This window comes from Arvicola amphibius, chromosome 5, assembly GCF_903992535.2.
Source record: "Arvicola amphibius chromosome 5, mArvAmp1.2, whole genome shotgun sequence".
NCBI classification, from domain to species: domain Eukaryota; kingdom Metazoa; phylum Chordata; class Mammalia; order Rodentia; family Cricetidae; genus Arvicola; species Arvicola amphibius.
The window spans coordinates 98603003-98737291 of record NC_052051.1 but is presented as its reverse complement, the minus strand read 5'-3'; the positions used below and the strand labels follow the sequence as shown (position 1 = coordinate 98737291).

General features: G+C 40.5%; 1 protein-coding gene, 1 long non-coding RNA gene, 1 other non-coding gene and 1 pseudogene across 6 annotated transcripts; 2 read left to right on the top strand and 2 right to left on the bottom strand.

Annotated features, from left to right (window-relative positions):
• Positions 1-31240: 31240 nt before the first annotated feature.
• LOC119814978 lies at positions 31241-52608 on the bottom strand. Its single transcript, XR_005285482.1, has 3 exons — positions 52450-52608; positions 38559-38654; positions 31241-31402 (listed from the first exon to the last, which is right to left on the bottom strand). It is a non-coding gene; the product is annotated as an uncharacterized LOC119814978 (long non-coding RNA).
• LOC119814976 lies at positions 39323-42155 on the bottom strand (annotated as a pseudogene).
• A 197-nt stretch (positions 52609-52805) lies between the features above and the next one.
• Trappc8 (trafficking protein particle complex subunit 8) lies at positions 52806-129569 on the top strand. Of its 4 annotated transcripts, none has more exons than XM_038330086.2 (30): positions 52806-53262; positions 64884-65078; positions 69370-69453; positions 73731-73820; positions 74265-74439; positions 77344-77497; positions 79063-79156; positions 81218-81468; positions 82287-82402; positions 83907-84057; positions 85698-85798; positions 88704-88809; positions 95019-95150; positions 96654-96878; positions 98487-98595; positions 100937-101131; positions 101648-101778; positions 102757-102831; positions 103951-104077; positions 106279-106433; positions 110297-110739; positions 112552-112699; positions 114757-114853; positions 116436-116504; positions 116598-116656; positions 119713-119886; positions 123388-123489; positions 125573-125718; positions 127417-127506; positions 128515-129569. In XM_038330086.2, the coding sequence occupies exons 1-30, from the start codon at positions 53106-53108 to the stop codon at positions 128747-128749; spliced, it is 4386 nt and encodes a 1461-aa protein (XP_038186014.1). In that variant the 5' UTR covers positions 52806-53105; the 3' UTR covers positions 128750-129569. The 4 variants fall into 4 exon arrangements, with proteins under 4 accessions (XP_038186014.1, XP_038186013.1, XP_038186016.1 ...); XM_038330085.2 differs by having other exon boundaries at positions 81215-81468; XM_038330088.2 differs by lacking the exon at positions 69370-69453.
• Positions 103619-103781, top strand: LOC119815987. Its single transcript, XR_005285656.1, has one exon. It is a non-coding gene; the product is annotated as a U1 spliceosomal RNA (small nuclear RNA).
• Positions 129570-134289: the final 4720 nt, after the last annotated feature.

The following is a 134289-nucleotide window of genomic DNA, read 5'->3' as shown; positions in this document are numbered from 1 at the left end:
CAATGATCAGTGAAGCCTACCAGGTGGAGTGAAGCTATGCTCTGTCTCTGACTTTACTCACTCTGCAGGCTTTTAATGAGGGAGCCTGCTTTGTGTCAAATATACCACTAGTCACTGGGGCAGGATAAGGAGTGTTCTGTTAGTTAGCATTAGCTGCCAACATGACCCAGTCTAGAAAGTAACTGAGGGATTGTCTTTATCAGATTGGTATATGGGCTTGTGTATGACAATGAGAAGTTGTCTTGTTGTTTATTGATGTAGAAAAGCACAGCCCATGGCAGGCAGCACCTCTCTCTGAGCAGGTAGTCCTGGGCTATATCAGAAAGTGACCTAAGCATGCATGAGCCTGGAAGTGAGCCAGAAAACAACGGTTCCCATGGTTCCTGCTTCAGGCTCCTGGCTTCAGTTCCTTCCCTGACTTCCCTCAATAATGGACTGTGACCTGAAGATGAAGCCTAATACATTTTCCCTCCCATAGGCTGTTTTGGTTAGAATGCTTTCTCACAGCAACAAGAAGGAAACCTGTCAGGGACCATTTTCCTAAGGATAGATTTGTCAGGGACCATCGTCCTTACAGGGATAGCAGAGGTCATTGCCCTAAGGATGTTTACAGAGAACCCACCCCTCATCCCACTATCTTGAGAGCTATCCATTAACAGAACCCACCCCTTACTCCAATGCTAATGGATCACATCTGTTAACGGAACCCACCCCTTACTCCAATGTTAATGAATCACATGCTTCGGCTTACACCAGGTACTGGCTGATGACCTTCATTTACCTCGGCAGAGTTCCTGCCTACCCCTACCTCCACCCCATTCAAGGGTATATAAGCTGTAACTTTCACCCCAATAAAAGGAGACCTTGACAATAGAATCTTGCTTGGTCTCCTTCCTCTTCTTCAGCCCATGTCTTGCAGATTAGCGCCCCTTCAGAGGACCCTGAATAGCTGACCCTGCCGGCGGGGTTACAGAAACCAGGGTAAACTCAGGCATGGGCAGCTACTGGTTTTGGCCACCGAGCGCCTCTTCCCCTTCGCTGTCCTTCTCTTTGGGTGGATTCTGCTTCACCTCTGAATTTAAGAGACACTTTTGGCTGGTTACTGTGGACTGCGGTGGTAAAGGCAATGCAGTGTGTGTCTATGTGTTTCCACGACACACAGTGACTTTGGAGTGTTGCCCCACTTCCACGGAGTCCCAGCTTTCCAGCACCTCCCTCATAGCCGATGCACTTCCTCTACATCTCCTGCCTTTGCAGCCCACATTTTACCAACGCTTCCTTTTTCTCTTGCATAATCTATTCAGTTAATCCTGTGGTTCACACCAAAGTTGACAGCTCTTTCCTGTCCTCAAGGCTTTCATTTCTGATAGATAAGCTGCCTAAGAGAATAACATCTTAGCTGGGCGGTGATGCACACCCTTAGTTCCAGCACTCAGGAGGCAGATCTCTGTAAGATCGTGGCCAGCCTGGTCTACAGCCAGGGCTACAGAGAAACCCAGTCTCGAAACAGCCCCCTTCCAGAAAAGTAAAGAAAACCTTCATAATACAGTATATCATCAGTGTCCAGAATCTATGAAATGAATGAGGATGCTGACATCACCAAGAGTGTACAAGGAAGGCGAGCACAAGAAAGAACACTCTGGAGTTAGGGATGTAGCTCAGTTGGTAGAGCTACAGGGAACTCTGGGTTCCATCTCCTGCACAGCAGAAACTGAGTGTGGCAGTGCACACCTGTAATCCCAGCTTGGGGAGGTGGAGGCAGAAGGATCAGAAATTCAAAGTCTTTCTCAGCTATGTAGCAAATTTGAGGCCTGCCTGCATGACACACCTCTAGGCCTATCTTAAAAAATTACAAATGCCAGCATGGTATCGAAGGCCTTTAACCCCAGCACTTTGTAGGCAGAGGCAGGTGGATTTCTGTATGTTTGAGGATAGCCTTGTCTATATACCAAGTTCCAGAACAACCAGGGTTACATAGACAAACTTGTCTCAAAAAGAAAAATGGAAAATAAAAAAGGAAGAAAAGACCAAAATAGAAAACAACATTTCATGGCTAGTCATGATGGAACACACTTAATCTCAGCGCTCAGGGGACAGAGGTAGGAAATTCTCTCGGAATAGAGGTCTGTCTACATAGGGAGTTTCAGGACAACCAGGGCTATACAGTGAGTCTTCTAGGAAGAGGAGGAAGAGGAAGATGTGAGGAGAGAAGATATTCTCAATTCAAATGAAGGAAAATCAAAGCCTCCAGACAGTTGGGGATGACTATGATGTGGTAGGCAGAGACAAGGGGGCAGGAAGCCCCAAGCTCTGGTTCAGAAAGCTGCATTCAGATCCCTGCTGCTAGAATTTTCAGCACACAGCACTCAACACAGAGGAAGCTAGAGACCAGGAGGTGTGAACATGAAAGGGGCCCTGGTTAGGTATTTTCAGTTGGCTTTATAGAATCAATTGAGCAAGTCAGTGACATGGCCACACAGACAGTTTTGTCAAGTCATTCTGTCCTCAAAGTGTCTTGCATCAGACTCACCTGGAAGCCTGTTGAAACCGTTTGATGCCAAGATATCAAATTTCAGTGTCTGGGTGAGTTATAAAAGCCACACTTTAGCTGGGTGTGGTGGTGCCCTCAGGAAGCTAACACAGGAGGATCACTGAGTATATGATGAGGCCAGCTTGGGGTACACAGAAAGACCTCAGGAAGATAAAGAAAACACTAACAAATCAAAACTAAAACCAAACCAAACCAGACAACCAACCAGACAAAATACTTAAAGTCCCCAGCTGGCTAGCATGTGGGGCTCAGCAGACCATTCCTTGAGAAGCAGTTCAGCGGCTTCTACCACAGCAGGCTCTGTAAGTCACTGCGGCAACAGCAGACCTGTCAGGTGGTGGAGAGGTGCTTGCTTTTATTCTGACACCACTGGGTGACTTCATGCTAGTCACTCAGGCCCTGAAACATGGGCATCTACAGGCTACAGTGATTACTTAGTAAATTCTCACCTGTAAGTCCTACTGGGCATAATAATGGCTGAAGCATCTGAGATGTGATCTTGAGCAGTATGTAGCACCTTCACAAAAGTATAATGAAAACTCATTTCTTCTTTAGGCCATACTCGGGGATGGAAACATGCTAGCCGTATGCTCTGTACTAAGCTGTCTTCCGAGTTCTATTTATTATTATTATTATTATTATTATTATTATTAGTTACTTTTACAGTTGCCTATTTTTTAAATGTCTACTTGTCAGGGGAGAGGTGCTCATGCGCCATGGTGCGCATGTGAAGGTCAGAGAACAACTTGTGGGAGTCGGTTCTCTTTGCACTTAGACTGGCAGCAAGCTCCTTTCCCACTTAACTATCTTGCTGGCCCCATTGCGCTCTTCTCAAAGCAAGAAGGACATCATCCCAAATGCCATTCTACCAAAGGACTTGTGTGTTCATCCGGGTAAATTAACCAAAGACTTGGATTTTCTGCCTTAATTTGGATCACTGGTTTTTCAGACTTAAGTGTTGCCCTTCGTTTTTCTGCTAGCCAATCTTACCATTTTTGGTTGCTAAGTATCAGATGGTGCGTGCATGGTAGGCAGGTATCTCCATGCCAATCTGACCAATGAATTCTTCATCTACTGTAGGTAGTCCCAGTACAACATAGCCTCAAAATCAGCTGTTTTACTTTAGTGATGACTCACAGAAGACTATGTCAGTGTCTGTGGGAAATTCTTCCTGGGTAACTCCCGGGCCTGAATTTCTTTCACATTTGGGGTGTTCTACTTCAATAAGCATGAAATCACAACAGGTACAGAATGGAAAAGGTGCAAAGGAGCACCTGATCCAATCCCCCCATTTCCCAAGAAGCAAACTAATTTCCAGTTGGGCAAAAGCATTCACTCTGCCTCTTTCAATGTTTCAGATGGACACATCTGAAATACAAATTAAGTCTTTGGGCCAGGAGTGCAGTTCAGAGGCAAAACTTGCTCAGCATGAGCAAGCTCTGGGTTCAACCTCCAGCGCCACAAACATGAACACTTAGCTGGTAACACAGTTTTAAGGGGTATAGGAACCTTTAAGACGTGAGTCTTGGGTACCAGGGTGGGTGTTTAAGGGGTTTATCCTGGCCCTGCTTGCTGTCTTGTTTTCTGTTGCCTGGTCTGTCACCATGTGAGGAAATTCAGTACATGTTCCTAGTGCCATGCAGCCACTGCGCCATGCCCTCTCTCAAGAGGGACTGAAGTTCTGAGCCTAACCGAATCTTTCCTCCATTACATGGCTTCTGTCATATATTTTGTATCAGGGTTGAGAAAAGCAGCAGATCCAGAACTGCTCAGAGACAATGTTATCCCTCCCTTGTAAATGGGCCAATACTTGGAAATAATAAAGCATAGATGGGTAGTGCACACCTTTAATCCCAGCACCTGCGAGGCAGAGGCAAGATTATCTCCATGAGTTCAAATCCAAACTGGTCTACATATGGAGCTTCAGGAAAATTAGGGCTACTTAGAGAGACACTGTCTTAAAAACAATAGCAACACCATAGAAAACTAAGCAACACTATCAATTAGTCCATGACTCAGCACGTGCAAGAGCTTTTATGATTTTGCCAGACTGCCTCACACGACATAATTTCCTAGTTGACATTTGCCTACCATGTACACTTGTCCTATATCACAAAAGGATGTCGGTGCTTCAGGTGTCCACTTCAAAAAAGAGTAAATGTTGGTGTACAAGGTGGCTCAGCAGGTAAAGGGGCTTGCTACCACACCTAACAATCTGGGTTCATCTCCAGGACCCGCATGGTGGAAGAAGAGAACTGACATCAGAAAGTGTCCTCTGACCTCTACCAGTGTGTTAGGGTGTGTCTGTGTGTCTGTGTATGAGCTGTGGTTGTATCTTGTACTAGCAATATACATAAGTTAGGTAAATCTTATCTTTCACCTCAGTAAGTGAAGCTATCTTTTTGTAGGTATGTCCTACACGTGTATATAAATCTCAAGTTAGAACGCTTCTTTCAGTTAGCTGGCGAGACTGGGGTCCCTTTGGCCATTGCCTACTCTCATATATTATTACTCTGTATTAAATGCTATCTATATTCTACACCTTAAGAAATAGCAGGCAACAATGAAAATACAAACCAGTGCTGAATGTAGTGGTAAACACCTATAATCCTAGCAAGGCAAAAGGAGCATGAACTTGAGGTTAGCCTGGACTCCACAGTGAGTTCAAGGCTAGCTATAAGTGGAAACTCTGTCTCAAATATCAACAACAAACAAGTACACTAATACTAGTTTAGCTGACTGCATAGGCCATGTAAATATTATTATAATTCATATATAAGCATGTGTATGTCTGTATTATAAAAATTAAGCTGTACATGATGTCTGATTGCTGCTGTGAGTGTGACTGGCTGTAGGCTAACCACAGAAACACACCTCTGGGTGAAGGATACTTCCAGAAAGGGCTAACGGAAGAGGAAAGACAGCCTGAATGTGAGTGGCAGCACAGCACAGATGGCCTGCCGAAGAAAGAGAACGTGAGCCGAGCCCCACATTCGTCTCTCTGCTTCCCGACTGTGGATGCAATGTGATGAGCTGCCGCTCATCCCTGCAGTGGTGCTATCCCCACAGGGATAGGCTGTGCTCTCAAAACTGCGAGCCACATAAGCCAAACCCTTCCTTCCTTAAGTTGTGTTTATCACGTGAAAATACAAGCACATTTAACACACACAATGTTTATAGCGTGCATCTTTTTCATTCCCACTTTCCACATAGTCGGGCTCAGAGAGTTTACCAACTTGCCCAAAGCCTAGCAACCCCTACATGACAGGATAGCATTGTTCGGCAGTGCTGAGATGGAACTCAGGGCTTCTTCTGACAAACAAGCCTTCAGCCACCTATTGATATGCCTGGACTAGAGCAAAGGTCATATGTGTGATGCTTAGTCAGTGCTTCTGCCTCTCATCATGTCATGAAAATATAGACAGGACTGGGCGTGTTCTATTTCTGTGGCGTGTTTCCTTTAATGTATTCGCACTGGCTGGTTTTGTGTGTCAACTTGACACAAGCTAGAGTCATCAGAGAGGATGGAGCCTCAGTTGAAGAAATGCCTCCATGAGATCCACTTGCAGGCATTTCTCAATTAGTGATCAGTGAAGGAGGGCTTAGCTCACAGTGGGTGGTGCTATCCCTGGGCTGGTGGTCCTGGGTTCTATAAGACAGCAGGCAGAGAGAGCCCAGAGAAGCAAGCCAGTGAGCAGTTCCCCTCCATGGCCTCTGCATCAGCTCCTGCCTCCAAGATCCTGCTCTATTTGAGTTTCTGCCCTGACTTTCTTCAGTAATGAACAGCAATGCTGAAGTGTAAGCCCTTTCCTTCCCAACTTGCTTTTTGGTCATGGTGTTTCATTACAGCAATAGAAATCTTAAGACAGTTTTAAAATTTAAAGTCTGGATTCATAAATCCCTGAAATAATATGAAGTACAGTGAAAATAGGAAAACTTTATGTCTTTAAGGCACAGCCTTAAGATCGCAGAGCAGAGTCTCAGGATAAGGGATCATCCACATAGTGTTGTTCCCACACCATACAAAGTCAGAGTCATAAAAGTATCTCCAGAAAAAGCATGTATGATCTTTATTATCCCATTTCACAAATGGAAAACTGAAGAGTATAAATAGATGTGGGGCACTTTATTTATAGTCTGTGCCCCCATAATTAGAAACATAGGGCAGCTGAGAAATAGATGCGTGGAAAGCATGGCAGCAGTTAAATGTTAATGACCTAAAGCTGGCAAGAGCAAATGATATGTGCATTTTAGGAACCTCTGGGAAAGATAGAGCTAAGAGCTGTTTTTAAAATACAGCTTTTTCCTAGCTCTCTCCTTGAGACAATGACTGACTCAGTAGCAAGGATGGGGCAGACAGAGGCATTGAGAGCAGATTTCTTGTAGCTGAGGATGGTCTTGAACTTCTGCTCCTCCTGCTTCTGGGTGCTGGACTGCTGATATGTGCCACCACAGCCACCCTGTCACTTTTAAAATCACCTCAAATTTCAAGTTGCTTGTACCATATGAAACACAGGTTGTATTAAGCTCAGGTGTGGAAGGAAACCAGAAAATAAGGTACTTTCTTTAAAAGAAAAAGAAAAACAGGCAGAATACTATTTGGGTTTGGCTTTTTTTCTGTCCTATTATCCTTTGACCATCAGAGGAAAGTGGGACAACATGGAGAGACAGTGGGGAGGCTCGGTCCACCTAGCGATTATAGACCATGAACTCCTGGACTAGGCTACATCTCTAGATACCATGATGGGCTCACACTTGAGCTTGCTAGTGTAAGCATCTTGGAAGCTAAGAAGGGTCATCCCCTACCCCTTTACAGTAGGCAGCAGATGCTGCTGCAAGAGAATTCATAGATCAGTGGGCAGCAGAACTATATTCTTAATTTGAGGACATTAAAAGAAAAACATTAAACCAGGTATGGCAGTTCTCAGAAGATAAAGGCAGGAAGACTAGAAACTAAAGGTCATGGTTGGCTACATAGTGAGCTCCTTCGCAGACTTGGCTATATGAAATGCCCCCTCTCAAAAATATGTGCATTTTCTCCCTTCAGTGCAAAATATCAAGATAACACATCATCACTAGCAATAAAAAACTCATTAAAACAATAATATGAGTATATAAAAGGTCATATGATGAGAACTATCTTATACTTATCCATAAATTCTTCATAGCATTAGGTAATTAGACCCAGCAGGATCAAACTATGCCATAATTGCTTTTTTAGTGTGTCTAGCTCGAATGCACTGCATTAGCCTGTTGTCTTCTGCTGGCCCTGATGGGGAACTGGCTGCCCTTCTGTCCTGGGAGCCAGCAGACTGGTGAGGAGAAGCAGCGGCGCGGCCTGCCAGTCGGGTGCTACTGCGTTTTCATAGCTGAGCCTCATCCAAGACCATTCTGCGGAATCCAACCAGCACTACACAAAGAAATGGCAAAGGTTTGAAGAGACGCATCTCAATAAGACCAAAGCTTTGGAGGCTGAGGCAGGGGGATCACAAGTTTGAGTTTGGTCCAGGCCACTTAAATCTGAGGAAAACCTGTGCTATGCATTGAGACCTTTTACCTCAAAAGAACAGAAATAAGCCGGACACAGTGGCACACACCTTAATTTCAGCATTCACACTCGAGGGGCAGGAAAAGGGAGATCTTTATGAGTTTGGGGCTAGCTTGGTCTATATAACAAGTTCCCTACACAGTGACACCCTGTCTCAAAAGACCAATAATAAAACCCCAAATCCAACAACAACAAGCCAAATGAAACAAGACAAAATAGAAAGTAAATAACAGCACTTGCCACCAAGCCTGATGACCTCAGTTGGATCCCCAGGTCCCACACGTTAGAAGAACTGACTTTCGCAAGTTGTCTTCTAGCCTCCACATGCATACTGTGCTTCTCTCTCTCTCTCTCTCTCTCTCTCTCTCTCTCTCTCTCTCCTCTCTCTCTCTCTCCTCTCTCTCTCTCTCTCCTCTCTCTCTCTCTCTCTCTCTCTCTCTCTCTCTCTCTCATAAATGTAATTTTTAAGACCTCCACAACTAAAACCCAACTAACCAACTCAAAACCATGCAATCAAACTGAAAACAACCCCCAAAATACCAGAACCTTACACATATCTAGCAAGCATTCTACCAGAGCTGCATGCCTAGCAAACAGAACCACTAGGCTATGAACACATATACGATCTGAGGAATAATGTCTTTTTCATCCTAATATGTAGGCAGGACTAAGTTGCTCATGCTGGGCTCAGACACTTGGTGATCTTCCCTTGGCCTCCTGAGTGCCAGGACTTACAGGCCAGCCACTGTCATATATAATGGCTTTTTATATGGCGTGGCAGTGGCCATTTCCCGCTTATCTCTGTGTTGTCACAATGAATATGAAAAAAGCAGGTGCTTCTCAGTCAGCTGTGGCAGAGAGGAGAGACTCAGCATTTCCTTTACTCAAGGCTCTTAGCCCCTCCCTCAGGAAGGACAGAGGGAAATCAATGCCAGAAGGCTCTGGAGGGGATGTTGCTAATGGTTCTGCTGTAGTCAGATCTGTGAGCAGATTCCTCTGCAGGGAATCAATATAAACATCTTGCAGCAAAGCAGACTGCAGATAAGAAACCATATACATCCATCAAAGAAAATAGCTGATGTCCTCAGAGCCCTAGCCCAGACTGCTTCTCCTGGTACCTGTGACTGATAACTGTTTGGTTCAGACAAAACAGCCTGCTGTTAAAGTTGTATTTGGTAGAATGCCTGCCTACCATGAGGCCCTGGGTTCACTCCCCAGAGTACAGGGCAGAAACAGGCAGGCAGTCCTTGTCTGCTATCCCAGCACTATGAAGGTGACTGCAGGAAAACAAAGGTCTTCTCCAACTATAGGAGGCCAAACTGGGTCGCGTGAGACATGTTTCCCCCCAAAACAAGTCAACTGTATTTGAATTTTATTGTGGTGCTGGGGATTGAAGCTACTTACTTCCGCGTTTGAGGCAAGGTCTCATGCGTACTCCAGATTAACTGGAAACTTACTATGTAGCTCCATTGTGACAAGGAGCCTGCCTAAGCTTCCAGAGTTCTGGAATTGCAAGTGTGCACTACCACGCCCCTCTCAGTTTTTCTGCTTGTTTGTTTGTTTTGATTGTGTGTATATGGGGGTGTCTCACGTAGCAGTGGTTGGCTTCTTAAACTCACTGAAGATGGGGTTCATTTTCAGATTCTTATGCTTTCACTGCTACCACCCCTGGATTACAGGTAAGAGCCACCATACCCTAATTTATGCAGTGCTGGGGATTAAATCCAGGGCCTTGTGCATCCTAACTGAGCCTCATCCCCAGCCTGTCTATAATTCTTTTAAATATTTCATCCATTTAAAGAAGATTCACAAATAATATCAGCTACCTTTTACTTTCCTTTCCCTTTCCTTCCTTTCTTTATATTTATTTATTTATTTATTTATTTATTTATTTATTTATAGACAAGGTTTCTCTATGTATCCTTGACTGTCTGGAACTAGCTCTGTAGACAAGGCTGGCCTCGAACTCACAGAGATCCACCTGCCTCTGCTTCCTGAATGTTGGAGTTAAAGACTTGTGCCACCACTGCCCAGCAATATTAGCTACTTTTAATTTACACTAATTTTGTTAGTTATTGCATGTTTAGGGGAGCACACTGTGGAGGTCAGGGGACAGTATGCAGGAGTTGGTTCTCTCCCTCCCCCATGCTCGTCTTGGGGACTGAATTAGGGTCATCAGACTTAGTATCAGGTCATTTAGGTCTCTTTATGCCACCACTCGGTAATATTTATAGGGTGTTGGCTATGCTGAGCATATTGTATAGGTAACTGATCTTGCCTCTCGCTGTCATACAGTGCAGCCAGCCCCATTTGAACTCAGATAACCAGCACAAGAAATGACGCTGATAAGCTACATCCCAGATGTAGATTTGGGTCTCTGTGATTACAGTTTCAATTTGTTAGCTTCTGCACTATAGTTTCTGTTTGAAAACACAGAGTTTAAGGGGAATAACTTCCTAAGTACTCACATGACTGTTAATGCTTTCGGTTTCTCAGAGTCCCTTCATGATTGTTTGCTTGTATGAATGCTGCTGGGAACTTCTTTTCCTTGTATTGTTCTCCCCACCCACTCTGTTCTTTCAGCACAAGAGCTGCCACTTCTCTAGAAGTGGCCTTGAATTGGACCTCCCCTGACCCTGTGAGCTACTGTTTACTAGCTCAAGGTAGCTGCTTCACCCCATCCAGGCTGAGTTTATTCTACGGGAATTTCAAAATTCAGGTAGAAAGATTTCAAAATACAGAGATGGGAGAAAAAGGAGGGTGGGAGGATAAATGTTTCTCTTGCATTGGTTGTGACGTGCAAAATTGAAGAGCTTTATGGAATTCACGTTCTTCATTGTAACTGAAGAGCAGACAAAGCCATTTGACAGTGAGGGAAAGACAGAAGACCTAGAGAAAGGTAGAGGAAGAATTAAAACAAGCATTCTGGTGAACTCTGTAATTCTAGCCCTCAGGAAGCTGAGGTAGGAAAATTAGAAGTGCCCATCTCAAAAACTAACCAAACAGTCGGGTGTGGCAGCACACATCTTTAATCTCAGGTCTCAGGAGGCAGGGCAGGTGCATCTCTGAGTTGGAGACCTACCTGGTCCACCCACCCAGCTCCAGGCTGCTCATGGCTATGAAATGGGAAAAAAATAAAACAGGACAAGCAGCGTCCAAGAATTTTGAGAGACAGCTATATCAAAGAGCATAGAAAGTCTTCAGATACATTTCCCAGGCTTGGGTCCCCACTGTGACACTTAGCATGTGTGTGAACCAGGGTATCGTGTTTAGTTCTCCAGTGCCTGATTGCCTTGTCCATGAAACAAGGCTAGTCATGGCACTTACCATGCATGGGGTGGGGTGCTGAGTGAGGCAGGCTTCAGCACTTGGGGAAATGGAGTAGGAATGATGGCCATGAGTTTAAGACCAGCCTGGACTATACAGTAAGTTGCAGGTCAACCTGAGCAACAATGTGAGACCTTATATCTGAAAAATAGTATATTTAGATTCTGTGGTGTTTCTTGATTGGTAGAGTGCTTGTATACAATGCACAAGGCCCTGTGTTCAATCCCCAGCACCACATAAACTGGGAGTGGTGGAAAAATACTTGCCACCCCAGCTCTCAGGCAGAGTTTCAAGGATCAGAAGCTCAAGGATGAACTAAAGTTAAGAGCACTGGTTGCTCTTCCAGAGGTCCAGGATTCAACTCCCAGCTACATTGTGGCTTACAACCATCTTTAACTTCAGTTCCAAGGGAACCAACTCTCTCTTCTGACTTCTGAAGGCATGAGGCATAAACATGCTACACAGACATACATATAAGTAAAACATTCATACACATAAAATTTAAAAAAAAGTAGTTAAAATTACTTTTAGCTATACTATCACTTGGAAGTTAACCTGGGCTATATGAGATCTGTCACCCATCCATCCCCTTTCTCTCATCTATCTATCTATCTATCTATCTATCTATCTATCTATCTATCTATGCATCTATCTATCACCTATCATCTATCTATCTCTTATCTTCTATATATCTATCAATCACCTATCTATGCATCTATCTCTCTCTCTATTTATAACCTATCATCTCTCTATCTATCATCTATCTATCACCTATCTATCTATCTATCTATCTATCTATCTCTTATCTTCTATATATCTATCACCACCTATCATCTATCTATCTATGTATCTATTTATCTGTCTGTCTGTCTGTCTGTCTGTCTATGTATGTATCTATCTTTCTTTCTATCTATCTATCTACCTACCTACCTACCTATCATCTATCATAACACTTATTTTCCAGGTCCCAGGGCGCAGACTCTGAGATAGGAATTTGGATGAGGCAATATTGGCCTGTGCTGTTGAGGTCTATCCCATGAATAAGAGAAGGAAGCCTGCTTCCTGGGCAGGGAGAGGGTGAGCCTTATGACACAGCTGTCTCAGAGGCGCCACACATTTCAGTGGGGAGGGGAGAAACAGGACTGACTCATGAGGCCTTTGTACCTACCCTTGCCTCACAATTTTGTCTCCCATGAGGAAATTGGTGACAGTTCCCCTGAGAATTCAGACAGGACAACCCAAGAAGTGGTTTTGGCTATGAGCTGTCAGCAGTCATCACTCATGGCAGTGGGCAGGGCTAGATGACTTGGAGTTGGACATGGCTCACTCCTGTCATCTCAGTGCTCAGGAAGATAAGGCAGAATTGCGCATTTGAGAGCAGCTGAATATAAGACCCAGTCTGAATAATGAGAGAGAGAGAGAGAGAGAGAGAGAGAGAGAGAGAGAGAGAGAGAGAGAGAGAGAGAGAGAGAGACAGAGAGACAGAGCGAGAGAGAGAGCAGTAGTTGTAGGAAGTTCTGGGTGGTGCATGGTAGCATCCAGTAGACAGGTCTTCATAAATGGCCTTGGTATATTCATTCACCCACAGATTCATTCAGTTGAGATGGTGGCCGCAATGCAAGCTCATTGATTTGCACTTTGCATTATTGTCTTTCCCAGTTCCAGCTGCAGATTCTTTGAGCTAAGTGTGAAAAACAAACCTCCTCCAAACATGCCAGTACTCAAATGTATGAGTCAGCATTCTCTAGAGTAACAGAACTTATAGACTGAATTTCTATGTATATATAAAAGGGATTTATTAGAAAATAAATATCCCTCACAGATATGCCCTCCATTTTGGGGTGTTAGTTCCAGATGTAGTCAAGTTGACAACCAAGAACATCTATCACATCATAGGAAAAGATACCTGATCAACACTGGAAAATGGGAGTCAATTTTGGTAAATATTTGTCATCCCAGCACTCAGTAAGCTGAAGCGAGATCACCCTGGTTTATTCTGGAATGTATTTTATAAGTGAAGGCTCAATGGCATTATGCCACCAAGAGGAAAAGAGCTAAGAGCAAATGGATTTTTTCTCTATATTTGTATCTTTCTTACATTGGTGACCCACAGTTAATTTTACATTAGGCATTATGATTTTGTTAATATCAAAGGTTTGATAGAAATTAAGAAAGAATAAAAATGCATGATGCCAAGAAGTAAAGTCAGGGAGTCTTTGGGCTGGAAAGGTGGCTCAGTGGCTGAGAGCACACACTGCTCTTACGAAGGACCAGTCTGATTACCAGAACCTGTGCATAATCCTGTGTGATACTAGCTCCAAAGGATATGATGGGCTCCACGGGCTACCCCCCCATGCATATATCCATACACAGACACATAAGTAAAATTAAAGTATTTTAACCATGAGTCTTGTCTGTCCCCTGAATTAGGTATTGGAAGTGAAGGTGCAGTGAAGTCACCAAACTTGACCACTCCGTGGGTAGAAAGAAATGTTTATTAGGGGAACGAACTACCAGGCTGCCTCTAAACAGCACACAGCATCCTGGTTGGAAAGCAATCAAATTTTACAGAATAGTCAGCAGGGTGGGGGTCTTTCTGCTGATGCAGGCTGTTCAGATTGATGGGAATTGGATGCCCTTGCTTGAGGTTGGTGACTGTGGGGTAGATAAAGGTTTTCCAGAGGAATGCTGAGTATAGGCTTCCATTTACCCAGCCACAGTCCTTCTCCTCACCAGGTTCGTCTGTTTAGGATGTTGTCACCAGCACTGCCATTTGGGGGGCTTGCTTTGAACCTAAGAGTTACCTATGTCAGTCAACTTTATACACCTAACTTCTAGTACAAGGTCGTTTGTTTGTTTTTGATCTTAAGCTCTCTCCCTCTCCCCCCCCCCCCCTCCCCCTCCCCTCCCCCTCCCCCCCCCTCCCTCTCTCTGTACTCCTGGCTGTCCTGGAACTTGCTGCATAGACCAGGCAGGCCTCTGATCCCTAGTGCTGGGATTAAAGGCATGCACCATCATGACCAGCCCTTTTTATTTTATTTTACTATTTTCTGTCCACGGTCTTAAATGTGGAAGAAATAAGATTAAAAACTTGTTAAAAGAGTGGGAATGCCCTCTAACTATTCACTTAATGATTACTCCACATTTGCATATTGTTAACCCCTCCAAAGGGATGGTTGAAACAGTGTAGCCCAGGTTGGCCTCACATTTTGCTATATAGCTGAAGATAACTTTGAACTAATCTTCCTGCCTCCACATCTCCATGCTGGGACCATAGACGGATGCTATCATCTACAATTTCTTTCTTTTTCTATTTTTCTCCTTGTTTTGCTCCCCCTCCTCCCTCATTCTCTTTTCTTCCCTCCCTCCCTTAACCTTTTTTCTTCCTCACTATATAATCTTCCTCATTCAGCACCTAAGTGCTGGTTTGTTTTTTTTCAGGAGACAAAAACTCAGGCTAGAGACAGCTCACTTTGGAACAGACCTGTGGTCTTGGTTCCTTTCTAACAACAAAGAAAACTTGTAATCTCAGCACTTCGGTTAAGGATCAGAAGGTTGAGGTGTGAGAAACATTTCTTTCCTGTCAAAGGTGACTTGGTCTCCAGAGGCCAATATTCTACAAATCTGCCCCAATCTTGTAAAACTTTTAGGCAAATCTTATTTTTTCCTCTTGGTCAACTTTTGTTTATAAACAGGTCCTGCTGCACCCCAGAACCCGGTGACTCAAGGAAGTTGATGTCCTCTCCCTTCCCTTCATTTTCTCTGCACCAATTATTTATTAACCAGTTGTCTCAGCCTGTGAGGTCAAGCTCCCACCAAGAGGGTGAGACACTGTCTCCACCTGCATTAGTATAAAAGCTTCCTGTCCCAGCATGCTTGCTAGCTGGTGTTAGGTTGTGGCACGCCCTTTTGGCAAGAAGAAATTGCCTTGTTGGGTCACTTGTGCTTTGTTTCTTTGTGAAATAACCTTTCCAACAAAGGAAATCCTTGACTGTGTATTGAGTTTGAGATTGCTTTGGGCTACACTAGACCTTGTTCCTCCTGCTTCCCCAGAGCATATTCAAATCTTGTTGTAGAGCCTTCATAGTGCAGCATCTATTCTGTCCCTTGTCACTCTAACTGTGGTGGTTTTTGAGAGTTGTTATAAGGCAGGAGCTCATTCCCATCAGTCCCATCATTTTCTAGTGACCTCACACTGCTGGGTGCTGTTGTGACCCTTTGTAGGCTACCCCAGTTCTCTAGCCAGGGAAACTTTGTGAGGCTCACAGCTCTGATGAGTATTGCTGTCTCTGTTGCCTATGGCTATGTATGGAGTATCTTCCCTTTACATAGAATTGTCTACACTGTCTCTGAGTTGGCTTTTTGTTGTTGTTTTGAGACAGGGTTTCCCACAGGAAGACACAAGTTCACTATGCACCAAAGGCCAGTTGTGAAACTCTTGATCTTCCTGCCTCCCCCTCTCAACTCTGGGATCACAGGTGTGTGCCACTATGACCATCTATGGACGTAGGGCCTTGGACACAAAGTAAGCTGAACTATACTTCTGATAGAAAATCAGAAATCTTTATAAGCTCATATTATGTATCTGGGCATATCATATTAATAGAATTTTACCACACATCTCAGTGGTATCGACTGCTATTACCAAAATGGATCCAAGTGATCCTCTGTTGTAGAATAGTTTGTTATTTCCTTCTTTGCTGTTTTGATGGTGCCACTAGGGACATCTCTGGAGTGATGTCCTGAGGGCCCCCCCCCATTTTCTTTAGGGTCATAATTGCTAACTTAATCTCTTTTACATTCTCTTAATAATAAGGAAATGATATCATAAGTAGTCAAGGACAGAGTAGTTTTCAGGACTTAAAAGTGCAACTTGATAAAAATAGAAATCTTAATAATCCTACCATGAAGACAAGCTTAATTACCAACTCCAACAATTCAAGGAAGCTTTGTCCCAGTGGCCCAGCACAACCATCTTCCTGGCTACCTCATTTTTGTTTAGAATCTTGCTGTCAAGTGAACAATGTAGTTTGGGAAGAGTTTTTAGTTATTATGTTTTGCTTTGCTTTGCTTTAAATATATAGTTAACTTATCCTTTATCTTTAAAAGTAGGACTGGATAAGAACTAAACAGGATTTTTTTTACTTTTCCTCACCTGCTTAAATCATAGTGTTTAATTCCAAGTTGGGTATGGCACCTACCTGTAATCCCAGCATTTGAAAGGCAGAGGCAGGAAGCAGATCTCTGTGAGTTCTAGGCCAGCCTGTTCTACATAGTGAGTTCTAGGCCAGTTAGGACTGCATTGTGAGACCCTGTTTCAAAAAAATCAATAAATAAACTAGTGAAATAAAAATAATAGCAATCCAGTATATTCCAGAGATGGAAAAGCAAGTGTTGATGATACAAGGGAGCTTCTAAGGCAAAGCAAGCTGCCTCACTTAGCAGGACCACAGGGAAAAAAATGAGACCACAGTTCAACATCTATGTCACTTTAAAGATAAGTATGCTTACTAGCTATATTTTATCAGCCTCATCATTACTAATATTAGTGTATGTGTGCACAAATGTGTACTTGCATGAGCCACAGTTCAAAAGTGGTCACAGGATAACTCTTTTCTCCATTTATTGAAAATATTTTTTTCTCATATAATATATCCTGATTAGAGTTTTCCTTTCCCCTGTTCCTTCCAGTTTCTCCCCACTTCCCCTCCCATCTGGATCCATACCCTTTCTGTTTGTTAGAAAACAAACAAGCTTCTAAGGAATAATCATAAAATAAATATATAACAATTTAATAAAAAATAAAGTAAAATAAGACAAAACAAAAACTAACACATCCAAATTGGACAAAATAAGCAGAAGGAAAAGAGCTCAAGAAAGGCGCCAGCTGATCTTTCTCCTTCCATCATGTGGGTCCTGGGGGCTGGGCTCAGGCAGTCAGGTTTGGTGGCAAACAACTTTACCTGCTGAGCTAAAAATCGAGCCCTATCACTTCTGATCTCTCTGCCAACTAGAATATAAATTTTAAGAGGGGGGAAGGAATAAGGAGTGAAGGAAGGAAAGAAAGAAGGAAAGAAGAAAGATAGGTTGGTGTGTGTATATGTGAACATGAATACTAGGTTTTCTGCCTCCTGATAATAAGTTTCTCTGCTAGTGCAGTAAGTCAGATCAAACTGAAAAAGTATAACAGCAGGGTTATTGAGCAAAGCACCTTCTGGGTGGGTTCACTGCCCCGGAGATAGAGGCCAGAGAAGTCACCTGCCCAAACTAAGGCAGGGAAATTTTATAGATTGCAGGCAAGGGGTGAAGATGTGTCGGGCACAACCTGGGTTTGTGCCCAAGTATGATCAAAAGCAAAGTACTCAGGGGGACTTGAGTGGCAGAATTAAGGGAGGAAGCTGCAATACTCGCCAAGAACTTGTTTTGGTGGCTTTCCTTTGCTCAGAGACTCTCTGAGGAGGAGTTAGGAGACAGAGAGAGACAGGAATGGTGCTTCTCAGACTATGGGGGTGGGGGGAGCTGTAGGCGCCAACTGAACCATGAGTGCAGTAAGTACTTGCTGAGGTCAGAAGATGGCAGCAAATCACCCAGAGCTGGAGTTAACAGTAGGTTGCCAGTTGCCTCATGTGGGTGCTGGGAAACAAACTTGGGTCCTCTACAAAGAGCTGTATGCATGCTCTTCACCACCAAACAACTCCATCCTGAACTTTCCTCTTGTTAGGGCACTGATTCCATTATGAGGGCCCCAGCCTCATGACCTACGTAACAGCTAATCAAGTCCAAACTATTCCATATGAGACCTTCTATAGAGATATGTCTAGTCCCCATCTCTGGTTCAACAAATGTGTTTCTTCTACATGCCCATCTTCTTGTTTTACCAGCACTTCCCATGTTAGTTCATGTTTACGGAGATAACTGATGTACTGGAAAGCTGGCGAAGTAGAATGGCGAGCATTCTACTTCCAAGCCTTTTTGTCTTACATAACGCACAGTTCTTTCCCTTTCCTACCTCAAAGCTACACAGTTCATCTTCTGGTGCTTTTCAAAATTCCGAGGATTGCAATGTTGCCATATCCTCCAAATGCAGCCCTCTGCCCATGCCAATCATCCAGCCAGTGTGGAGGGCAGATGAGTTTTACACTAGCCACTTCTGACACATCTGGAGAGAAGTACCCGCAGGCCAAGGACATCTTGCACCACAGACTCCCACTTGTGGCCCATTAGAGACTTTCTATGGTTGCTCTAATGTGTTCCTCCCACCAGCATATCAAAGGTGCCAGGAAATGGGAGCAGGTGTGGCCTTCAAGGACAGGACGAGCGAGACAGTGCCTACCAGCTTTACCCAGGTACCTTTGTAATGTATTAGTTGTGTGTGAACATAGTTCAATCCATACTATCCCTCCTCATATTTTATTTGCCTTCCCTGAACCAGTTATCAGCAAAAAGAACAGGATTCTCTGGATTAGCTTAGTTTGATAAGCTGAGAAGAGGGTTTGGGAAGAGTCAGTCACAAAGTTCAACCACAGAGAAAGCATATTTCCCCACGGGGATCTTGGATCTGAGAGAGCAGCCCAAGGCCAAGCAGAAGAAGCAGCACAGTCAGGAGTTAAACTCAACCAAGATTCGAAGCCTCTGCCTTTGCTTGCCTCCTGTTGGCCTTTCGAGTTTGCAGTTCATCTGGGCCTTCTTGTTTTAGTTCCTTCTCCTTTTGGTTTTATGAAGTTTTTAAAAACTATTATACAGCCGGGCGGTGGTGGTGCATACCTTTAATCCCAGCACTCAGGAGGCAGAGGCAGGCGGATCTCTGTGAGTTCAAAGCCAGCCTGGTCTACAAGACCAAGACCTCCGGGACAGGCTCCAAAGTTACAGAGAAACCTTGTCTTGAAAAAACAAAAAACAAAAACTGTTATACATGTGTGTATTTTGCCTACATGCATGTATGTGCATCACATCCATACCACATGCCTACAGAGACCAGAGGAAAGTATGGGATCCCTAGGGTCATGGATGGTTGTGAACTGCTATATGGGTTCTGGCGGTTGAACCTGGGTTAAGAACCAGAGCTGTTCTTAACCTCTAAGCTGTCACTCCAAATTCCTCTCCCCCTTTTTTAGAGATAGAGTCTCACTATGTAGCCCAGGCTGGACTGGGACTTGCTGTGCTAGACCTACCAGGCTGGCCTGAAAATCAGAGATCTTCCTGCCTGTGCCTCCCAAGTGCTGTGATTAAAGGTGTGCACCCACACCCACCCTTCCCAGACTACTTGTAACGGCACCTGGGACGGAATGGAGCATTGCAAAGTCAGTGCACACAGTGCAGACCCTGGAGTGAACTCTCCATTCTGGACTCTAGGCATGATGGGCCAGGCCACAGCTGCTGGCAAGTATCATTGAGGTGCAATGCAATTTTCTGCAGACCTTCACTCCTGTTAAATAGGGCAGCTGTGTAACCCCAAACTCAACTTCCATAGTTAAATCTCTTCTTAACTTAACTATATACCAGGGGCTTCGATTCTGTTTGTGCTGTCCCTTCCTCTCATTTGGAAAAAAGAAAACTTTGACAGAAGACAGACATAGTCTGCGTCCACCGGCTCCACCATCACTGTCTGAGTGCCATATGCCTCACATCCATTTTGTATATGCCATGGGTATGAGAACTGATCTCACAAACACTTTCAGAGCCTGACAAGTAAGAAACACAATAAACAAGAAGTCCTATGGCCAGGTACCACCTCACAGTCTGTGATTCCAGGGGTCTGGAGGCACCGTTGGGAAGAACAAGGTATGTTGCCATCATCCATGGTGAGTCTGCACTCAGCTCTGCCAGGGCTGCATGAGACCCCCCTCTAAAAACACCACCTCCCTAGAGAAGTTCTTCAGATCTGACACCCCATCTTTTGCCTAAGTTTCTTTTGATTTTTCTCAGCCTGAAGTGATTAATGCTTTCCTTTCAGATTCTCATAAAAATTACAATAAGCACAGCTGGTTTGCCATTAAGTAGGCATTGAGTTTTTTAAGTTATTACATCCTGGCATGTATTTATTTATGTGTTTAGAGACAAGATCCTGCATTTAGCCCAAACCAGCCTTGAACTCAAAGTTTCCCTGTCCCCGTGCTTTGAGAGGCAGGATTACAACTCTGTCACCATACCTGGCTCTCAGGCAGACACCTATTTCTGTTATTTTGAGTGAGACAAGGTCTCATGTAGTCCAGGATGACCTTAAATACAATAGGTAGCCACGGATGACCTTGAACTTCTGTTATTCAAGGCAGAGCATGGTTCAAATTGTTTTTTAGGCTCCCAGTACTGCAAGAACAGCATACCTGTGGTCCTTTGTTTCCCACCTGGATTCCTCTTGGCTTAGTTTATAAAGCTGGTCTTCAATTTAGTCTCTATTGCAAAAGCTCTTTATCTGGTAGGTACCCTTCCAAGTACTTCATGCAAATAATGATATGAAATTTATTGTCCTAAATGAGACCTTGTTGAAAATGAGGAAGATGATTCTTGGGATTTGGGGGCAAGAAGGGGTAAGGCAAGGTTCCTGCTGCAAACAGTGACCTTCAACTCCTGATTCTTCTGCCTCTACCTCCTGAGCGCTTGTATCATAGGCATGCCACCATGCCATGAAAGAGACTGTTAGTTACATTAAGACAGCAGGTGCTACACAGCTGTCCTGGCCTAAGATCCATATTAGCTAAAAGACGGAGAGCAAGGATATAGGGTGAGCCTTTGCTCATCTCCTTGGCAACTAAGACCTTGTACCTGCAACCCAGCCTTTTTGGTGAGTGGAGATTATCATCAAGAAAGACAGATCTCCCCAACATTGGTTGTCTTACCCAAGGACACTGTACTCTACCCTCCTGGCTAGACGTTCATTAGCTGAGTCACATTCTCTAACCCCTCCCTGGATGGCATGCCCAGGGCCAAGTCCCAAGACTGGTGCCTGTTTCTCTCTCAGAAAACATCCACGGTCCCAGTGACAGTACAACTTGTGCTGCTAATGAGCATATGGTTAAAGTGTAAACCTTTCTTAAACAAAGGCAAGTAGACGCAAGGTCTTTTGCATGCATAGGACTCCAGCCAATGCACTGTGCTGGGAGCTACACAGTCCCAACTTGGCATGAATTAGGTCACTGGGTCAGATGATCCTGGGAGTCACAGCACACCAGTTACTTGACAGACAGCTTTCCGTCCCTCCCAGGCTTTCTCTTTGGGGTCTTTGCATGTGACTGTCTCAGACTCCTAGTTTTAGATACCTGCCACAAAAACACTTTCCAAAGTATCTCTTCCTATATGATAATTTTTCCTTTATTAAAAACAAACAAACAAGCAACAATAACAACAAACCTTGCTGAGCTTCAGGTGTCTCCAGTTGGTGGAATGCCGGCCTAGCTCCCAAAGCACTCTGTTTATCAGTATTGCAAAACCAGCAGGTGTGGAGGGGTACAATCGCTAAGTCTATCTTAGTGCTTGGGAGGTAGATGTCAGAGGACCAGAAGTTCAAGGTCATTCTTAGCTACACTGGGAATCTGGGGTGGGGGGGATCTGCTTTAGTGAGCTTGTCACAAAAGCCTGACAACTGTAGTTTCATTCCTGCATCCTACATGGTGGAAGGAGAGAGCTATCCAAAAGTTGGCTTCGGATCTCCACACATGCACCGTGTCCTGTGTGCCCCCAATAAGTACACACACATACAAAGGCAAAATGAGTAAGTGTAATGCTTCTTTTTTTTAAAAAAAAAAATAACAAATTGAAAACACCTTTGCTAGAAGGCTGTGACATGAAGGGAGAGAATGACAGTGTCACATAGGAGATAGCTGCTTAGGTTATTACACCTGTGGTGACTTAAGGCAGAGACGGGGAGCATGATGGCTCAGAAGGTAAAGGGATTGCTGTGCATGCCTGTGCTGAGTTTGAGCTCATATCCCATGGTGGAAGAAAAGAATTGACTCTGAAAAGTTATGGCTTCCACATGGACACCATGCAAGTGAGTATCCCCCACTAACAATAAGTAGAATTAAAATTAAAATAAATTAAAAGGCAAGACATTTAGGTTGGGGTCCGAAGGCTTCTGAGCTATGTCATCTCCTGAGGACTCTGTGGGGAGTACAAGGACAAGTTTAGAAGAGCTGTGTTGCAAGTCTTCCTTTAAGTAAATGCAATCCTTCTTCCCCATCAGTACATTTCTTTAGCAATTCTGGAACTCAAGTCAACTCAACCGAACAAATATGTATTGGGGTCTACTTGGAACATGGCACAAAGAAGTATTAGGGTTCTGATACCACAAGTAAAAGTCATAGCCATGATCCTGACTTTGTTTAAAGACAGGGTCTTACTGTGTAACTCAAGTTACTATCAAACCCAAACTCAAGGCAATCCTCCTGCATCAGTCTCCCAAGTGCTGGGATTACTGTGTTGTTCCACCATGCCTAACTGAGCATGAGATATCTTGAAACATGTTAAATTCATCTTCGATTTTTGCCCTAGGAAACTGAACTGTGCTTCTTCTACAGTATAAGCACTGTACCACTGAGCCATACTTTAACCCCCCATAACCTTATTTATTTATGTTTAATTTATTTATTTTGTTTATACGCATGTTTTGCTTGCATGTCTGTGCACTACTCGCATGCCTGGTGCCTGAAGAGGCCAGAAGAGTGTGTCGGATCCTTTGAAACTGGAATTAAGGATCACTGTGAGACACTGTGTGAGTGCTGGGAATTGAACCCAGATCGTCTGGAAGAACAGCCAGTTCTCTTAACTGCTGAGCCATCTTTACAAGCCCCATATTAACTTTAAATATGGCAAAAGCTAGATACCTTACCTTTCATTTTGTTTTGTGTGTAGCAGGGTCTCATGTAGCTCAGGCTAGATTTAAATTTACTGTGTATCAGAAAATGACCTTGAGTTTCTGACCTGCCTGCCTGTTATTCTTGAGTGCTGGGATTAAGGCTCCACCATGTCTGGTACCTTTGTATTTGAGCTCGGTTGAAGCCAGAGGGCTCTGTACACACTGGATAAGCGCCCCACCAGCTGATCTCTATCCCTGCTGCAACCTCAGTGCTTTTCTCTAATAGGGTTTACCTACGGCCTCATACATCCTTGGCAACACTCTACCAATGAGCTATATCCTCAGCCCTGGATAATTTCTTGGGAGGAGTTCATGTATATCATGAAGATCTCTGGTCTGTCTTCAAAGAATGGAGGGACCCCTGAATGAGCCGAGCGGCTCAGAATGTCCTCAAGCTTCTGTGGCTCTCCTTGCTCAAGCTTCTGTGGTCCTCTTTGTTTGTTGAACTCTCACACCCCAGAACGGAATAGCTGTTAACTGGCCTTGCTTCTATGGAACAGGGGAAACGTGATACAACAAGATGCTGTCCAAGAAGGCCCCCAGGTCTGGAAGTTCTTAATGAGACTTTAGTAGTAGATGTGGGCTGAGTCTTCAGTCCCTGCCACCACAGGAAGCCCCAGCTGTCGAGTGACAGTCTCAATTCAGGCTAAAAGGCCGTGGCTTGGAAAATAAAACAGAATCTGGCCATTATTCAAGCATTTAGAACAAAGTTTAAACCTAAACTGGGACCAGTGCCTGAGTATTCATCAACTACGCAAGTGAAAGGCGATAACACAGCGTTCCTCTGGGACAGTGGGGAAAGGGGCACACTGACAATCACTTTTAGACAGCAGTTTTAAACAAAGTGAATATTTCTTTCTTTTTTAAAGTTTTTATTTTAGAGGTGGATTAGAAAGATGGTATGGTGCTTAACAGCAAACACTGCCCCTCCTAAAAACCTGAGTTCCATTTACAGCACCCATGTCAGGTGGCTCACAACTGCTGTAACTCCAGCTCCAGAAGATTCGATGCCTCTAGCCTCCACAGACACTGCATGTCCACATACCCATCCCCACAGAAGCTCACAAGGTAAAAATGATTTAAAAAAAAGGAAATGTCTTTTAAAAACATTTTAATGTTTAAGTTTGGTTTTTCGAGACCGGATTTCTCTGTGTAGCCTTGGCTATCCCGGAATGCACTCTGTAGACCAGGCTGGCCTTGAACTCAGAGATCCAGCTGTGTCTGCCTTCCCCAAGTGCTGGGATTAAAGACATGCTCCACCACTGCCCAGCAAACTATTTTTTAAGGTAGGGTCTCACTCTGTAACCCTGACTGCCCTGGATCTCACCACATTGCTCATACCAGCCCGTCTATTGTCCTGAAGCTCACAGTAGTTGCTCTCATCAATTTTTCTCCCCGTTGAAACAACAGGGGTGTGTGTGTGTGTGTGTGTGTGTGTGTGTGTGTGTGTGTGTGTGTGTGTTAAATACCAGAGAATGCACCAAGCACTCTGAACTCTTTTACTTTTTATTTTTGAGACAGGATCTCACTAAATGTCAAAACTGGCCTGAGACTTACTATAGCCCAAAGTGGGCCTTGAACCTTGGTGTCTCAGAGCTGGGATTACAGGCATGCGCCACCCAGTCCTGGGATTATAGGCATGAGCCACCACCCCCCACTCCTCTTTCCTTTTTGGATAGTGTTCTTTTTCAATTTGATGGCATGGTTGGAAAGTGCAAACTAGGAGACAGGCCCAGCTGGAGAAAGTAGGTAACTAGGGGGTCCTTGCTCTGTCTGCTTCCCAGCTGCCTTGAGGTGAGCAACTCTGCTCTGTCACACCCTTCCCACCACGCTGTTCTGCCTATCTCAGACCTAAAACAATGCAGCCAACTGACCATAAACGAATCTCCCTAAACTGTTTTCTCGGGCATTTGTCATTGAGATGAAAGTATCTAATAGAATAAGAATACAACATAATCATGAGTCCTGCTTTTTGCCTTTTTAAGGGGGCCACGGGGCTCTCCTGTAGCTCATTATGTGTCTGAGGATGACCTTGGACATCTGATCCACTTGTCTTTGTGTCCCAGGAACGGGAATTGCAGGTGGACACCATATGTAGTGTTTTCTTCTTTTTGTTCATTTCTTTCTGAGATTCTTCTATGCTCAGTATGACTTGAATGAAGTGTTAGTGATTGTTCTCACTTTCCCCACTCTGTTATCCAGCTTTGTCTTAACTCATCACTTTAGCAAGTAAAAGAAACAGTAAAGGTGAAGAGAGGAGAAACTTCTGAGTCACATAGCAGTATCTGTCAAAACAATATGTTCAACTGCAGTTCATGACCCTTTACAGTTGTGAAATCAATTCACGAGTTTTAAAATCCAGTATATAATAGGAAAGGAGGAGCACATAAGAGAATAGTGTAATATATACAGAACAAAAGCAAGGCCTTAGCAAGCATTTGTTTCTCTTGTACACCCATAAGTATGTGTGTCTTGGTAAAATATATTCTAAACCGAAGTCAAGGGGAAAGGAAGGGAAAAAGGAGGCCACTTATATTAGTTTGTTTGTGTGATTGCAATACAATGCTGTAGTTGGGTAACTTTATGGAGAAGAGGTTTATTTGCTCTTGTGGAAATGATCCAAAGTCCAAGGACTGCCTCTGGTAATGGACTTTGCCTTTGTGATGGCAAAGTCCCAATGGTGGCAAACAGTGTCACATGGCAAGAGGCAGAGTCTGTGCATGTGTCCGTTCAATCTCTTATAAAGCCACTGAGAGTCAGCCATGTTGGGTCCACTACCCTGACCTCAAATCGAATTAAACTATTTTTTTAAAAGACAGGGTCTCTCTGCAGAGTTGGGCTGGAGGGCGTAAGGAGGCAAATTAGGAACTGGAAGCAATTTTCCTGCCTCAGCCTTCTAAGTGCTGGATTATAGATAGAAGCCACCACACCTTGTCCCCTTCTTCATGCTTTAGATAGGGTTTCATGTATCCTGGCTGGCATCCAATTTATTATGTAGCCATTGATGACCTTGAACTTCTGATTGTCTTGCTTCTGAGTGCTCGGATTACAGGTGTATGCTACCATGCCCACTTTATGCTGTTTGGGGACTAAACCCAGAACCTCTTGCACGTGAGGCAAGAACTGCCGTGGAGCTACTCCCCCATCCCCATGCTCGGCTCCTGCTGCTCTGTTCTGCAGAGCTGGTGACCTAACCAAATGCTCCATGTATCTTGAGCAAGTGCTGGACCACTGAGACAGCTGACTCCTGCTCCTAGATTTGAATTTCTGTAGTCTAAGGCAGACTAGAATGAGGTGGAGATCAGACACACCCGTGCAGAGAAGCACAGGCCACTGAGAGTGGGGCAAGAAGAACAGGACATCTACTCAGCCTTACTCCAGTGTTTAAGAGTAAATTCTCAACCACAGCTTGCATTTAAAAACTGTTTTTGTTGGGCCTGGTGCATGCCTTTAATCCAAGCACCGTGGAGGCAGAGGAAGGTAGAGCTCTGTGAGCATGAGACTGGCCTGGTTTATAGGAGTACCAGGTCAGCCAGGGCTACAGAATAGAGAAACCTTGTCTCAACACACAAAAATCATTTTTAGTTCAATCTATCATATTTACAGTTTCTTTTGTCTATTTGTTTACTTACTTCTGTGGGATGTGGGTGTGTAGGAGTGACCCGAATGCCATGGGACACAACGACTTGCAACTCCCCCTCCAGGGATCTGGTGCCCACTTTGGCATTTTCCTCTCACAGTCATGTACTTAGCTACTGTTTGACCCCAGAGGCAAAAATTATCTACACTCAGGCCACCAGAAGAAGAGAATGATGAAAGGCTCGCTTGGTTTCTTTTAGAATGGAAGGCTTCCCCTCATAGCAGATGTAGTTCCTTAAAAAATAGGTTACATTTATTGATATTTGTGACTATGTGTTGGGGATTGAGCTTGCCATGACACCCATGTGGTGATTGGGGAAAACATGCAGGTGTCAGTTCTCTCCTTCATGTGGCCACTGGGGTCTAGGCTCAGGTGGTCACCTTGGCAGCAAGAGCCTTACCTGTCAAGCCATCTAGTCTCCCCAGCCCCTCACAGTGGATTCTGAAAGCACATCCTCCAGTAGGCCATGTACCAGTGGGTATCTTGTACCTGTTATCTGTTTGGCTTGGATGACCAACCACCAACCAGGTAGGCCTCACACACCTGCATAGCACCAGTAGGAAGGCTGGATAGGGTTCAGCCAAATAAACCTCTTTAGTTATACTCAGTTTTAGACATGTTTTATAGCAAAACAAAATGAGCTACTGTGCCAAAGACCCAAAAGAAACTCTGAGGCAATTTCTCAGAAATTGTCCTGGGCAATTTCTCACACCAGATGATGGGAAGGGAGTCTGAAATCAGATTAGTGGATGGCTGGCAGCCGACTTTCTGGGATAGCACAGTAACAGGCCTGCAACCAAAGGTTCCTTCACCTCTGGTAGAGGGGGCTCACTCTCATGACCAGTTCTTTCCTTTACCCACTGTGGATTTGAAGGTAGCCTACTTTTCATGATCCCTAGCATAATGACCTTCTTCCTTTTCTCACTCCCTGCAGTTTGACCATGATAAAGTAACTAATCTAGAGCCAGAATGCTCAATTCTAGGGTCTACCTGTGATGACACCCAGAAAGTCGGCTACAGGCCATCCTCACGTTGTAAAGTGGGCATGACAGTATAGCCTTATAATCCCAGTGCCTGGGAGGTTGAGGTAGCAGGATCTGGAGTTCAAGGGAATTCTGGGCTGCATAAGGAGATGACAGTAACAAATGGAAAAGTCATGAGGACTCTGGATCCTGGCTGAGGTATTGTAACCTGGAGAGTTGCTTACCTTTTTTACATATGGAATGAAGAGGCCAGACACTCATTTTGAACTTCTCTGCCCATATTTGGTCTTTATGTGGCATTCTAAAACTTCTTCCCTCACTCCCCTTGATCCTTCTCCCTTTCTTCCCTTCTTTATTTTGTATACTTTGTATAGTCTCCTATGTGAGGACTTGTTGGGAGGTCCTCACGGAGCACAGATATGTGGATACCCTCCACCAAAGAACAGTCTCTTCCACCATGCACACAGCTTTGGAAGGAAGACACAGAGTGGAGAGAAAGGGGCACCGGCAAAGCCAGCCAGATCAGCTGGAGTAACCTTGCTGATCAATGGGGTGATACATGTCACAGCCAGATGGCTCTCCATTCTATTTGTTTTGTTTTGTTTTTGAGACAAGCCAATGTAGCCACGACTGGCCTTGAACTTGCTAGGGAGAATCTGTTTCTGTTTTCTGTTCTCTCTCTCTCTCTCTCTCTCTCTCTCTCTCTCTCTCTCTCTCTCTCTGTGTGTGTGTGTGTGTGTGTGTGTGTGTGTGTGTGTGTGTGTGTGTGTGTTTGCAGATGGACCCATGTGCCTGTGTGTGGACCAGAGAACTCTATCTGAACTTCCACTGAACTGGGAGCTAATCTGGTGTGCGCATGATCACATTTGGCTTCTTATGTGGGTATTGGAGATTTGAATTCAAGTTTTAAAGCTTATGCAGCAAGCATTCTTACCCACTGAGCTACTTATCTTGCTACTCAGAATCATGGTATCAACTACTAGAGATATGATAATAAACATACTTCCTAAGCCATTTTTTACATTTTAAATTTTACATTTTACTTATATTCTGTGTTTTGCTTGCATATCTGTCAGTGTATGACTTGTGTGCCTCATGCCCAAGGTAAGGAGAAAAGGGCATGGGTGCCCTGGAACTGCAGTTAGTTACAGAGGGTTATGAGCAACCATGTGAGTGCTGGAAACTAAATTCAGATCTTCTGAAAGAACAGCCAGTGCTCTTAACTGCTGAGCCATCTTTCCAGCCTCAGTCTTTATGTCTTATTCTCATGAACACGAGCTTGAATCTTATGTAGTTCAGGCAGACCTCAAGCTTGCTATGTAACTACAGATGACCTGAAGCTTCTGATTCTCCTGCTTCCACTTTCCCAGTTCTGGGATTACAGTCTTTGTCTGTGTCCCACCATGCCTTCCAAAATAACAGATTCTCACTCTCCATCTAGACAAGGCTTTCTTTCACATGTTTATTATAGAAAAAATACCTAGATAGGAAAACCTCTTCTTCTCAAGTAAATAGCTCACATTTGGGGCTCAAAAGATGGTTTGGTGGTGAAGAGCACTGACTGCTCTTCCAGAAGACCCAAGTTCAATTCCCAGCACTCACATAGTAATTCACAACCAATTTTAACTTTTGTTCCTGAAGATCTGAAACCCTCTTCAGGTCTACAAGGGCACTGCATGCCCACATTGCACAGATGTACATGCCTGCAAAATACTCCTACACATAATACATGAAAATAAACAATCTAAAATCCAACCTCACATTTGCAGTAGAAAACAGACCATGCCAGCTTCTCGTTTATTAAAGTCTTTCCTCACAGGGACTAATGTGTGTTCTCCTTAAGTGCTACTGCCATGCAGCAACAGCTGGCCAAGATTCACGTTCTGCTCAGGCTCTGTGTCCTATTAACATATGGAAGTGTACTTGGATAGGACTCACCTCCCAGCAATACTGTGCTTTAAAGTAGAGCTAAATAATAGTGGCTGTTGATACTGATCGACACTCAAAAAGGGTCCAATGTTCATGTTAGCCCTAGAGAGCAAATACACTGAGATGGTTTGTACCAAAGTAAACATTTAGCTTTATTTTGCAAGTTTATTTTTTGTCATCCCCCTCCCTTGTAAATTTTAAAAACAAAACCAAACAGCATACAATCAAAGCACTTCATCTTTCTCTCTCTCTCTCTCTATTTGAGGTAGGGGTTATTTATTTATTTTGAGACAGGGTCTCAAGTAGCCCAGGCTATGACAGAAGATGGCCTTAAATGTGATCCTTCTAGCTCTGCCTTCTAAGGACTGGGACTATAGGGTATGCAATACCATGCCTGGTTTATGAAGTGCTGGTGAACACTCCTCCTGCATGTTAGACAAGTAATTTATCAACTGAGATATATATATCTCCATACTTTGTATATTTTTTCTTTTTTTAGGCATGGTCTCATTTTGTAGGCCAGGATAGCCCTGTAACTGGAAGGAATCCTCCTGCCTTATCCTGTCCAGAGCTGGGATTGCAGGTGTGAATCACCATGCCAACTTTTGCTTTGCATTTAACGACATTCAGAAATAATTTCGTTATGCACACTACTCATTGCACACTTTATTTATTAATTCATTCATTTATTTTGTTTTTCTAGACAGGGTTTCTCTGTAGCTTTGGAACCTGTCCTGGAACTAGCTCTTATAGACAAGGCTGGCCTCGAACTCACAGATCTGCCTGCTTCTGCCAGAGTGCTGGAATTAAAGGTCTGTATCACCACTGCCCGACCACTGCATACTTTAAAAACTTCCCTTTTTGTTAAAAGCCACTAAAAAGCCTACCAACTAGTGGGGGCCAATCAATAAAGTGCTTGCTACTACTCAAGAATGAAGACCTGAAGTCAGATTCCCAGCATCCAAATAAAAAGTTGGGCCTGAGCTGGGCGGTGGTGGCGCATGCCTTTAATCCCAGCACTCAGAAGGCAGAGGCAGGCGGATCTCTGTGAGTTCGAGAGCAGCCTGGCCTACAAGAGCTAGTTCCAGGACAGGTTCCAAAGCTACAGAGAAACCCTGTCTCGAAACCCCCCCCCAAAAAAAGTTGGGCCTGTGGCACATGCATGTCATCCTAGTGCTGAGTATGTGGAAATATGAGAATATCTGGAGCTTGCTGGACAGCTGTCAGCATAGACAGATCAGTGAACTCCAAGTTCAGTGAAAAACCCTGCCTCAAAAATTAAGGTGTAGAGCTAAAGGAAAGGACAACTGACATTGACCTCTGACCTCCAAGTAAAGGGGGGTGGCACTCCCCAGTAATTAGAAGGTAAAGGTGGCCTTGAATTCTAGAGTGATCACGTCCACATGGGGAATACAGTATAAACATTTTTAATGGAAACACAATCAAATGAAAGTATTCATAGAGAAATAAGAGAGAAATGGACAGAAAACGTAACACCAAACCCCAGCACTCCAGAAGCTGAGGCAGGATGATCACACATTACAGGCGAGCCCAGACTGCACAGTGAGAGTGCCTGTCAAAAAAAAAAAAAGTTATGTAACCTTAGCCAGGTATGGGCTAGTGGTGCATTTATCTTCCTAGGACTCACAGGAAGATCAAGGGGATCACAAATGTCCAGGCAGCCTGGCTACACAGTGAATTCAAGGCCAGCCTAGCTTGTATGAGTCCATACTAACCAAGCCCAACATGGTGGTACTGGCCCTTAATCCCAGAACTGGAGAGGCAGAGGCAGGTGAATGTCTCTTGAGTTTGAGATCAGTCTAGTGTACAGATTGAGCTCCAGGCCACCCAGTGCTACACAATGAGACCCTGCCTCAAAATAAATAAGTAGTTAGAAGAAAAATTAATAAATGAAGGGTCACAGTGGTTGACTTGCTCTCTTCAAACATCTCTAAGGAGGCAGCACTCTCATCCTGTATTGCTCTGGAAAGCAAAATCTAGACGCAGGGCAGAAGCCATGAGCAAGCACGTTCTAGCTCAACCTAGGGTGCTGACTAGGTCTTCGCTCTCCTCAGTGACCTCTGAATAATCAAGGATCATTTTAGTGGCTTGAGTGAGAAATGTCCCTCACAGATTCAGGTGTTTGACTATCTGGTTCCCAGTAAGTGGGGCTATTTGGGGAGGATAAGGTGGTGTAGTCTGGCTGGAAAAAGTAGCCACTGGGGCAGGCTTTGAGAGCATGTAGGCTTGTCCTGCTTCTGTTTGCTCTCTGCTTCACGCTTGCATTTAAAGATATGATCTCAGATGCCTGCTCCTGCTGCCTTGCCTGCACCTTACTGATGCACTTTTCCTTCAAGGTGGATCTTGTCCTTCTGCAGCTGTCAGCACCAGTAAAGCCTCCCTTCCGTAAGCTGCCTTGGTAGGGTGTTTTATCAAGCAACAGAAAAGTGGCTAACATAGTCATCAAGGTTAGGTTAGAGATCACTTGGCTGGGATACCGTAGCCTATTATGCTACTTTGAATATCAGACTTTCCTGTTCTTTGTTGACCTTCATTCCATCCAGAATCCCAGGAAGGAATAAGATCATGTTTTTGCATTTCTACGACAGATTTCAAAACTTTCCAGGCATATCCACCCCGTGGCCCAGGATGGCTATGAATTCAGACAGATACATTTGGGGATGACAAATTCATGCTGCGAGGTCAAGAGGGCACCACCAAGGCTAGCTGGTGCCACTGAATGCATAGCCCAGGCCTCTGTTGGAACCCTGTTGTGTTCTACAACAACTGCCAAGTTCGGGCTGATCCCATTCATAGTTCTGTACAAAACATCCCACGGTCTCAAGGACATAATTTGAAGATGTCTTACTTTCAGAACCATAAATGTCATGTTTCCACTTCTTGGAAACTGAGACTGAGAGTATATTCTTAAAATGGACTGAGTTCAACTTGCACTACAACTATCTAGAAGAAAACATGTTATTGTTTTAAGAAATTCATTCTGGGATGAAAATATAAAAAATGTAAGATCATAGTTCATGTATCTCGTGGGTGGGCAGAGCATACTATGAAAGAGTACACATGCTCTGAGTTAGGGGAAAGGAAGGAAGGTGGTGAGGATAACAGAATAGAATCCATGGAATGGGCAGAGAAGAGGGAAATTGTGGGGCAAAATTTAACAGATGGAGAGAGCAAGGACTGGTGGGCACAAGAGTGAGCACAGCAGAGTGGCTGAGACCATGACCATTTCAGAGGGCTCTTAGGTAAATGAGAGATGATATCACATTCCAATCCATTTGTGTTGGAAAACAGACAAACCTATAAATCTGAGTGATGGCAATACTACTTTATATTTGAATGACACCTTCTATTTGTCAAAATGCTATCTCAGTGAGAGACACTGTCTTGAAAAACAAGGTGGGTGGTTCCTGAGAAATAGCATCTGAAGTTGACTTCTGGTTTCTATGTGCATACACTTTCATACAACACACACACACACACACACAGAGAGAGAGAGAAAGAGAGAGAGAGAGAGAGAGAGAGAGAGAGAGAGAGAGAGAGAGAGAGAGAGAGAGAGAGCGCATTCAGAAAGTCAAACATAGTGGTGTATATATGGACCCAGCACTTGGGAGACCGAGGCAGGAGAATCCCAAGTTTGAGGCCAATCTGGACTGCATAGCAAAACTCTATCTCAAGAAACCCACAAAAGGGAGGGGGCGGGAGTGCAGCTGGGTTGGTAGAGCACTTGCCTAGTGCTGTGCTCTCTATGGATCCAGGAACTGATCTCACTGGGGTGGCAGTGAAATGACAAACAGATTACACATAGACACACTTACACAGAAAAGCTGGGATTGGTGATCTGGGTTCTCAGATAGAGAAGCCATGGCATCCTATAAGCTCAGTGAGTTTACTGTATACAGTCAAACAAGGAGAAAGGATACTGCGGACAGATGGACAAAGGGTATAATGCACAGCTGAACAATGAGGCAGGGTTAGCTAATCTTGTAGCAGTTCTTAGGAGAGCAGTCTTCAGGCTATAAACAATCAGCGGCAGAAAGCTACCACAGACATTTTCCGAACACACTGTCAACATTCACACTCAGACTAGAGGAAGGCTTCACCACTCACTCAGGGCACTGGGTCCTTGACATGGCTGTGCTCATGTCAAACATACACTTTCACTTGGGATTCACTAGCATTCAGGAAGCGCTGACTTCAGTCCTCAACAACAATACTAGGCAAGGTGACACATGCCTGAAATCCAGCACTTGGAGGGCAGCAGAAGGCTCAGAAGTTAAAGCATCTTTGGGCTACATAGCAACTTTAAGATTAACCTGGGTAACATGGAACTTGTCTCCAAAAATTAAATAATAAAGTTCTATTGAAATGGTAGAGCTCTTGGCTGAATTCTCTAGTACACCTTCCTGATTCTATCCAAATCAATTTTCAAGTATTTATGAAGGATACTATCAGAAAAATACAATTTATGGTGAGGGAGCAGCTCAGTGGTGAAGTACTTGGTTGTATCTCAAAATAATAAATAGTAGGAAACAAAAAACACAGCGAAAAATCATCTTGGCCAGAAAGAGGGAGATCATCCATTTAGGAAAGTGCATGCTGCACAAACGTGAGGACCTGCCTTCAGATCCCCACCACCCACATAGAGAGCCAGCTGCAGCGGTATTCATCTGGAATCCTAGCCCTGGGAGCTGGAGACAGGAGGATCCAGGGAGCCTGCTAACCAGCTAGTCTAATTGAATCAGTAAATGTCAGCTTCAGTGAGACCCTGTCTCCAACAGTTAAATAGAGAATGACAAAGGAAAACAGTGTCCTCAACCTCTGGACCATATACATACACACGTGAAGCGAGTGGTGGAAGTGTGGATGGACGAGTACGCGGAATACATATACCAGTGCAGACCGGAGTACCGCCACCTCTCAGCCAGGGATGTCGTGGCCCAGAAGAAGCTCCGAAGCTCCCTCAACTGCAAGAGCTTCAGGTGGTTTATGACCAAGATTGCCTGGGACATGCTCAATTTCTACCCACCTGTGGAGCCCCCAGCCGCGGCATAGGGGGAGATTCGCAATGTGGGCACGGGACTGTGCACAGACATGAAGCTACACGGATTACTAAATATGGGTTAATTAGCCAATAAGAGGCTAAAACTAATGGGCCAGGCAGTGTTTAAAAGAATACAGTTTCCGTGTAATTATTTTGGGTAAAGCTAGCCGGATGGCGGGACACAGCCTGCCGCTCCTTCTACACACACGCAAACATGTACACACACACACACACACACACACACAAACACACCTGAAATGATGACAACAGAAGGAATATAATAAGACTCATTAGGACTAAAGCCTGGCTCTAAAAAGCCCCAAAGGATAAGGCTCTGGCATCTAGAAATTCAGTTAAAGAGAGGAAGGATACTGAAGGCAAGAAAGGTGCTTCATTGGGAAGAGCAGAGGTCTAATGGCATAAACTTTGTTTTCCAAATTCTTACAGCAATCTTATTGTAACACAAGAATAAGAAATGCAGGCAAGAGTGAGTGTTCCTATGGCAGCAGCTCAGATCCTGCTGACCTGATTGATTATCACTTGGGTCATGATCTCAGTCACGGGAGCTACGTCTGGGACTATCTCCGTGCTTAGGAAATTGTTTTTATCCTTTATCTTAAGGTGTTATCTGTGGGAAAGAGGCTTGGGAGAGCTCAGAAGGACAGATGGAACAAGATGGAGCTAAAACACCAGGCAGTGGTCATGCTTCACTTCCTACCTCAGATGTCAAACCATATTTGCATTTCTATGGTAAAACTGTGTTTGTTTCATTTGTGGGAGACAGGATCTTACTTGACAGTTCAAATTGACCTCGAACTCACAGTAATTCTCCTGCCTCGGTTTCAAGCCTAGGATTATTACAGATGTGAGTCACCATGTATAGCAATATCCTTATACCTTTGTAGAAAGACTACTTCTTGTTCTTAGATTTTTAAATCAATAAAAACTTGATATATATTTAGATTATCATTTTATCTATTTACTTATTACTTATTTATTTTGAGACATGCTACCCATGAACTAGCTATGTAGCAGAGGCTGACCTTGAACTTCTCATCTCTCTGCAGCCACCTCCCCAGTGGAACCTCCACACCTAGCTTTATTTGGTACTGGGTATCAAACCTGTATTTCACTCTCAGGTTTTTTTTTGTATTGCTAGAGATTGAACCCTGCACCTTGTGTACCTTAGACAAATATCCAATCACTATGCTGTATTGCCTGTGCCAGTATCATCTCTGAAATTAGGAGGTTTAAGCCTGGTGCAGTGGCACAATCTTTGACCCCACAGGCAGAGGCAGGTAGGTTGATCTCTGTGAGTCGAGGCTAGCCTTGTCTACCTGGAGAGTTCCAGGACGCCCAGGTCTTCACAAAGAGACCCTGTCTCAAGCAAACAAACAAACAAACAAACAAACAAAATTAGACAGCTTAGTGCTCTGGTTCTAGACCTTTTAGTACAGCATTGTAAAAAAACAAACAAAAGAACTCCTAGATAATTTAGACACTTATGGATTGGGACACTTGTCCTAGCAAAGAATGAAGAGGCCTGGATCAGCTTCTGCTCCAGTCTTTTGATAAAGTTCAGAGCACTGCTTGAATATGCAAATCATAATCTCCAAGGTAAATAAAAGCCCAGAGCCAGTTTTGGATTATAGATATTGCTACTGCTTATCTAATCTTTGTGGTTTTTATAAACAAGGCTATAGACGCACAAAGGGTAAGGTCAAGTCCAAAGTGAGTGAGCTGTCATTTGGCTTCACAGGCTAGCCTATGATCACATCTTTCAAACAGGATATAGACAAAGGGAAAGTCCAATAACTGCAGTGGGGAAAACAAACCATGGAATTCCAACTGAATGACCCAGTTTGCCTGAACTATCCAAACAACTGTGACTACATCACTTGCTTTTTGTTTTTATTTTATTTGTTCTATTTTGGAAACTGAGGGATCACCAGTTACAAGGGGCCAGGCTATAGAGATGGCTCATCAGTTGAGAGCAAGCACTGCTCTTCCAGAGGACCTGAGTTTGCTTCCCAGCACCCACGTTAGGTGACTCATAGCCCCTTGTTGCAGCTACAGGGGACCCAACATCCTTTTCTAGTCTCGGAAGTCACCTGGTCTCAAGTGGCAGATACACAATGACACTGACACATACCCATAAATAAAAGTATTTCTTAAAACAAAATAAAACCACAAGAAGCCAGTAATTGCAAAGGTGGGAGGATCAGAAGGACAAGATAATCCTCACTACCTACCGAGTTCCAGGTCAGTCTACGACACACAAAAATGTCTTAAAGGAAGAATTAAATCATACAAACAACTTATCTCGTTTTCTACCCAAGGACAGCTTATGTCAATTTTAAAATAGATAATAGGAAGTGGTGTTTTGTTCTAAAATAAGAACTTCATCTCTTCATCTCTTGTTGTTTAATAATGTGTTTAATATGTTCAATATTATAAATTCTATCTGAAATTTACATTTCATGGCTGAAGAAATGGCTCCGTGGCTAAAAGCACTTACTGCTCTTGCCGACTACCAGAGCTTAATTTCAGCATTCATATCTGGCAGTTCACACACCTGTTAATCTAGCTCCAGGGATTCTGACATACTCTTCTGTCTGCCACAGGCACTGTACTCACCTGCACTTAACCACACACACACACTATGCCACAACACACACCCACATTAACACAACACCACTCATAAATACACCACACACATACATCACACACACACACACACAAACACACACACACAGAGTCTTTTTTTTTTTTTTTTGGTTTTTCGAGACAGAGTTTCTCTGTGGCTTTGGAGCCTCTTGTAGACCAGGCTGGCCTCGAACTCACAGAGATCCGCCTGCCTCTGCCTCCCAAGTGCTGGGATTAAAGGCGTGCGCCACCACAGAGTCTTAATTAGGATTTCTATTGCTGTGATGAAACACCACTGCTGTGGGATAATGCCCTTATACACTGTAAAGTTTTATCAAGCTTATGCTGTAATAAAATGTTGATTGGCCAGTAGCCAGACAGGAAGTATAGGTGAAGCAACCAGACTAGGAGAATTCTGGGAAGAGGAAAGGCAGAGATGCAGTCACCAGCCAGATGTAGAGGAAGCAAGATGAGAATGCCTTACTGAGAAAAGGTACCAAGCCACGTGGTTAAACATAGACAAGAATTATGGGTTAGTTTAAATTGTAAGAGCTAGTTAGTAACAAGCCTGAGGAATAGGCTAAATAGTTTATAATTAATATAAGCCTCTGTGTGTTTATTTGGGATTAATGGATGTGGGACCAGGCAGGACAGAAACTTCCATCTATACACCACAACCCAAAAAGCATGCCATGGAGGAAAGGATTTATCAGCTTAAGCTTCTACATCACAGTTCATAATCAAAGGAAGTCAGGACAGGAACTCAAGCAGGGCAGGAACCTGGAGCCAGGAGGTGATGCAGAGGCCATGGAGGAGTGCTGCTTATTGGTGGGCTCAATACAACTTGTTCAGCTTTCTTTCTTACAGAACCCAGGAACACCAGTCCAGGGATATAGCACTACCCATATTGGTCTACCACCCCCGACATCAATGACTGTCTTATTCAATGTTCTACTGCTGAAGAGACACCATGACCATAGCAAATCTTGAAAAGGAAAGTATTTAATTGGGGTTTGCTTACAGTTTCAGAGGTTTAGTCCATTATCAGCATGGTGGGAAGCATGGTAGCACACAGGCAGACACGGTCCTGGAGGAGCTGAGAGTTCTACATCCAAATCTGCAGGCAGTAGAAAGGAAAGAGACACTCTTGAGCATTTGGAGCCCCAAAGCCCATTCCCAGTAACACATTTCCAACAAGGCTATACCTCCCAAACTCTGTCAAGTAGTGTCACTCCTTACTGACCAAGCATTCAAGTATATGAGGCTATGGGGACCATTGCAATAGCTAATAAAGAAAATGCCCTACAGATGGATATTATAGAGGCATTTTCTTAACTGAGGTTTCTTTCTCTTAAATGACTTTAGCTTGTGTCAAGTTGACATAAAACTATTCAGCACACACACCACACATACCTCATACCAAATCATACATACATGCACCACACATATCCCCTCCACCACACAGATACACACACATCACACATACTCCTCACATAAACATGCCACACAAATAAATGATTTTTTATAAGTTGATGTATTCTTTATTCAAAGTTGAAAGTGTACCATATTGCACATTATTGCAAAAAAATCACTGGTACAAAACACTTTGCAGCTGGTAAGAAGGCAACAAAAGGTTGATTTTAAATTTCATCACTATAAATTACTGTTACAGTACTTTGTAAATTCAGAATTCAAACTGCATTTTCTTTTTCTAAATTGCCTACAGTACTCAAGGTTCCTCAAGTTTAGGTAGCTGTTTCAGGAGGAAAAGAAGAGGTATTGATGTCAAGGGATTTCTAGTTCTCTTTTGATGCTCACATACTTCAGGGCATCAGCTTGACTATAACTGTAACACAAAACCGGCCCTTCACCAGCCTGATGGCTCTCAGCAAAGATGCATATCCTGTGACCAGCATTAACCATGGTAACTTTTTCATAGCAGTTTGGACTTACTGAATGATTAGCAAGAATTTTGTTGTCCTTGTGGGTTATGTCATTGTTTAAAATGAGCAGGAAGCTGCACATGTATTTGTCATATACTTGCCTTCTTCTGTCTGCTTCATCCTGAGAAATAATCTCTCCACAGTATTCTGAGATGGACTCATTTTTTTTTCTGCATGGGATCTTTGATAAAGATCCCCCAGCCTGCCACATTAGATGGTGACAGCAGTAAGTGCTTTTTAGAGTCCCACCAAATACTGCAGTCCTTGCAGGACATGTTTTTGCTGTCCCAATGGTCAGCAGCTCCACATGTAAGACAGAGGTCAGGGTCACACTCTCAGATAGCCAGGGTTATACTGTGCTTTGCAGCAATGTCTAGGAAGGTGGCTTTGATCCTTTTCCAGCTGTATCTTCCTGCAGTGTGCAACCCACAATCAGTATTTTCTTTTCTTCATTTTTGGAGGAGTACCAACATCCCCAGTGTAGCACCACGAGGTGGTGTGGCTTACTGGGAAGATTCTTAACCTGCATCCATCTCGGAGAGGAGAGCTATGGCGACCACCTGAGGCATCTACCTGACTCTGCTTTCTTTCTCCCACAATTCTGTTCTGTCTACTCCGCCGACCTAATTTTCTGTCCTATTAAAGGGCCAAGGCAGTTTCCTTATTAACCAATGAAAGTAAAACATAGACAGATGGCCCTCCTCCATCACCCCAGAGGGGACATATGCTGACACTGGAGTGCCCGTGTCCTCACTGGGGACACATGCTGACACTGGAATGTCCATGTCCTCACTGGGGACACATGCTGACAGTGGAATATCCACATCCCCAGAGGGGACACATGCTGACACTGGAGTGTCCATGTCCTCACTGGGGACACATGGTGACACTGGAGTGTCCACGTCCTCAGTGGGGACACATGCTGACACTGGAATGTCCATGTCCTCAGTGGGGACACATGCTGACAGTGGAGTGTCCACGTCCTCAGTGGGGACACATGCTGACACTGGAATGTCCATGTCCTCACTGGGGACACATGCTGACACTGGAATGTCCATGTCCTCACTGAGGACACATGGTGACACTGGAGTGTCCATGTCCTCACTGGGGACACATGGTGACACTGGAGTGTCCACGTCCTCAGTGGGGACACATGCTGACACTGGAATGTCCACGTCCTCAGTGGGGACACATGCTGACAGTGGAGTGTCCACGTCCTCAGTGGGGACACATGCTGACATTGGAGTGTCCACGTCCTCAGTGGGGACACATGCTAACACTGGAGTGTCCATGTCCTCAGTGAGGACACATGCTGACACTGGAGTATCCACGTCCTCAGTGGGGACACATACTGACACTGGACTCTTAGACTCTGAACTCAATACACTTGTTTACATGTTTTGGTCCCAATTAGCCTAACAATGGCACAGAAGTTATTCTCAGAAGAACCGATGAGCACTCTAAACACAGAGGCTCCAGCACTACCCCACATCATATTCTCAGGAGCTTCAGTATTTGGCTTCATCTTTATTGGTGTTTGACATTGGGAATTTGCTTCTGAGGAGCTCAAAGTTCCATCTTTTCTTTCTTCTTCTTCACTGTTCTCTCCCCCTTTAGTCCCCGCTTCTCTGACTCTAGCATACTGACGGTGGAGGTGTGGGATGGGCTGCTACTGTTATTAGGAAGTCTTCCTCTTCTATGGCCCCTGGGCATTGGGGTGATGTCTTTATCCACTCTGTAATAAGGGTAGCAGCAACCTTCTTAGCTCCCTTCAGATGCTGGTAACACTGTTCCATGAGGCTTGTTATTCAGAGCTGTTTCTGTGTTCTGCTCTTATGTGTTGGGTGTTGCATGGAAGGGATGTAGGAAGCAGTCATGCTTAAAGCATCACCTACAGAAAAGTGTATGAAGTCAACGTGAGCTTTGCTCCCTCTGAACACATTTAGCATTTGGTCCATCTATGCTTGGGGTGCATTCAGGAGGCGGAGCACCTGGTAGCTGCTGCCTGATGAGCGATGGATATATATATATTTCTTCTGCTATACCCTCATCTGGAAACATTGAGGAAATAGCTCCAAAAATTTAATAAGCAGATTTCCGAGGTGGACAATTTTCTCATCTTGACTATCCTCTAGATATTTCTGGGTTCTCTTTCATCAGGATCATCTCCATCATCATCATCATCATTATCATTATTAGCCAAGAACATTTACCAACTCCACAAAAGTTCACCATTATAAATCTACATTCTTGCACTTTTCCATCCCAGTTTTCACTAGGTCTTTGGTAAAAGATCTAGAACTTCATTCCTCATACAAAGAATGGTATGTAAAACAGTTCTATCTTCCACTATAAAATTCTGCTGTCAGGGAGACAAGAATATATCATGGGCCCAATGCGACTGCATTCAGGGTGTTTAGCCAGATGACTTGTGCTGGAAAATCCAGTCCCTAGGTCACTGACAAGAAATCATGATGTGTGTTGGCTGTATCCTTCATTGCTTCAGTTCTTGGTTTAAGGCTTCCATTCTTTCCAAAATTTTCTGACAATTGGAAGTAAACAGTCTTCATTAACTTTTCTAAACCTCTTGAACTGTCTAGGCTCATGTTGTCTGATTTCACACGCTTCCGCCAGCAAACTGGTTCCTTCTCAGATTTCTTCCCAGCCTGGCCCATGATGATTCTGTCCCACACACCAGCCCACACTGTCCCCACTGCCAGGACTCCACTGCCTTCGATATCCCACCAGGTATTGAACGTAACTCAACCGAATGACAAACACAGTGACCTGCAAAAAATAATCCTTAAAAATAGTTTGCTCATTGCTAACCCAGCCCATTGCTATAAGAAAAAGAAAAATCAGATTCCCAATAACACATGCCCAGCTAACAGATGGTGTAGACATTTTCAGATTGACTGGAAAGACTGACTGTCGAGGCTGAGCATTGCTCACCTCTGTAATGCTAGCACCTCCATAGAACCAAGCATAGAGCACATCACACATGCAGCAAATTCATAGGCATAAAATTAAATAATTAACTTTCAAAAATTAAAAAAAAATCTCCAGTAGTTTTTTTAATGGGTGTGAATAGGGGGTATGGGACTTAGTTTGTTGTAACTTTGACATTAGCTAGAACTCCTTCCCCCCGCAAGGCCTCAAATAGCCAAGTCTGGCCTTAGACTTTTTGAAGCTTGTGGCAATGATGTATTCTGAGAATATCTCTTATATTTTAAGAGACTGGAACTTTTGCTGAACCTCACAGCCATAGCTATTAATACACCTAGGATTTTAGACTACTAGCCTACTGTGTACTCAAACTGCTTGTTTAACCTGAGGTTAACAGAACAATATAACAAGCAACATTACTTGCTTTGGATTTCCTATGTAATCAACTTTTACAACCTTGCCTAATTACAGCTAATGCATAGCTGTAATGTTATGTACTCTTCCATACCTGGCCCAGATACTGCACATGTGTCATTTGCTGAAAGCAGTAAGTACAGAAGTTGAAAGCAACCTAAAATCTAGCATAAATGGATACTGGTTGATCCTCAATGATGTTTATTTCTGAGTCAGTTGGAAATAGTGACTTAATTCCTAGAATAATTATTATATATTTCTGTAAGTTTCCCATTTCATCCCCATGTGAGGCTTTTTATGTTGTTCAATAAAGAAAGAGGAAACCCTGTTAGGAACAGGCACACAGGCAGAACAGACAGACACACACAGAGGCACGCACAGATTCAGACTCATTCAGCAGACAGACAGCAGATAGAAGACACAGGGAGCATGAAGTAGAGAATTCAAATATGGACGCACTCTTGGTTCAATGACTCCAAGGGGAAGTGCTTTTATTTCTTTTCTTAATTTAACATTGGTTCATTATTGGTAACTCAGAGTTAATTACTAATCCTTGAAGCAGCTGAAGATGAGCTTGAACTTTTGATTCACCTCTTAAACATTAAATTACAGATGTGTGTCACCACAATTAGATAACTAAAACTTTTTGTTGTTTTTTAATTAATTAGTTAATTAATTAATTTGAGACAAGATTTCATCAAATAATTCTCTGTGGCCTGGAAGTTCATATGTTGACTAGGTTGGCCTTGAACTCACAGAGATCCAACTATCTCTGCCTCCTGGGACTAAAGAAGTGCACCACTGGGCCAGGATGGATAGTATTTCAAAGTATTTGAAAATCTCAAAGTGAATTTCCTCTTTTTTATACCCAAACCTGTAAGTAATTATCCACTGTACTTATCTCCCTTCTTCTGTTTTCTCCATTTTTCTTTTATTGACATTTTTGTCTTTATTTTGTCTGCCAGCATAGGAGAAGGATTTATGCAGGAACATTATTAGAGAAGTAGGCTTGAGTTTTGATGAGTAATCCCCGTTCAGAACCACGGAGAGTAGTCAAAGCCACCCAATTTAGAAGTACAATTTGTGAATATCATGGTTGGCTTTGTTCTAAAGTTTTTAAATTGAATGTGTGTGTGTGTGTGTGTGTGTGTGTGTGTGTGTGTTCCTGTCCTCATGGAAACCAGGTAAGGGTACTAGATTCCCTGGAGTTGGAATTATAGGTGGTTGTGAGCTACCAAATGTGGGTACTGGAAACTGAACTGTAGACCCCTTGCAAGAGCAGCAAGCAGTCCTAACCACTGATCCAGCCCTGGCCTTGTTATGAATAAGGATTTTGAGCAGTATCTGATGTATGCGAAGTTTCTGGAAATATCTGTCTGTGCCTCACTGTCTGGCTTTTGTTTGAATAAGAATGCCTTTCCTTACTGAACCATCTCACTAGCTTAAATAACTTCAAAATCTCTCTCTCTCTCTCTCTCTCTCTCTCTCTCTCTCTCTCTCTCTCTCTCTCTCTCTGCGTGTGTGTGTGTGTGTAAGTTGTGCCATGCGTGTGCAGATGCCTTCGTTTTGGAACACAGTCCAAGAATGGAGTTCTGTGAGGAGAATTCTGAGTACTTGTGAAAAAACTCCAGGAAAACAAGGTAAGAGTCTTGTACCTCAATTTTTTCAAAATACACACTTGTTCTTGGAATATGTTTTCATGCTCTGCCCTGGTACAGCAGACAGAAGTGAGTAACTGGCTCTTGTTGTTTATATGCCCCGATGGAAAAACATGGTTTTTGTATTGTATGGCTTGTCCTTGTGGTTGTATACAGATTAAACTCTTGAGAACTTTACTCATATGACCTTTCTTAACCCTCAGAGTATAAAATGTTTGATGCTCTGAATAAAGTTGGCTATTGCATGAGACTTTAGTCTGCCTCACATAATTGGCTCCACTCTCTCAAGTTCTACTACCTCTAGAACAGTAAGTCCAGCATAGGCCAGAAGAGTGCTTTGGACCCCTTAGAGCTGCCGTCTGAGTCAGGTTCTGGGAATCAAACTCTGCGTCTTCTGGAAGAGTAGCAAGCACTTTTAACTTAGCTGCCAAGCTGTGTCTTCAGCTCCTCTATAAAATGTTAACACTTGGGAAGTGGAGGCAGGAGGATCATGACTTTCAAGGACAGCCTTGGCCACGTGAAGATCTGTCTAAAATAAAACAAAAGATATGGGCCAGAGTTAAGGTTAGCACAGGAGGAAAGGGCTTGGTCTAGTAATGATAAATTTGTCTGATCTCCAAAGCTGCTGAAGAATATGAACCAACATGTAGAATACAGGTTTATTGTATGTGAGCATATAACATATGCATGTATCGTGTGTGTATATGTATGTGTTGGGTACTGGATTGAACCCAGAGTCTGTACATGACATTTCAGACACAAATATTGAGCTACACATGCCTGTCCTGACATATCTCTCAAGCTACACAGGCCTGCTCTGATCTCTCTCTCTCTTTGTGGTGTTAGGGATTAAACCCAGGGCCTTTGTATCTTAGGCAAATGATTTATTACTGAGCTACATTCACACCCCATAAATTATATATTTAAACCTTCCTTTTATTTAAGTTAGCATATCACAAAATATTTGAGTGTAATTAACTTAAAAGTTTCCCCCTCTTATTTTATGTGTATAAGTGACTTCCCTGTATGTGTCTGTACATCATGTGTGGAGGTGTGTAGTGACCACAGAAGGCATTGGATCCCATAAGCCTGGAATTAAAAATGGTTGTGTGTTACTATGTGTATGCTAAGAACTGAACCTAGGTCTGTATGTTATAACTATATATTTGAGATTACAAATTTTTATAATTACAAATTACTATGTTCAACAGCACCATCTACTGTTGGAAGACATGAAAGCAGTTACAGTTTTGTATACTTCATTTGACTTAGAATGATTCGAAGTAATTACAGAGCGTTGAACAGTAGACTTAAGACTTCAACTTTAAATGAACCCCAAAATTCTAGATTCAACATAAAATATTTACTACTTTGTGTGAGTGTAAGTGCAGGCATGCGCGTGTCACGGTGCACATGTGGAGATCAGAGCGCAGCTGTGTGGAGTGCTTCCTTCCTTCTACTACATGGGTCTTGGGGACAAGCATCCTGGCTATCTTACTGGCCTCTAGGCCCAACTTTGTTTTTTAAAAATACTTTTTAGGAGCTTGAGACATGGTTCAGGAGCTAAGAGAACATGCTCTTGCAGAGGACCAGAGACATTCAAACACAAATAACAAAATTTAAAAATATTTTTAGGGTTTATTTTTAATGTTACTCCACAGAGGCCAGAAGAGGGTAATGGATCCATTGGAGCTGGAGTTACATGTGGGTTATGAGATCTCAGACATGGATGTTGGGAACCAAACTTAGCTCTTCTCGAAGAGTGGTAGTGCTCCCTTCAAACAAAATTATGTGTATAGACACGTTGCCGGCATGTATGCTTATGTCTGCCTGGTGCCAGAAGAGGGTGTCAGGTCCTGGAGACAGTCACTGGTTGTGAGCTGCCATGTGGATACTAGGAATCAAACCTGGGTCCTCTGGAAAAGCAATCAGTGCTCTTAACCACTGAGCCATCTCTCTAGCCTTACGGCAGTGTTCTTAACTATTAAGCCATCTCTCTATTCCCTAACACCAACTTTCTAAGCATAAAAACATAATGTGAGACTTCAGAAAGATAAACATCTTGCTATAATACTACTTAGTTAGGGTTACTATTGCTATGATGAAACACCATGACCAAAAGCAACTTGCAGGAGGAAAGGATTTATTTTCCTCACAGTTCTCTATTAACACATCATCAAAAGCAGCGATGGCAGGAACTCAAGCAGGGCAGGATCCTGTAGGCAGGAGCTGATGCAGAGGCCATGGAGGGGTGCTGCTTACTGGCTTGCTCCCTATGGCTTGCTCATCTTGCTTTCATATAGAACCCAGGACCACCAGCCTAAAGATGGCACCAACCACAATATGCGAGACCTTTTCCCACTGATCACTAATTAAGAAAATGCTTTATATCCAGTTTTTGAAAGCATTTTCTCAATTGAAGCTCCCTCCTTGCAGACAATTCTAGCTTGTGTCAAGTTGACATCAGATTAGCCAGCACAAACACTATATATGAGTGTAAGCCAAAATGTCTGTAGGTGTGTTCAGAGCAAGAAAGCTTGGTGGGAAAGCAGCTTCCTCACAGTGAAGCCTCTGGGATGAAGGGAAGATAATTGTTTCTGACTTCATGTTGATTGTCCAGGAAAGTTAATTGCCCCATCATTCACTTCCTACATCTGAACATGGTGACTGGAGGCGGAATAGGGAGTTTCAAGGCTGCAGCTGTCCTGTGTCATCACTCACGCTGCTGACTAGCAGTCATCTACGCATCTCTAAGTATCCTGGGTCACTAAGCCTGGTAGAATGGTTCCTTTGGTCAGTGTGGTGGCTTGACTGACAATGGCCCCCAGAAGTTCATAAGGAGTAGCATTATTAGGAGGCATGTCCTTGTTGGAGTAGGTGTGGCCTTGTTGGAGGAAGTGTGTCATTGTCAATGGGCTTTGAAGTTTCAGATGCTCAAACAAGACCAAGTGTCACTCTCTCTTTCTGCTGCCTTCAGATCCAAATGTAGAACTCTCAGTTACTTCCCCATCACCCGTCTGCCAGCAAGCTGCTATGCTTCCTGCCATGATGACAATGGACTAAACCTCCGAACTGTAAGCAAGCTCCCAGTTAAATGTTTTCCTTTATAAGAGTTGCCATGGTCATAGTGTCTCTTCACAGCACTAGAAATACCAACTAAGACAGTTATCAGCAATGAGTGGGTATTTATTCCCATGTCACCGGGAAGATATCGCCTGGATTTGTATGAGTACACTCTGTGATGTACAATGGTGACGGACTTGCCTAATGACTCAGTGTTGAGGTGTCCTGCCGTTGCGCTTTGTTCAACAAGTGTTTACTCATTGTGGCCAACTTTGTCCCTTTGGCTTTGAGGGTAGGATATGACCAAGCTATGGACACAGTGAGCTATTCAAAATACATGTAATATAAGCACAGCCAGTGTCCAGAGGAGGCACAGAAACAGGAGAGCATCAGCTAGACCTGCAAACACATCCTGCATAGTGCCTCATTCCTGGCACAGTGTGGAGACACCTAGCTATATAGCTTGTTCTTATTGTCTTCATTCATCGGTTCTTCTGACTCAGCAACAGAACCCTGAACCTTAATATTTCCAGCCCCCTGGGGAGATAGGGGTAGTCTAGAACTTACTGGGTCCAGTGGGTTGTGAAATTATTGAATGACAGTTTTGTGATTTAATTTTGTTTCTAACAAAAAAAACAGATTTATAATATTGCCAAAAAGTAGTGGGCATGGCACTAACAGAAGAACCAATAGCTTGATTTGATATCCTCCCTCTTCTTTCTCATAGTACTAGAGACTAAACCAATAGCCTTGCACATACTAAGCGAGCACTCTACCTCTGAGCTGTATCCACACCTATGTCTTCACTTTAAACAGCTAGAGGCTAGGCATAGTGTCACATACCTGTAACCCCAGTAGAAAGAGACAGGAGGATCAGGAATTCAAGGTCTACCTCTACTACCTGGTGACTCTGAAGACTACATTAAATTCACCCACTTTCTATATGTATGTATGTATACCTAGGAAGATACTGGCTGCCAAGCCTGATATCTTGAGTTCTATTCCCAGGACCCACATGGTAGAAGGAGACAAAGGTTGTCCTCTGACCCGCACATATGTATAATGTGTATGGGTACATAAACAAATACAAATAAATAAATTCCCATAATAAAATTTGAAAAATTATTTGGGTCTCTATGTAACAGCTCTGGCTGTCCTGGAATTTGATGTGGTTCAGTTGGTAGAACTGCTGTCCAGTACGAATGAAAGCCTGCTTTAAATCTTTAGAACCACACAAAATGGAGAAATCCTAACACTGGGGAAGTGGAGGCAGCAAGATCAGAAGTTCAATGTCATCCCTGACTATATAGTGAGTTGGTGGCCAGTCTCATAAATAAATAAACAGAATGCTATTGGTCACAGACTATGAAGAACCACATCTAGGGATTAGCTATGATGGTTTCTGAATGGCTGCCTCCAGGTAGAAGATGAGTCTGTTTTCAATAGTAAAGGGGATAATTATTGGGTAGAGGCATTCTTAAAATCGTAGCTATGGAAGAAGGCAATGTGTGGTTATACAGAAGCCAATGATTAGCTTGTGGTGGGATATATGATTTTTTTATTTGGCTGGTAAACATTTCCATCTCTAGTCTGATAGTCGTAAATCCTATCTTCCTTCCTAGAAGAGCAGAGCTATTTATGACCATGATTGGCCATAGCTAACAATAACCTCCCTGGAGCTTGATTGACTTAGGGCAAGGCAGATGGTCTGAGTGGAACAAATCACAAGCATTCCCGGCTACTGACAGACTGATTCTGGGAATGAGAAGTTCCATTTCTGTTTAATTTGTTAAAATGGGTGTGTGGGATCTGGGCATGTGGGCAGGTCCTACACTGCGGAGAAAGGCCCCTGAAGAATGAAGATGGAAGCAGAGATGTGAGGGGAAGTCGGGGGTTATGCTTGTCGCACACCCCCTTTCCTATGAGCTGTATTTTTTCCTTTACCTACACTTTAAGCTAGTAAAACCTTAACTTCTGGTTTATTTTTTTTGTTTTTGTTTTTTGTTTTGAACAGGTTTTCTCTGTGTATAACAGGTCTGGCTGTCCTGAAACTTGATTTGTACACCAAGCTGGGCTCTAACTCACAGAGATCTCTGCCTGTCTCTGCCTCTGGAGCACTGGGATTACAGATATGCACTATCACCTCCTGGCTAAATTTCTTTTAATAACTGGGGATCAAACCCAAAACTTCATGAGAGAGAAGTGCCCTACCAGCATGTTTTATATTTATTTTTTAAGACAGGGTCTTATGTAGCCCATACGTTTCAGAAATCATCCTACCTCAGCATCTCAAAAGATGGGATATCAGGTGCGAGTGATCTCTCTCTCTCTCTCTCTCTCTCTCTCTCTCTCTCTCTCTCTCTCTCTCTCTCTGTTACACTCACACTCTCACACACACACCACACCCCTTACTCTGTAGATCAGGCAGGCCTTGAACTTGTGCTGGTGATCCTGCTTCTGTCTTCCAGATGTTGAGATTATAGGTGTAGTTACCACTGCCTAGATATACTTTTTGATGTTGTTGTTAAATACAGGTTCGTGTATTTACAACTAACTTGTTGTAGAATATTATTTTAAGGTGTGTTACATTTGTTTCTGCCCTGGAACATTTGTTTAATGATGTAAAGATGTGTTGCTTTTGTTTATGCTGCATTTGTTTAACTCTGTGAAGCTGTGATTCTCTGCCTGTCTAAAATACCTGATGGGCGAATGAAGAGCTGAATGGCCAATAGCATGGCAGGAGAAAGGATAGGTGTGGCTGGCAGGCAGAGTGTAAATAGAAGGAAAGATCTAGAGAAAACGAAGGAACAAGAGGACAAGGAGAGGAGGATGTCAGGGGTCTGCCACCCACAGAGTAAAGTAAAAGTAAGATATGTAGAAGTAAGAAAAGGAAAAGATCCAGAGACAAAAGGTAGACAGGATCATTTAAAGCTGAGAAAAGTTGCCTCAAAACAAGTCAAGCTAAGGCCAGGCATTCATAAGAAAGTATGTCTCTCTGTGATTTGGGACCTGGATTGTGGGTTCCCCCCAAAGTCAAAAAGAGCCAAAGAGTAATAAAAAACAAACAACATGCTGGCGATCCAACATGTGGCTAGAGTAAAAGAAAAACCAACTAGAATAATCTGGAACTTGCTACGTGGCTGAAGATGGCATTGAACACCCGTCTATCTGCCTCCACTTTCCCAGTGCCAGGATGGCAGGCATGTTTCACTATGCTCAGCTTACATTTTCCCCAGGTAAGGTCTTGTTTTGTATTTCAGGCTGACACTCTTGTTTCAGAATGGATTTTTTTTTCCTGGGGGGAGGGTGGTGGTGTTCGAGACAAGGTTTCTCAGCATAACCTTGGCTGTCCCGGAACTCACTTTGCAGACCAGGCTGGCCTTGAACTCAAACAGATCCACCTGCTTCTGCCTCCTGAGTGCTACAACTAAAGGCATGCACCACCACAACTGGTAGTTCCAGCCTGGAATTACTCGGTTGGAATTACTGACATGTGTTACCATAACCGATTTTGTTTTTCTTTCCAGATTTATTTATAGTATGCATGCTCATGTCTATGTGCACATAAGTACAGGTGCTCTTAAAGGTCAGAAGAGACTGTCAAGTACCCTAGAACTGGCAGTTGTGGGCCACCTAATGTGGATGCTGGGAATTGAACTCAGGTCCTCTGCAAAAGCAGTAATTGCTCTTAACCACTGGGCCATTTCTATCCCCACTAAGTTCTGTTTTGATGTTGCAAAAGTCTTGATTAGAAAGTCTGATGCCACTGGGCATGGTAGCACATATATTTAACCCCAGCACTGAGGAGGCAGCAGATCTCTGAGTATAAGGGCAGCTGGGTCTACATAGCAAGTTCAAGGCCAGCTGAGGCTACATAGTGAGTGAAACTCTGTACTTAACAAAGTCTGGTAAAGCTGCGTGGTGGTGGCGCACGCCTTTAATACCAGCTCTTGAGAGGCAGAGGCAGGCGGATCTCTGTGAGTTCCAGGACAGCTAGAGTGGTTACACAGAAAAACCCTGTCTCAAACAAACAAACAAAAACCCCACCCCACCCCCAAAATGTGTTAAGGTGCCCAGAGTAATGTCATCTCTTTTAAGGATTTCTACAGTTCAAATAATACTTTGCCAAGAGCTGAACAGGGTAGGAAGGAAATACCCCTCACTTCCCTTGAGACAGGGTCTCATTGCACACAGCCCTGACTAGCTTGTAACTTGTTACATAGACCAGGGTGATTTCATTCTCAAAGAGATCTACATGCCTCTGCTAATAGCCACCGCTAGGCCCAGTCTCTGGTCTGGTAAAAACTGTTTTCCCCTCTGTCTTGTGACAAGCTTCTGGTAATTACCTTTTAGCTATTCCCTTTTAGGCTTGGGTCATGTCATTATGGGGGCTGACAAGTCTGAAGTATGCAAGAATGGCCAGCCACACAGTATATAAGTACTGGTTTCTCCACTGCCATAAAGTAAATACTCTAAAAAGGAAAAGGAGAGGCGGAGCGGACTTGGTGGGGAAAGCCGGTAACCCCAGTACTTCGGAGACTGAAGCAGGAGTTCCAAGACATCCAAACAGCCGGAACGCGATGTATGAGAAACAAGTGCAAGGCACCCTAGCCTGGGTCTTAAAAAAAAAAAAAAAAAAAAAAAAAGACTGACGACATTTAAAGACATCCCTTCCCAGCGATCCAGAAAAAACGCAGTTTCCCCTTACATTCCATGCTAACTAAAGCACCCTCAACAGCACATTTTTCTGCTCGGTGACTGAGCACGTATGTGGCAGTCCGCTTCTAAAAGCGTGACTCAGAGGAAACACAGTCTTCCCAGGCACCCCAGAGGGAACCCCTGGGCACCTGGCCCTCAGCCCCTTCTCGGGCAAGCGGTTGCCGCCCACCTCGGGGAAGGCGGGGCGACCAGTCAGAAAGTAGCGCGAAGTTATCACATCAGTAGCTTACTGCAGCCAGATGAGATCTTTGGGGACGCCAAGAAGGCCAGGCCTGCGCGATCAGCCATCACCTTGACAGACGTGCCAGGCACCTGCCGGAGCACTGCCCAAAAGCTGCTCTCCGGGCCACGCCCACCCGCCTCACAACCCCGCCCCTGGCCTGTAGGGAAACCCACTCGTCACAGTATTTCCGGTTCCAATCTTCCAACCGGCTTCCGTAGCCCCCGTTTTCCAGTCCTCGGCCCCGCCCCTACCGCGTCTTTGACACAGTCACGTGAGGGGCGCGCGCAGGGCTTGCCGGGAGTGGTGCTGCCGGCGGGTCAGGGTTCGGCCCAACATGGCGGCTCCTGTCGGACAGTGACCAAGGCTTTGCCGTCGGGAGGACCGAGCGGCGGTGGTCGGCGTCCCCACCTGCTGGGGTGGGATGCAAAGCTCCGGGGAGCGCTGAGAGGAGGCAGCGACGGGCCCGGACCCCGAAAGCCGGAGAAGCAGCGGCTCCGCGCAGTCGGCTGCAGGCTTCGGAGTGGGGCCGCACCCGGCCGGGCAGGCGGCTGCGGCAGGCTCGGCTCCGAGGCGGGGCGGAGGCCGGGCACCGGGCTGCGGCCATGGCCCAGTGCGTACAGTCGGTGCAGGAGCTCATCCCCGACTCCTTCGTTCCCTGTGTCGCCGCGCTGTGCAGCGACGAAGCCGAGCGGCTCACCCGCCTCAACCACCTCAGCTTCGCCGAGCTGCTCAAGCCCTTCTCTCGCCTCACTTCCGAAGGTACGTGCTGTTCTTCCTGGTCCATCGGGCTGAAGCCGGGCCGTGGCCGGGAGAAGGAAGTGGGGAGCAAGTGGAGGACGGAGGGGCGGCCGCCCGGGGCTGTGGCTGGCGAGGGGCGGCGAGCGGCTGTCAAGACCGCGCGCTCGCGGCCGCCCGGCTACGGACGCTTTCCTCCTCGGGACGAGCCAGGTCTTTAAGTCGTAGAGATAAACTTGAGCCCGACACAAGGGAGTCGAGACTGTTGTTAGCAGTCACCCGACAGGATTTGGCACCTACTGGACAGTTAAGGTAGCAAGATGCAACCCCCAGAACGGAGTTTAAGAGTGAAGATCTGTCACGTCCCCTCGTCGAGTGTTAAAGTTCTCTTGTTCATGACATTGGTCTAGCCTTGGAGTTCATCCCTGGCTGAACTTCAGTTTGACTGTTTATTTTTCCCTTTTCGACCATTCCAACGCGTTCTTAGCTATGCAGCAGTCTGCCCAGTGTCAGGAGAGCAAGCACAAAGTATGGCATGAGTAATAAAGGATGGGGGCTGCGGTGTCGCCCGGTGGGCAGAGTGCCGGCCTAGCATGCGGGCGGGAAGCTCTGTCACCTGGGTCCTCAGTACCAGGTGCTTTCCTGGGATCAGCACTCGGAGGCAGAGGCAGGAAGAGAAGTCTAAGTCTTTCCTTGGCTGTGCAGCGTGTTTGAGGCCAGCAGGGATACCTAAAGAGAAAAAAAAGTAAAAATAAAAAAGTTTAAATTGTAGTAACAATGTAGATGTTTCAAGTTATCTAAATTTATGGGGTTAGAGCAGTTCACGCATTTTGTCCTTTACATATTGATGGTTAATCATGAGAAATACATTCATATTTAATAATACTTTTCTTTCTCCATCGTTGTTTTTCATTTTGTTAATTTTTAAAATGGGTTTTACTCTAGGCCAAGTTGGTCTGGAACTCACTCTATGTATGTAACTTGCAGGTCTCCAACTCCAGGCGGTCCCCCATCTCAACCTCTTGAGTGTTAAGACTACAGGCTTAAGCCACCATAAATGACTCTTTCTCTGGCTTTTGTTTTTTTTTTAATTAATGATTAAAGATCATACTTAGAATTTTATTCAAGGGGCCTAGAGAGATAGCCTAGTGGTTAAGAGCACATATAGCTCTCACAGAGGACCAGTGGTGGTTCAGAACTTCCTGTATCTCTAGCTCTGTGGGGGAATACAACACACACACACACACACACACACACACACACACACACACACACACACACAGAGAGAGAGAGAGAGAGAGAGAGAGAGAGAGAGAGAGAGAGAGATTCTTTTTTAAAAGTTAAATATTTTTTAAGTATGATAGAGAGCCATTTAGGTTCCTCACATGTTTTAAGAATTAAATGCAATTACTATGACAATTAAGCACAGTTGAAAGTTTTTGTGTATATTCTTTTTTTTATATTTTTGGTTGTGAGCCTAGCCTTTAACGGCTGAGCCATCCATACAGGCCTCTTTTTTTATTGATATTTATCGAGCTCTACATTTTTCTTTGCTCCCTTCCCTGCCTCTCCCCTTTCCCTTTCAATCCTCCCCCAAGTTCCCCATGCTCCCAATTTACTCAGGAGATCTTGTCTTTTTCTAATTCCCATGTAGATTAGATCTATGTAAGTCTCTCTTAGTGTCCGTCTAAGTTCTCTGGGATTGTGGTTTGTAAGCTGGTTTTCTTTGCTTTATGTTTAAAAACCACCTATGAGTGAGTACATGTGATAATTGTCTTTCTGTGTCTGGGTTACCTCACTCAATATGCTGTTTTCTAAATCCATCCATTTTCCTGCAAATTTCAAGATGTCATTTTTTTCTGCTGTGTAATACTCCATTGTGTAAATGTACCACATTTTCCTTATCCATTCTTCAGTCAAGGGGCATTTAGGTTGTTTCCATGTTCTGGCTATGACAAACAAAGCTGCTATGAACATAGTTGAGCACATGTCCTTGTGGCACGAATGAGCATCCTTTAGATATATACCTAAAAGTGATATTACTGGGTCTTGAGGAAGGTTGTTTCCTAATTTTCTGAGAAATTGCCACACTGACGTCCAAAGGGGTTGCACCAGCTTGCATTCCCACCAGCAATGCAGAAGTGTTCCCTTTTCCCCACAAACTCTCCAGCATAAGTTGTCATCAGCGTTTTTGATTTTGGCCACTCTTACAGGTGTAAGATGGAATCTCAGAGTTGTTTTGATTTGCATTTCTCTGATGACTAAGGATGTTGAACATTTCCTTAAGTGTCTTTCAGTCATTTTAGATTTCTCTGTTGAGAGTTCTGTTTAGGTCTCTACTCCATTTTTTTAAAATTGGATTATATGTGCTTTTGATGACCAATTTCTTGAGTTCTTTGTATATTTTAGAGATCAGACCTCTGTCTGATGTGGAGTTAGTGAAGATCTTTTCCATTCTGTAGGCAGTCGTTTTGTCTTGTGGACCATGTTTTTTGCTTTACAGAAGCTTTTCAGTTTTAGGAGGCCCCAATTATTAATTGTTTGTCTCAGTGTCTGTGCTACTGGGGTTCTGTTTAGGAAGTTGTTCCCTGTGCCAATGCGTTCAAGTGTACTTCCCACTTTCTCTTCTATAAGGTTCAGCATGACTGGCTTTATGTTGAGGCCTTTGATCCATTTGTACTTGAGTTTTGTGCATGGTAATAGGTATGGGTCTATTTTCATTCTTTTACATGTTGATATCCAGTTATGCCAGCACCACTTGTTAAATATGCTTTCTTTTTCCATTTGATAATTTTTGCTTCCTTGTCAAAGATCAGGTGTTCGAAGATGTGTGGATTGATATCTGGGTCTTCTATTCGGTTCCATTGGTCCTCCTGTGTGTTCTTATGTCAATACTAGGCTGTTTTCAGTACTGCAGCTCTGTAGTAGAGTTTGAAGTCAGGGATTGTGATGCCTCCAGGAGTTCTTTTATTGTACAGTTGTGTATATTCTTTGTTTGTTGTTGGTTATCTTTTTCTCTTTTGGGGGACCTGGCCACCCAACTCCCAAATAAACCACACAGAGGCTAATTCTTATAATCGCCTGGCCTTAGTTTGATTGACTTGTTTCTTGCCAGCTTTTCTTAATTTAAATTATCCTGACTACCTTTTGACTCTAGGCTTGCTTTTTTCCTTTTCGTCTGTATATCTTACTTTCACTCTTACTCCTTGGCTGGCTGGGTGACTGGCCCCTGAAGTCCTCCTTTTCCTCAGTTCTCCTTCTATTTATACTCCCTGTCTGTGAGCCCTGCCTGTTATCTCTCTCCTGCCTTGGCTCTTCAGCCCTTTATTAAGACCAGGTGTTTCAGACAGGCAAAGAATCACAGCTTCAAGAGTTAAACATGTGCAGCATAAACAAAAATACCACACCTTAAAATAATATTCCCCAAGAGATTTGTGCTCCAGATTTAATTTGTATTCACTATTCACACGGTTTGTGATCCTAGTACTTTTTTTTTCCTCTGGTGCTGGAAATTGAACTGGGACCTTTTGACACTTGTAAAGAATACTGTAGTTAGCTGTCAACATAAAACAAACTCAACAGCATCATTGGAGGTTCTGTGTCTTATACTGATGTTCGGGTTTTTTTTTATATATCTTTTAACCCTTAGAAGTTCTTTATATATATTTTATGGCTTTTGGGTTTTTTTAAAAATGGGATTCCTGTATATGAGAATGTGTATACCTGTGTCTATACATTTTTATGCTTCTTCTTTGGCTTTTTTTTCTTGTTTGGTTGTCTTGTCATTTTCAGATTTTTTTTATTTCTTTTTGTATTTTAATATTCCTTAGCTGCCTATTTGTTTTCTAACTAGAGACAGAAAGGGTGTAGATCTGGGAGAGGAACTGGGAGGAGTATGGGGAGGGAAAACTATAATCAGAATATACTATATGAAAAATGTATTTTCTTTTTTGGGGGTGACAAGGTGTTGGTTTTTTCAAGGCAGGATTTCTCTTTAGCTTTGGAGCCCATTCTGGAACTCAACTTGTAGACCAGGCTGGCCTTGAACTTACAGAGATCTGCCTGCCTCTGCCTTCTGAGTACTGGGGTTAAAGGCATGTGCCATCATCACATGCCCAAAAAAAAAAATGTATTTTCAATGCAAAAAAAAAGGTATAAAGCAAACCAAACGAAACAAGAGGGCTAGGGATGTGGTTCAGTTAGAGTGCTTATCTAGCATGAATAAAGCCCCATGTTTGTCTTCACCACCATAAAAGAAAAACACAAAATTTATGTACTACTGAGCAGTATCCTCAGTCCCCTAATATTTTTCGGAGATTTGTATTGGCGGTCTGCTTCATAGAGTTAGTCATGCCTTACTGTTTGTTTAATGATAGTTATCTAATAATTCTAAGTAGTATTTCATTGTATCATTTTAGACGTGTTTTAAGAAAATTTCACATCAATGGATAAATTAGTTTTGGAAGTATGTGTACTAGTATGTTGAAATGGGTTAAATTTATTTAAGTGATTAAAAATAGTAGAATGTAATTCTTCTATAAATCTTCAATAGTTTTCTGCTTGGACTAGGAAAGTTTGGCAGATCAGTTTAGGAAATGTCTTTGAAAGTTAGCTTCTCTAATTTGTTTTCTTTCCATTTCCCATCTTTTTCTCTTCCTCTTCTTCCTCATCCTCATCACCTCCCTGCTTCTTTCTAGATGTGTTCTTGTTTAGGTCTGGCTGGCCTTGAACTTCTGATCCTTTTGCCTCCACTTCCCAAGTGGAATTATAGGTGTGCACCACTACATTTTCCTTTGCTGTTAGAACCATTATATTCATTTTTAAAATTAAATTTCCTTTTCTTGTAAGCTTTCCTTTTTCTTTTGATATTCAGGGGCCAGAATCTTTATGGGTGACCTGTACCCCAAACCTGAAGTATTTCATCCTAGCAATATTTTCATTACTTTCCTGTTGTGACAAAATACCTGACACAAACAACTAGGGCATTCTGACTTTAGGCTGCAGCCTGCCATGGTGGGAAAGGCAGCAGGAGTACACAGAGCTGCTCATACTACATCTGTGCTGAGAAAGCAGAGATGCATGTCAGGAGCTCAGCTCCCTTCCTTTTTTCATTGATTTCTGAGGCCCTAGTCCATGGGATGGTGCCACCCATATTCAGAGTGGGTTTTCCTCCTTAGTTAATCCAGTCTGTAAACTCCCTCATAGTCAGGCCCAGATGTTTGTCTCCTAGATGATTCTAGATCCTGTCAAGTTGACTATAAATATTGATCACCACACATCTTTCCCTTTTCAACTTGATACCCAAAGATATCACTTTTAAGTATTTTAATCTTTATCTTATGTTTATGACTGCTGGCCTCTAAGTGTGTCTATGCACACATAGGTACGTACAGTATCTTCAGAGGTCAGAAGAGGCCGTCTGATCATGTGAGACTGAAGTTACAAATGGTTGTGGGTCTCCACATAGATGCTGGCCATCAAACTCAGACAATTAGTGCTCTTAACCATTGAGCCATTTCTCCAGCAACCCCCCCATATGCCACTTTTAAGCCATAATCTATCCTTTGTCACTGTAGGCATGTAAAAATACTTCATGATGGAAAATGCAAATTTCAGTCTAAATTAAAAAGTCTGTATAGTTTTTAACAGTACAATACTATTCTGAAGTTAAGTGCAAATTTCTTCTGATCAGTCTGATGTTGTCTTCACAATGAGCCCCTATAAAATAAATTACAAAAACAGCAACCAGATAACATACTTCAATCTGGGATGACACAAATATTCCTGTTTCTAAAGGGAAGAATGAAGGTATAGCAAGGACAGTTTGTACCAAGGCAAGACTGAAACCCAGTGGGGCAGACATCAGTCCTACAGCTCTTTGTTGGGTATCTGGAACTGTGCTCCAGATGGCTTGGATATCTCCACCCTTCCTGGTTCGCCAACTGCAACACATACAGTCTCTCAAACCGGTTTCACTCCATTCCTGTAGCTTTCCTCAGCAGATATCCCATTGCCCTGGCCTTTGTGTGGCATCCCAGGGTCTCCCAGTGTTGCTGAGGCTTCACCTTCCGAGCTTCACATTGTGGTCTCATAGGCTCTCTTAGCAGGGAATCAAACCCTGCCGCACATTGCTGTGCCTCAGTGGTGCTTTAGAACCTTGGCCTGTGCCCTTCACTCTTGCAACTCCCATGCCTGTAAAACTAGTACCAAGTGTATGATGCTAAGCATTACCAGCTTGAGATGTAGCTTAGGTCCCTTGGACTACAGTTGAATTGTTCTCTGTGCCTTCCAAGATTAGTTGTTTTTGAGCAGGGCACCCATTTAGTAGCATTCTGTTTAGACTCCTGTAAGGGAATTTGGATTTTCACAAGATATTGTACTAAAAGGATGGAGTCTTGCTCTCTGGACACTTTTCCTGTTGTTTCAATTTAAAATAGGTTTCTCTGGAATTGTGCCAATCTCTTTAATAATTACATCTCTTTTCTCACTAACAAGGCTTGTCTATAACTTATTTTTTTATACTTAAGTATTTTATTGTTTGTGTCTTATATATTGTATGTATTGTATATGTCGTTTCCTGGCTGCCCAGACCTGAATTACCTGAATTAATTATTTGTGTAATTAATACACAAAACTGTATTAATTACAACACTGTTTGGCCAATGGCTCAAGCATATATCTAGCTAGCTCTCATATCTTAAATTAACCCATTTCTATTAATTTGCATACTACCACAAGGCTGTGGCTTATTGGGTAAAGTTTTGGGTCTTTCTCCTTCAGCAGCTACATGGTGTCTCTCTCTCTCTCTCTCTCTCTCTCTCTCTATATATATATATATATATATATATATATATATATGTATACATACATACATACCACACACACACACACACACATATTTCTGTTCAGGTTTCCCACTTGGCTGTACTCTGCTAAGCCATTGGCCAAAACAGCTTTATTCATCAACCAATAAAAGCAACACATATACAGAAGGACATTCCATATAATCTCCCCTTTTCTGTCTAATTAAAAAGGAAGGTTTTAACTTTAACATAGTAAAATTATATATACATATATATATATACAAAACAGTTATCAAGCAAGAATTATAGTTACAGTATTTCTTTTGACTCTTAAAGTTTCATATCTAATTTATCCTTTATTGTAACTAAGGAAAAACTATAACTCTCAGTCTTCAAAGACCCTAGAAGGATATAATATTGCTTAAGTAAACAGGGAGTGCATTGTAAGCAACTTCCAAAACTCTAGAATTGACAGAGGTATCTTGGTGCCTGAGCAGTTACCCAAAGTTCTTTTGTAACGTTGGAGCACCCATCTTCAGCCTAACAGGCCCATAATAGCTGGCAGACATCAAACATGGGGTATCTTCACTGCCTCTGCTAGCCATGTTCACCGCCCCAGCTCCAGTGATGCAGCAGTTCTATGTGTTGCCATTAAGCAAATTGTAACATGCTGCCCATAGACCCCATTTAAGTGCTCCATAACGGGATCAGCAAGAACCAGGAAGCTGACTCTTAAAGGAGCCGTATAGTTTTTGCTGCTTATGTTGAGTCAGGGAGCCTTCTATTAAAGGAATTTTGCCTCTTCTTGCCTCTAGCAAACAGAGCCCACCCAAGAAGATGTTGCTACCAAGAAGCCATGCCTAACTCTGTTCTTTTGCGTCTAAAATTCCTTCCCAAAGCTAATCAACACCAGCTGGACTGAGAAGGAACAAGCATAGAACCAAACTAGTCCCTCTGAATGTGGTTGACAGTTGCATGGCTGGGACAGACTGAGGGTCCACTGGCAGTGGCACCAGGATTTATCCCTACTGCTTATACTGTTTTTTTTGGGGAACCTATTCTCTTTGGATGGATACCCTTGCTCAACCTAGATATAGTAGGGAGGGCCTTGGGCCTTCCCCAAAGCAATGTGCCTTACCCTCTCAGAGGAGTGGATGGGGGGTGGGGTGAGGGTAGTAAGTGGAGGGAATGAGAGGAGGAGAGGGAGTGGGAACTTGGATTGGTATGTATAATGAAAAAAGATAGTTTGTTTTCTTTTTTAAAATAATAAAAAAAAGTATTCCTTCCCAAGTTTTCTCAGGTTTTATGTGGATGTAGTTGCCCTACATTGGGTGCCATTTTGTAAACAGAGACTGCTTGTTTGTTTCCCAAATAATCACACAAAACTATATTAATTACAAACTGTTTGGCCAATGGCTCAAGCATATTATTAACTAGCTCTCATAAATTAACCCATTTCTGTTCATCTGTGTATTGCCACAAGGCTGTGGACTACTGGGTAAAGTCTTGGGTGTCTTTCTCCTTAGCAGCTACATGGTGTCTCTTTGACTCCCCCTACTCTCACTATATGTATCTCTGTTTGAATTTTCCACTTGGCTGTACTCTGCTAAGCCATTGGCTGAAACAGCTTTATTCATCAACCAATAACAGCAACACATAGAGGGACATCCTACATCAGTGTGTATGTGTGTAGGTGCTCATGTAGAGGTCAGAGGAACTTGTGGAAGAAGTTGGTTCTCTCCTTCCAATATGTAGAATCCAGTGATCAAACTCCAGTCTGTGGCTTAGCAGCAAATGCCTTTACCTGCCCAATCATCTTGTTGGCCCCTTGTCTTCAGTACTAAACTCCCTTCTCCCAACAAATGGCATGTCTTCTTCCTGTTTTGCATCACTTGTTCTCTCTCACTATAGACCTGGGTAAAAGCAGTAATCAAGACACAACCCGGATGTATTTCCCCAGCCAACCAAAGTAGTTCATTACCTTTGAATTCAGCCCCACCAAAGTTCTCAGAACATAGGTAGAGGCAGCCAGACTCTTTGTCAGAATATAACATTAATGGCTTTTACCCTGTTCCTCTTTGAAGACCCATAAGCAAGGCCTCCACTGCTACTGTTTTTCTTGGCAGTCTGATTTCACAAATTCCTACCAGAATGGCCTGTTATTCTTGGGCTTTTTTTTTTTTTTTTTTTTTTTTGACAGGATTTCTCTGTGTAACAGTCCTAGCTGTCTTGGAACTAGCTCTGTAGACTAGGCTGGTCTTGAACTCACAGAAATCTGTCTGCTTCTGCCTCCTAAGTGCTGGGGTTAAAGGCGTGCACCACCACCCCCCTCAGAGTTCTAAGCCCTTTGCCATTCTTATGAATACGTCTCAGAGGCCTGAGGATTACATGATTAGGTGTTTCACTACAGCAGTTCCACTTCTGCTATCAATTCTGTATTAGTCACTCTTTTCAATGCAATGACAAAATACCTGAGAAAAATATAAAGGAGGGAAAGTTTATTTTTGGCTGACTTTAGAGGGATTAGTTCATATTGGAAGACATGACAGCAGGAACAGGAAGGAGGCTGTCTGGTCGCTTCATATCCATAGTCACCAGAAAGATAAATGAATGGACGTGGTCAGCCCACTTCCTCACTTTCTCTTTTTTATTCAGCTTAGGATCTGAGCCCATGGTTTGATGCAGTCCATATTCAGGATGGGTCTTCTCACATTCCTGAATCCAATGTAGACTCTCCAATCGAGAATCAGGCGTACTCAGGTTTGTCTTCTGGTGACTCTAGATCCTGTCAAGTTGACAGTATTAACCCTCACAACTACTCCTATGTTGATGTAACTAGGTTATTAATTTCTAAGATGTTTCTAGTGTGAACCCGGGACCTGGAGTATGCTAGGAAAGCTTGCTATCGCACTGTTCCCAGCCTTACATTTTTGCTGCTTATAGTGTTTGTCAGTTATGGAATAACCTTAAGGAAAATACTTGCAAAATATGTTTCTAAAGGTTTTAGAGGTATATCATAGTACTTGCAGTTCTCTTTTCCTTTGTTTTTTCTCTTTCCCTTTTTCCCTTCTTTTTTGTGTCATAATTATGCAGTTTGGAAGTTTTAATTACTGAGGGAGGTCTGTGTGTATTTAAATGAGAAAACAATCATAGATGAATGCATAGAATACAATAACTATTCATCTCCTATTCAGCTACAAAATCCCAACTGTATCTTTTTAAAATTTTTTTGTGTGTACGTGTGCATGTGTGTGTCCACAGTGTGTGTGTGTGCGTGCGTGCGTGCAGAGTAAAACTTTCAGTGTTTGTCCTTGCCTTCCACCTTGCTTGAACAAGGGTGTTCTTGTTTGCCCCTGCATATGCTATGCTAGCTGACCTGTGAGTATCCCAGGATCCTCTTGTTTCCACCACTCCTGTCTTTGTGGGAGTCCTGGGATTATAGACACATGGACTTGTGTGTCTGGTTTTATGTGGGTTCTGGAGATCCAAACTGCATTCCTCAGGCCTGTGCTTGATTTTTCTTCTTTCTCTTTAAAATTATTGTAAGTTAGATTGGAATATTCTTTCTTTCTCTTGGTTTGTTTAATCTTTACACAATCAGATCAGCTACTGTGTATACGTTTTGCACATATGCTTTAAATTATTTTTCCATCATTGTGTATGTGTGTATGATGTGTGTGAGTGTGAGTATGAGTATGAGCATGCCATGGTGTATGCCATGACAACTTCAGTACTTGGGTCTCTCTTCCCGTCTGGGACTTTGGAGATTCAGTTCAGGTCATCAGATCTTTATTGAGTTGGCTACTATCCCACATAGGTTATTCAGAATACACATGCTAATATTCCTTACACATGTTATTTTAGTATTTTATTTTATTACTGTTATCTATTTTTGTTGAGGCAATGCTGCTGCCCTATTTTGTAATCTAGACTGGCTTTAATCTTATATAGCAAGGCATTCCTTTGGCCTGAGTTGCATGTGTAATTGAATTACAGTTATGAGCCGTAATACCTGCATAATACTTTAATATCTTATAGTTCTTTTTTTTCTACCTCTGAAATGTATACCTCACTGTGTGACCCTGGCTTGCTTGGAACATGGTTTGTAGGCCAAGCTGCCTTGGAACTCAAAATAATCCTTTTGCTTATATCTCCCAAATACTGGGATTGTGGATATGTTTTCTACATCTGGATGAGCTTTATGTTTTTATTTTAAAATTTTAGAAGTGTCTGAGGAAGCCCAGGAAATTTAAGAAATGTAGTTTGTAACTGATTAAATTATAAATAAGCCTAGACATACAAATGCTTGTTGTTAGCCAGGCATGGTGGCACATACCTATAATCCCAGCAGGCTGAGGCAGGGGGATCACTGTATGTTCAAGGCCACCCATGCATCATACAAAGATCCTGCCTCCAAAAGCCAGAAAAGTGACTAGGCACTTTATGGGTGGTGGTTTTGGACAACTCTAAGTGTAGGGGAAACCGGACCTATAAGGAAATTGTGACCTGTAGCATTGTGTGAGAGGAAGGAATATTTTTTCCCCTTTGAGACAGAGTCTCATGTAGCCCAGGCTGGCCTTGAACTCCTGATCTTCCTGTTTCTACTTTCCAGGTGCTGGGATTATGTGCCACTATGACTGGCTAAGAGGGAGTTTATAATTAATAGGTTAGGTATTTCTTTTGGTTTGTAAGGAAAAATGTAAACCACTTGTATTCTGGGAGAATATTCTTTTAATTCTTAGCTTCTGATTTGAGATTCTTTCATGTTTGAAAAGCATTAACCCAATTTTGATTTATTATACATTATACCAAGTTAACTTAAAGTTTCTTTTTTTTTAAAAGTTCACATGAGAGATCCTAATAATCAGCTGCATATAATTAAAAATTTGAAGATAGCGGTAAGCAACATTGTCACACAGCCACCTCAGCCGGGAGCCATCGGGAAGCTTTTGAATGATGTCGTTTCTGGAAGCCAGCCTGCAGAAGGATCAGTCGCTAATGTGATTACAGCAGGAGATTATGACCTTAACATCAGTGGTATGTAACAAGTGTTGTTGTTATTTTTTTAAACTAAAATTTTTTTGTTAGAAAAATAATTCTCAGTCTTGGTGACTTCTCATCCAGTGCTTTAGGGCTACAGGGTGCTAGAGCTGGGCCTACAGAGTGCTGAAAGACATGCCCAGGAACTTATTTGATTCTAGCACCTGTAGTAAATAACCTAGGGTAATCAGTGTTTCATGCTGAAACTAGTAATAGATGACAGGATTTTTTTATGATTTGATAGTTATTAAATGAAAGGCATGTTAATCTTGCTTAGTGTTAAGTGGAAATGTTTATAAAATAGATGTTTTATAAGTGCTTATACTGGTTTAGGTAGTAAATGTTTTCGTGATAAGACTGATAAGGAAAATAATACATTAATATGCACAGTGACTAAAACTTTGATGTGATTCTTTTCCAGTATCTGAAAGTCTTTACTTATTAAAAATACATCAGGTGAACTCTTAAAAGGAAAACATTAAAAGTATGTTAATCTAATTACAATCTCTCATCTGCTTAAAAACAGCAGGTGGGTTTAATTTACTTTGACACTTGTATGCTTCCTAACTGTGTAGCTAAAGATCTTCCTGTGCCAGTGAGATGGCTCAGCTGGTATGGTGTTTGCCATGCAAGCCTGATGACTAGAGTTTGAGGCCTAGAACTCATGGGAATGTGGTAGGAGAGAATCGACATTACAGCATTCTCTGACGTAGGTGCTGTGGTCGCACACCATACATTAATGGTAACAGTAGTACGGTAGTGGAAGTAAACCAGATCTTGTTGCCGTATACAGAGAACTTAATGACAGGTTCTAAGTCACCATGGTTATTAATCTATAAGTATGTATGCTTAGAAATATGTGTAGAATTACTGTCTTTTAGTCTGCCATATTTTTCTTTACTATTAATTTTAATTTCAGCAACATAGATCATTCTGATAATTTCATTTTATCTTTTTTATTTTATAGTGTTAGGATTTGACCGAGGGCTTAAACATGTTAGTCAATCACTAGTGAGCTATACCAGCCAAATGAGTTTGAATTTTTAAATACAGGATTAATCAGTTTCTGGCATAATATATTTTAATGTGAGGAAAAATTTTGCGTATTTTCCTGAGAAATGGTAGAATTTAGGATTTGTTTTCCTGTCATCAGTGTTGAAGTATGAAAGGCAATAAGTCAGATGCTAGTATCTTACTCTTTATAGGAGTTAATGGAGTAATTGAGGTAGGCTGCTGAGTTTGAAACTCTCTGAAGACTTGACTAGACTTCTTCCTGGTTCCTGTTCTCCCATCCTTTGATGGTCTCCACCCTCCTCTCATGTTTGTCCTTTGTTGTTGTTTTGGGGTTTTTTGGTTTTTTTTGTTTGTTTTGTTTTTGTTTTTTGTTTTTTGTTTTGAGACATAGTCTCACTGTGTAGCCCTAAATGGCCTGGAACAGAGATTCACTTACCTTAGCCTTCAGAATGCTGGGATTAAAGGCAGTGCCACCAAGCATCTGTTTGGACTCCTTAATGGTAGGGTTTTATCGTTGTTTGTTTGTTAATTTTTGAATTTTTGAGACACAGTCTCATTGTATAGCCCTAGATGGCCTGGAACTTACAGCAATTTACCTGCCTCCTCTTCCCAAGTGCTGAGATTAAAGGTGTGTACTGTCATGCCCAGTTCTTTCTTTCTTAAGGCTTCAAGCTTTCTGTGTAGCTAAGGATGCCCTTGAGCTCCTTGATCCTCCTGCTCTACCTCTCAAATGCTAGAATTTTAGGTGAGTAGAACCTTTTCCAGATTCTATGAATCTATGTTATAAGGTCTTTCTCTTCTCTTTTTTTGTTTCTCTTTTTTTTTCTCATCTCTTCTTCCCTCCCCTTCCCTCCCCCATCTCCTGTCCTCTTTTCCCCTCCCCTCCGAGACAGGGTCCTGGTTGACCTGGAACTTGTGACAGTCCTCTTGCCTCAACCTCTCAACAGGCCTGCACTGCTAAGCTTAGCTAGGGTCTTAACATTTTTGGTTTTCAAATTTATTGATTTCCTGCTATGCCATTTTCACTGATACATAGAGTTGTATAAGCCATGCCTTATAAACTTACAGTCTAATAAAGAGGCCATTATTAATCAGTAATCATACTACATTCTGATTTATAATATGTTATAAAAATGATTGTAGTAACATGGCCTATCTGCCACGCTAAAGTGCTAAGAGGATATAGAGAGGAATTGCCTATCATGTATGAAAAATAGTTTTGTGGGTTTTTTTTTTAAGACAGGGTCTTGCTAAGTGTGTTAGTTGCTTCTCTATTGCTGTGACAGAACAGCATGACCAAGGCAACTTATAAAAGAAGAAAGCATTTTCTTCCCTAGTAGCTTTCTGAGAAGAGTGTATAGAAGATAATACATTTAAAATATATTTTTTAAGTAATTAAAGAATTCTTAGAATGCTTTTATTTTTTTATGGGTGTTTTATATGTATGTATGTCTGTGCACCACATGTGTACAGTGCCTGTGGAGGCAGAAGAGGTCATCGAATCCTCTGGGACTAGAGTTACAGATAGTTGTGAGCTACCATGTGGATGCTGAGAACAGAAAAACCTGGGTCCTCTGGAAAAGAAGCTAATTCTCTTAACCATGGCGTCATCTTTCCAGCCCCTTAAGATAAAATTTCTGAAAAGTTAATGAAAATGTATTTTATGGTTGACTTATAGTTTACCTGTACCAGTTAGAAATGTTTTCCTTCAGATTTGATACTTCTAGCTTTTAGTTGTTCTTAAGAACCCTACTTATTCTCAGCCTTAAGTAACTTAGAAGAGGCTCTTTGCTGTGCTGTTTGTGATGTACATTGGGCCACTTAGGGGAGTGAGGAACTATAACCATCTGGTCACGCACGGTCGTTAGTCTTGAGTATATTCTTTATTTATTTCTCCATTTGTGTTTTCCCTGGAGCTATTCTTAGTTGGCTGTAGAATTTGAATTGATATTCAGTATTCTGATCATTCTTATGAATATTGTAGATTTTTGTCCTTTTTACTTTATATTGGCTCTTTTATTGACATTTTAATGTTTGCTATCTTTTTTTAAAAAGGCATTTCTTTGAGACCAGGTGTGGTGGCCCATGCTCTTAATTGCAGCAGATGATTAAGGATCTCTGAGTTTTGAGTTTGAAGGACACCCTGGTTTACATAGTTCCAGAACAGACAGGGCCACATAGTGAGACCCAGTCTCCACCTCCCACCCCAAGATATGTATTTGATTTCTGGGTTCTCTCTCTCTCTCTCTCTCTCTCTCTCTCTCTCTCTCTCTCTCTCTCTCTCTCTAATTTTAACTCAGGATATTGATAGATTAATTTTAATTAATTGTTAATGGCTTTTTAGTTTTCAATTTTCTTTTATTCTGCACCTTTTCTCTCATTCATATTCTTTTTCTGTTTGGTCCTTTTCATGTTGAAAGTTCCTCACATCTGTTAAAGCTTGCTTCCTCTTTCACATTGAGGTGTTAAGATGTTTACTGGATACAGTGAAAACTCATTAGTCGGGTTCTTCATTTTGTGGTGAGACTTTGTAGACAGAATTATCTGGTTGTCAGTTTTTATTCTTGGCCATTTAGTTTCTTTAGAGATGAAAATTTTAAATTGCTACTTGTTTACTATAGAGCAGATTTAATTTTAAGTATCTTGTTAAGATGGCTTTCTCTAGATTATTTATAGGAATAGTGTAGTTATTTGACTGTGAAACTTATCTAATTACATTACTTGTGTTCTCAGAGACCTTCCTGCATTTCTATTTAGAGGGGGTGTGTCCTTTGCTTATAAAAGCAGGCAGAGATACTACTGTAACTGAACTGTTGAGACAAATTTTAGAAAAACCCAACTATTAGTATATATAAACCAAAAGAAAATGATTTCTTCAGCTTCTTTCCTATTACTTCAAAATTACTCTTTTCAGTTTATTTATCTGGCTGCTGGAACTGAACCGCAGGCCTTGCTAAGTATAAGCACTCTACCACGGAGCCTCATTTTATCGCTGAAACCTTGGAATGAGATACAGTGAAGTATGGAATTAATTAGAATGAGATTTCATCATGACAGATTGATACTCTGGGGATTATTTTTTTTTTTTTTTTTTTTTTTTGTTTTTCGAGACAGGGTTTCTCTGCAGCTTTTTTAGAGCCTGTCCTGCCCAGAACTTAGCCTTTAGGTTTTCTGTTAGAGTGAGTTGGCATACTTTTCACTCATTCTGTTTAAGCTATAACTGTTGTGTTTTCCTCATAAGCCTGGCTTAACAGTGCCATATTTTCTTCATCAGATCGGTCAGTTAAAGCTAGTGTTCCTTGGTACAGTAATTGGAAAGACACTGTCATGGAATTGAAAGAATCCTCGTTATATACAGGTATTTCTTGTGATGGGTCTCTTTTTCCAGATTGTTCTCATGGTACTCCTTATCTATTGCCCACTGATCTCTTTTCCACTACTTTTTCGTATTTGTGCTAGTTAATGCATCTCTAATTTTCTGTGATGTGAAGGTGGTCTTAGGGTTCTCTTAAACTTTTACTTATTCATCATCTATTATCTATTTCTTAAATCCATACATTGTCTGGAATAGTCTAGTTTGAACTGCATGTTAATTTTGATAAAAATGAACAACATGCTGGCAAAGTGCATTGTATAGAGAGATGCTAGTTTCAACTCCCCTTTGAAGCTAAGGATGGCTGTAAGCTCCTTATCTCTTGCATCCACACAAGTGTTTGCTTGGCTTTTTGAAGGAAACATTCACAGAGTATCATGACTGCTGTTTCACTTGTCAATAAAACAAGGAATAGGAGTAAAATAGTTTTCATCCCAAGCTATGTAGAAACATTTTTAAGGTGAGAAAATTGTCATTAGGTGTTAGTCTAGTGTTAAACACGAAAATTAAAAAGTACCATTTCTCTCCACTTTCTACAAAAAGCATAATTTGAAAAATATAGCAAAAATAGTTTATTGGAAGTTAACCAAGTTAAAGACAAAGGAATCACATTTCATAGCCCCTCAGAAAAACATGTAGCTGAGAGGAGAATTTACTTGTTCACCTGAATGTGACCTGTGTGAAGGTTGGAAACCCATTTCTGCTTTGCATCATGCACCTGTGCTTAATGTCTAGTGTCTATTTCCAGTGCTTATAAGTATGTATCTTGCCCTTTTCTTTATTTAGTTAAAAATTATGTATAATTTTTATGTTTATTAAGTTCTGAGGTTAAATTATGAAACACAATTGGGAGCATAGATCACTGATAGAGTGCTTATCTATCATGTATGACAGTCTAAGTTGAATCCTTAATGCCAGAAAAGCTGTGTGTGGAGGTATACACCTGCAGGTCTAGCACTTGGGAGGTTGAAACAAAGACCAGAAGTGTCAGTTAGTTTCATTTCTGTTGCTCTGGTTAAGAGAAAGGATTTATTCTGGGGGAGGAAATGGCCTCAAAACCAGCCAGTCACATTATTTTGGCAGTACCAAAGTAGAATGAGAATAAGAAATAGGGCCAGTCTAGAACACCTGAAATCCTACCTCTAGTGGAAGTATTTCCTCCAGAAAGGTTCCACCAGCTAAAGGTTCTATAACTTTCCCAAACAGTGCCTCCAGCTGGGACTAAATATTCAAATACATGAGCCTATGGGGGCATTTTATATTCAAATCACAAGGACTTTAAAGTCACCCTTAGCTGCACAGTGAGTTCAAGCCAGCCTGGGCTATGAGACCCCTATCACAGAATCAAAACCCATAGTTGAGAAGCTGAGTTAGCCTCCCTGCCCCTCCCCCCTCTCCCTCTTCTTCTCCCTCTCCCCTCCCCTACTCTTCTCTTCTTCTCCTCTTCTCCTATATCTCTCTATCCCTTTCTTCCATTCTCTTTTCTTTATTCCTAGAGATAATTAGTTGTATTAGGCTTTTTTTCTTGTGATTGTGCTTGGGATTCAGCCGAGGGCCTCATGCATGCTAGCAAGTGTCTTACCACAGAGCTATATCCACAACCCACATGTGTTAGGTTTATCTTTTTGTTATTTGTTTTTGAAAATATAAACATGTGTGTATCTTTTCATGTATTTTTCCCTTTCTTACATAAAAATGCATACTTTTGGTTGCTACTTTGCTTTGTTTGTTTGCTTGTTTATTTCTTTTGAGACACAATCTTACTCTATAGCCTTGGTTGGCATTGAACTCATAGCCATGCTCTTGCTGCCTCAGAATTACAAGTATGAGCCTCTGTGTTTAGCTTTGGCTGTTAGAGATTTTACTTCACAGCCATATGGAGTTTCCTCTTTCTCTTTTAGCTACATAATATACCATTTAATGGATGGATCACACATAGCTTGTGTAGCATACCATTTAATGAATGGATCATAGTTTAGTCCTGATGATATAAGGGTCTTCTAGCCTTTTTTTTTTCTTAAATTTTTTTTCCCTTTATTATAGAATCATAGCCCAGGATGGTCTCAAACTCCTGATCTTCCTGCCTCTACCTTGTAGCTGCCAGGAGTTCAGGTATTTACCATCACATTCAAGTTAATACAGATAATATAGTATGGCCTGGTTCATAGAAGATCTACTACCAAACAGAAACTTTCTCATATGAATACAGTTTTTTCTTTTGTTGTTGTTTATTTTGTTAATTTTTTAACATTAGTAAGGCAATAAAGGTAAAATAATCAAAATTTGTATATATATAGTCATTTCTGTGAAATGAGCCATTTTCAATGAGATATTTTACTTAATGACAATTTTTGGTCTCTTTTCTTGGTATTGATAATAAATCAATGAATTTTTTAGCTGGAGATTGTTTTTAACTGATTTGGAGGGAAGAATATGTTCTAGTTGGTGAGAAAATTAGTTTCCTATTGTGACAAATACATATAGTTGTGCCATTTCATTCTCCATTTCCATGAAGATTATAATATTGCTGGGAATTATCCTCCTAACCATATTGCAAATGTGAACTTTTTTTTTTTTTTTTTAAATTCTAAGACAGAGTTTTTCTTTGTAGCTCTGGCTGTTCTGAAACTCTCTTGTGTTGACCAGGTTGGTCTCAAACTCAGAAATCTGCCTGCCTCTGCCTCTACCTCTGCCTCTGCTTCCTGAGTACTGGTATTAAAGGTGTGCACCACCACTACACATGATCACTTCTTGTAGGACATTTGTTGTATTTTTTTGTTTTGTTTGTTTTTGAGACAGGTCTCTCTTTGTAAGTCTTGGTTGTCCTGGATTCTGCTTGGTAGACCAGGCTGGCCTTGAACTCACAGAGATCTGCCTTCCCAGTGCTGGGATTAAAGATGTGTGCCACCACACCTGGTCACAGTAAAAAAACAAACAAAAAATACCATTATATTTGGCAGACTTGTTGGTACAGAAGATGGTCTACACAGGTAATCAAAGGCCAGGTAGGGTGACATAGTTAGATCATATCTCAAAACAAAACAAAACAAACAAAAAACAAATACCAAAAAGCTTATTTGGCACCAGATGAGATAGGGTATTTGGTCAGCACATATTTTTTTTCCTTTTCCTTTCTAGTCATTTATGCCTGGTCCTCCAGCTTCTACCTCGCAGGTGCTAGCTAGGACTACAGGCGTATGCCATTATGCCTGTCTAACCAGCTCTATCTAGCACTCTTCCTTTGTGCCTTGCTCTTCTCTCTCTCTCTTTCATGCAACTGTCAGACTGGTGTCAGATTTGTAATTCTCCTGCCTTAGTCTCTTGAGTGCTATGATTAGAGGCTTAAACTACCTTGACCAATTAAGCTTAGTATGTTCAGATTTTTTAAAAGATGTAATGTGAATCGCTAAAGAGTTGACTTGATTATAAAATAATTATCCTTTGAAATTCGCTTTAGAAAGGGTTTGTTGGGTCAGCGAGATGACTCAGTAGTAAAGGTGCTTGTTGCTGAAAGTGTGACAACCTGAGGTCAGTCCCAGAACCCATGGTGTAAGCAGAACCAAACTGAAAGTTGTCCTCTGACCTCCACATACATACAAACACATGCACACAATGATAAAATATGTAAAATTTTAAAAGGCTTTATTATAGTCATACTCAAGTTGTCAAGCTATAGAATTTGCCAGTCACCCATCTTGACAGTTTGAGCCAGGTGATTCTCTGTATGTCTGGAGCTGTTTTGCTCTGTGCGCTGTAAGATGTCTTTGGTTTTCTGACCTCTTTCTGTAGGCACCAGTAGTCATGTCTCCTTCTCTGTTGTGAGAACCACAACTACCTTCTCATGCTGTCCAGTTTGTCCTGAGGGATAAGATCATCGTGGTGGAGAGCCAGTGATGTACAGCTTGATCTCTTAGAGTAGGGTCTGCTTATGACTGTGAGCTAACTGGTATGGGACCTAGAACTTAGTTCTAGTCACTGTGAGCCAGGAGTGACGCTTTCGTTGACCTGAGTACCATATATAAATGGATTTGCATGAATAGCTTAAAATAGACATGCTGCATATGTTATATATCTCTAAATATGTGAATGACTTGATGTATTTATATAAAATGCTGCATCCACAAATAAATTGTGCTGTTTGCTTTTATATCATATATCTTAAAGAACAGGTAAAAGTACTTGTTTATTACTAGAAATTATTATCTTTATTTTATAAACTGATTCTACTGAATTCTAACCATTTTGCATCTTGTTAATTTTAGCTACTACTCCATGGTTTGAGTCTTACAGAGAGACATTTCTGCAGTCCATGCCAGCATCAGATCATGAGTTTCTGAACCACTATTTAGCATGTATCCTTTAAGTCATCTGTAAGCCAGGAATTTGTTAATTGTAGAAACAGAGACAAAGTACTTGAGAAGTTATAGAGTATGGAGAAATTTTTTTTATTGGTAATGATATCACATTCAAAATTATTTTCTGATCTGGGTAGTTGAGATCCATGTATGAATGTCATGTGCATGTGGTGTATGCTTATCTGGGTGTGCAAGTGTGTATGCTTGTACACATGGAAGCCAGAGGAAGAGTTTCCCTTAGATGCTCAGGCTGGCCTTGGATTCACTGTCATGCAATCACAGTTCTAACTTGGAACCTTCTAGCCTCAACCCTCCCGAGTAGCTGGTATTACAAGCCTGTGATATGAGGCCTGGCCAGATAATTTCTCCTAAAATTTATATTAATGAGGCAATGTTTATCAATGAGCGATGTGATAATTTCCCTGACAGTATGATTACAAGGTATGTTGGTGGCATCATCTGGTGAAGCTGAACCTATGGAGCAGTTTTCAAAGTTGTCACAAGAACAGCATCGAATTCAGCACAACAGTGATTATTCCTACCCTAAGTGGTTTATCCCAAATACACTTAAATATTATGTGCTTTTGCATGATGTAACTTCAGGAGATGAGCAGAGGTAAGCATTGCTTTTCAAATTTTAATTATTTTATCTTTTAAGCTGAATCACTTTTTTATTGGTTTGTGTGTCTATGTACCTGCATGCATACGCACATGTGTTATGGCATCCATGTGGAGGTCAGATGTCTTCTTTTAGGGGTTGGTTTTCTTCTTCCACCACAGGGACCTGGGGATTGAATTTAGGTTGTTGGTGGCAAGTACTTTTTTTTTTTAAAGATTTATTTGTTATGTATAGTCTTCTGCCTGCAAGTATGCTTACATGCTAGAAGGGGCACCAGATCTCATAATAGATGGTTGTGCAGCACCTATTGGTTGCTGGGAATTGAACTCAGGACTTGGGAAGAACAACCAGTACTCTTAACCTCTGAGGCATCTCTCCAGCCCTAGCAAGTGATTTTACTTCTTGAACTATCTTGCTGGTCTTTAATGAAGTCTTGGAATATAAGCATAAAAATAATTTTATGTTTATGACTTTGGAGTTTACTTTGCCTTTTGTTTCAAGGTATGGATCAGATTAATCTTGTTGTATGCTATGTTTGATATTTCATTGCCATTTGGGACCTATAATTTATAATCTTGTTTTGAACATAAGTGATCACTGATTAATTGGATAGGTGAGATTGAGCGTAAAGTCTAGTGCCTCCTGAGCACAGTCCACCATTGAGCAATAACCCTAGCCTCTAACTAATTTCTAATAACTTAAAACTGAGAAACAGAATAAATACTTCTTGTGGAGTATTCATCTTTAGCATTTAAAAAATGTCTAAAGCCCATTGGATAAAGAGTAGTGTTATAAGTAAAAAATAGTGTGAACTGGCTATTAAACTTTTATTGAGTCAGTTGAACATGGTTTATTCATATTGCTTTGTGATGTTCAATTGACATTCATAATTATGCCAGTGGTTCTTAATTTTTTTATTTTGTTTAGTGTATGTGTGTGGGTGTGCATCACAACCTGCAGGTGGAGGTCAAATGACACCTTGCAGGGACTGGTTTTCTTCCAGGAGGCGGAACTCAGGTTCCAGGTCTTCAGAATTAATAGCATGCACATTTATTCACAAGTCATCTCAATAACTCAGCTCTTAGTTTTTTTTAGCAGTATTATTAATAAAGTGAGCAGGAGTTTGACTTAAGTGTATAGATACTAGAGCATAGTTCTGTATTTATTTATATACATTGTTTTATAAGTTTTACTAACCTAGCCTTAATAGGATATTATGTGATTTTGTTGTTTGCTAGGGTATTTATTTGTACAGTATCATCATTTGGTCATGAATAAGTCTTCAGATTTTCCAGGTGTCCCCTTCTCCCAAGATAGCCAAGTGACTGAAAATACTTATTTTAGCTAGACTTGAGACTAAACATGTAGCTGAGTAATAGAGTTTATCTTTTTGAGGCCCTGGGTTCAATGTTCACCCTTGAAGAAATAAAAAATTATAAATAAACAAGCAGATTGAACCCAATGAAACTAGAATTTCATTTCTCACAGTTGTACCATTTTCTTCTTAAGTTGTCACATTTCAATTTATTTTCTCTACCAATAGCGCACATGTTTAATAGTTTTCTTTCTTTGTTTTCCTCCCTCCTTTCCTTATTCTTTTCTTTTTTTAAGCATATTTCATGTAGCTTAAGCTGGCCTCAAACTTGGTATGTAGCTGAAGATAACATACATGTTTTTCAAAATTTAAATTTTTATTTATTTTCTTATTTTTTAGTCTGAGAAGTACCTCAAGGCTCAGCTTCTCTAAGTTCTGTAAGAAGGAAGGGTGGTCTGTGTAGTGAGGGCTTCATCTGCTTTGCTAAATAGTTCTTTCCTTTCCTTCCTGTCATAAATGTTTCTTTGGTATTATCATTTTCATTTATTAATAAATGGTTTTAAAAGATACTCTCAAATTATGCTTTCTGAGAATGAGTTTCCCTACTTCACAGAAAGCTGTTAACTGTATGTTTGAAGTGTCTCGGAAAATGGGCAGTCTCTGCGGAAGCTAATGTGGAAAGCTCCGAGATGGGCTGCGCTGTAAAGTTAGTTTTGCTTTTTGTAGTTTCCCCAAATGAGTTTGGTCATTAGAATTGCCCATACAACAGATATTACTGTTTTGATTAGAATCATGAGTTTTTGTTTAAATTTTCATAATCTTTAATTTTCTGTTTTGCCTTTTTGGGGGGCATTATTCTTGGATTATTTGAAATGTCTGTTGTTGGCTGGAGTGATGCTCATGGTTGAGAGCACTTGCCACTCTTGCAGATGACTCAGGTCCAGGTCCCCGCGCCCATGTGGCAGCTTGAGACTGCCTGTAGTTTGGCCCCAGGGGATCTGATACCCTCTTCTAGTCTCCTTGAGCTCTTGCATGCAGGTATAGTGCACATCAAATCCATGCAGACTTACATACATTTTTCTTTTCTTTTTTTTTGTTTTTTGTTTTTTGGTTTTTCGAGACAGGGTTTCTCTGCAGCTCTTTTAGAGCCTGTCCTGGACCTAGCTCTTGTAGACCAGGCTGGCCTCGAACTCACAGAGATCCGCCTGCCTCTGCCTCCCGAGTGCTGGGATTAAAGGCGTGCGCCACCACCGCCCGGCGACTTACATACATTTTTAAAAATCTAAATAAAATAAGCTCTGTTGTCAGTATTCACCAGATGTCTCAGTAGATAAAGGTGCTTGATGCTAAGACTGATGATCTGAGTTCAATCCATAAGAACCATGTAGAGGGAGGGAGCCAGCCTCTGCGAGTTGTCCTCTGATGCCCACATATGCAATGCTGTATGTGTCATTTCCCTCCCTACAGAAATAAGCATAAAAATAATATAAAGAGAAATAAATAAAAAATTAAGATCTGTTGTCTAAGGTTTACTAAATTCTGTCTGAAGTCTAAAGTTATTACCAAATTTTTTCTCTTTTCTTTAGAGCTGAATCAATTTATGAAGAAATGAAACAGAAATATGGAACTCAGGGTTGCTATTTACTTAAAATTAATTCTCGAGCACCGAATCGAGCATCAGATGAACAGATACCAGATCCTTGGAGTCAGTATCTCCAGAAAAATAGTATTCAACACCAGGTACATTTGAAAAACTGATCGAAACCACAAAAGTTGTATTTTTGTAGATTTTTCTTTTATTTTTTGGGGGTGGGTGGAAACAGAGTCTTACTATGTATAACTAACTGGCCTGGAACCTGTTGTATAGATTGGGCTGGCCTTAAATTCCCAGAGATCCACCTAATCTCGGTTATGAGATATGAATCACTAGGACTGGCTTTTTGTTTTCTTTCTTTCCTTCTTTTTCTTTTTTCTTTTTTCTTTTTTTTTTTTTGACATATTGTACAGACAGGCTGTGAACATGTTATGTAGCCCAGCTGTCTGTCTTGATTTTAATCATCCTGCCTCAGTAAGTGCTCTTAAGTAGTGAGCCATTTCTCAAGCCCATTTTACTCATTTTGATATATAGTGTAATACTACTTTCTTTCAGATTATTTTGAGGGGGAATCTTTAGATATAAAAGAACCCACACCACCTGACTGAATGTAAAACAGTTTTATTTGTTGTTTTTTATGGTCTTTTTTCTTTTTCAGGACTATGCTCAAAATAAAGGTAGTACTGAAAAGTTCAATTCATAGTGAGCTGTCGAAGGTTCTGAAAGGAAATGCCAGTCTGATTCTTTAGTTTGAGAACTTTTAGAAGGCAGAGGTATTGGAGAGAATATAATTCAGAATCTTAGGAAGCCAGAGTTTGAGAATCATTAAAGGTTACCACCTGACCTTTAAAGTAATGTTTTCACTTTTTGAAAGCATGGCTCCTTAAGTGAAGAGCAACTTGAGGACCAACTATAGTTGTTATTTGTATTGCTGTCCACATAGCCTGTTTAGGGGAGCTCTGTCAGTGTTGAATTTAAACATCTCTTAATACTCGAAGGATAGCTATGCTCTGTTATATTATTCCAGGCTAGAATACCTACTTTCTGAAGTCTGTCTGGAGGGAAGGTTCACAGAGAGTTTCTTACCTGGCTTTATCTGTTGCTATTAAGTACTGGCACTAGAATAATAAATAACAGCTCATTTTTATTGGTCTCATGAAGTAGTCTAGGGTTCGAGGATGGCCTGAATATTCAGTGCCTTTCTAGAATGGAATACTGTGTTGGGTATTTTTCACAGCCCTTCAGAATAGTCAGAATCCACTCTAGCTAGCATTTTTCTATGACCTGGGAGATTTTGAAGTTGTCCTTTTTCTTTCTTGCCTTATTTTTTTAGGATTCATGTACATATTTATATGTCTTTATAAATATCTGTGTGCATGAATATTGAGATACATTTTGCCATTATTTTTTAGGATTCATGGACATACTTATGTGCCTATATAAATATCTGTGTGCATGAACATTGAGATACATTTGAGATACAGGTCATTTGAATGCAGAAGAGTTAGCATAGTTAATTGAATATGAAAAGGAATTAAACTGCAACATTATGGATTATTATGACAATACAATATGCTGAAATTAGAGGGCCAGAAGAGTATTCCTTCAGCAAGTACTTGAAGCCATATTCAGCAGAAGAATCATAGGCAATAGTGTAATATTTAAACATGATTAATTATATTGCTAATGCTTTTGTATTTTATTTTGCTAGGAATCATATGAAGATGGCCCTTGTACTATGACCTCCAATAAGAATTCTGATAGTAACTTGCTCTCATTGGATGGACTAGATAACGAAATCAAAGGTCTTGTTATATTTTCTCTAAGTTCCCTTTTGACTGAAAGTATTTTTCATTATTAAAGCACTCTAACCTTCACAGATAAAGGATGGGGACTTTCAGTGCTGATGATTGGGTTTAAGACTTTGCAGATGCTAGTTAAATACTTTATCTCTGACATATCCCCAGACCCCTTTTCTTAAAAAAAAAAAATTTAAAGATTTATTTTAAATTATGCGTATGTGTGTTTATGTGTGGGGATGTGTCTGAATGCTGGTGCCAGAGGAGGTCTGAGATCCACTCAGAGTTGAGTTAGATACAGTTGGTTGTGAGCTGCCTGATGTGGGTGCTGGGAACTTAACTCAGGTCCTCTGCAAGAGAAGTAAATACTGCTAACTACTGAACCATCTCTAACCTACCCCTCCTTTTTCAGATTTTATGACAAGGTTTTGACTAAGTTATTGACTATTCTTTAAATTGGGATTTTCTTGTCCTGTCTTCCAAAGTAGTGAGAAATTAAGGTATCTCTCTGTATAACATAAGCTGTCCTTGAACTTGGAATTTTCTCTATATATCTTCTAGGTACTAGGAGATAGACATGTGCCAGCACACCTGGCTCAGAAGTTAATGTTTCTTCTGATTTTATGCCGTCCTTTGGATTCTGGTTTTTGTACTTTACATTTGAATTTGTGTTATAGTAATAGTGGCTCATGAGGGCTAGAGAGGGAGCTCAGTGGTTATTGATCTTTCAGAGGACCCTGAGTTAGATCTCAGTACCCAAGCCAGACCACTCACAACTGCCTGTACCTCTAGCTCTAGGGGAACCTAACGCCCTCTGCTGGCCTCCATGAGCTTCATGTACACACAAAAATTTAAAAAATGATCATGGCTGGTCAATCAAAATATTAATATCACATTAAGAAGGGAATAGTTTTATTAGCTTTCTCTTTTAAAAAGCCAGGGAAATGTAGTATATACCATAATTTCACAAATTCATATGATTTTTAGAACTATATTCCTATATTTTAAATTGTAGTTTTGGTAATAATGGTTCTAAATTTTTTGTTTTTATTGGTCTTACCGTTGATCCAGGCTGGCCTGAAACTTACTGTCTGCCTCTGAATTTGAGATCCATTTCTCTCAAATTTCTAATTGCTTGGCTTATAGACATGTAGAAGGAGCAGTGGGCTGCATTCCTGCCGCCTGGCTCCTGGCCGCCTGGCTAGCTTATGTCCCGAAATAATTACACGGAAACTGTATTCTTTTAAACACTTCTTGGCCCATTAGCTCTAGCCTCTTACTAACTCTCACATCTTGATTAACCCATTTCTATTAATGTGTGTAGCACCATGAGGTGGTGGCTTACCGGGAAAGATCTTAACCTGCGTCTGTCTCAGAGAGGAGAGGCATGGCGTCTGCCTCACTTTCCTTCTTCCCAGCATTCTGTTCTGTCTACTCCACCCACCTATGTTCTGACCTATCAGGCCAAGCAGTTTCTTTATTAATTAACCAATGAAAGCAACATGAAGTCCCACCTACATCATAGACATGTGCCACCATGTACAGCTGTTGTAATATAACACAGCTATTTAAAGCAGGACCCTCCCTGCTTTGGGAGCTATTACTCTGTTTCTCAATAAAACCTTGCTTGCTCTCCAAAAATAAGGTAATCAATCTCACTGTAGTATTTTAAAACTGAGTTGCCTAGGTTCTTAAACTTAATATGCAGGCAACAGTTATTAACTCAAGCACCTTAATTAAAATTTTATTGCACATATTTACATATGTGGGCATGCGTGTATGTTTCTGCATGTGGGTGCAGTGTCCTGTGTGTGGAGTTCAGTACCTGTAGGGATTCAGTTTTTTTCTTTTCATGTGTGGGTTTTAGGAATCAAATCATTGTCAAGCAGCCTTCTCTGAACTATTTCTCCAGTTCAAGTGTTTAATATAAAATGAGAAAATGTTAATGATATTTCATCTCAGATACACACAGAGGGAAGTTGTCGTTTTTTTCCTTTAATAATATGGTAGTTTTGTTACATTTTGTGTTGCGTTCTGAGAGTAAAAGAGAGATTTGTTTTTCAGTAGATGGTTTACCAAATAGCTTCAGAGTTCATCCACTTCAATTAGACCAATGCGGTGACCCTCCTAATACCGATGGCTCCGATCATACAAAGTCTGCTTCAGTGCGTGAAACCAAGAAAGCAAGTATTGGAGTGATTCGTGGTGCTTGTTTAACACTTACTGATCATGATAGAATTCGACAGTTTATACAAGAGTTTACATTCCGTGGCCTTTTGCCACATATAGAGAAAACAATTCGGCAGTTAAATGATCAGGTAAGACTTAAGTTTTTTAGGTTATTAATCTTCAAATTAAGTCAGTGAGTTTAAGACTTTAGTAAGAGTTTTGTTTTGTATTTAAAGTTTTGTTTTGATTTTTGTTTTACAATACGCTGTAAAAGCTACCTGAAGTCAGTATCAGTGATGAAGTTCTTTTTAACACTAGAGAAGCCTTATTCATTTTCAGTTGGAATTTTTTTCAGTTTTTTGGACAAATTATTTTTTAAGACTTACCAGTTTTAATTTTATGTATATGAATGTTTTGCCTGCATGTATGTATATGTACCATTTCATATTTGCTGACCACAGAGGACATAAGAGGGCATTGGATAACCTGGTATAACAGGTAGTCCTTAGCCACCATATAGTTGCAGGGAACTGAGCTTGTGTTCTATGCAAGAGCAGCAAAGTGCTCTTAACTACCAAGCCAGTTTTACAGCCTATATATTAGACATTAAAAAACAAAACAACTGTTTTTAGTTTTATTTTATGGATATGAGTGCTTTGCCTGTACCGATGTATATGTATCATGTATATGCCTGGTCCCTGAAGAGATCAGAGGTGGGGTGTTGGATTTCCCAGAACTGGAGTTACAATTGGTTGTGAGCCACTGTGTTGGTGCTAAGAGCTAAAGTCAGGTCCTCTACAAGAAAAACAATTGCTTATATCTTCTGAGCCATTTTTGCACATTCTAGACGGTTTTTCACTTAGTGTTATTAAAATAATTGTTTACTTACTAGTAAAACAGTGTTTTTGTTTGTAGAAAATACTTTAAGCCTTTATATTTGTCAACATGTTTAAATATTTTTTTCTAGCTAATATCAAGGAAAGGTTTGAGTCGATCTCTGTTTTCTGCCACTAAGAAATGGTTTAGTGGCAGTAAAGTTCCAGAAAAGAACATTAATGAGCTGAAAAATACATCTGGGTTGTTGTGAGTAAGATATCACTATATTTCATTCTACTGCATTTAACTTTGTCTTTTGTTTGATTACAAAACAGTGATTATCTCTTTAGTTTCTTAATATTCATATTGGTCAAACTATCTAAGAAAGACACTAATTAAATTCTAATTTAAAAAACAACTCTAATTGTACATTTTTAGAAAAATTTATTTTTATGTGCATTAGTATTTTGCCTCTATGTGTGTCTGTGTGAGGGTATCAGGTCCCCTAGATCTTGAGGTATAGACAGTTGTGAACTGCCATGTGGGTGCTGGGAATTGAATCCAGGTCCCCTGGAAGAGCAATCAGTGCTTTTTAATCACTGAGCCCTCTTTTCAGACCCTCTAATGGCACTTTTAAATCAAGTTATTTTTTTGAGATGAAGTCTGACTCTGAGCTCAGGATGGCTTGGGACTTGTAATAATCCTATTTCAGTTTCCTAAGTACTGGAATTATAGGTGTGAACTACTACCATGGCTGATTTATTGGACATTGGAAATTAAACTCTTCAGCCCAAAATGCTACAGGCTCTCCCCATTGCTTTTAGTTGCTCACCAGAACTAAGACCCCATTGCTCTGATTACAGAACAATGAGAAAGTAAACTAGAACTGACCAGAACAGTTTTTTCCTAGTGGTTGGTTAGCTTTCATAATGCTAGAAGGTGATATATAGATTACTGGGGAAAATTCACCAGTGAACTTACTCAACAGAGGACACTGGATATCACCATAACCACCTGGTAGGCTGCATATGCCCACTGGTCCAGTAGTGGTATGTTTATTATTACGGTGGTAACCAAATATTTTTAGGTTGGATTTGACCTGTACCAGGAATGAATTCCTGGTTGCTGTACTGTAAATCTGTCAACAAACCATGGCTAAAGTGGTGATAAGCAAAAAGAAACCGTAAAATAACTCAGAATGTCATTTTACTTTGGATCTGTTCTCTATTTGTAAGAAGATGGACTTAGATTTGCTATTCAGTACTAGCTCTGTTTTTTGTCTGAAGTGCTTTGGTATGTATTTTTTTAAATGCAATGTATTGCTGATTTGCTCCATTTGGCCTTCAGCTTGGAGCTTTTCTGCTTCAGGCTCCTATGTGTCGGTGAACTACCATGCTGGGCTTCTCTGCCTACTGTTTTGAGACAAGGAATATATTTAGCAAGTTTTGTTTCTTATAAAATCTTGCTTTAATGGAAAATGACACGAGTCTTTTTTTTTCTGAGTTGTATATAAATAAGTCACCTGGTATTATTATTTATTTCATTAACTTGTCCCTGGGGCACATACTTGTCTGTAGTTGAAAAGCTTCCAGGGCTATAAATTAAACGTATTAACGTTTGGACTTCAAATAGTTTTGAGAATTGACAGTCATCCTTGAAGATAGGATTTTTACAAAACATAAAATTCTTTTTTGTTCTGGGTAGTTGAACAGTTTACTAGACATTTTCTGTGTGGCCATTCTTTATAATATATTATTTTCTTATGTTCTAGGTATCCACCAGAAGCATCTGAGCTTCAAATAAGGAAAATGGCTGACTTGTGCTTTTTGGTGCAGCATTATGATTTGGCTTACAGTTGCTATCACACTGCAAAGAAGGATTTTCTTAATGATCAAGCAATGCTTTATGCAGCTGGAGCCTTGGTTGGTACTGCTTGCTTATTTTGTGATGTTGTGTTGGGGACCAGCCTTGACACAAACACCTCTCACCAGGGTAGAGGCATGGGGATTTAGAAATATAATAAAGACTATGAAGACGTGGATGAAAGTAATAAAACAGAGAAACATAGGATAGTATCAGGAGGGAACTCCATGAATACTGAAAATTTGCCTGTATTTAATTTCCAGCTGCTTAAAATACCCCTGGCTCCAAAAGGTAGGAGTAAGATAAAAGACTGCATTAACATGATACAAGGAAATGAACAGACCAATTGAAAGTCATGGGCTACATTCATAATTAAACATTCTGTTGCTAGAACAAAACAGGTCACCTAGTCACACTCATACCCTAGACCAAAATATTCTGTAGGCAAACCACTTCCTGGGTGGAATTCAAAGTTATCCCCATAAAGGGAACTGGAACTTGTTGGGTCCTTAGACTCTTGTTTGAGGTAGAAGCACAATAACCTTGAAGGAACTAGAGGAAAGTTCCAACTCTCTGACCTCCACAGTTGAGTATCAAGCCCAGGACCTTGCATGGCCTAGACAGTGATCTGTGACTTGCTGAGCTATATTCTCAAGCTTTGATGCATTTTAGAAAATGAATATTGTCAACATTTTGTGCATATGGACTTCCTCTCCACAGAAGTGTCTTCCTCCTCCTTTCCTTCTTCCCCTTTTGTACAGTTCTGGGACAGGTTTTACTTCCTCTCTCACCCTCCTTTTAGGAGCTCCTCTTCCTCTCAGTCCCACCAGGAGGAAGTGTTTGGTATTCAGATTGTGTCCTCCAGCTGTGCTAAGCTGCCCAACTAGCTATCTAGGTCACCTTCCAAGTTACCAGGTCCTGGTTTTGTTTGTGCTTGATACGCAGCTGAATAGGCTTCAGGAAGATTGTTCCAAATCTGTTCCTCTCAGGTTTATTGCTTCTACAATAGCTTTTATAAACTACAGGTATTTTCAGCTATTAATGTATAATGTTATAATAAATATACCTTATTTTCCAGCACTGAACTCGTTTCTCATATAGATGATACCTTTGCTTAAATGTAATAGTTTTGAAATGTAGACTAAAGTAGGAAAATTGTACAGTCACATAATGAGTGCAGTTTTATATATGTGTGTAACAACAGACCGAATGTATGGTGATGTTTTTATAAAATTATTGCTTAAAACATTCTCACCTACTAATGGAATAATCATTTTGGTTTATATAAGTACACTCTGATGTCTTCGCAACAAAATTACCTCAGAACAAAATTTTCAGGATTCACGTTTGTTACGGATATGTCAAGGTATACCTTTAAATTATGCATAACTCTGTGGGTTTTTGTGTGTTGGGTGTGTGTGTGTGTGTGTGTTTAAGGACAGGGCTCTGTTTAGCCTGCCTAGCCTAGAACTTACTGGTGTAGACCAGGCTAGCCTCAAACTTATAGAGATCAGCCTGCCTCTGCCTCCTAAGGACTGAGATTAAAGATGTGGGACATCACACCCTGCAAAGACCAGAATTTTAAGTCAAAACAAATATTTGTTTTGAGTCAGCATTAAGTTGTGAAATTTATACATTTATGCTCTGAGATGTTTAAGTTTACCGAGTGTTAAATATGCAACTGTTTTTCCTCCCTTAGGAAATGGCAGCAGTGTCAGCCTTTCTTCAGCCAGGAGCTCCTAGGCCATACCCCGCCCATTACATGGACACAGCAATTCAGACCTACAGGGATATCTGCAAGTGGGTGACCATAGTGTTTATATTTTGCCTATTTCGGGGACAGGGTTGGTATTTATAAGTAGTTCTTTTTCATACCTTAGATTCTCAAATGAAGTTAATTTAGTCAGAGACAAGTTGAAGGGAAAATAGTGCTTATCACCTTCTCGTTTCAGTTTCTAGCTGCCTTGCATTTGTGGATGACAAGTTGATATATGTACCGTTGAGGCTCTGTGCTACATTGAGGGTAATTTTTGTTGTGGGACATTTTTGATTTTACCTACTATTAAGGCAGAAATTAGCCATTTTGAACTTTCCTTGTTAATTAGGCAAAAACATGAAGAGTCAAGTAATATAAACTTAGGGGAAAATGAGAAGTAGTGAGTACTATTAGAATTCTTAAAAGGCAACTGGACTGGGCCAGAGTCCTCAGAAGGAAGCTCTTAGGTTATTTGGTAGGTAGGCTTTCATGCAGGGTGGCTAGGTTAGGGACATTTCTACAATTATGAGTTATAGGAATATAGTTTTGCTGATAAAGGTCAGTTTGTTTATATGGAAAGCATTGGAAGATAGATAAAAAGGGTTGGAGATAAATTGATATTAGAAACCTTAACTGTCATTTATTCTTCCTTAACTAGAATTAAGGTTTATGTTGTACTAAATGAAAATTACTGCATATTTGAGTAGACCATTCATCATTATAAAAGCAATTTTTTAGTACATTAATCAGACTTGTTTTGTTTTTTGAGACAAGGTTTCTTTGTGTAGCTTTGGAGCTTGTCCTGGAACTTGCTTTGTAGACCAGGCTGACCTCAAACTCACAGAGATCCACCTGTCTCTGTCTCCTGAATGCTGGGATTCAAGGCGTGCACCACCACCACTTGACCAGATCTTTTTTTTTTTTAATAGTGCTAGATTGAACCCATAACTTTACCCACTGAGTTACATGCCTGATGTTTCTGTTGTAGAATCGATGCATTGGAAGACAGAGATAGAGAAATCATTTTGAGCCTCTATCATTCATATAGAGGTAATAGTAATAGCAGAGCTTACTGTGGACCAGCATTCAGAGGGCTGGCAAGATACCAGTGGGTAAAGATGGCTGCTGTCAAGCCTGACAACTTGAGTTGATCCCCTGGACCCACATAGTAGAGTAGAATTAACTCCCGAAACATGTCCTGACTTCCACATGAATGCTGTAATGACAAGTGCATTTGTGCCCTACATATGCATCCACACAAATAAATATTAAAAATACAATACAAATAAAAATATAATAATTTCTTTAAAAATTTAGCAATTTATAGAATTTAAGAACTGAGCCTTATGTGAATTGTGAACATTGGAAGCTTATCTTTTGTGTTCATTAAAGCAGACTTATGTATTTAGGAATACCTACTTAAAAATGTAATTTGTGGAAAGTATGATAAATCAGCAAAGCATTTGTTTGTTTTGTGGGGTATGGGTCTTATGTATTCCAGGCTGGTTTGAACTTGCTGTGTAGCTGAGGGTGATCTCAAATTTGTGATCCTCTGTCTCCACTTCTGTAATGCTAGGATCACATGTGTAAGCTTTGGGACCTGCTCTTCTTCTTTTTAAAAGGCAGGGTCTCACTATGTAGCCCAGCATAGCTTGGAACTCACCATGTAGACCATGCTGGTCTTCCACTCACAGAGGTCCACCTACCTCTGCCTACCATGTTCTGGGATTAAAGACATGTGATATCATGTCTAGACTAGAATACGTTTTGAGAGTAATCGTGCCCCCACCCAACATTTTTATTTATTTTATGTTTCTCTACGTGGGTATGGGCATGCTATGGCATGTGTATTGAGGCCAAGGACAACTTGATGGGAGTCTGTTCTCTCCTTCACTTGTGAGCCACTAGAATCAAACGTAGGTCATTAGACTTCGTTGCAAGCAACTTTACCCACTGAGTTATCTCACTACCCCACTTTCTTGTGTACAAAAATTACTTTATTACAGTTTGTTTTAGAAACATTTCCTTTGCTACAATACAAAGGATACTGACAAACAAAATACCACATATAATTTGTTTTCACTGTCATGTTCTGAGAACTTGGTAATAGCTTTGCATGTATAATCTATACGGTTGGTGCAGATTATATATGAACTGTACGGTATGCTGGACCAGAAAAATACTGATACTACTGTACAATAGCCTTACCAGTTAGTGCTGTGGACCATTTCCACCAAAAGGAAAATGCACATCTGTAGTTACAGTTATCCCCTTTTTAGAGACAAAATCTTACAGTGTAGCACAGATAGTCTTGAATTCATCATCATTCTCCTGTCTCAGCTTCCCAAGTGCTAGGATTGTAGGTGTGCACTGCTGTGTTCAGCCTTGAATGTGTTCTTACTTTAGAATTGTGTGATGAGAAAAAGTGTTGGCTGAGCTTCTAGCATATCATTTGCCAGGCCCCCTGTTTAACCCAACACCTCTAAAGGGAATAGAGATTATGAGGACAGACTTTTTTTTAAAAAAAAAAAATCTTGATCATTTTATTAGAATTTGATAACAGTAACAGCAGGGGAGACAGACTGGAAACTACTGGAAGGAAACGAGGAAGAAATAGCCTTGCCTTTTGAGTTATGGTCCAAGAGAGCAGGCAAATTCATTTGTGGAGATTGACAAGCAGCTGTGTGGGTGTGGGGCTGGGTGGGCATAAGATGGGTTCTTAGAAAAAGTGAGAATGTGGAGTTCGTAGTAAACTTGCTAGGACTTTGACATGTATCCAAAAGGGGCTAGAAAAAGAAAATGGGGGCAGGCTTAGCTGTGAAGCTCTGCAAGCAAGGCCAGGACAGACTTCTTGCTCAATCAGCTAGTGGAGTCCTTGAATGCATGGTAACTGGATGTGCTGAAGAATTACTGTGATGCTGATTATTCTCCTTGTCTGTTTTTGTTTAGGAATATGGTGTTGGCTGAAAGATGTGTGTTGCTTAGTGCCGAAATTTTAAAAAGTCAAAGCAAATACTCAGAGGCTGCAGCCCTTCTAATACGGTTGACAAGCGAGGTACTGGACTTGTAGTGTTTGATTTTCTTAGTGTGTAAAGAGGTAAAATTCCTAGCAATTGCCCTGCCTCAGCCTTCTGAGTACTGGGATTCTAGTTAATGAATACCATACTCAGCTATTTTTAACTTATTTATTGAAAATAATGTTTTTAAATTTACTTTATGTTTAAGAGTATTTTGTATACATGTATGTATGTTTTTCATATGTGTGCCTGGTGCTCGCAGAAGTCAGAAGAACGTGTCAGATCCCCTGGAACTGGAGTTAACTGATGGTTATGAGTCTACGTGGGTACTGGAAACTGAACATTGGTTCTTTGCAAGAGCAGCCAGTGCTCTTAATTACTGAGTCATTTTATAGCTCTAATTGAAGTAATTTTGTTTCTGTAGTCTCAGTCTACCTTTCATTATTAACTAACCACAACCATGCATGCGACATCTTGTTTGATGTAAGTTCTGTGCTATGTACCACTAAAACATCCATATGTTTCAATCTAACATAAAACTGGTACTAACAAAATCACTAAGTAATGTTTAATCTGTTTTTACTAATATGACCATTTAAAGAAAACCATTAAGCTTTAAAAAGGCATCCAAAGTAGATAAATCTAAAAGATGACTGGCCATACTCACCCACTCTTTGGATATATCCAAGACATCTTAAATAATATATCAATTTAAATGATAAAAGTAAATTTAAAACCTTTTACCCAGTACTTTTGTGACATGCTGTCAGCATCCATCTCTCCTTGCTCAGGAAGAGGGACTTAGCAGTATTTGAGGTGATTCTCTTCATCCATCTGTCACAGGATGACTGGCATTGTTAGTGGGCTTCATGGAATTCTTATAATCTGAAACATTCTTTTATTCATATCACAAAGACCCCCAATATGCATATTAGTTTCATTTTAATTTCTGATTACTGCTACTGTGTGTGTGTGGTGGCATGAATACCATGGCACAGAGGTGGAGCTCAGAATTGTTCTCTCTTCTTTATGTCAGTTTGATGGGCCCAACTTAGGTGGCCAGGCTTGTGACACGTGTCTGTGCCTGCTGAGCCTCTTCACTTGGCCCCTACTGCCTTTTACACCACTGCTCTTCCTACTCTGTCTCTTTGCCCGTGCTTCACATAGTTTGCTGATCGTGTCCTTCAGATGGGCCTTACTTGTTCTCCACCTTGTTCTAAATGTTTCCTTTCTACTCTCTCATACACTACTGTAAAACTTGGCATCATATGGAAGTTGTGTTTAATCTTGACTTTAGCCTTCTACCTTTTTTTTTTTCTTTTTTGAGCCAATTATGGTTTGTATTACAGGCTGACCTATGTCATTCCACAGTCCATGCTATCCTTGAACTCATTCTTCTTGCCTCCGCCTTCTGAGTGCCGAGATTACAGAGAGGCATAAAACCACATCCTCTTGGATTTTACTTTTTTTTAAAGATTTAATTTTCTTTTTAAGTGGTGTGTGTGTGTGTGTGTGTGTGTGTGTGTGTGTGTGTGTGTGTGTGTGTGTGCGTGTGCGCGCGCGCGCGTGGTCATGAAAGTACAGTGCCTTCAGAGGCCAGAAGGTTTCAGATCCTCTGGAACTGGTACATGCAGCTCAGCTGCCTAATATGGGTGTTGAGAATCAAACTCTACAAAAGCAGTCCTCTTCTATGCTTTTAACTACTGATCCTGCCAGCATCTTTTGCATTTTTATCCTTAATATCTAATACTGAGGTTTGCACATGACAATCTAGATATGTTTGTTAAGCTGAATGAATGCCTTTAAAAATATTTTTCTAAGATATTAGTGTCATGTGTGAATTTAAAGTGTTTAGAAATTGGTATATATGTTACAAAAATGCTTGTCAAGCTGAATAAATGCCTTTAAAGAGATTTCTCTGAGACATATTACTGTCATGTGTGACAGTAGTTGATATATGTTTAGTAGTTGATATATGTGATACATTGACCAATAAGCATGAATTGGTATGTTTTAAGTTACTGTTCTATTGCTGTAAAGAGACACTGTGACCAAAGCCACTCTTATAAAGGAAAGGATTTAATTGGGGGCTTGCTTAGAGTTTCAGAGGTTTAGTTGGTCCATTATCATGACAGGGAGCATGGCAGCATTCAGGCAAGGTCTGAAGCAATAGCCGAGAGCTACATCTTTATCCTTAGGTAGAGAGAGAGAAATTCTGGTCCTCAGGCGAGCTTTTTGAAGCTTCAGGCCCACTCCTAGCCCAAACTTCCAACAGTATTGCACCTCCTAACCTCTCTAATCCTTCTCGAATAGTGCCACTCCCTGGTGACTTATGCATTCAAATATATGTGCCTGTGGTGGCTGTTCTTACTTAAACCACCACATTATGTCAGGGCATGAGCTGTTTTTAAGTGTTGAATCCAGCCTCTGTGTTCAGACTCTTATTTTAATAGCTAATCTGACTTTGACTTTGAATGCTATGCTGTTTTTCAACCTAGAGTGTATCAAAGAGTGTACAAAGAATTTATGATCCAGGAGTTACTGTTGAATTTTGTTGTTTTTGGTTTTTTTAACCTTGTTTAAATATGTTTGCCTTTCTACCCATATATATGAAAAATTTCTTTAGAACACATTCTTCTGATTATATTTAACCTTGTTATTTGTTTTTAAATCCGACCTTGTTATTTGTTTTTAACTTTACTTTCTCAAATCTAGATGATTAGTCATTTATTGCTTTAGGGCATGGGTAGGAGCAGGTTCTAGTAATGTTTTCCCAGAATTATGAATTTGCAGTGATCTGTTGGGCTTTTCTTCTCGCTCTTCTTTCCTCCCCCTCCCCACCTTTTTTTGCTGGCTACCTTTACTAAGAGAATCATTTCGTCCTGGAATGCGGTCACATAAGTCCTGAAAGAATTTCCTAGAAATGTCTCAAAGTGCAGGGATTCTTTGGCCTTTCCAAGCACCGGTTAGGATGTCCAGGGCCCCCCAGTAGGCAGGCAGGAGGCAGCTAGGAACTCCTAGGAACTCCGCTTAGGCATAGTGTTCTCCCGCCCTCCCATCCTTGGTGTGGTCCTGTGTGCCAGCAGCCTCCACAGAAAGAGTAGGTAGGCAGGCTCTCCACCGACCCAGTCCCCAAACTCCCGGCCCCCCTGCCGCACCGACATGGCCTAGCCCAGCAACCACCTTCTCGTGGTTCCCCCACACAGGCCCACTGCCAGCCAGGCTCCACCGCGCTGGGAAGGCCCGACAACAGTCCTCCTGCCTCCTTGCCTCCGGCCACCTTTCCTCCTGTCTATGGCATTGAATTCAGAGTTTCATAAATGTTGTCCCACTGAACTATATTTCTAGCCTCTCCCATATATGTTTGTTAACAGTAACTTGATCTTTAATTGTATTTTTTATTCTGCTGTTTTTGCATGTTTGTATGTGGTACAGATGCCATGACATTCATAAGGAGGTCAGAGGACAAGTTAGTAGTTATTATTTCCACCTTTAAATGTGTTCTGGGGAATAAACTCTGGTTGTCAGGTGTTGGTGGCATTTTTTTTTACTTATAAACTGATAAACCGATCTCATCGAGCCCTTCTTTGTAATAACTTGATAGTAAAGATTTGAAAATCTTAGTATGTTTGAAGGCAGTAGTCTGTCTAATTTTATTTTAGTTTAATTAACTCATGATATGGACTTAAGATCTTTCTTGAATTACTCAGTCCTGTGGTGTTAGTTTGAGAATGCTAAGTTTAATTATGTAGGTCCTTAACTGGACTGTACATTGAGCCACTTAAAAACTATTACAGATTTCTAGAGAACATCCTTTATGTAGGATATCTAGGATTGGTACCTATACAAGTTTTGCAGGTGAATGAGAGAGAGAAAGGGAGGGGGGAGGAGAGAGAGACAGGGGGAGAGGGAGAGAGGGAGGGAGGGAGGGAGGGAGGGAGAGAGAGAGAGAGAGAGAGAGAGAGAGAGCATGAGCATGTGTGTATGTATGTGTGTGTGCATCAAAGGCCAGAATTGCTGGATTCCCCTGGAGCTTGAGTTACAGGTAGAGTTGGTTGTGAACTTCCTGACTTGGGTACTAGGAATTGTACTGAGGGTTCTCTGTAAGAGCAGTACACACTCTGAACTGTTGAGCCATCTCTCTGGCTCCATAAACCTGAATTCTTAACCTCCATTGATGAGAATATTTATTTATAATATTTTTGGCAGCAATTTGTCTGCAGTGATTAGAATTTGAAATATATGCATAATTTTCATTAATGTCTTATTTCTACTTCCAGAAATTTGTGTAATAAAAGGATTTAAATAACTGTTGATTATTTAGTAATTTAACGATTATTTTTATGACTGAGTGTGGTAGCACTCAATAGACAAGAGGCAGGAGGACTGTGGGTTTAAGACCAGCTGGGGCTGTCCAGAGTCCTAGATCAGCCTTAAGTTACTTAGTGACTTCTTGTCTCAAGAAGTAAGGTCAGGAACTTAGCTCAATGGTAGAACACGTGACCTAGGTTCAGTTCCCAGCAATACATGCACATGCACCTATACATGTACACATGCACACATAGAAATTATTCTTACTAAGTATCTTTTTTGGTAGCAGAAAAAAAAAACAATGTATGATTAATTGGTGACTATAAGTTAATGATATTGTTACATATTGGAATATAGTACTTATTTAGAAGAAATAAAAGAACTACCACTTGTTTATAAAAATGTATGTTTTTTATACATGTAAATTAGGCACATAAGCCCTCATATATGGAAAGAGAAACTGAGAAAACAGCACCAAATTGGAAACAGTCCTCTGCAAATGAATTGTAGCATGGAATGCCAAAGATGTTTGCTTTTTATTTTTTGTACAGTTACTTAAAATAAAGAAATACATTTATATGGGAGAATGGAAGTATGTCTCTGGGGTTAAAAGCACATATTACTCTTACAGACAACCTGAGTTTGGTTTCCAGCACCAATGTTGGGCAAATGATGCCTCTGCCTTCATTGCTGGCACTTGTGCACATAGCCACACACAGTCACACACATGCCCATATTTGTATTTTAATAATTTTTTTTACAAAAGCTTGTCCTGAAAATCTAAAAATGTAAGCTCCTAAGACTATATAATTAAATGACTTGCATTCTCCTTAGAGCTATTTGTTATTATATACTCTTGATATTACTTTCCACCAGCTTTTGAATATGAATTCTTAGAGCAGACATTTGAACATTTAGTTTTAGCTTAAAGTAATGGTAGCTGCTGTCTGCTGTGTGTGTTCTGCATGGTCTCCTCAAATCTGCTGCTTCTCTAAAAAGACTGCTGCAAAGGCAGTTTATAATAGCGGTCTGTTTGATATAACTAATTTGTTGAAACAATTGTATTTAAAAGTCAATGTTTTCTATTTTCAACTTTCCCTGGGGATAATAATGGCAGCAGAACACATGGAAGGGCCTGGTAAGTTCAGCTTGAGGCTGAGGACCTAGAGAAAGTGTTGAAGGAAAAGTTGATTCTTAATCAGCAACCTTCATCGTTTTCTCCCTAATCTCTGAAGTGTTAGTTTACCAAGAGGGGATGCAGTGAGCATGAGTTGTTCCAGCTCCTGGGCAGTCAGGGTCAGGCAAATGGGAACTACTTGCATTTTCCTGATTTACAAAGAGCCTGTGAAGATCTCCTTGCTGCAGGGTGAGCCTTCTGAACTTTTTAATGAAAAGCAGGCATTGGCCCTTTAATATTACAGTAAAAATTGAGAATTCCTTTAAATAAATATTCTTTAAAGAGTATAAAGTCATAAATTATCTTACATAACAATCTACACATAATCTAACCTATATTCTTTGGGAAGGGGTGCACATTAAATATGCTATTAGTCACCAGGTAATAGCTAGGGCAAACTAGATTTATAGAACTATTTTTCTGTGTTTTGTGTTTTTTAGTTGATCTTTAATTAGAATACCTGTATTCAGGTCTCAGTTTTACTGCTCAGAAGGGATTGAAGTTATTTAGAGATTTATTATACACTACACATCCTAATTGGCCATTTGGATTTATTGAAAGGAACAGCCAAAAGTCCTTTATTAGAAGTCTTTTTAAACAAAATATGTGCTATTTAGAGAAAAAAATTGAGATTGGCTGACGCTTTTATCTCTGCCCTCTTCTTCTCCAGGCTACGCTGACTGTGTTGTGTACCAGGAGACAAGCTTTCTGAGCAGCTCCTTTGTGACACTAACCATCCTTCCGTTTGCACATTGACAGGATTCTGATCTCCGAAGTGCACTTCTTTTGGAGCAGGCTGCACATTGCTTCATAAACATGAAGAGCCCCATGGTTAGAAAATATGCTTTTCACATGATCCTGGCAGGCCATCGGTTTAGTAAAGCAGGGCAGGTAAGCATTTCCTTTTAAGAGGTTGTTGCAGCTGGAAAGATGCAGATTTGCTGCTTTTTCAGAGGACCTGAGTTGGGATCCCAGCACCCATGCTGAATAATTCACAGCTGCCTGTAACTCCAGCTGCAGAGGATCTGATACTTTTTCGTGGAATACCAGGGTGCCTGCACTCATCTGTGACCACAAACCCATATGTGCATACATAATTAAAAGTAAAAACCAATCTCTTTTAAAAGGTTATTTTTTCAAATTCTTTTTCATTTATTTATAAAGTGTATTCTGGTCAGTTTTGTTGTTGTTTTTGAGACAGACTCATACAATGTAGCCCTGGCTGACCTCATACTCAGAGTTCTGCCTGTCTCGGCATCCTAAGTACTGAGATTCTTGTCATATTTTTGTATGTTTATTTCTTATTTTGTGTGTGTGTGTGTGTGTGTGTTTACCCATGTGTGGAGTCATACAACTGGTAGGTGTAGTTCTCATCCTTCTGCAGTGTGAGCCCTTTGGGTTCAAATTCTAATTGTCATGCTTGGTGGCAAATCTTTACCTTCTGATGACTCTTGTCTTCCTTTTATAATTAATCCTAAAGCTGAAATAAATTCTGCTTTTAAATATTTTTTTTTTTGGTAAAGACGTGAGATTTGGATTTAGACAGATACAGGCTTAAATCTTGATGTTTAAAACAGCCTGATTTTGTTTATTTTTCTGTGCCTCAGTTTTGGTTTTTAATTTTTTATTTATTAGTGTGTGTTTGTGTGTGTGTGTGTGTGCTCACATGGTATTATATGCCTTTGGAGGTCAGAGAACAATTCTTTGGAGTCAGTCTTCTCTTGTCACTTTGTTGGGTTTGGGGATTGAACTCAGACCATTAGGCCTGCATGCAAGTTGTCTCTGTTCCTTGACCAGTCAATCTCAACTGGCCCTCTGTCTTTTTTTTATTCAGTATAGGACCCAAACCTTGTGGGATAGTACCCCTATATTCAGGGTGGGTCTTCCCTCCTCAGTTAAAGCTTCCTGGAAACACCCTCACAGATACTCCCAGAGGTGTGTTTCCGTGGTGATTTTAGATCCAATCAGGTTGACACTGATGATTATTATATATTACTTGTTTACAGAAGGAATTTGAAATAAATAAAGCAAAATTGAGCAGTGAACATTTTCCTCAGAAGTTAATCTCAGAGAAATAAGGGCTAGGTGTAAGAATAGACAAAAACATATGCACACTGACTCTGTGGATGGCTGAGGAAACCTGTGTTTCCACACAGAATTGTGTAATTGTGAGATCATCTTAATTGTTAGCTTGATTTTCTTTATCATATTCTCTGTAGTGGGTAAAAGGCAGCTACCTGTTTATACTTGTGCATGTCTCTGCATGGGTTTATGTCTATTTTCTCCAGTTCAAGACAAATTTAAAATATAATACATGTTTTTATTTTTCATTTATTTATGAAATATATTCATAAAATATATTCATTATTTTATGTTTCATTTATTTTCTTACAGAAAAAGCATGCTTTGCGCTGCTATTGTCAAGCCATGCAAGTTTACAAAGGAAAAGGCTGGTCTCTGGCAGAGGATCATATCAACTTCACCATTGGGCGCCAGTCCTATACGCTGAGGCAGCTGGACAATGCTGTGTCTGCTTTCAGGCACATTTTAATCAATGAGAGCAAACAGTCTGCTGCGCAGCAAGGGGCCTTTCTCAGAGAATATCTTTATGTTTACAAGGTAAGTACTTCTTTTAGGAATAAACATTAAAAGGGTTTTTAAATTATTATTTTCAGGAAAAAGCCTGTTTACTACTAGTCCCTAGAGTATAATGGTTTTATTGCAGAGTATGTAATTAGCTGTCATAAAAAATCATGGAAGGTTTCTTGATTATAGCTCTGTACTCCATGGCCCTTACATAGTTTTTAAAAGAGAATTTTAATATTCCAGTAAATGTGGTTTTGTGGCTTTTCTTTTTTTTTTTTTTAAAGTTTGTAATTAAGATAGTCCTCCTTTCCTTCCCCTTGAAGCCTCTTTTTCTTTATTTTTTTTAATTTAATTTTTTATCTACCTACCTATGTGATGTGTTTGGGTGTTTGCCTGCATGTCTGTCCATTACATCTGTTCGTGATGCCTACAGAGGCCATAAGTGTTGAATCCCCTGGGACAGGAGACTTAGATAGTTGTGAGTCACCATGTTGGTGCTGGGAATCAAACCCCAGTCCTCTGGAAGAGGAGTCAGTGCTCTTTGCTGCTGAGCTATCTATCTCTTCAGCCCCCACCCCTTCTTTTGAGATAGGTTTCACTCTTTAGCTAGGCTGGCCTCAGACTCTTCACCCTCCTACCTTAGCCTTCCAAGCACTGTATTACAGGTGCACACCATCCACACATGGCTTTAATTTATAACTGTTTTTGAAATCTTTACAAGAAATGCTTTAAGATTTTTGGATCACTTATTTGTTGTTGTTGTTTTTTGTTTTGTTTTGGTTTTTTGAGATAGGGTCTCATAGCCCAGGCTGGTCTAGAATTCTCTGGGTATCTGAGAATGAATTTGAACTCTTGATCCTCCAGCCTCTTTACTTCCCCAGTGCTGGATTGTGGCCATGTGCTAGGTCTATTTTATCACAATTTTATAGGATTGCAACAAAATTAACAAATTAATGGATTTAACTCCTACTATTCTTAGATGCATGTGCTCTTTTGTTTTCCTGATAAAAGTTGAGGTGTGGATTTATAGCAAATGTTGTACTGTAATCTAGGTGGATAGAAACCACAGATCACTGTTGGATGGGAAACTTAGGATCTTTTTTTTATCTTCCTCACAGAAAGTAACTGCTCTTTTAGACTCATTAATTGGCCAGTTAAAGATTGGGTAGATAGGATGCTATAATGACTCAACAAGAAGCAAAGTTTAACATCCAACGAAACAAATAGCTTAACTAGTTGAGTACTCTTCAGGAAGTTTCTTTTTTAAAACTTAATACTGTGCATTGAAACCAGGGCCTGTGCCTGCTGGGTGAGCACTCTACCACTCAGCTATCTTCATGGCCCTTTAGTTTTTGATCTGAGTTGCTCAGGCTAGCTGTATATTTGTTCTGAGGCCGAGACTTCTGGTTATCTGGAGTTAGTATAGGTCTGTGCCATAGGTTCTAGCTAGGAAGGCTCTCTAGATGTAGAGTAAATACAGACATTAATCTTTTATGACTCTGATATAGCATAGAAACTAGTATTCGTATGTCTAAATTTTCTTGCATAACATTTTCATACCTGTGCATTAAAAGTTAGGAAACATGAAAAAATGTAGTTTTCTTAAAAACTATTTTTTTCCTTCTGTTGTATTTCTCCCAGAATGTAAATCAGCTGTCACCAGATGGCCCTTTACCACAGCTTCCCTTACCATACATTAACAGTTCAGCAACACGGGTTTTCTTTGGCCATGACAGACGACCAGCAGATGGTTAGTAAACTCTCACTTGGCCTAGTTACCTAATGATTATTTCTTTAAAATGTTCTGTCTCCAGTTAGAAATTGATATGCAGTTGGATATTTGAAAATATCTTTATGCTGCTTCATCTATTGTGCAGTCGTTAAAGTATAATCACTACATTATTGCTTTTCTTTCCAGTCCAAAAACTAAAAATAATAAAGTCCAAGCAGTCGGAATTCCTTACAGCAGCTTTTCTCACTCAAGAAATGCTCATCACTGTACCACCTTGGCAAGCATTTTAATACTATAAATACTCAATTGGGTGCATATAAAGCACCTTTAATTACAGCATTTATTCCCTTGCTGTAGCTATTGGTTTTAGTTTTTTGCTTATATAAAAACATATTGTGATAAACCTGTATATATAACTTAGTTTTTTTGTTTTTTTGGTTTTTTTTTTTTTTTTTTTTTTTCTGTCTTGATGAAAGGTTCCCAAGCTAGCTGGAACCAGTCTGGCCTTGAACTTGGAATAAGCCTTCTGCCTCTGTTTCTTAAGTGTAGATTATAGCTGTGCACCACCACAGTTTAGGTTCTTTAACTTTGTTATTATGAAAACATAAATAAGCAGAGAACATGGTTTGCTTCTCTGCTTGTAAGCTTTTTGTTTTGTTTTGTTTTTGTTTTTTGCTTTTTAATGTTTTTGAGACAGTTTCTGGAGTCCAGGCTAGCCTCAGACTTACTTTGTACCTTAAGATGTCCTTGAGCCTATCCTTTGCCTCCTCCCAAGTACTGGGATTACAGGTCATGTGTCACCATGCCTAATTTTATATTGTTCTGGGGATCAAATTTAGGGCTTTGAATGTGCTAGGCAATACCCTCTAACTAAGCTACACCACCACCCCTTTTAAATATACATAGGGTCTTTTCCTCGGATTTGAGGCCTGAAACAGCATTCACTATTTGTATTTCTCCTTCAAATATAATTTGGTGGGTTTTTTTAAAATCAACTTTTGTAGCAAAATTATTTTGATATATTTACATAAGTAATATATGCTGCAGGGTCTGAATGAACTACTTCTACATGTTTAACTTTGGATAATGGAACATAATGTTGAGTGGAAAAATCATTTATAGCTTGAATTTGAAATACAGAAACCAATTCCATGCATTGTTTATGTGTATACTTCTGAAAATTTATAAGAGAAATATGCAAACATGTCTGAAAGTGATGCCAGCAGAGGTAATGGGGATGTTAGGATTGGGAGGAGTTCAGAAAGGGCATTGACTTTGGTTGTGATGTTCTTTTTGTAAACAATAAAATAAAGTCAACTCATGAGATGAAAGTTGACTTAAAATTTTTTAAGGTATGACTTTGACTTGATGGCTCAAGAGGTAATGGTACTCGCTTCAGTGCCTGCCTCCCCGAGTTCAGTCCTGGGGAGCCACGTGGTGGGAGGGGAGAACTGGTGCCCGAAAGTTGTCCTCTGACCTCCACATTTGTGCCACGTATGCATTTCTCATATAAGTAAGTAAATAAATGTAATAAAAATTGTTAAGATACAAGCAGTGGGGCTGGAAAAATAGCCCAATAGTTAAGAGCACTGGTTTCTCTTCCAGAGGACCCAAGTTCAAGTCCCAGTACCCACATGGCAGTTTACAACCTTAAGTAATATGGGGTTCCAAAACCTTCTTACCTCCACGTGCCAGACACATAAGTGGTACACAGACAAACATGCAGGCAAAGCACCCATAGACATAAAATAAAAATATTCAGATTTAAAAAGCAAAAAATTATGCGGTGGTGGCACATGCTAATTCTAGCTCTTTGAAGGCAGAGGTAGGCAGAGCTCTGAGTTCAAGGCAAACCTAGTTTACTGATTGAGTTCCAGGACAGCCAGAGCTACACAGGGAAACCTTGTCTTGAAAAAGCCCATACCTTTAATCTCAGCACTTGGGAAGTGGAGGCAGGAAGATGTTTCACGTCATCTTTAAGTTACATAGCTTGTTCAAGGCTAGCTTGAGTTAGATGAGCCACTAATCAAAAACAAAATTTTCATCTATAACCAATGTTTGATTTATTTTTCTGTATGTTGAAATATTTTATGTAAAAATTGTGGAGTTTGGGGAAAATATTATTTCAAAGCCAGGAAGAAAAAGATATCAGTATTAGAATCAAGGTTGTTGTTAGGCCAGGACTACTGAGTAGTTCTTTGTATATCAGAGAATTAGAAATTGGGCAAGAGTACATGTATATGTGTATATATTTATTTGGATACCTCTAGTTCTTATTTAAAGTGTTTTATATGAGGCACATGCTCATCATGTGTCTAAGTGTGAAATTTGCTTTCTTATCCTTTTTTTCTTTTTAAAGGTGAAAAACAAGCAGCTACTCATATCAGTCTTGATCAAGAATATGACTCTGAGTCGTCCCAGCAGTGGCGAGAACTTGAGGAGCATGTTGTGGCTGTGGCTAATAAAGGGATAATCCCATCCAGTTTCTACCCCACACAGTATTGTTTGCACAGTTACTCCGATAACTCCAGATTCCCACTCGCAGTTGTAGAAGGTGGTGTAATTGAACCTAAAAATGTCTTATGTGTATGAATGTTTTCCATGCATGTGTGTATACGCACCTCATGTGTGTCTAGTGTTCCTGAGAGGTAGAAGAGGAGGATGAATCTCCTGGAATTGGAGTTAGAGATGGTTGGGAGCTGCCATGTGGGTTCTCTGCAAGACCAGCAAGTGATCTTAACCACTCTCCAGCCCAATATTTGAATGTATATTCATGACTTTTTGTTCTATTTGGAGCAAATTCAAGATAGTTTATGAGCTGCCACATTACTGGACTCCATGGGCACGAAGATCACTTAGTATGTACTAAGCATTTGTAAGCAAGTGGTGAGGCTCTATTGTCCGTGGATGTTGTGCTGGAGTACCAAGAGGGTGACATTAGGGACATCCAAGTCATTCCGAACTGATGGAATATGGTGACAAAGACAGTCTAGGCAAAAAACACTAAAGGTCTGTTGAGAGACAGTGTCAGGTTTACAAAAGTTATTAAATGTATACTTTTCTTTTGTAGAGCCAATTACAGTAGAAGTGGCTTTTAGAAACCCTTTAAAAGTTCCACTTTTGCTATCTGATTTGTCCTTGCTGTGGAAGTTTCAGCCTAAAGATGTCAATGGGAAAGACATTGAAAGAGTCAGAGAACGAGTAAGTTACTAACAGGCGTCTGTGATGTGCATGTCTCAGCTACAGCCCAACATTTTGCTGGTGTCTTACACTTTTCTCCACTTGGGTATAAAAACCACATGTAGTTGGGTGGTGGTGGCTCACGACTTTAATACTAGCACTCAGGAAGTAGAGGCAGACGGATATCCATGGGTTTGAGGCCAGCCTGGTCTGTAAGAGCTAGGTCCAGGACAGGCTCCAAAGCTACAGAGAAACCCTGTCTCAAAATACCCCCCCCCCCAAAAAAGGAAAGGAAGGAAAAAAAGCAACAACAAAAAAGATTATTCTTGAAATGCAAGAATACAGAAAAACAGGATCTTAAAACTATCTTCCTTTTATTTAGCAGTAACTACAGTAACATTTTGTTGTTTATCTTTACATTGATTTTTAATTTTTGTTTTTTTCTCATGTTTTACATTTCCTTCTACTGTTCATGTTGCTTTGCTTATTTATGTTGCTTGGTATGTGTTTTCTAGTGTTAAAATGTTGAAATAGCTCCTCTTTATGTTAACTGTTATGGATGAACCATGGACTGCGGTCATTTACTAGTTGGTTTGAAGGTCTCCATGATACTGTCACAGTAATTCTATGGTGAAGTTTTAAATTGAAACTATCGTAGAATTTTGGGTAAAACCTATGACCATTTGTGTGTTAAGTAAGCCACACCCACATATCCTATGGTATTTTTGTGCAAAGATTTTAAGTAATTATTTTGGCCATTATTAACTGTGAGCAGCTGAACTTCTTTTGGGGTCTTGTCCTCTTGATGCCTGCATCTTTGCATAGATCACTTACCCACTTTAGTTGAGCCAGGCTGAACACAATTTACAGAGCTTAACCCAGAGGCACTAGCTTCAGTTAATGTTACGCTTTGTAAATTTGGCCAGTGAGATGTTAATGATTCGTTATTTTATTCATCTGTATGTATATTTTTTTAAAAAACTATAATTTTTTCTTTAGGTTGCAGGTGAACCGGAAATGATTGGAACTGAAGTTATTTCAGAATTCTTAATTAACAGTGAAGAATCTAAAGTGGTAATTGTTTTAATTGTTTTTTCTGTCTTTTGCCTTTCTAAGCTTGTAAACGGAAAACAAAATGTAAAAGATCATCTCAATTCCTTAAAATGTTACATATTCTAGCTTTTTTAAGTCTAAACTTTGAAATATTAGAGAACTGGAATTGCTCCAAAGAAATCAGTAGAAAAGTAGTAGTTTGTCTTTTATTAAGTTTCCAGAGAAGCCAAGTACAACGTTTTACTTCTTCTTAGGATTACTATGGCAAAGGTACAGGCACTTAGGTGTGCATATTTGTTTGTTTATTTATTGAGACAGGGTCTCACTATGTAGCCTTGGCTGTCGTGGAGCTCAGAGTGTAGCCCTGACTGGCCTGGAACTCACTCCCTTGAACTCACAGAAATTGCCTGCCTCTTTCTCTCCCTCAAGTGTAGGGATTAAAGTGTGTGCCACCACACCCAGCCCAGAGTTGGTTTGTGGTTTTTGTTTTAAATTAAAAGTGTTTTTTTAAGGGCTGGGATGTTTTTAATGTGCAAAACCAATATTACAAGAGAAATTGTATTTTTTGAGGTTCAAGACATAATTTTTGATTTGTTTTTTCGTCTGACATGGTGGTGTATGACTTTATTCCCATCACTCAGAAAGCAGAGACAAGTAGATCTCTTTGAGTTTGAGGTCAGCGTGGTCTACATAGCAAGTTCCAGACTAACCAGAGCTATATAGTGAGACCCTGTCTCAATAACAAAACCAAACAAAAGCCCAAAGCAATTACTGAATTTACAGATCTTCTTTAAGGATGATGCTTTTTATACCAGCAGGGGAGATCACCATGACTAGGAAAGTGATTTCACAGGGGGCAAGCCTCTTTCATTGCACTTGGGATTTTCTGTGGCCCTGCAATTTCCCCAATTGGGGGAAACTCCACTCCATACTTTGTGACAGGTGGTGGACTGTATACATGCTTTTTTCCCTGAAGTAAAAATTAAAATAAAAAAAAAAGAAAATTACTTTTCCTTAAGAAACATTGTCATTTTAAAAGTTTAGATCATGAGTTAATTCTACAACATTCCAAAATTGAGGTACTGTGCTATTTTAAGATCCTATGAAAACATAATAAGAATGACTTCAATATTTCCATAGGCAAGACTGAAGCTCTTTCCCCATCACATAGGGGAGCTGCACATTCTGGGAGTTGTGTATAATCTTGGCACTATTCAGGGCTCCGTGACAGTAGATGGCATTGGTGCTCTTCCTGGATGTCACACAGGTAAAGCTATAGCATCGATAAGCAGTTAGAAAAGTAACTCTTAAACCATCCCATAGAATACAATGAATGAGTAGAGGTTTTTTCTAAATAGGTCTAACATGCCTTTCAAGCATATCTAGCCTTTTGACATTGCCCGTGTTACATTGTCATCTAAAAAGTTCCTATTTGAGAACTGCAGTCAAATTACAAAAAAATGTTGCCAAGAAAAATCTCATAATATTTTAATGTGTTGCACTGTAAGTTGGACACGCCATATAATGACATCTAGACATGGATAAGCATATGTAATTTAGATTATTCTAACTTCTGGCATAGATTCAAAGGAATTGTATTCCCTTGATTAAAATTTTTGTTATTGATCTCAATTTAGTAAATTGTGACTAAATAAGTTACACTTGTTGAAATATCTGCTGCCAATACAAAACAACCTTCATATATTTTGTTTTTAATATTTCCTTTCTATAAAACAACATACTAAAGCCAGTTTCCTCTGTCTTTGGATATTAAATATTCAAAGCCACCTGTGGCAGTACATGTCAGTAATCCCAGCTTCTTGGGAGGCTAAGACAGGAGTATTGCAAAAATAGCCTGAACAGTTTAGCCAGACAGTGTTTCAGAATAAAATTTGGGCTATTGGTGTAGCTCCTTAGTAGTATATCTATCTGCCTAGCGTGAGGTCCCAGGTTCAGTCTTCAGTACTGACAAAGAACAAAACAACAGGGAAAAAAAATCACTTGAAATATTGTTTCTATATCCAAAAGTAGCAGAGTTAGTTTTAAGCTGAGATTCTTGGTGCCCTAAATAGTATTCTCTGCAGACTTTGATGAAAGCTAAAGATACATACATGTAGTTTACATGGTTTGGTGGGTTTTATTTGGTTGGTTTTTAAATAATTTGGAGAACTCTACAAGATCCTAATACTGCTTTATAATTGATGTATAGTTGGTAAGATGCTAAGAAGGGAGTTGTAATAAACTACTGTAGTTCTAGAACTTTATTTTTAGTAATGTGTCTTCCTCACAAATTAAAATTGACTGCTATTCATGTGATGGGTGTGAATTTAGCATTCATAAAAGCTGATTATTAACAGTGAGAGTCTCCTGGAACACTTGCTCTCCCTTGCCCTTGTAGTTAAGATTTTCACTTGGACTTAAGAGAAACTCAGATAGACAGGATGAATCAGCAGAAACACAAAGCTACAAATACTAACACACAAAAATTGAGTGTGGTCTTTTGCGTTTTAGTGCTGTATTTCTGCTTACTATTTGATAAGTGAGGCATGGAATTTGTAAGTAGTCTTGCAAATTGATTACATTTTTAAAGCAGTGTGAGTATTAAGGATTTTGTTTTAACTTTGCTTTCTCGCTCGTACTTAACTCCTAATCTAGTACCATGGAATTATGATAGCCCATAAAATATATCTTACAGGGTGCTAAACAAGGTACATTGAAGATCATAATTTATGTTATGTGTGACAGTGGCTCTGAATTAACATTAAAATAAAAACCCATCTTATAAACAGAATTTTCATGCCGTTTTAGTATCGATACCTTTTCATTCAGAATATTCATAGAAATCTGGGTACAATAATTTGTGGGAATGCTGCATTATATATCTAATCTGGACCCGTCACAACGATCAAAGGCACTAAGTAGCCTTCAGGAAAGATGGAGTTATAGGCCCATCCTAGCCCTTTTAAACATGTGAGTACATGTTTTACGTGTTATTGAAGATAATGAAGAAGTTAAAACTATCTGTATTATAATTTTCATTGTTTAGCCTTTTGAGACAATGCAGTTAAGTATACATCCTCAAAATAGTGCTGTTAGTAAGAGTAAATAACCTATTTTATGATTTTCTTTAATATTTCCTCATAGCCCACATCAACACTAGGCCCAAGACAGTTGTTCTTGGATCTTTTTTGGTGAATAAATACTGTTTTTTTAAAGACTTCTATTCAATGATATGTAGCCTTTATGCAACATTAGTAAATACAGAACAAAAATGAGATATTGGATAGCATAGTATAGATGATATTAAACATGAAATTAAATTGATGTATATTTACTGTTGTAATTACATGTGTTACTCAGCAATTACCTGGAATTTTTCTAGCATTTGTGGAAATTTATAGTATTCATAGAATTCAAGTTAAATCATCAAACTTATATTATTTTAGGGTATTGATTTTTTAATTTCAGGAAAACATTCTTTGAGTATGTCAGTCCGAGGGAGACAGGATTTAGAAATTCAAGGCCCACGACTTAACAACACGAAGGAAGAGAAGACATCTGTCAAGTACGGCCCTGACCGACGTTTAGACCCTATCGTCACCGAGGAGATGCCGCTACTGGAGGTATCGCACTTCTAACCGTGTCATGGCCATGACGATTTACAGAGCCAGATGATGTTTCAAAGAAGTTAATTTTAGGTTGAGGTTATTGATAGTACATTGAATTGTACTTTTTATTGTTTTGTTTTAAAGCAGGGTCTCTCTATGTAGTCCTAACTGGCCTTGAACTCACAGAGATCTGCCTCCTGAGTGCTGGGATTTAAATTGCACTTTTAAACCATTGTTAGCTAAATAGTTCTCATTGACAGAGGTCAGGCTATGAGCAAATTGACCTTGCCACTACAGCCATGCTATAAGATACAATCTTCAACATACTAGTAGACACTGGGGAATATTTGTAACTCAGCACCTTGGTTATTGAACTCGATGACCCTTTTGCAATTTATAAAAATAATACGTGAGTCAATGCTCTTAGACAGTCTAAGCAATATACAACTATGTGGGGATGAATGCACCTGGAAAGTAACCCAGACTTAGACAACATGACCTATAATGTCTGTATGTATATATGTGAGTGGAGCTATATGTAAGGAGACCATGAGAAAAAGGTGTTGATGAAGGAGAGAAAAGCAGTAGGATGTGACATGTGAACAGAAAGCCTATGTGGGGACATATACGGAGGAGTATATGTTTATAAGTACCTTAATGAAATTTAAAACTCTGTTAGTTTCTAGTTTCCCTGGTAGGAATGGCCACCTTTCTCCAAAAGATGCTTGCACTGTGATCCCAAAATGGTGTTTATGTTTTTAGAACTTGTGATCCTTATAAATACCATCATGTCACATGGTTGGGTGGTAGTAATGTTGTGTATTAAGATGAAACCATTGTTGAGTTGCATGTATTCTGCTCAGATCTAATACATTTAAAGGCAAAGGGGCCAGTTTAATGGTGGGGGGAGGATATGGGCCCAAGTACTGCTTTCTTGATAAATATTTTATGCATGTTTTAACTTTATTTGGTATCTTTGTCTATGTTGAGAACTTTTACTTATCTAAAATCATATTTAACTTTTTTATTTGTTGATTTCTGTGTTCTGTACTGACTCTTTTAAAAAGTCAACTTTTCAGTTAAGTTAAATTTTATTGGTTAATTGTGATGCTGGAGCTAAATCCAGGGCCTCAGATGTGCTAGATACACATTCTGCCATTGAACCAGCTGTCTTATTTACTAATGTTTGTATGCTTTAAAATTTTTATTCTTTCTGTTTATTTTTGGTTTTTCTTCACATTATTTATTTTGCATGAGTGTTTAGGTGCATATACTAGAGTATGCTTGTGAGGTCAGAAGGCAGTTGTTTTTCTCCTGCTGTGTGAGTTTGAGGGTAGAATTTCAGCCAATACCTTCACCTGCTGAATGTCTTGCCACTTATTTGTGGAGTCTGTGTAGCCCAGGTTGTCCTGGGACTGCTAGTCTTCCCACTTTTGTCTACCCAGTGCCTGGGCATCCTGCATGTCATATTTGTGTTTTAAATTGAAGTAGCGTGTTCTCCTGAATGTCAGAGGGATAAGAACAAAGTTTGTTTCTAGTCCTAGTACTTTTAGTATGGTACAGGGTACTCATTATGTCATCCGTTTACTGATATTCTGAAAATATCCACACTTTTTCCTCCTCAAAGTTTTTATTATTTGTTTGTTGAGATATAGGGTCTTACTATATTAGCCATGGCTAGCCTGGAACTTGATATTTAGACCAGACTGGCCTGAGATCAGCCTACTTCTGCCATTTGAGTGTTGGGACTAAAGACATGGGCCACCACGTGTGGTTGTTTATTTGCCATTGTGTGCTACCTCTTTGATTCTGTGGTATTTCCTTATTTGGTGTTTGTCATATCTTTAACATGGCAATTCCAGTCTCCTAATCTCCCACTTACCTATCAGCTTTAAGTTCGTACAATGATAATTCATTGCCATTGCATAGTTGTAGCTAAGATTAGCTAGGAATGAATTAAGACAGATTGAGTTTAAATGCCATGTTAAGTATGCTCTCTTTTATAGCTTAAAGTCATAGATGTTTATCTGGAATTCTATAGGTAACAGTTTATGAGGGCTTACTTTCAGAAGCAGATATTCTAATCACTATAGTAAGTTTTTAAAATAAATTAGTAAAGGTCACCAAAACACACTTAATTCTACTAGTTTGCAGGGTTTTTTTTTTTTTTTATAAAACCATATAATTGGTATGTTCCTTAGTTATTAAAGCTTTTAATAGTATAACCAGCTGGGGGATAGTGGTGGCGCATGCCTTTAATCCTAGCACTCAGAATGCAGAGGCAGGTGGTTCTCTGTATGAGGTCAGCCAGGTCTGCAGAGGTCAGCCAGGTCTGCAGAATGAGTTCTAGGACAGCCAGGTCTGCACAGAGAAACCCTGTCTGGAAAAACAGGGAGAAAAAGTATAACTTTTTTGTATCTCTTTAACTTAATAATTTTACCTTTTTTTGTTGAGAACCTTATATATGAACCCTGTCACTCTCATTGCCCTTAACTACTCTAACTCCTCCTATGTTCTCCCTCCCAAATCTGTGATCTCCTTTTTATTGTTGTGTGTGTGTGTACATGTGTACATGTGTAAACTTTCTGAGTTTATTCAGTTTTGCACGTGTGTACGTGTCCAGGGCTAACTACTTGGGTTTGGATGACCTATGTGAGAACTCATTCCTTCGGTCTCCTTTATTGTCAGCCATTGACATCTGCAGCTCTTCATCTGGGGTGCGACCATGTGGAATTTCCTGTCAGTGTTTTCATATTCACTGTGCTGTCATTATGCTGGTCTTGTTCAGGCAACCATATTGTTTGTGGGCATGGGTGCAACTTCTGTTATATATAGAAAACACCAATAGCAAATACCTTTGTCTTTGGCTCTTACAATCTTCCTACCCCCTCTTCCTTGATGTTTCCTAAGCTTTATATGTAGAAGTTATAAGTCGTGTTCTTAGATGACACACAGTTAAAGATAGAGCTTTATTCTGAGTCCCAGTTCTAAATGTTTAACCTTAGAAAACCTCCTAACTCACTACGTGAACCAGGTACTGTCATTGGCTTAAACTTTGTGGAACTTAGTGGCTTTTAAATTCACACCCATCCTGTATTTGGAACTGCTTAAATAATAGCTCATGTTTGTTCTTGTGTGGCAGTTTGAACGTCATGCATCTGAGCAGGATGTTTGGAAGGAGGCGGCTTCTTACTCTATGTAGAAGCAACTAGCTTTTTGGCTGACCAAACAAAAAGTCTTGTAAAGAATGAACATTTGCACGTATTTGGTATTGAGATTAGGACCAGAGACCTTGTGGGTGAATGCTGGGGTGTGTTTTCAAGAGTTTCATTTTTGTTAATCTCTGGGGAGTCATTAAGTTTCTAGTTTTGGTTTCTTAGCATTTGAGTAGTCTGATTTATGCCTAGCTTTTATCCACAGTTTGAAAAATCCTCCATTTCTCAGTTTGGGTTTTGCCCCTTTGAGTTACTAGAAGCCTAGGGTTGTTTGGAGCTTTTGGATTTTAAAGTTGTAAATATGGAATCATGGGCCTCTGTGTTCTCCTGTGAGAGCCATGGGTAGTTACTGATACAGTTAGCTACTTTTAAACTTGACATTAGTAACAGTTATAGGACTAATTTTCATCTAATTTTTACAGCCATTTATAATAGCCTTTAACTTGTCCATAATCTACATAGTCATGCAAGTTTGACAAATTAGTCATATTGTTCTTGTATTTTAAATTCAGAATTTAAAATCTGTGTGGCAAAATAACATTAGATGCTTGATATAAAGGTAGAGCTATGAAGTAACTAGTTCTTTTAGAAAACAGTCTCAGCGTTGCTCATTAGAGGCTCAGAATTTTAACAGTATAATAATATTTTTTCCCTCCAATGCAGGTGTTCTTTATACATTTTCCTACAGGGCTCCTCTGTGGAGAAATCCGAAAAGCATATGTAGAATTTGTCAATGTCAGCAAATGTCCTCTGACTGGACTGAAGGTTGTGTCTAAACGTCCCGAGTTCTTCACCTTTGGTGTCAATACTGCTGCTCTGACACCACTGAGCCCCTCGACGTCGGAACACTGCAGTGCTTACAAGACGGTGGTTACAGGCTCCCCCTCTGCGGGCACGGCGCTTGTGTCATCAGCGTCGTCCGTGGACTTTGGGGCCAGCACAGGACAGCAGCTGGAGGCCATTCCTGTCCCCCTTCCTGACTCCGTGCTGCTCCCCGGAGCTTCTGTCCAGCTGCCAATGTGGCTTCGTGGGCCAGACGAAGAGGGTGTCCATGAGATTAACTTTTTATTTTACTATGAAAGTGTTAAAAAGCAGCCTAAAAGACGGTGGGTGATTTAAAACTTTTAAACTGTAAAATCTGTACTTAGTATGGTTACGTATTTGAATAAATAGTTGGTACTTGTTAATATATTGTAGATCATTGTTTACTAAAAGTCACTATTTTCCTGGCAGCGTGGTACGTGCCTTTAATCACAGTGCTGGGAGGCAGAGGCAGGTGGATCTCGAGTTCAAGGCTAGCTTGGTCTACAGAGCAAGTTCCTGGATGACCAGGGGCTACACAGAGAAACTCTGTCTTGAAAAACAAACAAAATATCTTTCAAATTGTACACGATGTTTATATGTAAACTTGTTATAACTATAACTTAATTCTAGGTAGCTAAGAATAGAAAGAAATTTAACTACATAAAGTTCTGTTTTTTTTTTTAAAGTAGAAAATGAAAACAAACCTTCAACATTTTTAGTTGTTTTAAGTTTATAAACTTTTCCATTCTTTGATAGATTTAAATACTCTATCATTTGTATATCAAGCCCCCTCCCGTACAGCTTCCTTTTGTAAGAATATAATTTTGGTATGTATGAGAAATGTGTGTGCAGTGGTGTTGCAGTGGATAATCACTTAAGATCTCCAGCCTCCCTGTTCTGTACAACCTCAAGCCTACCTACATGTTGCATAGCAGAATTCGAATACGACTATCACCTTTATAAAATTAACATTTGTTTTATTCTGTAGAATATCTAAATGTCATGGGAAACAATATAAGGGCAAAAATCAGAAAAGTGTTGGTATTTTGGGCTCTTAGTAATGTAGATAATCCTTGAGAGGAAGGACACAGGGACACAGTGCACTCCAGCCAGGGAAGTTAGTGGTGAGGTAGTAAGGTGGACTGCAGAGCACAGGAGAGATTTCAGAACATGGATTCAAGTGGATAGGAGTCAACCACTCCAGCAAGTAGCTTTATCTACAAATATCGGTTTACCAGTTAGAGAAAAATAAGAACTGGATGTTTTACAAGCTGTGGGAAAGAAGTCAAGTAGGGTATGGTGTACATACATACATGCCTGTAATCAGGGAGGTGAAGGCAAGATCAGGAATATAAGGCTACCCTGAAGCAACACAGTCTTTGACTTAAAAAATTAAATATTATATTTGAAAAATCAAGTTAAAAGTTGTGGTTTTGGGCCTGGGAGTACGTTCCTCAGTGGTTAAGAGTTCCTGATGTTCTTCCAGAGGATCCATGTTTGGTACCCAGCATTCGTATTCGGTGTCTCACAACTGCTTGCAATACAGTTCTAGGTGATCTGGTGCCTTCTTCTGGTCTCTTTGGATACCCAGCATATGTGGCATGCACACACATTAAGAAAAAAAATTGAGTGTGGTTTTGTTGGTAGTTTTAATTTTGAGACCTATTTATTTATTTTGAGACAGGATCTCATGATGTAGGTAGCCTTGGCTAGCCTGGAACTCACTATAGACCAATTGGCCTCAAACTCACAGAGATTATTCTACCTCTGCATCCTGAGTGCTGGGATTAAAGGCGTGCACACCCATACTTGGGGAGCATCTTTGGGACCACTTTTAAGAGAGATGTATTTGTTGCTATGTGAAGGTTATTTTTCACTGTGAAATAGTTTGATGAGCAGGAGAAAAGCCTAGAGCCAGGATCACTGTTAGTTTGCTTCAAATTGAGAAAAAAACTGAACTGAACGTAGTCTATAATTTTACCTTATTGTATTCTTTGTTTTCTGGTTATATGCAATCCTGGAAGTTACTATGTTTCTGGTTTTTATTTAGAATTAGAGATTTGTAATGTAGGGAGAGACCCTTAGATTCAGTTTGTGTGTGTTTTAATTTTCAGGCACAGAATTTTAAGGCACACTGCAGTTATTTGTACTAGCCGGTCTTTGAGCGTGCGAGCAACTGTCTGCAGAAGTAATTCACTTGAGGATGAAGAAGGCAGGGGAGGCAATATGCTAGTCTTTGTGGATGTGGAAAATACCAATACTGTAAGTTATTTTAAACCTGAATTTTATTTTAAAGTCTGTTGAGAAATGTTTGTTCTTGGTAAATGTTTTTTTTTCTCTACAATTTAGCGTAAGTAAGAATTTTAAACTATTCACATGAGCTAGTATGAAAACATCTTAATATTCTCCACTGGCTTTGATTTCTGTGAAAGGATCTCATAATCATATGGTACATCGATGTCAGGTGTAGTATTTGGTGATGCAGTCTGAGAGGTAATGAAGTGTGTAGTTCTGTGAGGATTTTACTTTCTGTATTAACAACCCTGTTCTCGTGTGCTCTGACAGCACCATTTCCTTTATAAAGGACATTTCTGTCTGTATACTCTGTCAAGAAGGTGTGATTGTAAAGCTTATAGAATCTCAAGTTGATCGGTTCAGATACTTATCAAATGTTATTAGTTTTGTAATACTTTTAGTTTCATAAATCTGTGAAACCACTTTCTAGGAAACATTGGGGTTTATTGTGCTGAAATGTTGGTAATTTTCACAAGACTGTTCATTATTTGAGTAGAAAATGTTGGTAATTTCTAGGTAGTTTCTAATGTCAGATTAGCTCTCATTTAGGAAAACATAAAAATTATATACAATTTAAGTTATACACTAGTTTGAGATTTTTTGTTGTTTCTTGTCTCTTGTCTCCTTCCCTCCCTCCCTTTCTCCTTCCTTCCCTCTCTTTCTTTCTCCTTTCATTCTTCCATAGTGACTCACTGTATGTTATTCTAGGTAACTGTGAATTTGTCAGCCTCCAGGTTGCCAGGATTATAGGCATGTGGCAGGTGTCACTGTGTCCACTAATTTTGTTTGTTTACTTTTTACCTTATGGAAAGTGAGATATTTCTGGAGAAAACTCATCAGAAGAAATAAAAGTGTCTTTTTCTTTTTTTGAGCATGAGATCTGGTCTGTGTTTTTTTTTTTTTCTTTTTTCTTTTTTTTTTTTTTTTTTTTTTTTTTTTTTTTTTTGGTTTTTCAAGACAGGGTTTCTCTGCAGCTTTTTTGGAGCCTGTCCTGGAACTAGCTCTTGTAGACCAGGCTGGTCTCGAACTCACAGAGATCCTCCCGAGTGCTGGGATTAAAGGCGTGCACCACCACTGCCCGGCTCTGGTCTGTCTTTGAATTTCTAAGCCCATGCTTCTACCTCCTGAGCACTGAAATTATAGCACTGAGATATGGCTTATAGATTGCTAGGAATTGGACACAGGGCTTCATGAATGCTAGGCCAACCGAACTGTCACCATAGCTCAGAAGGTGTCATAATTTTAGTTAAAACTCCACAGTAGATTTATACTTTGAATAAATACTCAAATATACTTTGAGTCAGAGTCTCATTCTGTAACCTCTGTAAATCTGAAACTTGAAATGTTGCCCATAAACATTTGGTCCTTTTGCTCCAGCCTCCCAAGAGCTGGTATTGAAAGTGAACTGCCATACCTGGCTAATGAATAATTTTGATTATTAAAATCTACCAGAAATAGTAGATTCTAATAACTTTATGTATGGATAACTGTGGATATATAATATACAAATATATTTCATTGTTGCTTTCTCTAAAGTGTTGGAGAGGATTTAAATAACTTTCTGAGATACGTATGGTTGAATTATTTCAGATACATATTACATTTAATGTTTTTATTTTATTTCTGAAGATTTGTTTTTATTTTATACATATGAATGTTTTGCCTGCTTATATGTAACTGTATGTGTGTCTGGTGCCAGAAGTAAGGGCTGAATTCTCTGGAAATGAAGTTATAGATTATTGTAAGCTGCCATTTGGGTGCTGAGAGTTGAACCTAGGTCCTCTAGAAACTCAGCAAGTGTTCTTAACTGTTGAGCCATCTCTCTAGCCCTCCTCCTTATTCTATTTATTTTCCTCTACTGGGAATGAAATGGGGCCTTGTACCTGAGGCAAGTGCTCTACCATTGAGCTCCATCCCCATCCTCCAATTACTTTTGCTTGATTTGAGTAGCTTCTGATTTTGTCCTCGGAGTTTTTTAATTCAGTGCTTTTAGCCTCAAATGACTTTTTTTGTGTCTCTGACAGAGTGAAGCAGGGGTTAAAGAGTTCCACATGGTACAGGTGTCGAGCAGTAGTAAGCACTGGCAGCTGCACAAATCCGTGAACATCTCTGAAAACAAAGGTCTGTACCCTTAGCCTCACACTGATTATTATTTGGAGGCTTGTGTTAGTCACTTGTGGTGGTGGTGGTAACCAAATATATAAAGATGCAACTTAAGGGAGGAAGGGTTTGTTTTGACTACAGTGTGAAGGGATACAGTCCATCCTTTCAGGGAAGCCATTGGGGTAGGAGCATGACATGCCTGGCCATGCTGCATCTTTGTCAGGAAGCAGAGAGAGTAGTTAGGAGGTGGGGCTAGGAATAAGACCTCAAGGCCTGCGTGAGTGGCCTTCCACCAGCAAGGCACCACTAGCTGTGGACCACTTATTTGAATATACCAGCAGTGGGGACATTTCACATTTGAAGAATAGGAATTAACTAAACATATGGAAAAATCTGTATGTTCAGCTGCATGGCATATTCGTGTTTACTGGAGAAAAATTGGTTGTGATTTTAGTGTAAATTATGCTGCTAACTCATATAGACTTTAGTAGCCAGTAAAATAAATCAGCATTTATTTCCTTTTACTTATTTTTGTGTTTGTATCTATGTGCATTTATTTTCCACAGCACACATGTGGAGGTCAAAGGACAACTTGGAGGAGTCAGTTCTCTCCTTCCTCCATGTGGATCTCAATATTAAACTCAAGTCATCAGATTTGGTAGTAACCACCTATACCTGTTAAACCATCTTTCTGGCCCTATAAGAACATTTTAAAGCCAGATAAAGTGGTAGAAAATACACTATGTCAGAAATTTTTATAAGTCATGAATGTGGAGTATAGAAGGAGCAGCGGGCTGCGGCCCGGCTCCTGCACAGCTAGCTTTACAACCGAAATAACAACACACAAATTGTATTCATTTAAACACTGCCTGGCCCATTAGTTTCAGCCTCTTATTGGCTAATTCTCACATCTTGCTTTAACCCATATTTAGTAAGCTTTAAGCCATATTTAGTAATCTGTGTAGCACCACGAGATGGTGGCTTACCGGGAAAGATTCTAGTCTACATCCGTCTCGGGCTGAAGAATCATGGTGTTTGACTCACTTCCCTTCTTGCCAGCATTCTGTTCTGTCTACTCCACCTACCTATGTTCTGGCCTATCAGGCCAAGCAGTTTCTTTATTAATTAACCAATGAAAGCAACACATAGAAAGAAGACCCACCTACATCAGTGGAGAAGCACTAAAAAGAAATGGTTGAAAAATACTAAAAGGGCATGATCAAGTGTAAGACCATGGGGGTGCCTAGTATTCCGAAGTTCTTACCTTCCCAGCTTAGTGTTTAAGACGTCAGATGTCAAATACACATACACAATCATAGTCACATATGCTTGTGTATCTTAAGAGTCTGAATTTTAAGCTTTTCAAGTGGTTAATAAATATTCATTTCATTGAAAAGACAACAGTTTTTTGGAGACAAGGCTGTCCTAGAATTTATTGTGTAGGCCAGGTTGGCCTCAAACTCAAGAGATTTGTGTACATTGCCACACCCAACCAAATGAAATCTCTTCTTATAAGTTACTTTCTGTTTTGATGAAGGAAGTTTGAATAATGAATTGGGATTTGCACATGTTATAACCTGAGAAACATTTTTATTTCTAGATGCCAAACTTGCCAGTAGGGAGAAGGGAAAATTTTGCTTCAAGGCAGTAAGATGTAAACAAAAAGAAGGTAAATTTGTTTTACTTTGATAGTTTATTAAATGTCCATTTTATATCTTATAGCAGTAATATGATTAGTTTGTTTTCCTGGTTTTTTTTTTAGCTGCTGTACAGTCCTCTGAAAAATACACTTTTGCAGATATCATCTTTGGAAATGAACAGGTATGCAGTGATGCACAGTAGTATTTGATTTAATTGTCTGTTCTGAAAAAAACTGTGGCATCACTAATAATCATCTTTGAATAGTGAGCATCTGAACTTTATATACTTTTATAGCCCACCTTTAATTCAAGCATGCCGTATGGACTATACCACTTTAATTACATAAAACTAACTTTTGAAAATACCCAGTCATGGAAACACAGTGCTTGGGATTTTAGAAAAGCCAGAATTACTTGAGGAAACGTTTCTGTTTAGAAAAAGTGACCATAGTGCAGCTATTTTTTTTTCTAAGTGGGCCCTCTGTTTTCTAAGTCTACTTAAAAGTCTTTTAACATGTTGTCATCTTCAAATTTGGGCATATCACATAGTTCTGAGACCTGGAAACACCGGGTAGGTACTTAGGCTGTCTTAGAATTAGAATTAGGTTTTTGTAAACACTTGATCATAATATGCATGAGTCATCTAGAGCAAGTTTTCAAATGTTAAGAAGTGTGCATTGGGGATCTTATTAAGATGCCAGTTCTGGGGGCTGGAGAGATGGCTCAGAGGTTAAGAGCACTGGCTGCTTCCAAAGTTCCCAGAAACCACATTGTGGCTCACAACCATCTGTAATGAAATCTGGTACCCTCTTCTGGCATGCAGGCAAAACTCTGTATACATAATAATTTAAAGATAAAAAGATGCAGTTCTGGTTTGTCTGGACTGTGGTGGAAACCTAGGTTCTGTGTGGTTATCAGTTTCTAGGTAGTCCTGCAGACCTTAATAACTCAATCTTTAGACCTTGGCTTTGAGGTCCAGGTATAGAGAATTTTGTTAGGATAAAGGCTTTTCTTCCCCACTTCTGAAGCCTCATTGTGATCTGTAATAGAGTTTGGGAATATGATTTTTAAAAATTGTTTTGAAGATAGGGTATCATGTAGCCCATCCTGGCCTCAAACTCCATATATAGCCAAGAATGACTTTGAACTACTCCTCTTCCTGTCTCCATATCCTGAGTCCTGGGATTACAGGCTTATGTCACCATACCTGGTAGTCTTAAAGGTTTATGGCACCGAGTCTGGTGGGATTGCAGCCCTATGGGAGCATATCTGCTAGACCATTTCTGGTGGGTTTGCAAGCCTATGGAACCATGATTGGTGCGGTTGCATGCCTATTTATAGTACCATGTCACCATGTCTGGCTTTCCTTGTGAAGCTGGAGGTTGAACCCAGAGCTTTGTGTATGCTAGACTCTCACTCTGCCACTGAACTATGTCCCTAGCCTGGACCATGCTTTAACATGTTTTAATTAATTTTGTATGTGCTCACATACATGTGCTTGTGTGCATATATGTGCCATGGTGGATGTGCAGGACAGAGAAGACCACTTTCTGGAGTCTGTTCTCTTTCCTGCTTGAGTCAGGGGTCTCCCCATGTCTCTGCTGCTATACTTTTTATGTTCCAGGTTAGCTGGCCTACAAAGTTTGGACTGCTTCTGGTATGCACCTTCACTTTACCATAAGGATGCTAGAATTAGATGTGGGTTCTAGACAGCCTCTTGAGGTTATCTGACTTGTGTGACAAGCACTTTTACCTTTTGAACCATCTCCCTGCCTTATGCATTTCTAACCAGCTCTACCGTAATCTGGAGAGGTCATCTAAGGAGCCACCCACTCACTTCTTCATGTTCTTTAATAATTCCAGACATCCCTAAAGTACTGCATTTCTCTCATCAGGAGTTTTCACGTTGCTCATTTTTTATGACAATATTTGAGGAAGCAGCTATTTAAGGAACATCGCACAACTACAAAGATCCAATGATTGCAAAGCATGTGTGATTTTAAATGTTAGAATTAGCAGTATTTCAGGTCTTCACTTGTATACTTTTGTCATTTCTTTTTCTATGTTGTTTTTTTTTTTTTTTGCTTATTTGTTTATTGTGATACTGGTGATCCTAGGACTTAAACCTAGGATTTAAACCATATGCTACACAAGCACTCTATCACTAATTTATACCCTAGACCTCTTTTTTGCTTTGTACTTTGAGAAGGTCTCACTGAGTTGTCTCTACTGGGATTACAGGTTAATGCCATCAGACCTGGTGGATGACTTTAATTTTATTTTAAAATAATTTAAATTCCTACAGACATCAGTCAGACCCTTAAATTATATTAAATCTGCAATTTTTGTTGTATTTTTTGTTAAACAATATCTTATTTGAGCACCGAAGAAGGCAGAAACAAAGACTCTTTTTTTGAAGCATCTGATTGAATGACACCACGTACTACAGATTAAGGAAAAAACTGTGGGGATGGTATTTTACCAGAAAAAGCTTACCAGAAGAGGAAAAAAATGCACTTTTTTTGTTTGTTTTCTTAAGTGGTTAGGATGGGTACTGGTAACTTACCTCTTATATTTCTGGTTGTGAGCCTACCCTTTAACAGCTGAGCCAGCTTTACATATAAATGATACACACATAGTAATTCATAAAATTGCAAATGTAGAGATTTTACCATGAGAGTATTCTGTGTTAGGGAAAATCCTATAGATTGGATCTTTTCTCACATTGTTTCTTTCAAGTAAATACAAAGGGCAGTTTAATACCAGTGATTATCTATGTTACTTCATTAGATGCTGCTGGATAGTGTCCTCGTAAGTTTTTAGTTAATTCAGCCAGATGCCTCAAAAAATACTCATGCACAAAATTATTTAACAACTACAATGAAAATGAGTTTTAGTTCTAGGATCTGACTGATGTTTTTAGGGAGTTAAATGAATGTGTAGAACTTTTGTTTTGTAGAATTGTAGTTTTTATTCATCCTCCCGGACACTTGGAAAATCATGGCAATATAGAGTGTTTTGGTGTAACACCTTTTAAAGTTATGAGTAATTTGCACTAAATCTTTTAGATATTCAAATGACCTTCATATTCAGCTGCACAGACAAGAAAGTAATGAGTGAACTTTTCTGTTTATGTTATAGAACTGTACATTTTGGCAGAGAATACTTAAATGAGTAAGTTTTGACAGGGTGTTTAATTAAAACACTTAAGTAGACAAGTGATATTTCTTTCTACAGATAATAAGTTCAGCAAGTCCATGTGCAGATTTCTTTTACCGAAGTTTATCTTCAGAGTTGAAGAAACCACAAGATTTGCTTTCTGTGCATCCAGAGAAACATGCAGCAGAGGAAGCTGTGCGGTTGATTCAGAAGTGCAGTGAGGTGGACCTGAACCTTGTCATATTATGGAAGGTAGTGCACTACATACTGCCAGCGAGCCTCATTTAGAGATGTTTAGGTTTTATTTTTCATTTTGAGACGGTCTTTCTGTGTAGGACAGGCAGACCTCAGATTCTGTGTACTCCTGCTTTAGCTTCAGGAGTGCTGGGAACAGAGGTAAATCACACCCAGTCTGAGTATCTGCCTTTCCGCCTTCTGTCCTTTCTTTCTTTCCTGTGTTGTCTGGTTGGTTTGCTTTTTAAGACATAGTCCCACTATATAGCCCTGCTAGCCTAGAACTTGCTATATAGATCAGTCTGGCCTTGAACTTAGAGGGAGATCCATCATTACTTGAATTGAAGCTTTGTGCTTCTCTATTTAGATCTAGATACTTTATTTTTAAACTGGAGAACAATTGTTTTTTCTGATTAAAATTTTTACTTTCAATATTGAAATTAGTTTATAACTTTTAATAGTTCCATAGTGACTTTTGGAATGTTTCTGTCTAAAGAAAGGAATTCAGTAAAAGCTGATCGCTTTCTTCTGTGAGATAGTTGTTTCTATGTATCACCAAGAATATTGTGGACATGCAGGTCAGTGAGAGCAGGTTCCATTAACCCATCATGAGCATCTCCAGACACTAGCAAGAAGGAAATTATGTGAGTCTGTGGGTACTCAATTCCCTGCTCCAGCAGCCATGGACTTGTTGCTGTTTGTGTTCATCTTTTTGTGCCTTTCCTCCCTTTTTTATTTTTACCTTTATTTATTGTTGCTGGAAGTAGTTTATATTTTTGAAACAATGCTGACTTTTTACCTACTTATGAAACCCTACTTAAATAAATTGCATATGTTAATTATAGAATAAGATTTATGTTTAAATGACTAGTTGTATGTTGTTATATATTAGCTTGAAATCATAGGCACTTGAATGCCCTTTGATGCATTTAAGGTAAGATTTTGAGTAATATGTGTTGTAATCTGTACTTAGCTGTCAAGTCCACAATCACCTTGACTGGAAAGAAAATTTTACTTTTAAAAAAACAGCCTGCTGATCATAGGTAAAAGAGAACTTGAGGTGTATTAAAGAATATGATACAAAGCTTGGTAGTGGTTAGTACCTGGAACTGCATTTTTATTGAGTTAAGAAAAATGTAAATTAAAGAGAATTGAAAAATACTTTTTTCCATTTTTTGGTTTTTATTTTTCTGACAGGATCTCATATAATCAAGGTTGGCTTTGAACTTATCCTTCTAGTACATCCCAAGTGCTGAAATTACAGGTGTGTGTTATCACACCTAGCTAGCTACTGAACACTTGTGAAGTCATCTTAATTGTGGGAGATCATGCACAGGAAGGGGAGGATTTGTGAATCAACACTATTCAGGACCAGACTCATAGCTTGAGCATCAATGGTTTTATTTGAGGCAGGGTCTCATATGTAGCTCAGGTTGTCCTGGAATTCTATATTTAAAATATCAGTGATTTCCTGTAAAGGTTAAACCAGCACCAGCAGCTGTTCAGCTACTTACTTCTTGGTTCTGGATTGAGTGGACTCTGGGCTGTCCTGTGCCTTAGGACAGCAGTACTCAGTATGACCCCAAATGACAAGCTGTCACCAGTCAGTAAGTACAGAAATTGAAAGTACTCAAGCTTTGAGACTCTTGCAGCATTCTGATGGGGTCTCTTGAATCAAATGAAAACTTGGCTTATTTTCAAAAAGCCAGTCTCTGGGCTTGGTAGCGCATGTCTTTAATCCCAGCACTTGGGAGGCAGAGATAGCCCAGCACTTGAGAGGCAGAGATAGGTAGTTCGAGGCCAGCCTGGTCTACAGAGTGAGTTCCAGGACAGCCAGGGCTACACAGAGAAACCCTGTCTTGAAAAACAAAAAACAAACAAACAAAAAAAAAAAAACAAAAAAAAACCAACTAAATCAGAGCTGGAGAAATGGGTCAGCAGTTAAGAGCATTGGGCTGCTGCTCTTCCAGAGGACCCAGGTTTGATTCCTAGCACTGACAGGGTGGCTCACAACCCTAGTCCCAGGGCATTCAACATTTTCTGGCTTCTGTGGGTACCAGGCGGTACAGTGCATAACATATATGCCAGCAAAATATTAATGTGCATGAATAAATAAAAACAAAACTCCAAATAATTCATTAATATAGAACAAAGTCAAATTCCAAAGAGAAAATATATATATATATATATATATATATATATATATATATATATATATATATATATATATATATATGGGACAAATATTTTAAAATAGATTAATTCAATTTACTAGTAGAAAAAGAAAACCTCTTTAAAAAGCATATGTAGCCAGACGTGTACTTGTAGTTCTCGTATTCAAAAGGCTTAAGTTTGATTCCAGCCTGAGCTACAGATCAGATTCTACTCCAGCCCGTGATACACAGTGGGACCATATCTTGAAAGAACATGACTAAAACCGAAAGAAGTTGTGTGGCTTAAAGTGAATGTGCTGGTACACACCTGTAATGCTAGCTGTCACGGTGCGCAGACAGAACCACAGGCTGGTACACACCTGTAATGCTAGCTGTCACGGTGCGCAGACAGAACCACAGGCTGGTACACACCTGTAATGCTAGCTGTCACGGTGCACAGACAGAACCACAGGCTGGTACACACCTGTAATGCTAGCTGTCACGGTGCACAGACAGAACCACAGGCTGGTACATACCTGTAATGCTAGCTGTCACGGTGCACAGACAGAACCACAGGCTGGTACATACCTGTAATGCTAGCTGTCACGGTGCACAGACAGAACCACAGGCTTGAGGCCATCCTGAACTTCACAGGCAACAAGGCATGGCATTTTCACTCATGGGGTTCACTTTAGTCACCTGCATGTTGGCAGTAAAGAAACTTGTATGTCACTTCTTGGTCTTTAACTGAGATCTCCATAAAACAGTCTTTCTTGGGTTTATGGAGATGACTCGGCAGGTATAGTGCTTGTAGTGCAAGCATAAGGACCTGAGTTCAGATCCCCAGCACTCAGGTAAAAGTAATCCCAGTGCCGGGCGGAGAGAGGATCCCTGGGAGCAAGCCTGTCAGGGAGCTCTGGGTTCGGTGAGAGTGGTGTCTGAGGAATCCAGGAGACACTGAGTTCTGGCTTTCATATGCACCCGCCTACATGCACACGTTTTCTTTCTCTCTCTCTCTCTCTCACACACACACACACACACACACACACACACACACGAGGCCTGTGTTGTGACACACTTCTTTGAAGTTTGAAAGACTAGAGAAAACGAGGAAAAATTCAAGATTTATCTCTTTGAAATACTTGAGTCAGTCAAGTTTTATTTAATAAAACCAGCAAATTCAGAGGGATGGGTAAATGGTTTTTTGATTGAATGTGAACAGATAAAGGTTGAAATGCTGACACAGGATTATTGATAATTGATGGATACCAGGTGTCATATTTTTTTCCCACCAGTAGTTAAGATGGTTACTTTTGGGGTTTCTTCCACGAGTGAAAAGTGACATTTCTTTTGGCTACATTTTCAGGCATACGTTGTAGAAGATAACAAGCAGCTTATTTTAGAAGGCCAGCATCACGTTGTTCTTCGCACTGTTGGGAAAGAAGCTTTTTCACAGTCTCAGAAGCAGGTAATGGCAGTTGCTGGGAGGCCGTTCTGACCCTTCCGTGTATGCGTATGGTTGTATGGCTGTGCTCCCGTTGTACTTGTGATCTTTCTGTACCATGTCCTCTCACTCCTCTGTCTTCTCTATTCTGAGACAGAGTCTGTTTGCTCTGGCTGGCCTCAAACGTGCAGTGCAGCCTCTGCATTGGCCTCTGGTGCTGGAGTTAGAGGCATGTGTTGCATGCCTAGTTTGTCTAAATACCCTTCTTTGGCTACCATTTATGTCTTTTATCCTAATATGTAGAAATTTTTTTGGTGTTATTTATTTTATGGTGAGGATTGAACCCTGAGCCTCACACATGATAGCCCACACTCTACCACTAAGCTCTACCTTTAACCCTTATTCAGTACAATTTAGAAGTCATGCTGTTTAGATGGCTTGAATGTATTAATAATAGATTTTAAAACTTTTAATTATATGTGATCTTTTTATTTTATAAGTGAACATTTTGCCTGCATATATATGTCTGTGCACCATGCACATGCAGTACCCAAGAACTGTATATGTGACCACAAGCATGCTTGGTGCCCATGAACTATGTCTATGCATGCAATGCCCACAGACTTGGGAAGAGGGCATTGGATCCTGGAAGTGGAGTTATGGATGATTCTGAATTGGGTCCTCTAGAAGAGTATTCGGTGCTCTTAAACACTGAGCCATCTCTCCAGCCCCAATAGTACATTTTTTTAAACTTTAAAAATTAAAGATACTCTTAAATAGAGTCCTTGCAAATCAAAACACATTCTAATCCAAGATCAGAGTCAAGAAAAAGACCCCAGCAGCTGTCCAGAAGCCTGCCTGTCTTTCCTCAGCTCTGTGTTTTCTGAAGTAAACCGGACTGTTTGTATGTCTTAGAAGTCAAAAGCAGAGCTGCTGTTTTGAATCTGTGCAGATGTCCTATAGGTTTATTATAGGTTTATTGTCACCCTGTCCATGTTATAACTCTTCAATTTTCAATAGACATTTCAGTGCAAAAACGACTACTTTCTAATCAAAAGAGCAGACTGATTGCCAGGCTGATGGGGGAGGACTGCAGGGTGAGCTCTAAGACCTTATGGGACCAGCGTGTGAAATGTCCGCTGCTTAAAGCATGTGGGCTGAACTGCTTTATGTTACAGAGTTTGCTGTTTTTATCCTCATAAATACTCTGTTCACAGTACACAGTAGAATCAGCTGGATTTTTCAAGAGACTCTTGCAAAAAGTATAGAGATGTCTTTATGATTAGTGTTAGATAATTTTTATGCTTCACTTTTATTTTTTATAATTTTAAAATAAATTTATATTTTAAATAGATTTTTAATAATTTTTATAAATTTTTAAATGTTTTTTATAATTTTTAAGTAATTTTTATTTTCACTTTCCTCCTTTAAGAAAAAACAATTTAGGGGACCTTATGCAGTAGTTCAGGCTGGCCTCAGTTTTGTGTGTAGCTGAGGTTGACCTTGAATTCTTGATTCTTTTGCTTTTACCACTTCAAGTGCTGGGGTAACAAAATATGGGATTATAATGGCACCACTGTGCCTGGTTTATAGGGTTCTGGGACTTGAACCCCTTCATGCCAGGCAAGCACTGTACCAGCTGAGCTATCTCCAGTACATATTGGCCTTTGAGTAATATATTTTAAATAATAAATCTATGAAATAAATATGTTTTCAAAATGGAAATTTTTTATTTATTAATTCTTGATCCTCAGCTGTTAAAACAGCTATGGATAATTGAATATCCACAGCCTAAGTACTGAGCAGTTTTATTGAATGAAAATCACATCAATCATGAAAATGGTTGGTTATGGAACCCAGTGTTACATGTAAGAAAGGTATTAAAGTAATTATGTAAGATCTTAGAGCTAATGTGTGGAGTGGTTAGGTAAACTAGTGTTTATCTCAGGTTATACTACAGATGATAATAGCTGCCAGCTTAAAATAATAGCAAAGAAGAAAAGGTACTTCATGACTTAGGTGCTCTTCACTGTTTTTTAAGAGTTTGTACACACTGTGACTTATATAAAGCATCATTTCATTATCAGTCTTTATTGTCTATCCTCAGGAGCCGCCAGAAATGGAACTATTAAAGTTTTTCAGGCCAGAAAACACTACAGTTTCCACAAGACCATCAGTAGAACAGCTTTCTAATCTCATTAAAACAAGTCTTCACTACCCGGAATCATTTCATCATCCATTTCATCAAAAAAGGTATGGGGCTTATTTTTGTTAAATTTCTTATGTACATGTACAGATACCATTCTTTAAAAATTAACATTATTTCAGTAACAGCATTGACCCACACACCAAAAGAAATTTAAAATAATGAGTCTTACATGATTTAACCTTTACTATAATTAGCTTTTGTGTCTGTGTGTGTTTGCACATGCATGTGCAGGCACGCATACACACACAACTTCAGTGTTACTGAGTATGAATGTTGCCCCAGCCAATTCTCAGATGTCAAAAACTTTCTGTTTGAAGAGTTAGGTTTTTTTCATAAAGTCAAAAACTAGGGGAAAAGATTGTATCATTTTGTTTTAGACACAAATCAAACCTATAGCATGACTAACAGTGGAACTCAGTTTTAGACTATGTCCTTCCCTTAAGATTTTTTTACATCTCTGTGTGTGTGTGTGTGTGTGTGTGTGTGTGTGTGTGTGTGCGCGTGTGTGTGCGCGCGCGCGCGCACCTTCTGTGGCATTCACATGGAGGTCAAAGGACATCTTTCGGGAGTTCTCTCCTTCTACCACGTAGAGCCCAGGTATGAAACTCAGGTTGTCAGACTTGGCAGTAAGCTGAGCCATCTTGCAAACTAACTCCTCCTGGAGAATCTTCAAGGACTAAATATCATAGGGAATGATTTGTTTATAATTTTGATAAACAACTTTAATGTGTAGACAATGTTTTTAAAATAGAAAGTTCTAAGCCAGTCGGTGGTGGTGCATGCCTTTAATCCCAGCACTCGTTAGGCAGAGGCAGGAAGATCTCTGTGAGTTCAAGGGCACCCTGGTCTACAGAGCTAGTTCCAGGACAGGCTCCAAAGCTACAGAGAAACCCTGTCTTGAAAAGCCAGAGGGAGAGAGATAGAGAGAGGGAGGGAGGGAGAGAGGTGGGGGAGGGAGGGAGAAAGAGAGGTGGGGGGAGGGAGGGAGAGAGAGAGCTAAATCTGATGACACTTCACAAGGGTATATAACAATTGATGTTCAAAGTTTTGGGGAAGTCACCCTTGGTAGAGATGGGAGAGGGATGTGTGTGATGGGACAGAAAAGAAATGGTGAAGAGTGAGCCGAGTAGAAAAGCTCATCCTCAGAAGGCTGGAGAAGAGCAGCTAAAGCAGGAAGACCAAGATGGAGGTGATGTCTCAGCAGTGGGCAGTGTTAATTGCTCTGAGGACTAGATGGGCAGCAGGGTGAGCAGGGATGTGCAGATATCTGCATCTTTTCTTTCTAGTAGCATTTTAGTAAGGTGTGAGTAATTTAGCATTTGAGAAGTAGATGGGACCTAAATACTCCAAGTTCCTGGGGCTTCACTTTGGCTTGTTACATACACATTTGTAATTTAAATGAAGGAGAGGCTGCAAACTAGAAACCTGCTCTCTGGGGCATAGCCAGCACAACCTAAGCCACATATGTATGCTGGGAAAACACTTTACTTAACAGTATTCCTTTTATAAACTTAACAGTATTCCTTATATAAGGTGTACATTCTGATATTTAGTATGGAGAGATTGTATTAATGTATTTTATTTTACCCTAGAATGATTTTGTGACTCATTATGGTTTTTTTTTTCTTACTTGAATTGGATTTTAAACGTGTGTTCTGTTAGGTATTTTTGTGTTATTTTTAAGAAGCTAGTTTCTAAGAAGAAAGTGTATGACTAATGGTTTGTTTATCTTTGCTCCACAGCCTTTGCTTAGTACCAGTCACCCTTTTACTTTCTAATTGTTCTAAGGCTGATGTGGATGTAATAGTTGATCTGCGGCATAAAACAACAAGGTAAGAATTTATTTTATGAGAGGCTGTTTAGTAGCCCAAAGTTTAGTATTATTTAAAGCAGTTCAATGTTTTGAAACTATGCAAATCACTGCCTAACATGGATAAAGTTAACTCAAGCAGTGTTAGATTTGTTTATATAGTGTCAGAGAAGTGTTACAGAGCTATTAAATATCAAAGGTTTTTTTCTCCCAACTTGAAAATAATACATAATAAAAGAGTCTAGATTATATTGCTATACCCAATACTCCTAGAGCCAGCAGGTTTGTCTCAGGCATTTTTGTATTAGGAAATAAGTCTCAGGCTGGAGAAATGGTTCAGTGGTCAATTACACTTGCTGCTCCTGTAGAGGATCTGTGTTTGGTTCCCAGCACCTCTATGGTATCTTACAACCATCTGTAACTCCAGTTCCAAGGGATCTGATATCTTCTTCTGGCTCTGCAGGTACCAGGTACACACATGATTCAATTATACACATGCAGGCAGTGTATCCATACACATAAAGATAAGTAAATAAATCTTCAAAAACACAAAAGAAGTCATATTAAACATATGCTTAATGTTTTCATATTACACCCTAGATGGTGTCTTAAAATCCAAGTGCATAGGAGCCTGCATGTCTGCATGTCACAGACTCATTGCGCTGTGCTGTGTTGCTGAGCACTAGGTTCTAGTTTTATAACATTTACTATTATGGGCATTCTTTTACACAGTTATTTTTGTATGTGGATAACAGGGTAAGAGCTCAGTTTCAAATCAGGTTCCATTGTTTACTAGATGCCATTATGGGCATTAAATGAAATGATCTACTTTTAGCATTGTTCCTAGAAAATAGTAGTAACTGTTAACATATGATTGATTGTTACAGTAATAATGTTATTAATAATAGTTCATTTCATAAACAATTCCTAGAAATAAAAGGATTTGATGAAAGAGAGATGTTAGTAAGATTTTAGAGGGAAAAAAAATGTAAAAAAAAATTGACAACTTACCGTTTCCTTCCTCCTTTAGTCCAGAGGCATTGGACACTCATGGATCATTCACATGGCTTGGACAGACACAGTATAAACTCCAGCTGAGAAGTGAAGAGTCACGCAGTTTGCAACTGAAAGCATGCTTTGTTCATACGGGTGTTTATAACCTTGGGACTCCAAGGGTATTCGCCAAGTTATCAGACCAGGTTACAGAATTTGAAACAAGTCAGCAGAACTCCATGCCTGCTCTGATTATCATTAATAGCGCATGAGAGCTGAGAGTCACAGAGAGTCCGACTCTGGGGGTTAGTCTTACAGCAGCGTTTGAAACACCCTCTGACCACTGCAAAACACTGGGATTGGGCACAGCTGACACAGCACACTGGACTGAGAATAGAATCCCAGTTTTTTCTTTTAAAACTGGTAATAATGTTCATAATACAGAATTTCAACATATCCATACAGTTTAACAAGCCGTGTCTTAAAAAAAAAAAGTCGAAGTCTGCTGTTGCAGCTTGTGGAATGGGTGTGACTCTGGGGAGATGGTTTTGAGGAAGGGAAGGCCTTGCTGGCAATACTGCCATTACGCCATCCATGTGCAGTTCCCAGCTGTACTGTGAAGTTCTCGGAGTGTTAAATACAGGTTTTCCTGCCTTGCCTCATGCAGTTCTGTAAGATCGGTTTTGAACTTTGGTTATGGGCATTTGTATTTCAGTCTGGTATCCCAATGGCTTATATATAACTGTAAAAAGAAAAGCTTTTCTGATGCTTTGAACATAGTTTTGGAAGGAATTTGACTTTATTCCCTTACTCATCTCTGACTGTCACACTATTTCACAATAAGATTTTTGTCATTAAATCATATTCTTTATTATATAACTTTAACAATTAAGTTGATCTGTTTAAAATATAAATCTACTCAAGTTAAAAATAAGCTTTTCAAAAATGTATTATATTTATAACAAATTTACTGTAAATAGAATAAAGACATACTATTCACTGTATAAATTTATTAGATGCTTTTTTTAAAACCTGGTTTTGTGAAGACTTAATATATTCTTTATTTAAAATAAATGCCACGTGTGTACAGTAGGCACCAGCCTAGTTTCCTGTGAAAGCTTCATCGCCATTGTTCACAAATGAAGCATGGCCTTTGCTCTTGAAGAGCAAATGAAGTTTCTCTTTGCATGTGTCCTTTCTGGTCTGTATTCAGGTCTGCATGGGCTGGCCTCATGCCAGTGGGGAGGTCATCATTGCTTCCTACACCTACTGTTCACAGCTACATAGGTGCTGGTTACAGACTTCCTGAAGGAAGAAGTACAGCTTCTGAACTGAACAGGAAATAGCTCCCTGAAACAGTATCCAATTAGTTCTTACTGGTGATCAAAATCCAGAGAAAAATGCAGAGCTGGGAGATTGGCGTTATGGGGACTACTGTGCCCAGAATCTGTTCCCTTCTGAAGTAGCAGTCTAGAGACAGGCACAGATTTAATGTGCTTAGAAGGTAAGATGTGTAAGTCAGGAGAAATTATGTAAATTGAAGCAAGCAGAGAACAGGTGAAGTAGGGGAAAGGTAACAGAACTGCAGACATGGTTGAGTCTGGAAAAGGAAGAGGAAGAACATAGACAGTGTTAAGAGGACCTCACAGCTTTCCAGATGATTGTCAAATCATGGTACTTCTGTCAACATGACAACAGTCTCGGCCAGAGGCAGATGTGTTTCCTCCCTCCCCCCCCCCAACAGCCTGCAGTACTGGAGCTGTCTGTCATTCAGGACCTCATGCGCTTGGACAAGTCAGCCCAGTTCCAGAAGAGTAGCAGTACTTAAACCAATAGTGACTTCAGAACAATGAAAGAAACCAATGGAATATCCGAAAGGGCTGAGTAGTGTATTGTGTTTTATTTTTTGAGGCTGGTCTTATATATGCCAGGTTGGCCCTGAACTTAGTATATTGCCAAGAATGACCCTTAATTTTTTTTAAATTTGTTTTGGTTTTTCAAGGCAGGGTTTCTCTTTGTAGCCCAGACTGTCCTGGAACTTGTTGTAGACCAGGCTGGCCTTGAACTCACAGAGATCTGCCTGCCTCTGCCTCTGCCTCTGCCTCTGCCTCTGCCTCTGCCTCTGCCTCTGCCTCTGGAGTGCTGGGATTAAAGGTGTGCACCACCACTGGCCGATAACCTTTAAATTTTGATCCTCTGTTTCTACCTTCCAGGTGCTGGTATTACAGGCATGTATGGCTGCACCCTGTTTCTGCAGTGCTGTGGCTGGTACCAGGGGTACAGCTGTTGTCATAAATAAGAGGCTAAAAGCTATACTGGTTTACCTGGCAGGAGTTTAAAATCCTTAGTACTATCCCAGTATTGTATAGGGAAAGAGTTACACTAAATATAGCATGTGTTGAGAAAGCAGTGCAAAGCCAAAACTGAGCAGCCACACCACAACCCTAAGCTACAATTTTAAACCCAGCAAAAATATACCCTTGCAGAAAGGGAATTGAAGCACATTTTCAGACTAACCCAGAGTATTCAATTCAGGTGGCTGTAAGCTGTTGGCAGCTACCCAAATTTCTCCATTCATTCTCCATACATGTATATGATCCCACAGTAAAAGCAGTGGAGCCAAACCTAGTCTTTGATTCCAGCGTAGCCAGGAAGAGGGTACCACCAACTCCAAATTTTCCAGTAGTGAGAATTCAGTGCAGAACTCTTATGAACTTCTACTTGGAGCTTTATAGAGTCTGTAGGTGGAGACAGCAGGAATGTAGATAAACTAAAAAGGAGAGAGGTGAAGGCTGGCCTGTTGTCAATCCAGAGAAATGACCCTGGTGTATTTGGGGGACTCGAGCAAGATGAGACTACCTAGGAGAAAAGCAGACAGTGCAGGGTCAGAGGATTTCTTTCTTTACAAGGTTTTACCACAGCCAAGGGATTCTTGAAACCAACCACATCCACAGGAGGGCACTAGAGTGCAGTTGTGTGTCAGTGCTGTCATTAACTTGCCCTTAAAACTGAAATTAGTGTTGTAAGAGTTGCTACTTGAGGGGAAAGATGGATGACTTTTGCTTTCTAAAGATTTTTATTCAACACACTTTTTATTTTTGTGTTGTGTGTATGCTGCGTGTGTGCAGATGTCCTCAGAGGCCAGAACAACTAGGGTCTTGCATCAATTTATTCATTCATTCGTTCATTTTTGAGACAGGGTCTCATGGAGCTGACTTTGGCCCTCAACTTGCTGAGGATGACCTTACACTTCTGATGCTCTGCCTTCTGGGTATTGGGATTGCAGGTGTGTGCCTCCATGCGTGGTTTTATTTGGTGCTGGGGATGGAACCCAGGGTGTCACTTATATATATATTTTATATAAAATATGAGAGAGAGAGAGAGAGAGAGAGAGAGAGAGAGAGAAGGCATCATGCATGGTTTTCCACATCACCCATTTTTAAGACAGTACTCAAGCTGAGCATTGCAGTCACCGACAGTTACCCTTTGATTTGCCAGAGGTCATCTTTTAAAACCTTTAAATTACATTTTAATTGTGTTTGTGTATGCACATGCACACCCATGTACCATGGTGTGCTTGTGGAAGTTAGGACAATACGTGAGAGTTGGTTTTCTACTCCCACCATGTGGGTTATGGAATCAAACTTAACTTGATCGCAGGTATGGCAGCCATCTCTCCAGCCTCTCATCTTTTCCTTTTTAATATATAATCTTTAGCCAACCTCCCCTTTCCATCGTCCAAGGACGCTCACCTCGCCCTTTGGCTCTATTCTCACTGTCTGTGTGACAGTCTCTAGCTTCCACAGCTACCTCTGCCCACTGGGCAGGCAGCAGGCTTACCTTGTGCATAGTTCCCCGTGATACTTTGTACCAGCCATAAGCCAACCCCATGTACTTTAAGGTCCCAGAGAGAGCCAGTAATAGAAGTTTGGCAGTGAATCAGAATTAAATGAAGACTTGGTAAGAAAAACTAGGTGTGAGTCTGTTCCAAGGAAATGAAATATCTCAAATAGCACAATTTTCAAGATTAAATAAGCCATTTCTGTCAACCCATTTATCCCAATAGGCTTTCACCAGCTTATTGGAGTGAAGCAATTTGAACTGTATGTTATAAAATATTTGTAGCATATCATAATATGCTACAAGCAACCCTCTGGCCTCCACACAGAACAAGTTGCCAGCTTTGTAACATTGGACAGGAGGCATCTACCTCTTCCTTGAGTTGCATCTGTGTTCCTGAAGGCAATCAGAAAGCAAAGGTTGGGTGATGCTCCTAATTGTCTCCCCAGGGAGACAGGTGTGTTCCCTGAGGCTACCCTTGGGCATTTAGGAAGCTGTCACGGAAAATGCGGAGAGTGGCAAAAACACCTTGAGAACATACTTCTGGAAAATCACCCCCAGAGAATAATCTTAAGTGACGTGAAGAAATTGTCAAGACTTCTGGACAAGTGCCAGGAAGGATGGGCAGAGTTGGAAAGCTCTGGTGTATGTTGCGAGCAGGTCCAGGTGGTATTTGTTGGTATTCCACACCTGACAATCGTCAGGTAGAGGAGTTTGTTCTGCAGTCTGCATTTCTGCAGTCTGCATTTCTGCAGTCTGCATGTCTTTAAATGGACGACAAAACAATTCCAGACTTCCCAACCCTTCTGTAACTTCAGTTCAAGGGGCATCCGAAGCCCTCTCTCCTGGCCTCCGCAGGCACTGCATGCACGTGGTGCATACAAATTCATGCAGGCACACACATAAACAAATAAATTTAAATCTTTAAACATTTTTATGGGTCACTGAATAAATTTGTAGACATAAAAGATGTCTGTCTCATATACATACACATGTACATGGCATTTTCTAAGTCATGAATGAAAAATATATAACTTTAATTCCCAATAATGTCATCCCCTAGTTGATATAAAATTCAGAATTTCTTTAGTTAAGGTAAGCTTTTTAAGATTTGTATCCTTACATTCCAACCTAGGTTTTGCTTGTTGTTGTTGTTTTGTTTTGTTTTTTGTTTTGTTGTTGTTGTTCTCAAGGAAGAGTTGAAAATACTACAAAATGGGCTGGAGAGAGGGCTCAGTGGTTAAGAATTCTGGCTGCTATTTCAGAGGACCTGGGTTCAGTTCCCAGCATCCACACAGTGGCTTACAGCCTTCTATAACAGAATCCTTTTCTGACCTGCACGTGGCGCATGCACAGAACACATGCACATAAAATAAAAACAAATGAACTAGAAAATAGATTGGGAGTGTTACTCAGTGCTAGTTTGTGTGCCGAGCAGGTGCAAGGCTCTTGGTCTGATCCCCAACATCCATGCCACCCCCAGCTACAAAAGGAAAAAGCTGGGGTAGTTCTCTCATAAATAAGAGGATAAAGGCAATGCTAGTTGGCAAAAGTTTCCAATTCTCGTAATGCCACCCAATCTCTCACAGGGAAGGAACTATGCTAAATATAGAACGTTTTGAAAAAGCATATAAAGCCACATGGTGAATAAAAAAATAACAAGCTGTGAACCAGGTGTCAGCTCCCCAAATAGAAAGCTCCTGTGAGTATATGGGTGCTGGGACCCGAACCAGGTTGTCTTCAGGAGCTGTGAGTGTTCTAAAATCATGGAGCCAGCTCTCCAGCCCCAGCAGTGATTTTTTAAATTAAAATTTTAGTTAATATACAAAAAATGGGTTTTGTCAGAAATAGATGTTTTGAAATTAAAACTGCAGTCTTTAAAACCTTGTCTTAATTTACTTGCTTGGAACTGGTTATGAGGTTTATGCAAATGAAGGTCTGCAACTTCATTTAAATTAAATTCAAATTTTCA

Excerpts from the sequence above, each read along its gene's own strand:
- Trappc8 (XM_038330085.2), top strand. The coding sequence starts at position 53,106 with ATGGCCCAGTGCGTACAGTCGGTGCAGGAGCTCATCCCCGACTCCTTC. Across the intron at positions 65,079-69,369 it reads TTATGACCTTAACATCAGTG|ATCGGTCAGTTAAAGCTAGT; the intron begins GTATGTAACAAG and ends TTTCTTCATCAG. Across the intron at positions 114,854-116,435 it reads GAACATCTCTGAAAACAAAG|ATGCCAAACTTGCCAGTAGG; the intron begins GTCTGTACCCTT and ends TTTTATTTCTAG.